The sequence below is a fragment of the Ovis canadensis genome, chromosome 3, assembly GCF_042477335.2.
Source record: "Ovis canadensis isolate MfBH-ARS-UI-01 breed Bighorn chromosome 3, ARS-UI_OviCan_v2, whole genome shotgun sequence".
Lineage (NCBI taxonomy): Eukaryota > Metazoa > Chordata > Mammalia > Artiodactyla > Bovidae > Ovis > Ovis canadensis.
The window spans coordinates 167,342,008-167,469,880 of NC_091247.1; the positions used below are offsets into that span (position 1 = coordinate 167,342,008).

Here is a 127,873-nt window from a genome sequence, read left to right on the forward strand (position 1 = left end):
TAAAAAAACAGCCACAGTAAAATGCCTCTAGGTCTATGCATAACACCTTAGAAATAAAAATTTAATATCTAAAGGATGGCTACAGCCTTAGCCCATCCAAAGAGCTCCTCCTACTGTTTTTTTCAAAACATGAAAGAAGTCTGAAGAGAGGAACATTCACTAAAGAACCAGAGCATGACAAAATCGAGTAGCAAGCAAGAGAGTTCAAGCTTCTAAGTCAGAGCTAGGTCTCTGATTCCTCAAGCAGAACAAGCCAGAGGCCAAAATCTGACACAGATGGAGCTCACTGGGCTCCTCAGGGCCCTCCCTCCCCATAAGCTGCTTTGTTGAGAAACTGCGCTCACCTGCAACTTTACAGGGGCTTTCTGGCAATACTCCCTTAACGCCAAGAATGTGTATACATGCTCAGTCATATCCGATTCTTTGCGACCCTATGGACTGTAGCCCGCCAGGCTCCTCTGTCCCTGAGATTTTTCCCGGCAAGAATACTGGAGTGCATGGCCATTTCCTCTTCCAAGGGATCTTCCCAACTCAGGGATCGAACCTGCCTTTCCTGCATCTCCTGCATTGCAGGCAGATTCTCTACCGATGAGCCACCGGGGCAGTCCCTAACTCAACTCTAATAAGAAAACAGCACTGGACAGAGTTGTGGGAGAGAATTTTTTAACAAAATCCCTCTTCTCATTGTCTCCAAACACTCCTTCAAGGGCAGTCTCTTTACTCTGCACACATTATCATCTTGAAGAGGAGACAAAGATTGGATTCAGGCATAAAGCAATTATTTTTAAAATGAGTGGTTCCTAATAACTTTCTAATTTAGAATTAATTTCTAATTCTAATTGCTTAATTCATCTCTGACATTTTTGGTAAATGGGCAGTAGATTTTGTTTTTCAATCTATGAGCCTGAGGACACACATCTGAACCTTAAAGAGTAAACTGTAAATTTAGAAAATCTTGAGAAGGTGAGGAACAGGGGAGGAGAAAGACTATAAATGGAGACCTTTTCTCCTTCCTTGATATAATTCTACATTTTTCAAAAATGTAAAGAATTTGAAAAATAAAAATATCTTTATGTGTAACTTCTGAAATTTTATATTTTAAAGGATCGTCTAAAATTGTTTTCTGTGATCTGCTTACCTGTCTAGGTAGTGGCCTACTTTCTCTAACTGGTCCCTTTTGTTCAGTCATTCCACACACCAGAGCCTTAGGTCAACTGTCCCCAGACCAGGCATTGCAAGGGCTTCGCAAACTGTCCTCATGATAGGCAAACATTCACGGAGTACTGACAACATGCCAGGCACTGTCTCAAGAACTTCATCAGAACCATTTCATTTAGTCCTCACCCAAGTATATCAGTCCTAGGATGTACATCCACTCAAAGGAGGAAGCAAGGCCCAGAGAGATTAAAGAAATTACCTGAGACTATTTAGCCGACAAGGATGGAGCTGAAATTCAGACCCGAGCAATATGGCTTCAAGCCACATCCCTAATCACTACAGTCTGTTACCGCTCTAAAAATGAAAACACTGAATGTGGGGGACTTACAACCTAGTTGGGTAGAAATGAAGGAACCCATCACAATACTATGTGATAAATGATAGGATAAAGATACACACAAATTTAAAAAGGAAGAAAACTTGACTGAGTATGGTGGGGATGGGTGGGGAGAGTCAAGGAAGGTTTTGCAGAGGAAGCCCCCAGCCCAGCCAAAGGCTGCCTCACCATGGAGCTAAAGGAGGGGAGAGTGATACACACCTGCTGACGTCTGCCTTTAACCAGGCACCTAGTGAGTGTTCTACATGGGTCATCTCACTCAACCCCACAGTAGCCCCGTGAAATATGTGGTGTTATCCCCAAGAGACTGATAGCAAAAAGGAAACAACTCTCCTAGAACTGGACAGTTAGCAGGTGCCAGAGCCAAGCTAGCAACTCAGGAGATGCTCATCCCACTCCCCACTCCCCCTCAACACACACACACACACACACACACACACACACACACACAGCAGGAGGAGAAAAGGGAGGAATAGTAAATACAGACAATGTGCAGACATACATTAAAACATCCTTACACAGAGGGAACAGGTGAAGGGGGTCACCTGCACAGTGATGGATGGTACCAGACTTGTAACTACAAAGTGATCACTTAGTAATGTATGCAGATAGCAAATTATAATGTTGCACACCTGAAACATAGATCACATTTAAAATCCTGGCACAATAAATCACCATGTTCAAAGCCATGCAACTACAGACAGGACTCTCTTATAAATGGACTTGTGTCTCTGGGAAAGTTTGTGCAAATGTTGACATGTGGCTCCCCATCAAGAAGGCATAAGGTGACAATTCAGACTACTGGACCTCGAGGGGCCCTTAAATCTAGACAGAATATTATTTCTAGAGCAACTCTGGGTTTCCGCGATAACACAGGTTCTTTGAGAAGGTAAGTGTAGCCACAGAATGAAGTGCTGCTTTCTCTCCGTGGCTACGTCGTCCTTTCTTCAAAGACAAAGATTGAGTCTCGTCCTCTTTGTCATCCTGGGCAAGGGCCTCACTCTTGTCAAGGTCACTCATAGCCTTTAAGAGACGAATCTAATGCTCATCTCTGTTCTCATCTCTCTCTCTCAGCCAAGAGTAGACACAGTGCCTGCTGAGGCCCATGCACTCTCGAGCCTGCACTCCACGACAAGAGAAGCCACGGCAATGAGAAGCTCATGCACTACACCTATACAGTAGCCCCTGCTCAACACAACTAGAGAAAGTCTGTACACAGCAAAGAAGGCCCAGCACAGCCGAACATAAACAAGTAAATAAACAAGATGCCTAGGACTTCATCCATCATTTTCACCAGCATCCAGAATGACGCCTGCCACAAAATACGTGCTCAGTAGATATTCAGTACAGAAATGAATATAAATATTGAAGAGAGGTTTGAGATTAACTGAAAGGTTTTGGTTAAGTGAAGATTTCATGCTACAACTGGAGATACAGGGGTTAAAAACATGAATCTCTGTTATAAACAAGTGATTACAGAGTCCTGAGTTGCCCAACTTGCTCTAACAAGTTTACATGAAATCTGGGGCTGCAAGAGTGATGCTGGGAGAGATTGCAATCATTGACTCTCAATCAGCTCCTTCTCTTTTGCATTCTCAGTTTCTCAATGTAGGAAACAAGTTTAAATGATGAACTAGCCTGTTTCTTTCCAGCCCCCACAGCGCTCTTACATGAAGCTCAGAGTCACCAAGGCAGACAGCCTGCTCATGGCGCCAATTTGGACTAATATATGAATTATTCCATCTATATTGTCAGGTATGTGTCATGTTCCCCTAGGATATGATGCAAAGTTATGTCATGAGACACACCAGATATCATATGAAAAATACCCACATGGACATTCTCTGCAATTCCTAGCTCCACTGCAAGCTCCATTTCCATTTTCAGACACGTCCACTATTTTTAGATATTAAAGCAAATCTCATAAGGAGGATTAAGGATTAGGGGTTATCAATGTAAAGAGAAAACAATCATTCTTAATCGTGACTGCATTATGTGAAAAAATTACTTCCTTCCATCGGATTTTGGTTTAAACTGTTATACTGAAACTGGCTTCTGAAAAGTTGTCTCAGGTAACTTATTTATAGTCATGATGTGGAAAAACACAATTTGCCTCCAGTATCCTATTATTTCTACATTGCTCTGTCATTTGTGACCTGAATAAATAAGGCCTGGTGATTTAATAGGTTGAGAAGGCTGCTAAGATAGAGGCAAAGATAAAACTCTTGCCTATTCTCTCCAAGATGATGAACTTGATTCAGTGGAGATGCAAGTCATGGTACTTCCAAAAGCATGGCTGTCCACCAGAAGCCTTTCCACATAGAGCCCTACTTCAAGGGATGTCAGGGTGAAGTAATGGGGCTGGCTTAACTAAAGGTGATTTGAAAGGAAAAAAATCATTTTTTGTTATAGGCGTCTGCATACCTCAGGACAGTTTCCAGGTCATTTTTCATCATTTCACATTTCCCTTTGCACATCTTAAACACAACTGAACATTTCCTTTCCAGCTCCTCTGTGAACGGTGCAACCATGAATGAATTTCTTCCCTGCTGGTAGTATATACCACATTGCTTGAGAAGGCTTTAAAAGAGTCTTAGAGAAAAGGTGCCAGAATCCTGTGAACTATCACATCTCTAGAGAAGAAAGGCTCCTGACAACTTGCCAGCCATCAAAATTGACATTCCTGTATTTTGTAAACTCCAGATCGTTTGACCAACCCCCTGACATAGACATCTACATCCTTCATTTGCTTTGGTTCATCTCACAAATGACATGAAGATGAGATGCACTGATGAGCTGAAATTGAGTGTGTGCGTGTGTGCGCTTGCATGTGAGAAGGAGAACATCTGTTTTCCCAGGGTGTGTCAAAGAGGTATGATTCTTAACCACTTCTGCTGGGATCTACTCATAATCAAATGTTTAAATGTCTCATCCTCCAAACATCTGAGCCATACTAAATTAATGAAAGAAGATGGTAATTGTTCGCTAGGGGAATGAAACAGAATGCCACATTAAGAAATCATTGGAAACCCTGTTATCCGTTAACACTATGCTAACTCCAAAAGTTGGCAAAATAGTATCATAGGAATTCAAGCTACATTTTCATTCAAACTAGACATTTTACCTCCTTGTCTAAACTGTAAAGTGTGAAAGTGTTAGTCAGTCACGTCCAACTCTTTGCGACCCCATGGACTATATCCCATCAGGCTCCTCTCTCCATGGAATTCTCCAGGCAAGGATACTGGAGTGGATTGCCATTTCCTTCTCCAGGGGATCTCCCCGACCCAGGGATCAAACTGGAGTCGCTGCAGCGGGCAGATTCTTTACTGTCAGAGCCACCAGGGGAAGCCCCTAAACTGTAAAGTCCTCTACAATAGGGTCTGAGTCATGTCTCTGGGTTCTAACCGAATGTCCTCCAAACAGAAGGGGCTGAATCCATGTTTCTTTAGTATATTTTTTAAATTTATTATTGGCTGTGGTGGGTCTTCCCTGCTGCACGCAGGCTTTCTCTAGTCGCAGCAAGCAGGGGCTACCCTCTAGCCGCAGTGCAGGGGCTTCTCCTTGCGCGGAGCACATCCAGGCTTCCCTAGTTGCAGCACGTGGGCTCAGTAGTTGTGGTCCATGGGCTTAGTTGCCCTGAGGCATGTGAGATCTTCCCAGACCAGGGATGGAACCCTGTCCCCTGCATTGGCAGGCAGATTCTTAACCACTGGGCCACTCGGGAAGCCTGAATATGTTTTCTGATGATGATAATAGCAATGATGAACTAACTCCCCTTAATTCCTGCCATAAATAATATTCCACATATTTACTCATTAGACCCATGCTTCTCAAAACATGTTCCACCTGCTTTGTAATATTGATGGTTCTAAAAATGGACGAACAAAAAGGGCTCCTTAGATCAATTAAGATTGTGAAACCTGGGACATCCCTGGCGATCCAGTGGTTGAGACTTTGTCTTCCAATGCATGGGGTGCGAGTTTGATGCCTCCCTGGAGAACTAAGATCCCGCATGCCTCGGGGCCAAAAAAAAAACAAAATATAAAATGGAAACAATATGGTAACAAATTCAATAAGGACTTTAAAAAATGGTCCTCATCAAAAAAAATATTATGAAACCTGAGCTTGCACAAAATTAAAGATGTTTTCCTGCCACAGAATTTCTTAAGAAACTTTATAACACATTTGTGCATTGTGAAACTCTAAGAGAGGGTCAAAGTTAGCAAGATTTTCCAAAACTGTTTAATAAGGAAACCTTATGAAACTTTGAAGGGCACCAGTGTCTTTCAGAACAAAGTTTGGGAAATGCCGCCCTAATGTTCAATGAGTACTCACTATATGCAAGAATAGTGTCCATGGAAATCCATTCTTTCTCTCAGCCTCAGTTGCTGTTTTATCTGTAAAGAGATGATAATAACATCCACCACACAGGGTTGTCATGAAAATAAAATAAAATCTATAAAAGGTCAAGTGAAGTGAAGTGAAATGGCTGTCATGTCCAACTCTTCGCAACCCCATGGACTGTAGCCTACCAGGCTCTTCCGTCCATGGAATTTTCCAGGCAAGAGTACTGGAGTAGGTTGCCATTTCCTTCTCCAGGGGATCTTCCCAACCCAGGCATCTAACCTGGGTCTCCCACGTTGCAGGCAGACACTCTACCGTCTGAACCACCAGGGAAGCCACCTTCAAGAGGTCAAGCCTAGCCCAAAGCAGGCACATAATGAATGCTCCTTCTCCGTCGCATAGGCAGTAGGGAGGGGAAGTGAAATTGTCTTGAATTTAACTAGACCTCCGTACACCTTTTCGGTGTGTACACATGAGGACAGAACTGTGACATGGGACAGTCTCTGGTTCAGGAGCCAAGTCAGGCCAGCCATGGCTATCTCCCACCCCAACTGGGGTTTTCACATCCTACACCTAATAAACCTCCACCTGCCACTGCCTTTGTTAATCAGACGCATTATTACTCACACAATCACACACACTTGCAGAGACCCGGGCATTCAAGCCTGAACAGAAAGCTCAGTACTCTCAGTTGCCAACGTGGGCTGAAGTGTATTGCTGTCAAGGATCTTGGGCAAAAGAAACGTATCATTGAGGGCTGAACAGTACACTCGTACTGCCTTTAGTTTCTAATTTGTGTTAGCAACGCTGCATGGCAAAGTGGGCTGAAATAAATATTTAAATAAAATCAAAGTAGCACAAAGCATTGCAAAAAACGAGCCTTTTATGAGTCGAAATTCATCCGTGATACTCTAGCGCCCTCTACTGACTATATTTTCCAACATCTCAGACTGCTCCGGGGCTTGTTTTGTTTTGTTTTTTCTTGAGAACATGCGATGTTTCGTTTTGATTAAAATTTTTTTACACATAAATTAGTAAAAAGTGTTAGTAAAATGGTACTTATTGTAGAATCGAAATACATGGAATTATTTAAAATTATTATCTCTTAACATTACAATCCTCAGCTAAAGAGATCAGTTCAGTTCAGTTCAGTCGCTCAGTCGTGTCCGGCTCTTTGCGACCCCATGAATCGCAGCACGCCAGGCCTCCCTGTCCATCACCAACTCCCCGACTTCACTCAAACTCATGTCCATCGAGTCGGTGATGCTATCCAGCCATCTCATACCTAAGGAGGTATCTTAATCAAAAACAGAGATTTCCTGTTGAGCTGTAATCATGGAGTATATATTACTGCTGTTTAAATTGTAACATATTCCATAAAGAATTTGTGTAGGCATGCTCTTGGCACATCTATATATTCTAATTTTTATTAATTATAGATGCAATTTTTGCCTCATTTTACATGGCCTATTGCTTTGGCTGCCAAACTTGGTAAATAAAAATATATCTCATGTACCTGCATGACATATACTGAATACTTACAGTAAAAGATATTAAATTACTAAGTAGAAAAGAATCCATTGTTTATCTGAAATTCAAATTTAATTGGGTTGCCTGTGTTTATCCAAAGACCTTAAATATTTTCACATGTGCTCTGAATTTCATAATTGAAATTCTTCTCTCTTTTGATACGCGGTGCTTATCCTACCATAATAATGGATAAAAGCAAAACATCTCTTTGTCTTCTATTTCTTCCCTTGCATTTTCTGAGACACTGAATAGGTTTTAACATATCAAAGCCTGAAGCAAAAGATTGCATTAGCAGGGTCTGCTAGGCATGACTGAAAACATTTGTGTGTGTGTTTTTTAAGTTATTTAATTAATAAATGGATTGAATGAGAAAAATTCTGAATTCCTGGATTTCTTTTATGCAGCAACAAAAAATACTATATGAAATATATAGAATATTTTGTTTTGCTTTGTTTTCAGAATAATGAATTTGAAAATAAGGGCACCTAGATGCAACATGATTCTAAAGCAGGAAATCTCAAGCCTACACCTGTGAAAGTTTTAAAACTGAAGCATACCCAGGTCCCACCTGCAAATCAATTAAATAAGAACCCTTGAGGTTGGAATCCCCAGGAACCTCATGGCTAAAAGCAGCTCTGGCAATTTTAATATGCAGCCAGGGTGGCCAACCACTGTCTTGAACCCATCAAGTCCCTTCAGAGAGGGCTTCTTGCCTTTGTCTTGCATGTGAATCAATGCAGATTGATTTAGTAGAAATCTGGGCATTTCTAATTAGCTTCCAGTTGATGAAGTTGCTGCTGGGCCAAGGACCACACTTTGAGGAGCAAAATTTTAAAAGAGGCCACAGAAGAAAAGGGAATTTGTTTCAATATGGAACGTCAGAATGTCTGTGTGAGCTGAAAATGCAGATTATTTACAACCACAACACCATAATGATAACTGCTGTAGAAACAAAAGAAGGAGGGCGGCTCAGAGAAAAACGTACTAGTTCTGCAGTAGGTTATTGTATCATCTTGAGTGATCTTCCTGTTTGCTGTCAGTCTCCCTCACTGCCCAAAAGGACTTAATATTTGCTCCCTACTTTTGCAGAATGGTATGAGAATTTGCTATGCAATAATTGAAAGCACCCAAGTTTAGGTCATATTAGAATTTAGTTCATAGCTGAGTTCCATCAGACCTTTTTTTTAACCAGTTTCATCTATTGGAGCAATATACAGACTGTGCAACCAAGTGAAGCTGATCAAATGAACCCTTGAAAGTATACTTGGCAAACCTCCTCATGCACTTTTGAAAAATTAATCAAGACAGGTTTGGTGAAACTTGATGAGAGAGTCTCTTTAGGACAAATGATTTAGTTCCCAGTGTATTGTCATAAAGGAAAATTCCAGCAGCGAAGCCCAAGGTGGCCCATTCCTCTTGCTTGGGTAGGGCATAATGACTTCTTGAACACTACGAAGAATTCTGCTGGTTTAAAAATCAATTTGGTCAATATAATTAAATGAAACTGATCCTTCTGGTTTGAAAACCGTCAGTTTGACTCACACGTTAACATTTTAATAAGGAAACAGCCACCATAATCTTCCAATGCCTTATAACAGAGTGCTATGGAGTGTATGGTGAGGCCACTCAAGATGGCTGTTCTCTCACTCTCTGTATATCCCCTGCTCGAACTATGCCTGCTTTCCCAACTCATATGACTAACCTTCCTACCTACTTGCCCAAGGCCCCACCTAGTGACTGTTCTTATCAAAGGGGCTGTGAGGGGCAGGCCCCTCTGCTGGTTTCCCTGGGAACCAATGAGCCAACCAGACATCAATTCCCCTAATAACTGGCAATTTCCCCTCCACACCCAGCAGGAGGGAGCCTGCCGCCAGGTCCTGCCCACCATCTGTCTGCCATACAGTCAGGTCCAACTCCAGGACCCTACTTGAGACATGTAGGCTCTCTCATCCATTAAACCACTGATGCTCTGTTGCTGATTCCAGGCTCCTTCTTAGACCTTAAAGCTGGGCAGGTGCAGACCCTGTAAGCCTGTGGGGTGCAGCCCAACAGGGTTATGTTGTAGAAAGCAGTGCATACAGTGTTGTCTTTTAAATGTCTCCAGAACTAGTCATGGAAATTAATATTGAAATATTTCTTGTGCAAGCACTCAAAACCAATGCCTTCATAAGGTCTTTTGCTCATATTTACCAGAGAAGGCAGAGGCATTACAAATGGTGCCTCAAATTCCACTGCACAGCCAATCTCCCCCACCACCACCTGCAAAGTTACAAAACCTACCTCGAGCACACAGATATGGTCAACGATGATCATATGATATGGTCATATGATATGGTCAACAGATATGGTCAGTTTTATTGTATTAACTCACGGTATGTAACCTAGTGACCACTCCCCCTCTTGGAATTGTCTTCTGTTTTTCTTACAAGGTACCTCATCTACTTTTGGTCTTTCCCCATGTCTCCATGTCTTCTTTCTCTGAAAAAAACTGAAATACTGGTATTCCCTAGCTTCTAATCCTCAGCCCTCTGCCCTTCCCATTTACCTCCCTTCATTCTTGCAACTTCAACTATCAGCCATAAGGTGACAGCTCCATCTGTAACTCCAGGCCTGGCCTCTCCACTAAGCTCTAGATTGCCGGGGTCCAGCCCCAGTGGATCCAGGGAATTCGAAGGGTGGACGGCGTTGGCGTGGAAAGACTTATTTATTAATATAAGATTAGATTAAGAAACTATAGTGTAGTAAGAAGATTAAGTGGAGGAAGAGGGCTGAATAGCTTGGTTTACGCGGAAGACCAATAAAATTCCAGACAAGGAATTTGCACCATCTATGTTGGGCCACCGGCGCCCGCTTGAATATCTAAGGGTGCCTCGCCTTAAGCTCCCTTTCTCGCGGGTCTTAACAGCCAGGGCAAGTAAGTAGACCTGGCAAGCCTCCGCGCCCCAGGTGGAGATTCAGCCTGAAGTTAAAGTAAAGAGCAGAGAGAAGGAAAGGGAGAGAAGAAGAAAGAGAGAGAGAGACACGGGGGGAGCCAGAGTCCCAAGAAACCAGGCCGAGAGACTAGTCCGAGAAACTGGTCCGAGAAGCTGGCCCGAGAAACTGGCCCCCTCCTTTATTGTTCAGAAGGCCTTTTATACTTTTGATAAAACATGGAGATCAATGGGTAACACAAAATTATGTAGCGTTCGCAGCCCAGACTCTTTCTGTACATCATTTTGTATACAAAAGGTCTCAGGTGATTTACATTATCTTCTGGCCAAGAGGCTTGTTAACACTTTTTGGCTCTCTTCCTTAATGAATGTTAATTTTGTTTCCCCTGAAGTGTTTTTCTTTAATCTACATCTCCTTAAAGCATTAAAGTTACATCTCTATAGAACAAAGGTGCAGTGGGATATAACAAAGAAGGTACTTAACTCAAAGATCTAATGTTGCTAATACAAGGTCTACTACTTGTTTTTCTGTATACCAACTATATCTACAAATAAAGGATGTGAAAATTTGGCAGCAAATATTGATTCAACAAATGAAACTTTTAATCAGTCCTATTTTAAAGATTTTGACTCCTCGGAACCTCCTACATTCCTAGGATGTTTTAAGCTTCCTGTGCCTCCTGCGGTCAGGAGGCCTCAAACAATCGCATGCGCAGCTGTACGAGTCCTGCAGGCAGGCTAGAAAGCCATCAGAGGGTTTTTTGGATTGAAACACTCTTTCAAATGCAGAAGACTAAAGCCCTGAATTGACTTTTTCCAGAAAATGTCAGAAGAGTAGAAAAGCAGAGCACAAAAGCCGGCAGATTTTTGTTGGGGTACATGCTTAGGAATTTCCAGAGGGGCCCCTGAAGTCTGAGCACGCCTTGCGTATGTCAGCTTCCTTCCTCATGACTTTGTCACGGGCGGGATTCCTCACACTGGCTCCCGGCACTAGATTCTTGCTGTTCAATAGGGCAGTTACTAATCACATGCGACTAAAAAATTTTAGTTAATTAAAATTAAATAAAATGTAAAATGCCATTCCTTAAAAAAAAAAAACTCAATGATTTTATTTATTTATTTTGACTGCATCACTTAGCATGTGGGATCTTAGTTCCCCTGTTCAGTGATCAAACCCACACCCCCTGTATTGGAAGTATGCAGTCCCAACCACTGGACCGCCATTCCTCAGTCTTACTAGCCACAGTTCAATACTGAATAACCACATCCATTTCATGTATGCCACGTGGATGGTGCAGGTGAAAACCATTTCATCATCACAGAAAGTTCTACTGGACTTAGATAACAACAGCTGGTAATATATATGCCAGCCATCCTTCTAAGTCTTTTATATGTAAAAATATTTAATCCTCACAAATTTCTCAGGTACTTAACAGTAGTCAAAATCACAGAGACAAAAAGTAGAACACTGGTTACTAAGGGGTCAGGGCATGAAGACGGGGGAACTGTTTAAAGGACATCAAGTTTCCATTTTGCAAGATGAAACAGTGCTGGAGATGGAGGATGGTATTGGCTGTACAAATGAATGTACTTATTACCACTGAACTGTACACTTTAAAATGGCTACGTTTTATGTGTATGGTAGTGCAATGAAAACAAACAAGGTCTGTGCTAAGTACTGTTAAGATTATGGTGAAATTAGTATGCACTGTAGCTATGGAAACGGGATTTGGGACTCCTCATGATCAAAGATAACTAATGCCAGCAATAAGAATCCTGAAAGAGAATTCAATTAAAATGGGAATTTTATGGTGGACATTTTCAATAAAAGGTGTGCTTGGGATTAGAGCTTGAAAAATGAAACTAATATGATGAAAATAAATTTATAATATATTTAACAACATTAAGGTTAACATTGCAATGATTTGCTCACACTTAGAACAAAGGTATTGGTTATACTGACATAATAGTTTTGAAAAAATATGAATAAGTAAACACGTATTTAATTTTTTAGTTACTAAATGCTCATGTACAAAATTCAAAAGGTTCAAAATCGTACACAGCAAATAGTAACATTTCCTCCGTCTCCAACATCTAGTTCACTTTCCCTGGTGGAGACTTTTATTCACTGCATGTGTGCTCAGCTGTGTCCAAATCTTTGCAGCCCCGTGGACTGTAGCCCACCAGGCTCCACTGTCCATGGGATTCTCCAGGCAAAAACACTGGGGTGGGTTGCCATTTCCTTCTCCAGGGGATCTTTCCAACCCAGGGTTCAAGCCCATGTCTTCTGTGTCTCCTATATTTGCAGGCAGATTCTTTACCACTGAGCCACCTGAGATAGCTCATTGCATTTACTTATAGGAATATTCTAGACACCTGTATATATATGTGTTCAATCACGAGGTTGGGAAGATCCCCTGGAGAAGGAAATGGCAACCCACTCCAGTATTCTTGCCTGGAGAACCCCATGGACAGAGGATCTCGGTAGGATATAGGGATATAGTCCATGGGGTTGCAAACAGCCAGACACTACCAAGTGACTAACACACACACACACAAGTGGCTGCACCAATTTACATTTCCACCAATAGTGCAAAAGGGTTCCTTTTTCTCCACATCCTCACCAACACATTATTTCTTGTCTTTTTTATAACAGTCATTCTAACAGGTGGGGGGTGATAATTTCATTGTAGATTTGATTTGCATTTCCATGATGATAAATGATGTAGAGCATCTTTTCAAGTACCTGTTAGCCATCTATATGTCTTCTTTGGAAAACTGTCTATTCAGATCCTCTGCGTATTTTTTTAATCAGGTTGTTTGGGGGAAGGTACTATTGAGTTATAGAAGTTCTTGCTATATTTTGGATACTAACCACTTATCAGATATATGATTTGCAAATATTTTCTACCATCCAGTAAGTTGCCTTTCATTTTGTTAGTGGTTCCCTTTGTTATGAAGAAGTACTTTAGTTTGATGTATATTTTATTTTTGACCCTTGTAAACCTCTTAGGTGAAAATAGTATGTCATAGCTTGCACATCTCTTATTACAAATAAGGTCACATAAATCTTTTGCTTAAAGAGGTACCTATTTGTATTCTCTGTTCATGTTATTTGCTCATTTTTCTGTTGTTTTTTATATAGATGTAAACAGTCATCACTTTAACATCTTTCATGCTATTGGGTTGAAAATATTTTTTTATCTTCTTTTATTGAAGATTAAAAATGCTGTTAGGGGTATCGATAGCACCTTTTATGGTTTCGTAGTTTTTGTGTCACTTTAGGCTTTTCCAATCTAAGATTATGTTTAAAATTCTCCCATGTTCTGGTATTTTTATGGCTTTCTTTTCTATTAACATCTTTGATATCTCTGGAACTTATTTTGGTGTAGAAATAACTTAAGCATTTAACTTTTTTCCAGGTGTCCAGTTTTCTCTAAACCATTTACAGAATATTTCATTCTTTCCCACTGTTTACCTTTTCTGACACTCAGGTTACAGAGCTTCTCATCTCCCTGGGAATTGGGTACCAGTTTCCTTGAGAACCAGATACTTTATTCCACACTATCCCTTTCCACAACCTTTCCCTCACTGTCCCTGCCCACTTCTAAGACCTTCACACAGAGTTTCCTCTTGTTTGGAAGTCCCCTTCCACACCCCCTGGACTTGCTTACTCCTCCTCAAACTCAGGTCTCAGTTTAAACATTACTTCCTCTAGGCTGGGTACCAAATTTTATAGCCCCAAAACACCGCACACTTCCTCCTCCTTGATGCAGCTATTCCCCATGACAACAAAGATCCGATCCAAGTTGGACATTTCAGTATCCCTAGTGCAAACTACCGCACAATTGCACTCATCTCACACGCTAGTAAAGTAATGCTCAAAATTCTCCAAGCCAGGCTTCAGCAATACGTGAACCATGAACTCCCTGATGTTCAAGCTGGTTTTAGAAAAGGCAGAAGAACCAGAGATCAAATGGCCAACATCCGCTGGATCATGGAAAAAGCAAGAGAGTTCCAGAAAAACATCTATTTCTGCTTTATTGACTATGCCAAAGCCTTTCACTGTGTGGATCACAGTAAACTGTGGAAAATTCTGAAAGAGATGGGAATACCAGACCACCTAATCTGCCTCTTGAGAAATCTGTATGCAGGTCAGGAAGCAACAGTTAGAACTGGACATGGAACAACAGACTGGTTCCAAATAGGAACAGGAGTACATTGAGGCTGTATATTGTCACCCTGCTTATTTAACTTATATGCAGAGTACATCATGAGAAACGCTGGGCTGGAAGACACACAAGCTGGAATCAAGATTGCCGGAAGAAATATCAATAAGCTCAGATATGCAGATGACACCACCCTTATGGCAGAAAGTGAAGAGGAGCTAAAAAGCCTCTTGATGAAAGTGAAAGAGGAGAGTGAAAAAGTTTGCTTAAAGCTCAACATTCAGAAAACAAAGATCATGGCATCCGGTCCCATCACTCCATGGGAAATAGATGGGGAAACAGTAGAAACAGTGTCAGACTTTATTTTGGGGGGCTCCAAAATCACTGCAGATGGTGACTGCAGCCATGAAATTAAAAGACGCTTACTCCTTGGAAGAAAAGTAATGACCAACCTAGATAGTATATTCAAAAGCAGAGACATTACTTTGCCGACTAAGGTCTGTGTAATCAAGGCTATGGTTTTTCCAGTAGTCATGTATGGATGTGAGAGTTGGACTGTGAAGAAGACTGAGCGCCGAAGAATTGATGCTTTTGAACTGTGGTGTTGGAGAAGACTCTTGAGAATCCCTTGGACTGCAAAGAGATCCAACCAGTCCATTCTGAAGGAGATCAACCCTGGGATTTCTTTGGAAGGAAAGATGCTAAAGCTGAAGCTCCAGTACTTTGGCCACCTCATGCGAAGAGTTGACTCATTGGAAGAGACTCTGATGCTGGGAGAGATTGGGGGCAGGAGGAGAAGGGGATGACAGAGGATGAGATGGCTGGATGGCATCACAGACTCGATGGACGTGAGTCTGAGTGAATTCCGGGAGATGGTGATGGACAGGGAGGTCTGGCGTGCTGCGATTCATGGGGTCGCAAACAGTCGGACCCAACTGAGCGACTGAACTGAACTGAACTGAACTGAACTGAACTGAGTGCCTGCATCAGTATATAGTAGACAGTCAGTACTTAGTAAATATTTACTGGGCCTTCCCTGGCGGTCCAGTGGTTAAGACTCCATGCTTCCAATGCAAGAGGCATGAGTTTGATCGCTGGTCGGGGAACTAAGATCCCACATGCCATGCAGCATGGCCAAAAAGTAAACATTAAAATAAGAACTTACTGAAGTAATGCAATATCTATTTTTTCCCTCAGATTGACTCTTCTCCTCATGCCGTGACTGGGAAAATAGAGAGGAGGGGCACTGTGCTTCCCTTAGTGAGTCTTGAGTCCAGCCTCTTGACACAAACTCCTCAGGGACTCCTACCAATAACTGGCCACTCCAGTGACCAGCCTGGTCCCTCCAGACACATCTGACTTTGACCCTGTCGATCCAGATTTGGAAGGGACATACATAAAGCTTTGGCCTTTGCTCTGGAACTCTGGGATTTACTAATTTTCAGAAAAGGCAGCATTATGTTAGAGTTTTCTAGACCCAGTTTGATTTTTCCCCCATTGCAGGGAGCCAGCGTGAGGAATTCCACCCATGACAATGTCATGAGGCAGAGCTCTGATGGCAAGGCTAATCAGACCTCAGGTTTTCCCCCTGGAATTTTCCTGAGCCTCCACCCCCCCCAAAAATAAGAATCTGCCTGCTTTTCCACTCTTCTGATATTCTCTGGAAAAAGTCAAATCAGGGCTTTAGCCTTTTGCATTTGAAAGGGATATTTCAGCTCAAACCCCCTCTGATAGCTCTCTAGCTTGCCTAACAGGTTCCTCGGACCTCTTACAGCTTGTGAATTGCTTACAGCCCCCCAACCACGAAAGGCACAAAGCTTAAAGCATCTTAAAGATACAGAGCCTTTTCTAAAGAGTTAAAAATCATATTGGTAGAGAGTTTTCACTGTTGACTCAATGACTGCTGCCAGGCCTTCATATTCTTTATCTTTTAGGCACCTGGGAGAATGTTAATCAATGTAAATGGGATATGGAAAAAGATATATAGTAGTTTTGATGTTAGCAACACCAGACTTTTGAGTTAATTACTTTTCTTTTGTTATAAATCACTGTACTCCTTTTACTTGTTATAAGTTGCTGTATCTTTGCTATGTAAGAATGTAACTTTATTTAGTGCTTTCTGAGAGTGGCACCAGACTTTGGGAAGATCAACACAAATAAGTCTTCTAGTTAACAAACCCTTATCAGAAAAAAGGCTGTAAAATGTTAATTGCCCCTTTTTGGCCAGATGATGTAAATCACCTAAGACTTGTGTATACAATTAGGTATGCAGAGAGAAAAGCCTGGTTTTGATAAGAGTCTGGGCTGCTAACGCTACATAACTTTGTGTTACCCATTGATCTCCATGTTTTATCAAAAGTATAAAAGGCCTTCTGAACAATAGAGGACGGGGCTAGTCGCTGGACTGGTTTCCCCCGTGTCTCCTCTCTAATTTCTGGCTGAATTCCCATCTGGGGCGTGGAGGCTCACCATGTCTACTTACTTGTCCCAGCTTTTAAGATCCACGCGAGGGGGAGCCCAAGGTGGGGCACCCCCCCGATATTCAAGAGGATGCCAGTGGCCTAACATAGATGGTGCAAGCTCCTTGTCTGGAACTTTATTGGCTTCCCACGTAAACCAAGTTATTCAGCCTTCTTTCTCCACTTAATTTTCCTACTGCACTATTTCTTTCTAATCTAATCCTATATTTCTAATTAAATAAATAAATAAGTTTCTCCTCGCCTACGCTGCCCATGCTTCAAATTACCCTGGATCCACCAGGACTGGACCCCAGCACCCCATTATTTTACCACCTTCAGTGTGTGGCAATATAAATACAGATAGCACTCAAAAGCTGCCAGTTACCACTCAGGATGTCACTAAGGATTAATTTTTTTCATTTATCTACTTATTTGGCTGCCTGGGGTCTTAGACGCAGCATTCAGGATCTCTGTTGTGGCATGCCAGCTTAGTAGCTGTGGTGCACGGTGCCCCACAACATGTGGAACCTTAGTTCTCTGACAAGGGATCAAACCCACGACCCCTGCACTACAAGGCAGATTCTTACCCACTGGACCACCCAATTTTTTTTCTCAACTTAGTCTTAATACCTGTTGAAAAAAAAAAAAGTATTGTCCTTATAAAATCCCAGATATGCTACTTGCTAATTTCTATAGAACCAACTTCATTCTGCCTGGGAACTCTACCACTTGCATTATCAAAGTTAGCAGTAGAAACGAGCAGGGAAAAGAAAAAAGAAAATGTGAAGGAAAAAAATGCAGGTTATTAAGCAGAATACTTAGCTCTTGCTTCTCAAATATTTAAAATTCAGGGAAAAAGTTCCAAAATTCAAGTGCAATATTATCATCAACATAAATTAACATTTAATTAATTATTCACTCAGGGTATTGCTCTGAAGTGAGTTTAATTAACAAATATCCAGGTTTGGTCATATCTTGCCTGGATATCTCTGTCCCCTTGGGAAGAGGAGGTTGAATCACTCGCTGAATAGCGTGGTCTGATTGCTGCAGACTGAGATTACCCTGTGTCTCTCTTCAGTCTGCCCTTCCTTCTCTTTCCCAAGGGCAGGAATGAACAAAACAATGATTTTCTAATTGTTTAGCACTCAATTTTCTGCCTAGCAAAGACTGTGTAGTTATACCAGTTCTCACTTTCTTTAAAAATATATATATAGTATTTAGAATTCAGTGCATATTAATTTTAATTCATTTCCTCCAGTTTAAAAAAATAGTGGGAAATTTTATTTACAAAGTGTCTAGAATTATATAATGAATTCTCTATCTCAATCAGTTTTGACACTTAGCACTCTGCCACATTGTTGATCTATACCTCCACCCACTGTCCATGGGCTTTTTTTTTTTTAAGAATTTCTTTTTTACTTATTTTTATTTTTGGCTGTGCTGGGCCTTTGTTGCTGTGCGGGGACTTTCTCCAGTTGTAATGCACAGGTTACTCATTGCAGTGGCTTGTTGCAGAGCACAGGCTCTAGGGCACCCAGGCTTCACTAATTGTGGCACTTGGGCTCGGCAGTTGAGGCTCGCAGGCCCTAGAACTCAGGCTTGGCTGTGGCCTTGGGGTTAGATGCTCCACGGCATGTGGGATCTTCCCAGTCTAGGGATCAAACTGGTGTCCCCTGCATCGCAAAGTGGATTCTTAACCACTGGACCATCAGGGAGGCCCTCAATTATTTTTTAAGGCAAATGTTACACATGCTGAGATGTCTAAATATTAACTGAACAATTTTGACAATGGATACATCCGTGTAACCCATATCACAATGAAGATATAGAACACTTCCATCAGCCCAGAAAGTTCCTTCTCTAGTCCCAGTCAATTCTTTGTCCTCTCCCTCACTCCAGGCAACCACTGTTCTGATTTCTTTTTTCAACAGATTACTTTTACCCATACTATAATTTCATATACATAGAATCATTAAGTATGTACTCTCTTCTCTCATGCTTTTAATTAGCATAATGTCTGAGCTTCATCTAGCTTATTGTATATATCAGTAATTGATTCCTTTTTATTGCTGAGCAGTATTCCAGGGTAAAAATATACCATAATTTGTTTACTCATTCACCTGTTGACAGACATTTCATTGTTTCCAGGTTTTAGGTATTATAAATAAGTTAACTTATCATGTTATAGACATTCTTATACAAGTCTTTTTGTGGGTTTGTTTTCATCTCTCTTAAATAAAATACCAAGTTCAGGACAGCACAGTCAAGGGACAGGTGAATGTTTAACTTTATATGAAACTGCCAAACCTTTTTTTGAAGTGATATTATTTTACATTCCTACCAGTAATTCATGAGAGTTCTGTTTGCTGCTGCTGCTGCTGCTGAGTCGTTTCAGTCGTGTCCCACTCTGTGCGACCCCATAGTCGGTAGCCCACCAGGCTCCCCCGTCCCTGGGATTCTCCAGGCAAGAACACTGGAGTGGGTTGCCATTTCCTTCTCCAATGCATGAAAGTGAAAAGTGAAAGTGAAGTCGCTCAGTCGTGTCCTACTCTTAGCAACCCCCGCAAGAGTACTAGAGTGGGGTGCCATTGCCTTCTCTGGTTCTGTTTGCACATCTTAACAAATATTGTCAGCAGTCTATTAAATATTTGCTTTCCTAGTGGGTGTGTAGTGTGTAGTTTCTCATTGAAGTGTTTATTGGTCAATTATGTACCTTCCTTTGTAAAGTGTCTGTTAAGTGTTTTTGTTAATTTTTAAAATGGGTTACTTTTCTATTCTTAAGTCATGTATATGTGTGTATATTAGTCACTCAGTCGTGTCCAACTATTTTCAATCCCCATGGCCTGTAGCTCACCAGGCTCTTCTGTCCATGTAATTTTCCAGGCAAGAATACCGAAGTGTTGCCATTCCCTTCTCCAGGGATCTTCCCAACCCAGGGATCAAACCCAGGTCTCCCACATAACAGGCAGATTCTTTACTATTTGAGCCACCCCTATCTTGAGTCATAGAAACTCTGTATTTTCACATTAGAGTTGTCAGATAAATATTTTCTTCCAATCCATGGTTTGCCTGATTGTCAGAGTTATTCTCTTTAAATTTTTATTTTGTATTATAGTTGATTTACAATGTTGTATTAGCTTCAGATATAGCAACATAGCATCACCCACTCAATGGACATGAGCAAACTCCTGGAGACAGTAGAGGACAGGGAAGCCTGGCATGCTGCAGTCCAGGGGGGTTGCAAAGAGTCAGCCATGACTTAGCAACTGAACACTACCACAGAGCAACGTGATTCAGTTATAAATATATATTTATCCATTCTTTTCCAGATTCTTCTGTAGATGTAAGTTATTACAGAATAAAGAGTTCCCTGTGCTATACAGTAAGACCTTGTTATCTATTTTATATATAATAGTGTATATGTTAATCCCAAACTCCTAATTTATCCCTTCCCTCTAACTTTCCCCTTTGGTAACCATGTTGGTTTTCAAAGTCTATGAGTCTGTTTGTTTGTAAATAAGTTCATTTGTATCATTTTTAGATTCCAAATATAAGTGATTATGATATTTGTCTTTCTCAGATTTAATTTCTCAGTCCCTCCACGTCACTGAAAATGGCATTGTTTCATCATTTTTTATGGCCGAGTAATTTTCCGTTGCATGTATGCACCACATCTTTATCCATTCCTCTGTCGATGGACATTTAGGTTGCTTCCATGTTGGCTATTGTGCATAATGCTGCTATGAACATGGAGCGCCTGTATCTTCTCAAATTACAGCTTTCCCTGGATAGGAACAGGATTGCTGGGTCACACTGCAACTTTTTTTAGTTTAAGGAAATTCCATACTGTGTACCATACTGGCTGCACCAATACACATTCCCACCAACAGTATGGGAGGGGTCCCTTTTCTCCACACCCTCTCTTAGCATGTATTGTTTGTAAACTTTTTTGATGATGGCCATTGTGGCCGTGTGAGGTGATACCTCATGGTAGTTTTGATTTGCATTTCTACAATAATTAGCAATGTTAAGCATCTTTTCATGTGCTTTTTGGCCATCTCTGTCTTCTTTGAAGAAATGTCTATTTCGATCTTCTGCCCAGGGTTACATGTTTTCTTGATATTGCGCTGCATGAGCTGTTTGTATATTTTGGAGATTAATCCCTTGTCAGTCAGTTCATTTGCAAATATTTTCTCCCATTCTGTGGTTGTCTTTTCATTCTGTTTATGGTTTCCTTGGATGTACAAAAGTTTTTTTAAGTTTAATTAGGCCCCATCTGTTTGCTTTTGTTTGCATTACTCTAGGATGTGGCTCCAAAAAGATACTGCTACAATTTACATCAAAGAATGTTCTGCCTATTTTCCTCTAAGAGTTTTATAGTATCCAGTCTTATATTTAGGTCATTAATCTATTTTGAGTTAATTTTTGTGTATGGTGTTAGAAAATGTTCTAATTTCATTCTTTTACATGTGACTGTCTAGTTTTCCCAGCACTACTTAATTTGAGACTGTCTTTATTACATACTCTTGCTTCCTTTGTTGTAGATTAATTTATCATCAGTGCATGGGTTTATTTCTCGGTTTTCTATCCTGTTCCATTAGCCTATACTTCTGTTTTTGTGTCAGTACCATTTTGATGACTACAGCTTTGTAATATAGTCTCTAGTCAGGGAGCCTGATTCTTCCAGCTGTTTTTCTTTCTCAGGAATGCCTTGGCTATTTGGAATCTTTTGTGTTTCTATACAAATTTTAAATTTTTTTGTTCTGGTTTTGTGAAAAATGCAAATGGTAATTTGATAGGGATTGTACTGAGTCTGTAGACTGCTTTGGGTAGTATAATCACTTTGACAATATCGATTCTTTCAATCCAAAATTATGATTTATCTTTCATTTGTATTATGTTTGATTTCTTTCATCAATGTCTTATAGTTTTCAGAGTACAGGTCTTTTGTCTCCTTGGCAAGTTTGTGTGTGTGTGTGAGTTGCTCAGTCGTGTCCAACTCTTTGCAACCCTAGGGGTAGTCTGTAGTCCCCCAGGCTCCTCTACCCATGGAATTCTCCATGCAAGAAACCTGGAGTGGGTTGCCATTCCTTTCACCAGGAGATCTTCCCAACCCAGGGATAGAACCTGGGTCTCCCACATTACAGGCAGATTTTTTACTGTCTGAGCCCTGGGTAAGTTTATTCCTGGGCATTTTATCCTTTTTGATGTGATGGTAAATGGGATTGTGTCCATAATTTCTCTTTCTGACTTTTCATTGTTATTGTATAGAAATGAAAATGATTTCTGTGTATTAATTTTATATCCTGCAACTTCACTTAACTCATTGATGAGCTCTAGTAGTCTTCTGGTAGCATCTTTAGGATTTTCTATATATAGTTCATGCCTTCTGCAAACACTGACAGTTTTGCTTCTTTTCCAATTTGGATTCCTTTTTATTTATTTTTCATCTGATTGCTATGGCTAGTACTTTCGAAACTATGTTGAATAAAAGTAGCAAGAGTGTAAATCCTTGTCTTGTTCACTGCTGAGTACAATATCAGCTGTGGGTTTGTCATATACAGCCTTTATTATTTTGAAGTAGGTTCCCTCTGTGCTCACTTTCTGGAGAGTTTTTATCATAAATGGGTGGTGAATTTTGTCAAATGCTTTTTCTGCATCGATTGAGACAACCATGTGATTTTTTTCCTTCACTCTGTTAATGTGTTATAATCCACTGACCAGTTTTAATATGTTGAACCATCCTTGTACCCCAGCAATAATCCCACTTGGTTACGGTGTGTGATCCTATTAATATGCTGTTGAATTTGTTGTGTTTCTATACACTAACAATGAACTATCAGAAAAAGAAAATAGGAAAATAATACCATTTATAATTACACCAAAAGGAACTAAATACCTAGGAATATATCTAAGGAAGTAAAAGACTTGTACTTGGAAAACTATAAGATGCTAATTAAAGAAACTGAAGATGACACAAACAGAGGAAAAGATATACCATGCTCATGGATTAGAAGAATATTGTTAAAATGACCATATTATCCAAGGCAATCTACAGATTCAATACAATCCCTATCAAAATACCAATAGTATTTTTCACACAACTAGAACAGTATTCTTGCCTGGAGAATTCCAGGGACAGAGGAGCCTGGTGGGCTCCCGTCTATGGGGTCACACAGAGTCAGACACAACTGACGTGACTTAGCAGCAGCAGAACAGCAAATAATTCTAAAATTTGTACAGAAACACAAGAAACAATAGCGAAAACAATCTTGAGAAGGAGAACAGAGCTAGAGTTATCATGCTGCCTGATTTCAAACTATGCTACAAAAGCTATACTAATCTGAACAGAAATGGCACTGGCACAAAACTGGACACAGATTAATGGAACAGAATAGAGCCCAGCAATGAACCCACACTTATATAGGCAACTAACCTATGACAAAGGAATCAAGAATATACATTGAGGAAAAGACAGTCTCTGCAATAAATGGTACTGGGAAAACTGAACAACTACATACAAAAAAAAAAAAAATCAACCTGGACTATTTTCTCACACAATGCACAAAAGTAAATTCAAAATGAATTAAAGACTTAAAAGTAAGACCTGAAACCAGAAAACTTCTAGAAGAAAACATAGGCAGTAAACTCTTTGTCATCACCCTTAGTAATTTTTGTTTTGATATGTTTCCTCAGGCAAGCAAAAGAACAGCAAAAATAAACAAAAGGGACATCAAACTAAAAAGGCTTTGCATAGCAAAGGAAACCATCAACAACATGAAAAGGTCACCTGCTAAATGGCAGAAGATATTTGCAAACAATATCTGATAAGGGGTTACTTTAAAAATATACAAAAACTCATACAACTCAACATCAAAAAACAAACAACCTGATTTAAAAATGGGTGGAGGATCTGAAGACATTTTTCCAAAGAAGAAATACACATCATACAAGGGCATATTTCACAGGTTCCATAATCAAGTATTAAAATAATCACATATAATAAAAACAAATAACTATCATAAAAACAAAACACAAGTAATAACAAGTATATTGTAGAAAATTTTAAATTAACAATTTATTTGCTTTATTTACCAACTGGTAAATGAAGATCCAAAGCTACAAAGATACAGTGTTTGCCTTTGCATTTAAGGCAATTTCATTTCTCACCACAGTTACTTTTTCTGATGTTAGAATCAGCATCTTCTGTGCCTTCCCTGTATTTAATTGATCGTTTATGTTTGTCCACTTAGGAACCATACTTTCTTCATGATCACTGAAGCTCTATAGTATAAAATATCATTGTCTTCATATATTTGAGTAGTATCGATCCCGGTTTTGAAAGTCTCTATGAGCATATTTTGCATAGGTCTTATTATGAGGGATCCTTCCAAAAGGTTCATGGTCATTGAAACAAGACTCAAAAACTTCATCAACAGCTTTCTGAGCTACTTCTTTGCTAATGTTCCTAACAGCCAGGATAGAACGAATGGCTCTGTCTCGCACACAAGTCTAAGGAGCAAGAAAGTATATAGTGTTAATCTTATATGAAAATTTACTCATGAAATAGTAACACTTCACAAAAGGTCCGAACCACAGTCAAAATTAATTTTCTCTCATGTTATTTTATTCATTTTGATCAGTCCAAAAAATAAAGATGCAATTATGGAGCATGTTTAGCTCAATCTAAAATTATTTAGGTATAAGAAAGATCTCTTCCTCTCTTCCCTTCTTCTTATCTTTCCCAATGATGATAAGTTCTAGGCAATATCTGCTAAACAGTAACTCCCAATTTGAAAAATCATTTTAAAAGTCTATAAATAAAGTTCTGGTTGAATTTTTTTAACTTGAATAAATCTGAAATATACTGCTGTGCCTCTCTCTCTCTCAATTTTTCATAGCTGACCATTGCTGGATAACTTCCTTTGAGAGGGGCATCTCCCCTGGAGGCAACAGGAAACCACACACAAAATTTGAAGGTTTTCTAATTTTTCAGGGGGGAAAAAAAAAAAATCAAACAAGTTTTTTTCTTGGGCACCTGCTATACAAAAGCTAGGACTCTTCTCCCACTGCCTCCACTTATCTCCATCCTATCGCCCGCTGTATTCATCCACCGCTACTTCCAACCCGAGGTAAAAAGAGGAGAGCTTTCTTTCAAAGACTCTTGGCCCCGGAGGACATGCCTTATGTGCATCAGCCTCTTCTTGGGGATGTGCTGAGTGCACCCTGCCTCCACTCTTTCCACTGAGAGCCAGAACACACGGCCCATTCAAATGCTGCCTGGGCTGACTTCACCAGAAGAGCAGGGATTGGAGGGCACAGACGCCATGTGGCTCAGGACAAGTCAGCGGCACATCACCAAGTGGAGCTGGCACAGGCTGAAAGCGTAACAGCCTTATCTGCGCAGTCACCCTTCCCAGGTCCCAGGTTTGCCTTCTGACTTCCATTCCCTGAGTTCACAGTTTCTCTTAGTTCACTGTGACATTCCACCTTCCTCCCCAGAGCTGAGTTGAGTTACTCCACCAAGGACCTTCCTGTTGTTGTTCCAAGCCTGTCCTTTCTACATCTGGTTGAAACTGCTACCCTGATGCCCATGTACGTCACAAACTGGCCCAGCAACCTCTTCCCACAGAAAAGCTCTGACCAGCCCTTCTCCTCAGTGTGGACACAGAGCCTCTTGGTTGCTGTGGGAAGAACTGCTCACATTCTTCACCAGTCCATCAGTTCTAAATTTCCTCTCCCCAGGTCCATTTATCGGTGATGTTAAAAGCTTTCCAGCAGGACTGATCTTGCCTATAGTTTTCATTTTGTTTTGTTCACAAAACCTCTCAGCTCAGCTCTTCATAGTTAAGTCTGTGCCGATGCAGAGCTTTGCTGTCACATCACACAGCCTTGATAAAGGAGCGCTAATACACCCCGCGCTGCGCTGCAGTCTCTGTTCTGACAGGCATTACTTTTTTAAGAACAATGATAGTTTGAAACAGAAGTTCAGGACTGTTAGAATAGAAGACAGGATGTGATTTCATCTCCATTCATTATCTACCCCCATCCAAAATGATCCCATGCGAGATATCATAGCTCTTTTCACTGTGAAAATCTCCCAGTCACAGAGCTTGCCCTTAATTATAAAACATAACTGAATTCCCTCTATTGGTTTAAGTGATATACATGTTGTATTCTTTTCAAATAATAGTTCTTTCACATTTCAAATACTAAATGTACTTCTCATTTCTCTATTCATTATTTCCACTCATAGCACTCTTGACAGTTAAGCGATTTCATGTGTTAGTTTTTACCTGATGGTGTTGTTTTAATCCAAAATGCAACCTGAATATTTCATTTAAAAGTGAGCAGTCCCCACTCAGGTTAGCAGCTCGAACCTATCACAAAGACAGAAGGCAGACAAAAAGAAAGTAAGCACTTGTGCTCTATACCTTTATATCAGCTGATTTTTTTTATTATAAAAGAATATAAAATTGGCATAATTTTCTGAGGACAGAGTATCTGTGAGATTTTTTCAACTGGTGGCTCAGACAGTAAAGCGTCTGCCTGCCGTGTGGAAGACCCGGGTTCGATCCCTGGGTTGGGAAGATCCGCTGGAGAAGGAAATGGCAACCCACTCCAGTAATCTTGCCTGGAAAATTCCATGGACTGAGGAGACTGGTGGGCTACAGTCCATGGGGTCACAAAGAGTCGGACACGACTGAGCAACTTCACTTCACTGTTGACTTAAGAAGTTCTTAAGTTAAGAAAAAGAGCAAAGGGCTTCTCTGGTGGGTGAGTGCTAAAGAATCTGCTGCCAATACAGGAGACATGGGTTTGATCTCTTGTCCAAGAAGATCCCACATGCCGTGGAGCAACTAATCCCACGCGCCACAATTACTGAGCCTGTGCTCTAGAGTCCAGGAACCGTAACTACCAAGCCCTTGTGCCATAACTACCGAGGCCCATGCTCTGCAACAAGAGAAGCCACCACAATGAGAAGCTGGTACACCGCAAGCAGAGTTAGCCCCTGCTGGCTGCAGCTAGAGAAAAGACAAAAGACGGCATGGCAACGAAGATCCAGCACAACCAATAAATAAACAAACAACTACTGAATTCAGAAAAGCATGTTTTTAAAGAAGGCCAGACATCTATGAGCTAAGCTACAAAATATCACCTATTCAAAAGGAATTTTGAAAATGTTTCTCTGGGGCCTTAATGACAGAACTAATTTCTTTTGCAACCAAAAGTCAGAGCTGGACTTCTGAGTTAACGATTCTGCCCTCTACAATCTTTACAGATACTCTGTTCTCACTTCTAGAAATGACCAAAAGGACTTCAAGAAAGAATTCTTCCAAAGACCTACAAACTGATTCTTAATATGCGCATAAAACAGAATAGTACCTAAGACACTCAGGCGCACAAACCTCCCAGTCCTCCTAGCCCAAACCACTGAAACTCTCCTGGACCTTCCCTAAACCCATGTAAGTTCATGACCTTCCTCCAAGGCCTCAATTGGCCTGTGAAAAGTTAATGGGTACAGGAACCAAGAACACTCCAAACTGGTCATGCTATGAATATGACAGCCTGAGGTCAGCACGTATTTTCCAATTTGCTGTATCTTTAAGGTAAGACGCAGCTTTGTGGATGTGCTCAGTCGTGTTTTCCGACTCTTTGCAACCCCATGGACTGGAGTCCGCCAGGCTCCTCTGTCCATGGAATTTTCCAGGTAAGAATATTAGAGTGGGTTCCCATTTCCTACTCTGAAAAGCAGCTTTAATATGTGAAAGAGTTGTGGAACTACCCACATTCTATAGCCAGCCTGGCCACAATTTTGCTCATTCACTGCAATCAGATGGCCCACTTCTTGATGCTCCTATAATAACATAGCTTCATTCCTCTGAGGAGCTCAAAGCACTTAACACACTTTAACTAGCTAACAGGCATTAATTCTTGTAACACCCAAGAGAGAGAAATATTCAAAAGCTCAGGTTTCAGTCTTTTTTCCAAATTATATGAGTTATAATCAGATGCAGTGAGGCTGCTTATTAATTTCAAGGGAAAGAAAAAATAATCTAAATTATGAAATATAAGCTTGAAATTTATGTTTAATTTTTTAAGCTTCTCAGCACATTGCACTCTTCAATTAATGAAATGCAAGTATGAAATACAAATGTCTTTCTAGGAGCATATATATATATATGTATTTCTGAAAGCAATCCAATCAACATAGGAAGATAATAATAAATATCTTCCTATATTGTATTTTTCATACTGTTCATGGGGTTCTCAAGGCAAGAATACTGAAAGTGGTTTGCCATTCCCTTCTCCAGTGAACCATGTTTTGTCAGAACTCTCCACCTTGACCCATCTACCTTGGGCGGCCTAACACAGTATGGCTCATGGTTTCATTGAACTAGAGAAGGTTGTGGTCCATGTGATCAGTTTGATCAGTTTTCTGTGATTGTGGTTTTCATTCTGTCTGTCCCCAGATGGATAAGGATAAGAGGCTTATGGAAGCTTCCTGATGGGAGAGACTGATTGAGGGGGAAACTGGGTCTTCTTCTGATGGGCGGGGTCATGCTCAGAAAACCTTTAATCTAATTTTCTGTTGATTGGCGGGGCTGTGTCCCCTCCCTGTTGTTTGACCTGAGGCCAAAACTATGGTGGAGGTAATGAAGATAATGGCAACCTCCTTCAAAAGGTCCTGTGCACGCATAAGGCACTGCTGCACTCAGTGCCGTGGACCTTGTTCCAGGCCACCGCCAACCCACACCTCCACCAGAGACTCCTGGACACTCACGGGCAAGTCTGGGTCAGTCTCTTGTGGGGTCACTGCTCCTTTCTCCTGGGTCCTGGTGCACACAAAGTTTTGTTTGTACCCACCAAGAGTCTGTTTCCCCAGTCCTGTGTAAGTCCTGGCGGCTCTATGGTGGGGTTAATGGCAACCTCCTCCAAGAGGGCTTATGCCATACCCCCGGCTGCTGTACCCAGAGCCCCTGCCCCTGCGGCAGGCCACTGCTGACCTGTACCTCCACAGGTCACACTCAGACATAGTTCTGGCTCAGTCTCTGTGGGGTCTCTGTGTCCTGGTACACACAAGGTTCTGTTTGTGCCCTCCAAGAGTCTGTTTTCCCAGTTCTGTGTAAGTTCTGGCAGCTCTATGGTACAGTTAATAGCGACCTCCTCCAAGAGGGCTTATGCCAAACCCAGGTCTGCTGCACCCAGAGCCCCTGCCCCAGCGGCAGGCCACTGCTGACCTGCACCTCCACAGGACATACTCAAACATGTAATATCATCTTGAAAGTGAAGTTGCTCAGTCGTGTCTGACTCTGTGACCCCACGGACTGTAGCCTGCCAGGTTCCTCTGTCCATGGGATTTTCCAGGCAAGAATACTGGAGTGGATTGCCATTTCCTTCTCCAGGGGATCTTCCCAACCCAGGGATCAAACCCAGGTCTCCCGAATTGCAGGCAGACTCTTCACCATCTGAGCCACCAGGGAATCCTATATAGCTACTAGCAGGCTGTAGATGAGAGAAAGGAAATGTCTCAAAACTCAGAGATTGGCACCAGGCCCTTCACCCACAACATGCATTTTGAGATAACACTGGCACAAGGTGAGTTCACCCGGGCCATTAAATGATTGACATGAATCTTGAAGAAAGGCAGGTTTCCAAGCAAAGACATGCAAACACTCAGGCGCAGGTCTGGCTCAGTCTCTGTGGAGTCTCCTGGTGTGCACAAGGTTTTGTTTGAGACCACCGAGTGTCTCTGGCAGGTATGGGGTTTGATTCTAAACGCAATTTGGCCCCTCCTACCGTCTTGCTGGGGCTTCTCCTTTGCCCTTGGACATGGGGTATATTTTTTGGTGGGCATTCTCATGTCGACAGTTGTTCAGCAGCGAGTTGTAATTTTGGAGTTCTCACAGAAGATGAGTCCATATCCTTCTACTCTGCCATCAAAGATAGGCAAAGATAGGCAAAAAGATAGGACACTGAAACACGAACTCCCCGGGTAGGCAGGTGCCCCTATGCTAGGAGAGAACAGTGGAGAAATAACTCCAGAAAGAATGAAGAGACGGAGCCAAAGAAAAACAACACCCAGTTGTGGATGTGATTGGTGATGGAAGTAAAGTCTAATGCTGTAAAGAACGATATTGCATAGGAACCTGGAATGTTAGGTCCATGAATCAAGGTAAATTGGAAGTAGTCAAATAGGAGATAGCATGAGTGAACATTGACATTTTAGGAATCAGTGAACTAAAATGGACTGGAATGGGTAAATTTAACTCAGATGACCATTATATATACTACTGTGGGCAAGAATCCCTTAGAAGAAATGGAGTAGCCTTTATAGTCAACAAAAGAAACGCAGTATTTTGGTGCAATCTCGAATAATCTCTGTTCATTTCCAAGGCAAACCACTCAATATCACTGTAATCCAAGTCTATGCCCCAACCAGTAAGTAATGCCAAAGAAGCTGAAGTTGAACAGTTCTATGAAGACCTACAAGACCTTCTAGAACTAACACCCCCAAAAAATGTCCTTTTCATTATAGGGGACTGAAACGCAAAAGTAGGAAGTCAAGAGACACCTGGAGTAACAGGCAAATTTGGCCTTGGAGTACTGAATGAGGTAGGGCAAAGGCTAATCGAGTTTTGCCAAGAGAACACACCCTCTTCCAGCAACACAAGAGAAGACTCTACACATGGACATCACCAGATGGTCAACACTGAAATCAGACTGATTATATTCTTTGCAGCCAAAGATGGAGAAGCTCTATACAATCAGCAAAAACAAGACCAGGAGCTGACTGTGGCTCAGATCATGAACTCCTTATTGCCAAATTCATACTTAAATTGAAGAAAGTAGGAAAAACCACTAGACCATTCACATATGACCTAAACCAAATCCCTATACAGTGGAAGTGAGAAATAGATTCAAGGGATTGGATCTGATAGACAGAGTACCTGAAGAACTGCGGACAGAGGTTCGTGACATTGTACAGGAGGCAGTGATCAAGACCATCCCCAAGGAAAAGAAATGCCAAAAGGCAAAATGGTTGTCTGAGGAGGCCTTACAAATAGCTGAGAAAGGAAGAGAAGCTAAAGGCAAAGGAGAAAAGGAAAGATATACCCATTTCAATGCAGAGTTCCAAAGAATGGAAAGGAGACATAAGAAAGCCTTCCTCAGTGATCAATGCAAAGAAACAGAGGAAAACAATAGAATGGGAAAGACTAGAGATCTCTTCAAGAAAATTAGACATACCAAAGGAACATTTCATGCAAAGATGGGCACAATAAAAGACTGAAATGGTATGGACCTAACAGAAGCAGAAGATTTAAGAAGTGGCAAGAATACAGAGAAGAACTATAGAAAAAAGATCTTCATGACCCAGATAACCATGATGGTGTGATCACTCACCTAGAGCCAGACATCCTGAAATGCAAAGTCAAGTGGGCCTAAGGAAGCATCACTACGAACAAAGCTAGTGGAGGTGATGGAATTCCAGTTGAGCTATTTCAAATCCTAAAAGATGATGCTGTGAAACTGCTACACTCAATAAGCCAGCAAATTTGGAAAACTCAGCAGTGGCCACAGGACTGGAAAAGGTCAGTTTTCATTCCAATCCCAAAGAAAGCCAATGCCAAAGAATGCTCAAACTACTGCACAATTGCACTCATCTCACACACTAGCAAAGTAATGCTCAAAATCCTCCAACCCACGCTTCAAAAGTACATGAACCCTGAACTTCCAGATGTTCAAGCTGGTTTTAGAAAAGGCAGAGGAACCAGAGATCAAATTGCCAACATTCATTGGATCACAGAAAAAGCAAGAGAGTTCCAGAAAAACATCTACTTCTGCTTTACTGACTACATCAAAACCTTTGACTGTATAGATCACAACAAACTGTGGAAAATTCTGAAAGAGATGGGAATACCAGACCATCTGACCTGCCTCCTGAGACATCTGTATGCAGGTCAAGAAGCAACACTGAGAACTGGACATGGAACAAAAGACTGGTTCCAAATTGAGAAAGGAGTACATCAAGCCTGTATATTGTCACCCTGCTTATTTAACTTATATGCAGAGTACATCATGCGAAATGCTGGGCTGGATGAAGCACAACCTGGAATCAAGATTGCCGTGAGAAATATCAGTAACCTCAGATATGCAGATGACACCACTCTTATGGCAGAAAGCGAAGAAGAATTAAAGAGCCTCTTGATGAAAGTGAAAGAGGAGAGTGAAAAAGTTGGCTTAGAATTCATCATTCAGAAAACTAAGATCATGGCCTCTGGTCCCATCACTTCATGGCAAATTCATGGGACAACAATAGAAACAGTGACAGACTTTATTTTGGGGGCTCCAAAATCACTACAGATGGTGACTGAAGCCATAAAATTAAAAGACACTTGCTCCTTGGAAGAAAAGCTATGACTAACCTAGACAGCATATTAAAAAGCAGAGACATTACTTTTGCTAACGAAAGGTCCATCTAGTCAAAGCCATGGTTTTTCCAACAGTCATGTATGGATGTGAGAGTTGCACTATACAGAAAGCAGAGTACCAAAGAATTGACGCTTTTGAACTGTGGTGTTGGAAAAGACTCTTGAGGGTCCCTTGGACTGCAGAGATCCAACCAGTCTATCATAAAGGGAATCAGTCCTGAATATTCATTCAAAGTACTGATGCTGAAGCTGAAGCTCCAATACTTTGGCGACCTGATGTGAAAAACTGACTCATTGGTAAAGACCCTGATACTGGGAAAGATTGAAGGCGGGAGGAGAAGGGGATGACAGAGGATGAGATGGTTGGATGGCATCACCAACTCGATGGACATGAGTTTGAGTAAGCTCCCGGAGTTGGTAATGGACAGGGAAGCCTGGTGTGCTGCAGTCCATGGGGTCACAAAGAATCGGACATGATTGACTGAACTGAACTGATGCTGCATTTTTGAAATGAACTGTTTTATTCTAGAGAAAGCTAGCAACTTTACCTGTGGAAGGCAGCACAGCAAACCCATCAAGAACTTTGACTGTAATCTTGCCTCTGCCACTTACTAACCATGGTATCTAAACAACTGCCTCACTTTTCACCAAATAAAATGGGAATAACAGTATCTACACCTCAAGGGGTTGTTGTGAAGATTAAATAAGAATCCACAAACAGAACAGTGTTAGGTACACAGCCCCCAGTAAATGTTTATATAAATTTTATGATATAGGAAATGTTTATTCCACAGGAAAAATTGTTTTTTTATATTATAATTAGTCATATAATAGTCAAATCACTATTATTAGGATTTAAACGTTATATTTAAGACAAAAATTATATTCAGTAGTTAAAAATGGAAATCAAAGACTAACATGGCATTATGACAAGAAAACAAATATGTTTAAATAAATCATACTTGAATAAAATGTTCAAACACACAATGTTCAGGGTGGGGGGAAAGTATCTTCTACAATAAAACTTACCTCAGAGCAGGCCAAATGTCTGACATTGGTGAACCAATTGACGTGAGCACGACAATGATCAAACGCGTGAATGAGCTCGTGGGTGACCACTCTGTTCATATGGGCCTGATTACGGATATTATTCTGGCACAGAACAATCTAAGAGGCACCAAAATGAGAGAAGGTCAGTTATTTCCAAGAGCTACTCTCATTTCATAAGATTCCACCTTCACTCTCACCTGAGGGGGCTCACTGCATGGAAAGCCTCACCTACTCTTCTCTATCGAGACCACACCCACCCCACCATCAAGGCCCAGTCTTCTCCATACATGCCAGGAAGGCTTCCCCAAGGGCTCTCCTCTCCTTGGACTGCACAGCACTTAGTGTAAGGACATTTATTCACATATCATCCTCGCTGGGTGGAATGCACCAGCCTGTCTTGGACTCTTAATAATATTTAACTGTGGACCTTGGAATGAACCAGAGATTCAAATTCCAGCCCCACTCCTTACTAAGTCAGTGACCTTGGGCAAGTTTCTTAAGCTTTCTGTGCCTCAGTTTCCTCAACTATCAAAAGGAGATGACTTACATTACCTACCTCATAGAACTGTGAGAATTAAATGAGAATATATGTAAAATGCTTCTTATCAAGTTTCTGAATGAGCAATGAATCAACAATGCATGACCACACTGTCCCATTCTACTAGAATTGCCAGGAAAAGTCCTCAGAAAGACCTTCAGAAAGAAGTGCAAAAAGCCAACAGCACACTTTACAGGAAGACCCTATAAGAATAACAAAGACATGAGGGGTCCTAATAATAATAGTTTCTACTTACTCCATACTTACTATGTGCCAGACACTGGGACATGTCCCAGGTATTTTATATACATTCATTCAACATTCATTTATTCAACTAATGTTTATCAAGAGCTATTAGATTTACAGTCTACAAATGGAGATAGAAATTAATCAAATATTTACCAAAATGTTTGAGCACATGCAATAACAGTTGTTATGAGTACATACAATGGAGTACCAGACCTGATCTGCAGAGTTGGGAAATGGTTCTGTGCAGAAGGAATGTTAAAACTGGGATCTAATGGATGGATGAACAGGAGCCAGATTGGAGGAGAGGGGAAGGGAGCATTCCAGAGAGAGAATAATACATGCAAAGGGTAGGGGGAGGGTTGAAGGACAAGAATGTTTGAAAAGGTGAAGGTAGGCCCATAGGACTGAAGCACAAAGCTGGAGGTGGTAGGCATGAGGTAGGGCTGGTGAGGTCATCAGGGCCAAGTCACTCTTTATCCTGACAGCAATGGGAAGTCACTGAAAGGGAACAGTGAAACAGGGGGTGTTTTATTTTGCTTTCATCCTTTTGACCACAATTGGAAAAACAGGCATAAGATGATTCAAACTGGATGCAGAGAGACTAACTGAATGAGAATAAAGTATTCTAGGCATTGGAGAAGGAAATGGCAACCCACTCCAGTGTTCTTGCCTGGGGAATCCTGGGGACGGGGGGGAGCCTGGTGGGCTGCCGTCTATGGGATCGCAGAGTCGGACACGACTGAAGCGACTTAGCAGCAGCAGCAGCAGCAGGCAAGAGATAATAGTGCCCAAGCTAGGGTGGTAGAAGCCTAAAAGGTATTTAGGAGGTAGATTGCACAAAATTTGGTGCTGGATAGAAAATGAGAAGGGAATAGAGGTATCAAGGATGATCCCTAAAGTTCTAGCTTGGGTAATAGGATAGATGGTGGTACCATTCACTGAGATATACAAAACTAGAAGACCAAGTTGGGTGGAGATGGAGGATGGTAAAAAATCATCAATTTGGATTTGGACATGTCAGGTCTGAGATGCCTTTAAAACTTCCAAGTGTAGCTGTGCAGTGAACACTTGGCTCTACGGATGTGGAGCTCAAGACAGAGTTCTGACCTAGCAAAACAAATTAGATCACCTTGGCAGAGTGCCAGATAGAAAAGAAGGGGCTGTAACACTCTGGATTAAGGGACTTCAACATTGAAGGGCTGATACAGGAAGCTGAGCTACCAAAGGAGCAACTGCAGGAGTGCTGCATACCGGAAACCATGGCAAGCAAGTGGCGTTAGCTGTTCAAGTCAAGTGAATGCATGAGATATGAGCCAGCAATCCACTCTAGGCAGAGACCCTATGGCAACTCCTGCCTGTGTGCTTCAGGAGAGAAGGTGAAGAATTCACAGCAGCATTGCTTATAATAATACAGTTGGAAATGACATTAGAGAGAGTAAACTCTACTACAGACATACAGTGGAATAATATATACAACAGTGACACTAAATAAACCAGGGATGCATACAAGACAAAAGAATCTCACAACGTTGTACAAAAGAATTAAGTTACAGAGGACTATATCCTGTATAATTTCATAAAATGACAGAGTATTATATACGACCCCAAGTATATATAAAGGTTAAAAGCAGGCAACAAAGGACTTTCCTGGTGGTCCAGTGGCTAAGACTCCACGCTCCCAGTGCAGGGGTCTGGGGTTCGATTCCTGGTCAGGGAACTAGATCCCACACCCCACAGCCAAAGGTTTTACATGCTGTAACTAAAGATCCCACATTTTGCAATGAAGATAAAAGATCTCACTTACCACAACTAAGACCTGGTTCAGCCAAATAGGTAAATCTTTTTAAAACTTTTTTAAAAGCAGGCAACTACATAACACAATGTTTGACTGTATACATAGATGTTAAAACCATTCAGATAAGCAAGGCATGATTATTACGAAAGTCAAAAATAAGGAAGGGGGGCTATGATCCAAGAAGGGGCATACAGGCTTCTAAAGTCCCAGAAGGGTTTTATTTCTCAAATCTGTGTGGTAGTTATACAGATGTTAATTTTATTATTATGACTTAAAGCATACATATAGGTTTGTTATTCTTCTGTATGAATGAGACACTTCACAACAAAAATTTTAATTAAAAAGAAAAGAGTTCCCAACTGTATATAACACTGCTGAGAAATATGATGAAGATTCGAAATGTGCACTCTATTTAACCCCAAAAGGGAATGGACCCACCTGGAGAGCTATAGGTGTTACAGTTATCAATTTACAAATGAGGAAGGGATAAGAAAGCTGTGGTACATATACACAATGGAATATTACTCAGCCATTAAAAAGAATGCATTTGAATGAGTTCTAAAGAGGTGGATGAAACTGGAGTCTATTATACAGAGTGAAGTAAGTCAGAAAGAAAAGCACCAATACAGTATACTGATGCATATAAATGGAATTTAGAAAGATGGTAATGATGACCCTATATGCGAGACAGCAAAAGACACACAGATATAAAGAACAGTCTTTTGGACTCTGTGGGAGAAGGTGAGGGTGGGATGATTTGAGAGAATAGCAATGAATCATGTATATCATCATGTGTGAAACAGATCGCCAGCCCAGGTTCGATGCATGATACAGGGTGCTCAGGGCTGGTGCACTGGGTTGACCCTGAGGGATTGGGATGGAGAGGGAGGTGGGAGGGGGGGTTCAGGATGGGGAACACATGTACACCCATGGCTGATTCATGTCAGTGTATGGCAAAAACCACTACAATATTGTAAAGTAATTAGCCTCCAATTAAAATAAATTAATAATTTTTTAATTTACAAATGAGGAAACAGAGAATAAAATTAATAACTTGCCCAAGTCCCACAGCTAATAAGCAGGGGAATAAGGATTTGAACTCAAAGTCTATCTGACTCCAAAACTCAGACACCTCACCCCTCTGCTATGTTGCTCTTTCCCATGATTTCCCTGAAACAGCTATAAATAACCAAAAGACATATAACGTCCCTAGCAGGAAACAATTAAACGTAGTTAAATGTGTGTTACATACTCACGATGGAATCAGTGACGTACAACACTTTTATCTACCCTCATCACATGACGTATCTATCTACCACCTCAAAACTCTGTCAGAACCCCCCACTGACTTGAAACTAACATGTGTTGACTTGAGTGTAATTTACAAGAGAAATCTCATTTAATTCTCATAATCATATCTGTGAGATAAATACAATCACTACCCATATACTACAGATGAGAAAACTCACTCTCGTCAAAAATTCTCAAAGATGCATCACTTCCCACTGTGTAAAGATGAAATTCTTTATGCTGACATTCAAAGCCTCCCACCATATAGCAGCTGAACAGCACAATATCCCCTATGGTAACCACACCCACCTCCAAGAATTTAACCTGCCTCAAATTCTATCTTTGTCTGCATTCACGTCTTGTCTCCCCTGTGAGGTGTGAGCACCTTAAGGGTCAGAATTGCGACTACCTCATTTTTTTTCAATCCTGCACAAAGTCTACTAAGTAGAATGCCTGGCATGTGGAAGGCACTCAGCAAACATGAGGAGAACTGGAGGAAGGAAAACAACTCGGTAAAACGCCTACCTGAGACACTGAAGCGTCAAAACCTCCACTGACATTTCCATTACAATCTTCACAAGAAAAGTGTCTGTCTTTGTTAACAGCACTAGAAGGCAAGAATGGATTAAAGAGACAACGTCCAGCAGCAGCGTCCATGGGGCACAGCCCTGGGCCAGGAGACCCGGATCACCCACATCTCCACCACTGCCACACGGGACACCTTGGGAAAGCAACTGAACACCCTCAGCACTTCTTAGTTCTCTCATCTGTAAAATAAGGAGACTGTCTGCAAAATCAATCCCAGTTCAAACGCTATGCCATGAGTCCATAAAGCATTGGCTCGACTAATGAAGACCACACTGGAAATATGCTGGAGTTTCTGCCCTCGGGCCAGAATGTTAAGAAGGGGAGCTCAGAAGCCACTGTTTCCGATCTCCTCAAAGTTGCACGATACCTGGACGGCTACTGTATGCATAACAAACTGAGACTTCTTCTCTATTAAGGATAATGCTGAGACTGGCATAGTGGAAAAACTAGGTTTGGTAATTAGTTACGATAAAGATTGTAAGTATTGTCTTTACTAAATACCTGAGGTGAATGGTGGAGCCAGAGATGTGGAGTTAGGGCAGAAGAGGTCTGGAGAAAACAAGGCCTGCCTGGAGAGAATGCGGCCAACCACCACCACCACCACCACCTACCATGTGGAAACAGCTTTGCGGCCTGAAGTGAAAAATCTGAAGTAGTTCCAGTTTTGGGGGGATGGGGGAGAAAGGGGTGGTTTGTTTTCAGCAGTCAGAATATAGAGTAGCACTCTAAAAAGATTTACTTACCAACCTGAATGCTTCATGGCATCAAGTAGAAGTTTGACATATGGATCTAGAAAGAAATTGATTCAATTACATATGGTAATTGGAAAAGAACAGCAGCAATTAAATTATCCAAATATTATAAAAGAAAAAAATACCTCTCAAATCTCAGTGAAGTAATACTAATATCTAATTTTAAGCAATACTAATTAGTAATTAAGTATACTAATATCTTAAAATTGATTAAAAAATGAATACAAAAAGATAAGCTTAGATTAACATAAAAGCAAGTCTTTAATGAAATGAAACACTGACAGAAATACGAAAAAGTGTACCACCAAACATCTTAGATAATATCAAATATGTTTCTCAGTTAAATGATCAAACACAATGTGTTAAAGTATATACCAAAAGACTGAGGGAACGTATATGTACAAAATATACCAACATGACCGTGGTCACAGCCACAGAAATGAACAGCAGCACAGTATCCAGATTAGAGGAAGGCAGTAAGTGGCCCCACTGCGGTCTGCCCTCATCTGTACACAGCATCCCATTCTGAGTACCACACTCTAAACAGGACCTGCCAACCAAAGCCGTTCCACAGGAGAAGCTGACTGGAACAGCTCAGGGCTATGTTCCACAGGAAGCAAGAAAGGGACTTGTAGATTTGGAAAGGAGAAAGAAGATACACAGATGGCCAAAAGGCACACGCAAAGCGGTTCAACATCTCTAGCTATTAAGGAAATGCAAATCAAAACTACAATGAGATTTCACCTCACACTGGTCAGAATGGCTATCATCAAAAAATCCACAAACAACAAATGGTGGAGAGGGTGTGGAGAAAAGGGAACCCGCCTGCACTGTTGATGGGAATGTAAACGGCTACAGCCGCTATGGAGAACAGTACAGACGTTCCCTAAAAAACGAAAAATCGAGCTACCACATGACCCTGCAATCCCACTCCAGGGTACACATCTGGAGAAAACCATGTTCCGAAAGGACACACGCACGCCAATGTTCACTGTGGCACTGTTTACAAGAGCCAAGACACGGAAGCAACCTAAATGTCCACTGACAGAGGAGTAGATAAAGACGTGGTACACGTGCACAGTGGAGTGTTACTCGGCTACCAAACAATGAAGTAATGCCATCTGCAGCAACATGGATGGACCTAGAGAGTGTCATACTGAGTGAAGTAAGTCAGAGAAGGAGAAATACCACATGACATCCCTTACATATGGAATCTAAAAAGAAACGATAACAAGTGAACTTACAAAACAGAAAGAGACTCACAGACAGAAAACAAATTATGGTTGTGGGGCAGAGTGGGGGTGTGGGAAGGGATAGTTAGGGACTTTGGGAAGGTCACGTACACACTGCTATATTTAAAATAGATAACCAACAAAAACCTACTGTATAGCACATGGAACTCTGCTCACTGTTACTTGCCAGCTTAGATGGGAGGGGAGTTTGGAGGAGAATGGATACATGTATATGTATGGCTGAGTCCCTATGCTGTCCACCTGAAATTATCACAACATTGTTAATAGGCTATACCTCGGACACGACTGAAACAACTCAGCAGCAGCAGCAGCAATACAAAACAAAAAGATTAAAGTTTAAAAAAAAAAGATTTAACTAAGGCTACAATAATTTCAAGTATCTGAAGGGGTGTCATGTGGGAATAGATTCTGCCAACATTTGTTCAGAGAGCAGAACAAGGACCAAAGGGCAGACATTACATGGAGCACATTTCAACTCAGCATGAGAAAGGGTTTTTCCAACAATTACAGCAGTCGATACAAGAGCCTGGTAGCCTCAAAGGGCTTCAAAGATAACCTGTTCCAACAGAGGTCTAAAACACTCTGGTCAATTGATGGCACAGAGGTTTCTGATCAGTGATGGGGGTGAAAAAACCTAGACAACTCCGGAGCCCCCCACCACCACTTCTAAGAATCTATGAGCCTGTTAAAATTACATGAAAATATAAGGAACCCAAGTGCCTCTAACATCAACTTTTCACATAGATGTCCTGAGAATATAAATGCACAGCAAATTACGTGACATAAGCCAAAAAAAAAAAAAAAAAAGGATATTAAGGTTTTCAAATGCTGAAAGCAAAAACAGGTGAGTAAAAGTATTGTTGGATGAGAAAGTTAAGTACTGGTTACTGCTTTTCTAACCTGATCCCTCTTGAAGAGTGTTAACAGTAAAATAATTATTATTAATAAATACTACTTAGTGTGTATCAAGTATCAGGCACCATACTAAGTGCATTATTACTGAAGCAACTGAGAGTTTTACAGAGCTGAAATGGGTTCAAAAGTCTAGTGTCCTCTTTAAAAAAAAAAAAAATGCTGGGACCACATTGGTTTGGTTCTTCAAAGAAGGACCTGCAGTATTTAGAATGGATGTGCTCTGGAGAAAAATAAAACAAATGTCTCCCTTGAGGCCTGATCTCTTTCATCACACTCATCCCAGGGATAGGATTTTAAAGCTGCAGGTTGATGCTTTAATACACTAACAGGTTCTCCAGCAGCTTTCCCCTTGGAAGGTTGAAGCGGGTTAATTACTACTGGGACTCAAGTTCAGCACCTGGTCTTTCTCACTTCCTATCTCAACTCTTCCTCCACTTTTTGGCTCTTCCACTGTAAGAACAGCTAGTTTCTTTATTCAGCTCCTGATACACTGGCACTTTACACTTATAAAACCTATTCCTCACAACAACCCTAAAAGAGGTACTTTCACCCCTTCCCAACTCCCTTTTCCTTTCCCTGATAAAGACAGACAGGATCAGAGAGTCAAATCACTCTTCCATGTGTAACAAGGAAAGGGATCAAAATTTAAACCCACATCTAAATCTGCAGCCCATCCTTCCCACTGCATTCCACTTTGGAACATTTTAAAGGCAGGGTCCCAACTACTCTCTGTATTTGCCCAAAGCAGAATCTAGGAGGCATTTGATACCTATTTGCAAAGTAAATAAAATGTCATCATTCCCCTCTACTCCCCTTTCTCCTCCCCTGATTCCTGGAGATGCAGGTAATCTCAAGAAGGATGGAAAACTCACTGAGTGGTTGACTTCTGAACTGTCACTGGCCAGCTATGAAACAGTAGTCTTATTTTGGGACAAACAAGTTTGTCTTTGATGCTCTTAATGTATCTAAAGTAAACTTGGGAAGTCTATGGCCTTGTAAAAAAGTTAAGAAATCTCTAGTGCAATGTCCCTGGATTTAGAAACTGGTCAGCAGATGGTGTCCCTATGTAACCCATAGCAATGGTTCTTAACCTTTTCAGGTTCATGGGCATCTCAGAACATCACGGGGCTAGGAACTCTCTCCCCAGAAAAAAATGCCCTTAGGAGCACACAAACAGGAGTTTCGCAGTCGATATCAGATGTTTCCACATTCTGAAGCCCATCTGTGTATGAAGGTTAAGAACCCTTTTCAACAAAGAGTAGGACTGCAAAACTGCCTTTGCACTGCCAGCAGCAATGAATCAGGACAAAACGCCGCAGGGCACAACCCTTAAAGAATGTCAGAGCTGTTGTGGACATGTCTAAAATGGTTAGACCAATTAGGCCCAAGACGGCAGAAGATCCAACTTTCAGTAGATCTTGAGCCTTATAATATGCTCATTTTAATTTATCAGTATGCTACATGACACAGCGCACAGCAGTTCCGAGGCTAACCATAAAAGGCCAAACAGTGGGCTCTGGCCCCAGTCCTGGAAATCCCCACCCTGTCTCCAAAAGAGTTGGAATAATACCCCCACTCATTAGCCTATGAAATTATCCAGCCCATAAAAACTTACCAGCCCATATATCCAGGCCACCCTCACCACCTGAGACAGACCACCTTCTGTCCATGGTACATGGATCTCCCAGGGCCTCCCACCTTCTGAGACAGCCCACACTGTCTATGCAGTTTGTATCTCTCTCAATAAATCTACTTCTTACCTATCATTTTGCCTCCTGCTCAATTCCTACTGCAGTGAGACATAAAGAACCTGAACTTCCTGAGACCAGGTGTGCGATTTCAATTAAAAGACAGCAGGTTCCGGTCCCAGGCTGCAGGGCTCAAGTCCCAATCTGAGTTTTAGCTGAGTTCAAATCCCATCTGAGTTGCGCGGTTTCAGCAAGTATGCTTTAATTAACGTAGCTCTTTAAAACTCTGCTTCACCTGGACTCTCCAGTCCCCATATTAATGTACAATTTACCTATGAAATGAGAGGATCTGTCAGAGTGTGAAGGAAAGGGCTAACTCCTAACCCGACTCCTCATTCACGCCACAGGCAAACGTAGTCCTGAAGTGGGCCTCAGCGCCTTCTCTGATCGAAACTGAGGCTCAGACCCCCACACCCACCCCACGATGCCAAATCTGCCTTAACTCGCCCTTGGGGCCAGAACCCGGCCCCCGCCACACCTGAGCCGAACCCGGAGCCCCCTAGCGGAGGGGTACGGAGGCCCCTCCCCGCCCGCCCGGTCCCAGACCCCACCCCGCAGACGTCCAGCCCCCGGGTCAAGGCTCCTACTTGTGGCCAACGTCTTTAAGAGCATAAGCTGGCACTTCTGGTTGTTGGTGAAGAAACTGGAGAGGAACGCTTGCTGTGGCTTCCCCTGAGCCAGCCGCTCGGAGAAGACTTGGCACCCGACGTGTTGCTGCTGCAGCTGCTCCCCTGCCACGGAGCCCGGCTCGCGCTCATCCGGAGCTTCTGCCATGCCTCCCACGGACTTTGCCGCGGCTTCTTCCTCCCGCTTCGGGCGGCGGAGAGTGAGAGAGGGAAAGGTAACCTCCCTCCCACCGCCCAGGCCCTCCCTCTGCCAGGCCGAACCGGCGCCAGGCCGGCCGCCGTCTCTGGGCGGGGCCAAGGACGTTCAGTGCCTGGGGTCTGCAACCCGGGACACAGAGGGAGTGCCGGGCAAGAAGCGCGGGGCGGGGCGACGGTAACGGGGCGGGGCGGCGAGTGTTGGGCGGGGCGATAGTTGCTGGGCGGGCCTAGAGGGGCGGGGCCAGGCGCCAGCTGGCTGAGCAGGCCTGTACCCTCGCAGAAAGCAGCCGGCCTCTTATGGGCTTCGCCCCTGTCCCTTGGAGTGCTTGTGCGATCCCCACAAGCCTTGTTCCGCAGCCTCGCTTCCTCGTGCACACTCCTTCCTTACCTCCTGACCAGTGCTGGCCATTAAATACCCTTCTTCCCCTGAAGGTTTTTGTCAACTTCCGACTTCCTGCTTTGTCCACCAGCAGGCTAACTGCAGTCTCTGGTCCACCTCTTTCTTGACGCCCCGAATATTGAAAGGACTGTTTCCCGGAAACGTTTGAAAACTGCAATTATAACGATTGGTCACGCTACAGTACTCAAAATATAAGACCAAACTCCTTTTTTATTTTGCCTCATCTAGGCCATTCGCCCATCCTATTTTTTTGCCACCAAAAATAACTCTAATTGATGAAATAAATTAATATTTTATAGCAAGACAAGAATAATTTAAACATTTTTTTCTCTGCCAGACCGAGCCTTTTCCCTCCCCCTTAGAGTGTATTGTGCATCTGCATTAACCAGAGCTTATAGTCCTTCTCAATCTTGTATAGTGTCAGGATGACCCACTACTTCATAACTCCCTTGAGAGATAACCTTCCTTCTGTCAGTAATTCATTTGATGTAGAACCCTTTATCTCAAAAACTTCTGTAACTGTGCTGTGACCTCTAAGGGGCGGGGCAGTCCTCAGCTTTCTGAAAGATTGTCTCCCAGGTTATAAACCTCGGGTTGTCTCAAATTAAATTTTCCATTTCTTTCTTAGACCAACTATTAACTTTTTCACCAACATAACAAAACACAACATTTCAACTTATACCTCCAAGCCTTAGAATCCCATGGACAGAGGAGCTTGGTAGGCTACAGTCCACGGGGTCACAGAGTCGGACACAACTGAGAGACTTCACTTTCACTTTCCAAGCCTTAACTCATACTTCCATCCTTAAGCCCTCATCTTTGGTCCTTATGGAGAAGGAAATGGCAATCTACTCCAGTATTCTTGCCTGGGAAATCCTGTGGATACCGTCTGGTGGGCTACAGTCCATGGATCGCAAAGAGTCAGACACAACTGAGCATGCACACATACACACACACACAAACACACACCCTCAGTCCTTAAATTCCAGGTCCTGATCAAATCTACCTAATCCACAAGGCATTCCCAGATACCTTAATCAAAATTAATCTCTCCTGATCTCCCAATGTACAAAGTACTTTGTACCTATTATGGCTTCATCAATACCTGACAGGTTTTAACTAACTTGTGTTTCCCTTTTTCCACTAAATTTACTCAGTTCAGCTCAACATTTATTTAGCACCTTCTGTGATGTGCCAGGCATGGCAGCAGAAACATAAGAGAACTTTTGAGGTTGAGAGGAGCATATGATTTATGTAAGAAAGGTATCTAAATCATAAAGATTCAAGAGATATTGAGGAATAAAAACAGTACCTATGTGTCAAAGGTGCTCAATAAATAATTGATTGAGATGCTCAGATTACTCATTCATTTGAAACATAAAATTATGAACACCTCCTATGTACATAGACTGCTAAAGCTATAAGAAAAATGCTACTTTTTATTAAGCTGAGATAGGTTATTTGTTATCCCTACCACAACCCTGCAAAATAAATATTATCAGTTTTTTTTGCAGATAAAGAAAGTGGGCTCAACAAAACTGAATAATTTATCCAGGACCACACAACTAGCTCTAATGTAGTAAGGGAACTAAAATATACAAATATGGAAAACTAGACCATTATGAAACAACCAGTCCAGTTGTCAGACTCTGCGAACCCATGAATTGCAACAGTCCAGGCCTCCCAATCCCTCACCATCTGCCAGAGTTTGCCCAAGTTCCTGGACTTTGCATCAGTGATGCCATCCAGCCATCTCATCCTCTGATGCCCTCTTTTCCTTCTTCCCTCAATCTTTCCCAGCAACAGGGTCTTTTCCAGTGAGTCAGCTGTTCATATCAGGTGACCAAAATACTGGAGCTTCAGCTTCAGCATCAATCCTTCCAATAAGTATTCAGGATTGATTGCCTTTAAGATCAACTGGTTTGAACTCCTTGCTGTCTAAGAGACTCTCAGGAGTCTTCTTCAGCACCACAGTTCAAAGGTATCAATTCCTTGGCATTCTGCCTTCTTCACCGTACAGCTCTCACAACCGTATGTGACCACTGGGAAGACCATAGCTTTGACTATATGGATCTTTGTCAACAGAGGGATGTCTCTACTTTTCAACACACTGTCTAGGTTTATCATAGCTTTCCTGCCAAGAAGCAATTGTCTTCTGATTTCATGTGGATGGCAGTCACCATCCACAGTGATTTTAGAGCCCAAGAAGAGAAAATCTGTCACCGCTTCCACCTTTTCCCCTTCCATTTGCCTTGAAGTAATGGGGCCGGATGCCATGATTTTAGTTGTTTTAGTATTTAGTTTTAAGCTGGCTTTTTCACTCTGGAGGAGGGAATGGCAAACCACCCCAGTATGCTTGCCATGAGAACCTAGACCATTATAAGTTAGTGTAATTAGTCTGGAATTCTCAGGGAAGGCTAGATAGAGAAGATGGGGCCTGAAATAGACTATAAAATGTGAACTTCTGAAATGCTATTCAGCTACTATATTACCAAACATTTTTTTTTTATGCTCATTGCTGAAGGCAACAGAGAGAAAACTAGAAAACTGTATACCAAAATATGATCAGTAGTTGTCTACATATCAGATTATTTTTATATACATTCATCCACATTTTCCTAATGTTCTACAGTATGTATTACTTTTATAATCAGAAAAATAAACTTTTAAAAATTGAGTAGGCTTTGGATGCCATATGTGTAATTTCATCCATTTATACTATAAAGACATGAGTGGAATGGGAAGGCATTTGAAAGAGAGGAAGTGCAAACACAAATTACTAAGTTAAAAAGAGAAAAATAATTACCGCAGAGAAATGAGAATTTAGGCTAAGATTTAACTATAAGTATTTTCATTTCTCCATTGCAGTACCAATTAAGAACAGAAAGGTATTTCTCTGGTGGCCCAGAGGGAAAGAAGTCACGTTGAAGTGCAGGGGATGTGGGCTCAAGGGACCTGGGTTTGATCCCTGGTCAGGGAACTAAGATCCTACATGCCTTGGAGCAACCACTGAGCCTGAGCACTGCAACTACTGAAGCTGGCATGCTCTGGAGCCCATGCCACAACTAGAGATCCTGCATGCCTCAACTAAGACCCAACACAGCCTCAACTAAGACCTAATACAGCCAAAAAAAAAATAAATAAAAACTCTTTTAAGGATAGAAACTGTTCTAACAAAAAATACAATGGAAAACATACAACCATGTTGGTTTTTAAATGAAATATGCTATGAAAGTGCTGCACTCAATATGCCAGCAAATTTGGAAAACTCAGCAATGGCCACAGGACTGGAAAAGGTCAGTTTTCATTCCAATCCCAAAGAAAGGCAATGCAAAAGAATGCTCAAAGTACCGCACAATTGCACTCATCTCACACGCTAGTAAAGTAATGCTCAAAATTCTCCAAGCCAGGCTTCAGCAATACATGAACCATGAACTTCCAGATGTTCAAGCTGGTTTTAGAAAAGGCAGAGGAACCAGAGATCAAATTGCCAACATCCGCTGGATCATGGAAAAAGCAAGAGAGTTCCAGAAGAACATCTATTTCTGCTTTATTGACTATGCCAAAGCCTTTCACTGTGTGGATCACAATAAACTGTGAAAAATTCTGAAAGAGATGGGAATACCAGACCACCTAATCTGCCTCTTGAGAAATCTGTATGCAGGTCAGGAAGCAACAGTTAGAACTGGGCATGGAACAACAGACTGGTTCCAAATAGGAAAAGGAGTACATCAAGGCTGTATATTGTCACCCTGCTTATTTAACTTATATGCAGAGTACATCATGAGAAACTCTGGGCTGGAAGAAACACAAGCTGGAATCAAGACTGCCGGGAGAAATATCAATAACCTCAGATATGCAGATGACACCACCCTTATGGCAGAAAGTGAAGAGGAACTAAAAAGCCTCTTGATGAAAGTGAAAGAGGAGAGTGAAAAAGTTGGCCTAAAGCTCAACATTCAGAAAACGATCATGGCATCTGGTCCCATCATTCCATGGGAAATAGATGGGGAAACAATGGAAACAGTGTCAGACTTTATTTTGGGGGGCTCCAAAATCACTGCAGATGGTGACTGCAGCCATAAAATTAAAAGACGCTTACTCCTTGGAAGAAAAGTTATGACCAACCTAAATAGCATATTCAAAAGCAGAGACATTACTTTGCCGACTAAGGTCTGTGTAATCAAGGCTATGGTTTTTCCAGTAGTCAAGTATGGATGTGAGAGTTGGACTGTGAAGAAGGCTGAGCGCTGAAGAATTGATGCTTTTGAACTGTGGTGTTGGACAAGACTCTTGAGAGTCCCTTGGACTGCAAGGAGATCCAACCAGTCCATTCTGAAGGAGATCAACCCTGGGATTTCTTTGGAAGGAATGATACTAAAGCTGAAACTCCAGTACTTTGGCCACCTCATGCGAAGAGTTGACTCATTGGAAAAGACTCTGATGCTGGGAGGGATTGGGGGCAGGAGGAACAGGGGACAACAGAGGATGAGATGGCTGGATGGCATCACTGACTTGATGGACGCGAGTCTGGGTGAACTCCGGGAGTTGGTGATGGACAGGGAGGCCTGGCATGCTGCGATTCATGGGGTTGCAAAGAGTCGGACACGACTGAGTGACTGAACTGAACTGATGTTTACAAATGCTTTTTAAATTACAAAATAGCATGTACAATGTAAATTACTGCTTGAAACATTATATGCATAGAGAGGATCTGGAAGACTGCTCCAAAGTGTTTTCTGTGGTTGTTTACCAGTGAATGTTTAACCAAGCAGGACTCTATAGGGCCTTTCCAGGACAGACCCCTTTCTCCCATAACCTCTGCTGTAGCTCCTCTCTGAAATACCAAGATAATAGTATCTGATACATACTTCCTGAATTACAGATACTAAAACCACCACCAAATGGGAGAAACTATCTGACAATCATGAGCCCCCAGATCCTATAGACACCTTAGGACTAACACTGTTAAAATGCCCTATTATCTCAATATCAACCAGAGAATTGTACAGGAGCTAATCAGTACCCTGCAACCAGCCTCCCTCACCCAGCTTTTAAAAAATCCTTTACTGCAGGCTTCCCTGGTGGTTCAGTGCTAAAGAATCTGTCTTACACTGCAAGGGCCACAGGTTCAGTCCCAGGAAGATCCCAGACGCAGGGGAGCAACTAGGCCGTCCAGCTGCAACTACTGAAGCTCTCACGCCTAGAGCCTATGCTCCACAACGAGAGTAGCACCGGTCCACTGACACTAGGGAAAGCCCCTGAGCAGCAACAAAGACCCGCCACAGCCAAAAAATAAAATAATAAATCTAAAGAAAGAATCCTGTGCTGAAATCCTTCAGGGGATTTGGGGTATTTGAGCCCCAGCTCCCTTCTCCTTGCTGGGCCCGGCGAGACACTTTTCTATGCTTCAAACTTCCACATTTTAGTTTGGGCTCACTGTGAAGAGGAAATTTGGCGGTTTGGTTTTGTTTCCGCCTGCGTGTGCTTGCCTTCATTTTCTAAAGCAAAAATAGTTGTTTTATAGGAAGTTGTGTAAAGCTGCTTAAAATATCACAGCAACAAATGAAGTTGCACATAACTTTAAAACGCTTTCTAGCTTTTTTTGCAAATAATAATTCACTTATCGAGGGCCACCAAAAATTCGGTGAAATTCGCCTTTCCTTAGCGATCCGTTTCGAAGGCAGAGAAACAACAAGACAGTCTCCACCACCCACTGCAGGAATATGACACACCCGTACCCAGAAACCCCACACCGCTAAGATACGCAAACCCACCGACTGGAGGAGTCAGTCCTCCGCACCCGGAAGTGAATTGGAGAAGGCGCGCGGCATTCTGGGAAGACTTCTGCGAGCCTTGTTGGTGTGGCTGGCTGTTACCAGGGAAACCGGAGGCGCTGGACGGTCACCAATGGCTGGGCGCCTTTAGTGGGAGAGTCTGAGACGCTCGATGATCATTTGGAAAGAGCGAAGAGGGAAGGAGGGCCCTTTGAAGAGGCAGTTGTCCTGCCGGGTTATCTAGTCGTGCCGGCAGAATGAGCGCCTGCCCTACGAATCTGGGTCACGCCCGCTTGTTCTTTGAGCCTTTCGGCCAAATGAAATGGCCCTGCGTCTCTTGACTATCATTACTTTTCTGCCCCTTCCTAGAAAATGTAAGTTGAGAATTTGTAATTAACACTGTAATGTGTTCTAATATCAACGTTAATTCTTGTTTATAAAATTGAGGACATTTTGGGGGACCACAAATTGAGAACTTAAAATTCACACACAAACTGTAGACTGCCCATTGAGATATGGTAAGGGCATAAGGATTTTAGATCAAGAGAAATGTTACTTTTCCCAAAGGGAATTGTTTAATTCCATTAGGAAAATAATATGAATATTTTTTCCCATGCGTTGTGCAGAAAATAGAAAAGTGTGGGATTAATCACTTGTATTAGCGATCAGAGTGTAATCCTGGCCACAAAGGGATATTAATTACCACCCTCCTCCTCCTCCATGCTCAACTCCCCCCTTTATGTTCCAGCTAACTTTAAACTTATGCAATACTGTGCTTTTTCAAGTCTCCTCTCTTTGCAAATGGTAAAAATTATCTTCCTTGCCTTGATTTTATTTGTTCGAATCCTCATTTAGTTATGTCCTTCCCTGGGACATTTGTCCAGCTCTCATTCAAGACAGAAAATACTCTTCTTTATGAACTTTTGAATAGTTATCATAGCAATTGTGATTCATTTAGAGACATCTGATATTCCAGCTTTAGAGACCTTCCTGTGGGCAGGGCATATTTGATATTCATCTCAATTGCTTTGATGCTCTGGCTCATTTGGTTCTCAACAGATATTTGCTGGATAAATGTGAACTGTGTCAACTGGAGTCTAAAGGAATGTGAAATGAAATGAGTGGCCACTGAAATAATAAATAAATAAATGACTTTTTTTAAAAAAGGAATAAAACTCACCAGTTATAAGAAGTAACTTAAAATTTTCATGTATTACATGTAAGTTTTTTCTCTACATAAATATTTTTAGAATAGTTGAGTATATTTGAAGAAACCATTTTATGTCCTGCTTTTTTCACGTGTGTATAATATACTTCTGTTATTAAACTCTTAACAATAAAGACAGCACTGAAACTGTAAATCTGTTAGTAGTGAGTTGAAACAGATGGAGTGGACATAGCATGTGAAGACAATTCTTCCAAGAAGTTTGGCTGCAAGGTAGAGGAGAAAGGTCAGTAGTCAAAGCAGAATGGCAAGTGAAAGAGAGACATTAGAGTTTCTCTGTAAGGAAAAGAGACTTGGTGATGTTAATAGTATAAGATTAAAGAGTAGTAAGAGGATAACTGATTGAATGATTCCCTAAAGAAGTAGAAGGGAATGAGATCCATAGATCAGGTACATAGGTAGGAGACAGAACTAGGAAGGAGGATGTCAAAGTGGGAAAGGATGATAATAATTTTAAAACTGTTGAAAATTGGCAAAAGAATAACAAAAATCTGTTCAAAAGATATATTATGTGCATGTGTGTGCTGAGTCACATCAGTCATGTCTGACTCTTTGCAACTGTATGTACCATAGCCTGACAAGTAACTTGGTCCATGGGATTCCCCAGACAAGAATACTGGAGTGGGTTGCCATGCTGTCTTCCAGGGGATCTTCCCAAACCAGGGATCGAACTCCTGCATTGGCAGGCAGGTTCTTTGCCACTGGCACCACCTGGGAAACCCAAAGATATATTCAGTTCAGTATAGTCGCTCAGTCATGTCCGACTCTTTGCAACCCCACAGACTGCAGCACGCCAGGCCTCCCTGTCCATCACCAACTCCTGGAGTTTACTCAAACTCATGTCCATCGAGTCAGTGATGCCATCCAACCATCTCATCCTCTTTCGTCCCCTTCTCCTCCCTCCTTCAATCTTCCCCAGAAGTAGGGTCTTTTCAGATGAGTCAGTTCTTCGCATCAAGTGGCCAAAACACTGGTGTTTCAGGTTCAGCATCAGTCCTTCCAATGAATATTCAGGACTGACTTCTTTTAGGATGGACTGGTTGGATCTCCTTGCAGTCCAAGGGACTCTCAAGAGTCTTCTCCTATACTACAGTTCAAAAGCATCAATTCTTCGGTGCTCAGCTTTCTTGATAGTCCAACTCTCACATCCATACATGACTACTGGAAAAACCATAGCTTTGACTAGACGGACCTTTGTTGGCAAAGTAATGTCTCTGCTTTTTAATATGCTTTCTTGGTTGGTCATAAGGGGCAAGCATCTTTTAATTTTATGGCTGCAGTCACCATCTGCAGTGATTTTGGAGCCCCCAAAAATAAAATCTTTCACTGTTTCCACTGCTTCCCCATCTATTTGCTATGAAGTGATGGAACCAGATGCAGTGATCTTAGTTTTCTGAATGTTGAGTTTTAAGCCAACATTTTTACTCTCCTCTTTCACTTTCATCAAGAGGCTCTTTAGTTCTTTGCTTTCTGCCATAAGGGTGGTGTCCTCTGCATATCTGAGGTTATTGGTATTTCTCCTGGCAATCTTGATTCCAGCTTGTGCTTCATCCGGCCTAGCATTTCTCATGATGTACTCTGCATATAAGTTAAATAAGCAGGGTGACAATATACAGCCTTGATGTACTCCTTTCCCTATTTGGAACCAGGCTGTTGTAAAGATATACTAGGTTGATGCAAAGGTAATTGTGGTTTGGACCATGAATTTTAAATCATTATAACTAAGCTCAAACACATCTTTATTAGTCAAAATAGGAACCGTTATAATCAACACATTTTGCCTATGAGAAATGTTTGTTAATTCCCATAGCATAAAAATCCATGCCCGAACTCTTTGCATTTTCTGCCTCCTGCAGCTTATGGAAGCATTTTCCCTATTAAAAAAAATTGTCAAAATGCTTGAAGAAGTGGTAGTCAGTTGGCAAGAGGTCAAATGAATATGGCAGATGAGGCAAAACTTCATAGCCCAGCTCATTCAACTTTTGAAGCATTGGTTGTGCAACATGTAGTCAGCCGTTATTTGGAGAAAAATTGGGCCCATTCTGTTGACCAATGCCAGCTGCAGGCGTTGCAGTTTTCGGTGCATCTCATCAATTTATTGAGCACACTTCTCAGATATCAGGGGTTCGCTGGGATTCAGAAAGCTATAGTGGGCCAGACCAGCAGCAGACCACCAAACAGTGACCATGACCTTTCTTTTGTGCAAGTTTGACTTTAGTAAGTGCTTTGGAGCTTCATCTTGGCCCAACCACTGAGCTGGTTGTCACCAGTTATATACAATCCACTTTTCATCACACATCACAGTACCATCGAGAAATGGTTCATTGTTGTGTAGAATAAGAGAAGACACTTTAAAATGATGGGTTTGTTTTTTTTTATTTGCAGTCAGTTTATGAGGCACCCACTTATTGAGCTTTTTCACTTTTCCAATTTGCTTCAAATGCCAAATCTACAATGAGTTCTTCAGCAATTTCTCATGTAATTATAAGAGGATCAGCTCCGATGATTGTTCTCAATTGGTCATTGTCAATTTCTGATGACCGGCCACTGCGCTCCTCATCTTCAAGGCTCTTGTCTCCTTTGCCAAACTTCTTGAACTACCCCTGCATTGTAAGTTCATTAGCAGTTGCTGGACCAAATGTGTTGATGTTGAGAGCTGTCTCCGCTGCTTTGCAACCCATTTTGAATTCAAATAAGAAAATAGCTCAAATTTGCTTTTTGTCTAACATCATTTCCCTAGTCTAAAATAAATATAAAATAAACAGCAAGTAATGTCATTAGCAAAAAAAAAAAAAACCAAAGTGAGAAATGCTCATTAAAATGATGTAGAATATAACCACATTTAAGAATTATTCCAATATTAAATGGCAAAGTTCAACAATGCAAAAATCACAATTACTTTTGTACCAACCTAAATATGTAAAAGTGGCCAATAAATAGGTATGTTCATCCATATTACTTAAAAATATAAATGGCATATTAAATGCCTATTAAATTGGCAAAGATTGAAAAGAAAATAGTATAGGTATTGGGCAGCTGTTCAATAAAACAAGATTGCAGATGAGGATAGAAACTGGTACATCTCCCCCTTTCCAGGCATTTTAGAAATATGTATCAAAATTCTCTAAATGCTTTGACTAAATAAGTATGGGCTTCCCTGGTGGCTCAGACAGTAAAGAATCTGCCTGCAATGCGGAATACCTGGATTCGATCCCTCGGTTGGGAAGATCTGGAGGAGTGCATGGCAACCCACTCTAGTATTCTTACCTGGAGAATCCCCATGGACAGAGGAGCCTGGCTGGCTACAGTCAGTCCATGGGGTGGCAAAAAGTCAGATAATGACTGAGCGACTAAGACAACAAACAAGTATACTTCTAGGATGTTTTCAAAAGGAAATAATCAAAACTGCATATGTATGTTAAGCTGGGTGGGGTTCACTTCAGTTTCTCCACCAAAAAACACAGGTTAAATATTATTACATACTTGTTAGACATGGATAACATGAATGCAGATAAGAGACGTTCACTCATATCAATTTAAGTAAGAGCATTTGCAGGTTTTGTAGGAAGGGCGTGTAGAGCTGCAGTTTGACTAGCCTGATACACAATTATGGGATGCTTTGAACCACTTAAAATGACTATGTAGAAGACTATTTAATGATAAGGAAAGATATATAAGAAAGAAAAGTGGGTTATGTAAGCAGCAGTATGTAGTTCTAACCATGTGGTGGTTTAACAGACAAGGAAACAGGCTTATAGAAATAAACTGTCCTAGGTCACCTGGCTGGTAAAGGACAAAGCCTAGATTTCAAACCAAGTCTGTCTCATGCAAACCAACTTCTTAACTACTGCACTTCAAGCATGCAGGTAGACTTTAGAGGATGGAAAAAATTATATCAGGCAGGCAGAGACTAGGGAAGGATAATCTAAGTAGGAAAGAATAACACTAAACTGAACAAAAAAGATTGGAAAGAATAGGTATGTTTCAGAACACACACACACACACACACACAGAGGAATATGAGATATATGCAGGTAAGCACTAGAGAATAAAGCAAGAAAGACTGGGGATAGATTTTTAAGATTCATAACCTTCAAAAACCTCACAGAAAAGTGGCCTCACTTAGGACATACCTTACAAAGGTCTTGGGCCTCAGAGCCTGATAAAGCAAGAGTTGTAAGCACAGAGCTTTTGAACCTGAAAATTATATGGGAGAGCCCTGAGTAGGGGGCTTGGGGGACAACGGGTCCAGATTATGGACTTTCCCCAAAATGAGGAAGGGGTCTAACGGCATGTAATAGAACCCTGTGAGACCGAGTTCTATACAGTTGTATAAAATTGGTTAGGTGATGTTAAGTTCTTTGGATAGAAGGTGGAAGAGGCTATTATATAAGATGATCTTTTAATATCTCTTCCTGTACTAACATTCTGTGATCTTATAGGCCAAAGATTACCAATTCAAATGCCTCAATTAAGGATGAAGTGCCACATGCGTGCTCAGCCACTCAGCTGAATCTTATTCTTTCCAACCCAATGGACTGTGTAGCCTGCCAGGATTTTCCTGGCAAGATACTAGAGAGAGTTCCCATTTCCTACTCCAAGGGATCTTCCTGACCCAGGGATTGAACCCATGTCTCTTGTATTGCAGGTGGATTCTTTACCATTGAGCCATGAGAAGAATGTTTCATAAATGAGGAAATGAACTGAATGTAATAAAAATAAGAAGTGGTAGAGATTAGAGTCAATCCTAAAGGAAATCCATCCTGAACACTCATTGGAAGGGCTGTTGCTGAAGCTCCAATACTTTGGCCACCTGATGCGAAGAGCCAACTTATTGAAAAAGACCCTGATGCCGGGAAAGACTGAAGGCAAAAGGAGAAGGGGGCAGCAGAGCATAAAATGGATAGATAGCATCACCAACTCAATGGACACAAACTTGAGCAGACTCCAGGAGATAGTGGAGAACAGAGGAGCCTGGAGTGCTATAGTCTATGGGGTCACAAAGAATCAGACACAACTTAGTGACTGAACAACAACAACAGAGATCAGAATAGTATTTCACATGTCTCGTCTAAAACTCCAGTCATTCTGCCATGAATGAGGAGCCAGTGTTGCCTGATTTTCCAACTTTTCAAGAGAAACAGGAATATCATACTTGCCTGGTGGCTCAGACGATAAAGAATCTGCCTGCAATGCAAGAGACCTGTGTTCAATCCCTGGGTTGGGAAGATCCCCTAGAAAAGGGAACAGCTACCCACCCCAGTATTCTGGCCTGGAGAATCCCATGGACTGTATAGTCCTTGGAGTCGCAAAGAGTCAGACATGATTGAGAGGCTTTTGCTTTCACTTTTCTTTCAAAAATATTATGCAGACCAAACAAAACACCTCTACTGGCTAAATACTAATTTTCAATTTCTTATAGATTAAAAAAAGGCCTAACAAGAATGATAAGTGTTTGAATGAAAATAATTAAGTGTGAAGAAAGAGGAATAAATCAAAGAGAATACCAAGATTTCCCCCTGGGTAATGAAGAGGAGGTGGTATACATTAATGTAAATACTAAAGTCAGCAGAAGGTTTAGAGACAGAAGATGTTTATGAGTTTTGTTGTTTTGTTTTTTTTTAACACTGAACAAATTTCTCATTTATAGGTTTCCACAGCACATGAATCAAATTCAGCTTTTGAGTTTGAGAAATCTATGAGATTATTGGGGAAAGGGTGCAGGAAGTGGACAGCAGTTTGGGGAGTGAAGATGAAAGGGGAATTCAAGATGCAAGAGTCATTCTCTCAAAGTTTCATTAAATCTATGTCACAGTATGTATTTGTTAATTCATGAGACTAAAATCCTATGAGAGTAGAAACCACAAATGTATTCTTCACTGCCCAGCACAGTGCCTAAATAGTAGGTGTCTTAATGTATGTTGAATAAACAAATAAATACAAGACAATGTGTCTCACAGTTAAAGAAATGCAGGGTTGAATTCAAAAACGTTCTTAAGCTTATAGCCCAGAAAATAAGACAAGTCTTATACAGAAGTAACTAATCCATGTTTGAAAAGTTCAGTTCAGTTCAGTCGCTCAGTCATGTCCAAGTCTTTGCCACCCCATGGACTGCAACATGCCAGGCCTCCGTGTCCAACTCCCAGAGTTTACTCAAACTCATGTCCATTGAGTCGGTGAGGCCATCCAACCATACTATCCTCTGTTGTCCCCTTCTCCTCCCGCCTTCAGTCTTTCCCAGCATCAGGGTCTTTTCTAATAAGTCAGTTCTTCACATTAGATGGCCAAAGTATTGGAGTTTCAGCATCAGTCCTTCCAATTAAAGTAGTTTGAAAGAGTAGTTTGAAAAAAATAGTTTAAAAAAAAGTTTGAAAAGTAGTGCGATTTAAAAAAAAAAAAAAAGTGGCACCAAGAGATTCAGGAGAGAAAATTAAAAGTAAACCCAGGCTTTTATAATGGATGGTTAGGATTGGATCATGAAGATTTGGGAAGGAAGTGATCCAAAGCAGCAAAATAGAAAGGCTCATCCTTTCTTTAGAAAATGGGCAAGTGTTTGAGACTGCCAAGACAGTGAACAGAGAAACCAAAAACCTAGAAAATCATCCACACGTGAAGAAAACAACGAAGTAACTAGGGAAGAAGTCTCAGAAAGATAAAAGGAGCATCAGGAGAAAAAGTTTATAGAAACTACGAATTCATGCTTCAAGAAAGAAAGGTAGTCCAAATACTGCAGACACACGAGGCCATCAAGGAAAAGGATCTAACCCCATTGGATCTGGTGATTAAGGAAAAATTGATGACTTTCAACTAAACAATTTCTTTATAGTTGACAAGGAATATATGCTTCCCTGGTGGCTCAGAGGTTAAAGCATCTGCCTGCAATGCAGGAGACCTGGGTTCGATCCCTGGGTTGGGAAGATCCCCTGGAGAAGGAAATGGCAACCCACTCCAGTATTCTTGCCTGGAAAATCCCATGGACAGAGGAACCTGGTGAGCTATACTCCACGGGGTAGCAAAGAGTTGGACACGACTGAGCGACTTCACAAGGAATATAAGGAGAGGAGCTTAAAAGACCAGTAGAATTAATCGGCTTTTGTTTATGAGGTAGGAAATGTAGTTACTTTGGAGGAGAGAAAAAAAGAAAAAAACTAGACGAGAAGGAGAGGATTATGTTGGAACAAAGGATAATTACATGAAGCAAAATGTTGGAGGATCTAAACAGTAATGAGATCAAGAAAGGGGAGCTGAGTCATTCGTCAACAATCAGCTTTATAAATTCTAACAAATATTATTCAATAACAAAGGTAATTTTGTTAATCCCTCACCATATTTTCCTACTCCATTCCCTGGTTTCTTTCTACTTTTATAGCCTCAGAGTAACTTTTGATACACTGAAAAATAATATTAGAACTGCAACTTAGTAGTATTTCTTTAATATCCTCATATAAATCAATGGGTATTATAATACCCATAATACCTCCTACATTTGTGGTTAGGCCTCATCTCTTCCTTTCAAGGAACCACCCCTCCCCAGTTGGCCTGGCTGGTTTAAGTGAAGCTGAGTACTGATTCCCCGCCCTGCCCCGGGAGTGTTTAATACAGTTCTGGCCAATAACACCCATCACCAGTACTTTTACTGACACAGTAAGGAAAAAGGCTCTTCCTCTGCTTTGCAGGTGCTGAAGCCCATATGAGCCTGGAAGAGACAGACCACCTTTGTTACCACTTGGAGGCTTGCCTAAAACTGAAACTAAAAAAGCCAACCAACCCGGGAGACAGGAAACAAATCCTGGTGATGTTATTTGAGCCCAGGGATTCAGACATGCCTAAAGACTACCTTTACCACTGAACTCACTAGTTAAATGAGCCAATAAATGCTCTTTTATGCTTCAACTTGAGTTTTACCTGGATGTTCATCATTTACTACTCAAAGCATCCTAATACAGGTATACATCATTAAAGTAACATTATTTTTGTTTCTGTACCCTATTTTAAATGTGTTACTCTATAACATACTCTATAAGATATTCCATAGTTTTCACGAAATCATCCACAAATTTAATACAATTCCAATTTTAAATCCCAATAGCAGCTTAAGAGCTTTTTCTTTTTTTAATTTTAGAAATAAGCAAAATTACTTCAAAATTCACTCAGAGGGGGAAAAACTATAAATACCAAGAAAATAAGGGGGAGATTCATAAAGAAATTGTGTAATCAGATATTAAAGTATAAAGAAAAATAATAAATATAGGATGGTAATAGAGTAAGAATAAACAGTCATGGAACAGAATTCAAAGTCTGAGTAAATATAGGAGTATTTCCCACACTTAAAATATGGTAAATCAAGAAAAGATTAGTTCAATAAAGTAAGGATAATGAGTTAGAAAAATCATTAGAATTTTACCTTACTCATCATCCCAGAACAAATTCCAAGTAGATTTATGATTAATTGTAAAAATTGAAGCCAGGTTTTCAGTATATATTTGTTAGCATATAATTGGGATAATCTCTAGTAATCGTTGCTAAAATTTTAAATGTTAACACCTTTTGATACAGCTTTTTAATTCTAGAAATTTATCCTATAGAAATAAAATATATGTATAAAGATAAATATGGATAATATTGCATTGGAATGTCAAAAATTATATACACATGTGGAATAACAAATAAGGACTGGAATACCAGGCATTCTCAAAGGAGTGATATCACAACCAAGAAGGTGAAAATTGGTTCCTGAGGAGACAAACCATTTTTATGTATAAAGCACAAATATGCATAAGGCATATAAACAGGTATACAGTATATATGTGGTATTGAAATTTCATGAGGCAGGTGATGATTAAGGGGTAAAAAGTCTTAGGTGGATCATGATGAAAAACAGACTGAGAAAAACTGATCTATGCAATTTGTTACTGTGCAGCTGTTGAAAAAAGAATGAGGTGGATGTATGTATATTGACAACAAAGGATGCCCAAGATGCATGATGCTTTGCATATATATATAATATAGTGTAACACACAAAGTATAATATATTTGATATATATTTATAATTATGCATATACTTTCTGTGTTACATATAAGGTATTGACGGTGTTTATCTTTGGGGTAAAAATTACAAGAAATAGTCAGTTCTGGACTTCCATGGTGGCACAGTGGATGGCAATCCACCTGCCAATGCAGGGACGCAGGTCCAATCCCTGGTCCAGGAAGACTCCACACGCTTCAGAGCAACTAAGCCCGTGGACTACAGCTACTGAAGACTGAGCGCTAGAGCCTGCGCTCCGCACCAGAAGATGAGAAGCCCGTGCACTGCAAGGACAAGCAGCCCCTGCCCACCACAGCCAGGGAAAGCCCATGCACAGCAGTGAAGGCCCAGTGCAGTCACGAAAATTAAAATAACTAAACTGTTAAAAAGAAACATTCAATTCTATGTTAAGTATTGCAATATTTACCTTTTTACAACAGTGTTTTAATAAAGAAAAGATGAGCTGTAAGAATAAATGAATATTTAGAGTGAATGGTTTTATAGTCTTGTGGTGAGAAAGGACTTTATAAACATAACCCCAAAGCCCCAAACTATTAAAGCTTAAACTATATAAAATTAAAAATTACTGCATGAAAAAAACTATAACAGAAACAACCCCCCACATATACCATAGTTGAAGCAGTAACAGAATAGAAAATATTTGCAACATCTATGATAACAGATGTCTGTCCGACTCCCAGCAACTGAGCGACTTCACTTTCACTTTTCACTTTCATGCATTGGAGAGGGAGATGGCAACCCCCTCCAGTGTTCTTGCCTGGAGAGTCCCAGGGACAGGGGAGCCTGGTGGGCTACAGTCTATGGGGTCACACAGAGTCGGACACGACTGAAGCGACTTAGCAACAGCAGCAGCAGCAAGAGCTCTTACATGTCAGTAAAAAGGTTCAACACTATAACCAGCAAACCTGGTAAAGAATATGAACAATCAAATAACACACACACTCTACAAATGATTAATAAGCATGTGAGAATGTTTTTATTATTGCTAGTTAGGAAATACAAAAAATCCCAACAAAGAGATAATGTTTTCATTGGATTAGCAATGTAGCAACAAAGGTTGGTGTTGGCAGAGAAGTGAGAGAGTCCTGCAGGGATATGAACAGATTTAGCCTTTCTGAGTACAATCTGACAACATGTACCAAAATGTTAAGTACGTATACTTTGAACCAGATGTGATACTTCTAGGAATGAATTCAAAGGTGATAATCAGATAAATGGGAAAATGATTTGTTATATTAGCTATTTTAAAAAATTGGAAACAATTTAAAGTTGTTTAAACAAAGTTATTAAGAGACTAAATACAATTTTGAGTGAAAAGAGCTTGTTACAAAGCACCAGGCTCATTGTGATCTTATTTATATAAATAGATAAACACATATAGAAATAATTTTTAACAAAATGTTAGTAATGGAAATCTCTGGTGGGAGTGCAAGTAAGTTTCAAGATTATGCAAAAGCAACACTAGCGTGAATTCCTGTGTACCCCTACTCAGCTTTTTTTATTTACAGGAGTTCCCTGGTGGCCTAGTGGCTAGGATTTCAGGCTTTCACTCATCAAGGAACTGAGATCCCACAGGCTGCAACAGAACGTTGTTTTGGAATAATAACAATCCCATCAGATAAACATTTATTGCTAGTTAATAGATGTAGCAAATATTAATATATAAAAGATGCTGATAATTGCCTATCAGTTCACATCTTCTAAAGTAACTTGTTTTGAACACAGATCTTTTCCCTAAAGGACCATTTACTATACCATACACCTACTATCACCATCACTGATGGAGCCAGGCAATGTAGCACTATACCCAATAGCAGTCCCCTTCTCCCTTCTTCCACTCTCATAGAAAATTTTGTCTGATACCTAAATAAAGTAAATTGTTGTTTAGTCGCTAGGTCGTGTCCGATTCTTGCAACCCCATGGACTGTAGACCACCAAGCTTCTCTGTCAATCGGATTTCCCAGGCAAGAATACTGGAGTGTGTTGCCGTTTCCTTTTCCAGGGGATCTTCCCGACCCAAGGATCAAACCCATGTCTCCTGCATTAGCAGGTGGATTCTTTACCACTGAGCCACCAGGGAAGCCCAACAACAACAACATCCAAGTGCACTACCCTTCCTCCTCAGCCTAAGAGGATTAATCTTGATTGTTGTAAATCATTCATGATAATTGCCCTTTCCCTTGCCAACTCTGCCAATGAGATGCCAAGGAAAGTCTGCTGGAGGCCTTGTGGGAAAGTTGCTCTTTAAAAGGAACAGGTGAGCGCTTCCCCGGCACAACTCCTGAAGCCCTCTTGCTGTAACTGCTGAAAGCCCAGTGCTCTAGAGCCTGTGCTCTGCAACAGGAGAAGCCATCCCAATGAGAAGCCCGAGCGCCAGAGCCGGAGAGGGGCCCCCACACCCCCAGCTAGAGAAAAGCCTGTGAGGCAACAAGGACCCAGCATGGCCAAAAACAAATAAAAGGAACACATGATAGGCACAGTTCGTGTCCTGTTTCCTGGTGGTGTCAGCCCCTGAAGCTGTGGCAGACATCTTAGAACAGCGAAAGAGTCATCAGCTTCGGAGGAAAGCCCAACATGATAAGGATGACAGGACAGAAAGATGGAAGGAACCTAGGTCCTTGAGGCACTGAGCTCAGGTCCTATCTCCATATTGTTACACAAAGTAGCAAATGTTTGAACAAGTTTGAATTGGATTTTCTTTTACTTTCAGCCAAGAGCATCACAACTGATAAAAGCACATTTCAGACTCAAGAGTAGCCAATCTCTCAGCTGACCATTTGGACACAGAAAAACACAAAGTGTCCATCACATTAATGCCAATTAATGCCCCACACTTCTGCTAAAATTTGGAAAAGTTAGTACCTTGGAAAATATCCCACTTCCTTAAAGAAAGATGTAGACCTTGTCACCTTGAGCCTAAACAGCATAATAGGTGCTTTACACCTCATATTACCTGTCTGGCTACCCCTATAATAAACTAAAGAAGAATCCCCCAAAAATCATAGCTCTAAAGTCAGAAATATATACAAATGCTTACCCAGAGAAGCGTCATCATCTCTTGTATCCCTCCCACTCTGTTCCCACCCTCCCTCTATAGGTAAGTTTCATTAGTTTCTGGTTTATTCTTCCAATGTACCTTTTTGTAGAAAATGAGCAGATACAGGTATATCTCTTATTTCCTACCCCAAATGTATCATACCATTTATTCTTGTTTGCTCTTTGCTCTGTTCACTAAACAGTAAATCCTGAAAATCAGTCCACAAAAGCTGCCTCATACTCTATTATGGGCATAGGACTCTATTATGTGCATTTGATCTGTCTCCTATGTATACATATTTGCATTAGCTCCAGCGTTTTTCAATTACAAGTACACTGAGATATCTAATCTTACACGTGTGTAGTTTTGTATTGTTAGAAATGTTTCTTCAGGATAAATTACTAGTGAATTGGGTCAAAGGGTAAATTCACATGTAGTTTTCTCAGACATTGTCAAATCCCCTTCAAGACCAGTACTATATGATTTCATTTATATGCAGAATCTAAAAAAAGACAAATGAACACATATAATAAAACCAGAAACAGAATCATAGATACAGAGAACAAACAGGTGGTTACTAGAGGAGAAGTGGGTGGAGGGAAGAAAGAAATAGATGAGGGAGATTAAGAGGTATAAACTTACAGTTGCAAAATAAATGAGTCATGAGTAGGAAATGTACAGTGTGGGGAATACAGTCAACAACTAAAGACTATCTTTGTATGGTGACATATCATAACCAGACTTATTGTGATGATCATTTTGAAATGTACAGAAAAAAATCACTATGTTTTGAAATGGAAAAATATAATGTTGTGGGTCAATTATACTCCAAAAACATACAAACAAACTTATAGAAAAAGAGATCAGATTTGTAGTTACAAATTGGATGAAAGCAATCAAAAGGTACCAATTTCCAGTCATAAGATAAATTGGAACAAGGGATATAATGTACACCAAGATAAATACAATTAGCAGTGCTCTATGTTATTTGAAAACTGTTGAGAGTAAATCCTAGGAGTTCGCCTAACAAAAATTTTTTTCTTTATTCTATTTAATTTTGTACCGATATGAGATGATAGATGTTCATTAAACATACTGTGATCATCATTTCATGATATATGTGAGTCAAATCATTATACCTTAAACATATATAGTGCTGTGTGTCAATTATTGGGTCTCCCTTGTAGCTCAGATGGTAAAAAAAAAAAAAATCTGCCTGCAATGCAGGAGACCCTGGTTTAATCCCTGGCTCAAGAAGATCCCCTGGAGAAGGGAAAACTGGAAGAAAAATTAAAAATAAAAATATAATCAGTTATGATGTTAAATTAACTAACTAATTAAAAATTTAAAAATACAATAACCATAACCATCATTCATGTCTATTTTTACATCCTAAAATTGATACTTTTCCCAAAAGAATTTTAGGTGGAAGCCCACAGAACTATAAGCAACCTTTTCTTTCATGGTTTTCATGATGTGGATTTGGAACCAAGTGGATTTTCTATTGGATTTTCCTCTTTTTTTTTTTTTTTTGGCAGCTATGCTTTGGAACAATGCGGTTGAAAACCTACAAAAAGGCAAGGTGCGTGTCCAAAACATGTAGTCAGTCTGGCTGTCACCCTGAAGCAGGCTATAGCAGAGATATGCCCTGAGGATAACCACTCAAAGTTAGACCCACACATCCCTGTCATTATATTGTCTCAAAGACTGGCTGTTGTGTTTATCTTCCCAGAAAAGCGTGTCTTAACTTCATTCACATATTTTCATCCTGTAAGAAAATAATTTCCACTTTTGGAAACTTTGGCACAGAAAACCAAGGAAATACTAAATCTATGGGTGTGAAACTAAATGTCACCAAGAGATACAGCAAGAAGACAGCACATTGCAGATGTTTCCTGAGTCTGATAAATGCACGCGGCAAATCCTGAGAAGCTCAAGGATGTTGAGTGAGCAGAGTGAATAGAAGGCATAAGCCTTTTTTTTCCCTCATAGCTTCATTTTATTTTTTTATTTTTAATTGGAGAATAATTGCTTTACAATGTTGTGTTGGCTTCTGCCATATAACAATACGAATCTGCCTGAGAAAACCGTAACTCGAAAAGACACATGTACCCCAGTGTCCATTGCAGCACTATTTATAACAGCCAGGGCATGAGAGCGACCTAAATATCCATCAACAGAGGAACAGATAAAGAAGGTGTGGTATATGTATACGATGAAATATTACTCAGCCATTAAAAGGAACAAAGTTGAATCATTTGTAGTGGTGTGGATGGCCCTAGATTCTGTCATACAGAGTGAAGTAAGTCAGAAGGAAGGCACAGGCCTTTAACCTTCACTGTGTTCTTACCATCCTCCGAATCCTAGGCAGCAAAAAGCACATCTGTCAATGAACAAAGGGCGGGCTAGGCACTAGTGGTAAAGAACCCACCTGGCGATGCAGAAGACGCAGGAGATGTGAGTTTGATTCCTGAATCAGGAAGATCCTCTGGAGAAGGAAATGGCAACCCACTCCAGTATTCTTGCCTGGGAAATCCCACGGACAGAGGAGCCTGGCCGGCAACAGTCCATAGAGTCGCAAAGAGTTGGACACAACTGAAGTGACTTAGCACACACACAATGAACAAAAATTGTGGAACCAGCCACAAGGCTTAGCTCCTTTTCGAAGGAATCGAGCAACTCATCAGTGTCTTCCTCTTCCACCTCCTCAAAGCCACTTGCCTGGCTGGCTGTCAAGGAAGGGCCTCCAAGCCAGCAACCAGGACAGGTGGAAGAAATTGCCCTGCTGTTATCCGACCACCTTGCCCTGTGTATGCCACACCTCTTCAGTCTCTGCGCGCTCTCTCTCACTGTTGACCCCCACTTCCGTTGCCTGGTATTTCCCCAAGCCTGCTGTGGTCCTCTCCTACCCAGGCTGACACAGGCTGGGTGGCACACTGGAAACAGCACAGACTCTGGACTGAAAAACGTGGGTTTGGGCTCTTAGCTCTGCATTCATGAGCCTTACAACCTTGGACATATCATAATAGTCCTTCCTGTTCTCAGTTTGTCGTCTATAAATGGGGATAATAAGATCTCCTTTGTAGAGCTGTTGTAGAATTAACAACAATGGTTTTGGTATCTGACATAAGTAGCCCAATAACTAATAGCTGGTAGTAATGGTGGTAATTGAATAAGGAGAGAAAGAACTTCAGCTTCCTACCTCAAAGGGCTACCCTGGTGGCTCAGCAGAAAAGAATCTGCCTACAGTGCAGGAGACGCAGAAGATGCGGGTTTGATCCCTGAGACAGGAAGATCCCTTGGAGGAGGGCATGGCAACCCACACCATTATTCTTGCCTGGAGAATGCTATGGACTGAGGAGCCTGGTGGGCCACCATCCATAGGGTCGTGAAGAGTCAGACAGGGCTTAGTGAGTGAGCACACAGGTGCATAAAAGCTCCACGGACTGAAGACTGGAAAGATATCGTTATACTTTCTTTTTTTTTTTATCTTTTAATCTGTGCTTCCTCAATTTAAACAGGAAATTATCTTAAAGGTCTTTTCCAATATTAAAATTGTAGTTTTAATGGCAAAAATTAAACAGATGTCTACTAAAGTCCTTTTATGTGCAGAGACGGTCACGTAAAATTTCTCTAGGTGAACCAGATTAAATTAAAATCTGCTGAAAAAAAAATCTTTAGATTTTCATTTTTTTCCTTCCTTCACAATTTCTAGGCAGTGGCATCACTATGCACACGATCCAAAGGAGCAGAAGTGGCTGCCACGCGTCTATGGAATAGGTCCTTGGGCCGCTGAGGCTCTCTTCATATATGTACATTAAATAACGTTGATGCCTCAGAATTTTTATTTCAATGCTTCATTATTCTCTAAAGCTTTGGCTGACCCTCAAATCACTAGGTATCAGTAGCTATCTGATGAAGACTGTCACCTTCAACAGTGCACCCTCCTTCCAAGGAGCTCATTGGCAAAAGAGCAGGCTGAGATGGTTGCCTTCTAGCTTCAGTATCTAGGAAATTCATTTCACTGAAATGGATTGAGTTCAATGCAACCCAGCTAAGTGCTCTCCTGAGTACTGTGATAGCTTTTGGTGAGAGATAACAAGCCTGTCACTTCTACTCTGCTTGTCTCCACTGAACATTACCATCTGCAAAAGTTTTTAACCTGGGCCATGAGATGTGTTATGGTGGGTTCATGAACCTCTTGAAATTGTGTTCAGTTCTGTGTGTATATGAATTCTTCTAGAGAGAAGACCTGCAGTTTTCATCTCATTCTCAAAAAGACCCCCAGAAAGTGAAACCACTGACATAAAAAATTAAGTACTGGGAATTCCCTGATGGTCCCATGGTTTAGACTCTGAACTTGCACTGCTGGAGGCGTGGGTTCAATTCTTGGTCAGGGAATTAATGTGCTGCATCCCATGCAGTGTGGCCAAAAAAATGCATGAAATTGGGTGAACTTCGCTGAACTTCGCTGGTGGCTGAGTGCTAAAGAATCCGCCTGCCAATGCAGGAGATGCAAGTTTACTGCCTGGGCTGGGAAGATCCCCTGGAGAAGGAAATGGCAACCCACTCCAGCATTCTTGACTGGAGAATCCCATAGACAGAAGAGCCTGGCAAGCTACAATCCACGGGGTTGCAAAGAGTCCGACATGACTTAGTGACTGAACGAGAACAACAACAAAATATGAAATTAAACAGTGGGAATTAAGTAGTGCCCAACCTGCTGTATTAGTTTTCTATTGTGCTGTGTTGCGCTTAGTCATGTCCAACTCTATGTTTTTCTATTGCTTCAGTAACAAATCACCAAAAATTTAGAAACTTAAAACTAATTTATTATCCTACATTCCATCTGACATGGTCTCTCCAGGTTAAATGAAGGTGTTGGCAAGGCTGCAATCTTTTCTGGAAGCCCTAGGGGAGAATGTGTTTGCTTGATCATTCCTGTTGTTGCCAGGATCCACTTCCTCATGGTTGTAGAACTGAGGCCCCCACTTCCTTGCTGGCTGTCATCTGGGTGCTGTTCCCAGCCTCCAGAGGCTGCCTCTTGGACGTGGCCCCCTTCCTCCATATTCAAAGCCAGGGTCTGAGTCCTTCTCAAGCTTCAACTCGCTCCTGCCTCTTCAGTCTCATCTCTCTAACTCATTTTCCTGCCTTTCTCTTCTCCTTTTAAAGGCTCATGTGATTACAATGTGATTACATTAGGTCCATCTGGATAATACAGGATAATCTTCCTATTTTAAGGTTCATAACCTTAATTCCCTCTGCAAAGTCTCTTTCGCCACATAATTTAACATGTTCACAGACACCAGGGATTAGGGGGTCATTATTTGGCCTACCACACCTTTCCACCCACATTTGTGCTTCTTTTTTTTTATTTATTTTAATTGGAGGCTAATTACTTTACAATAGTGTAGTTGTTTTTGCCATACATCGACATGAATCAGCCTCGGGCACACATTGGTGCTTCTTGCCCCATTCCAGTCACAGAGAAAGGAGGACTGGTGACCGGCCCCTATGCAAGGTGTCCTTCAGCAAAAAGTGTCTGATGCTCTCCTCAATAGCATCCACAGTCTTCTTTTAGTTACTAATTAATGAAGCACCACCTAAGCCCCCCTGCCGAAAGATTCAGTGAACTTAGGTCCCGACAGCACCCCACTCCTCTTTCTCCGAATACCAGGTTGCTGCTGCTGCTGCTAAGTTGCTTCAGTCGTGTCCGACTCTGTGCAACCCCATAGACGGCAGCCCACCAGGCTCCCCCGTCCCTGGGATTCTCCAGGCAAGAACACTGGAGTAGGTTGCCATTTCCTTCTCCAATGCATGAAAGTGAAAAGTGAAAAGTGAAAGTGAAGTCGCTCAGTCGTGTCCGACTCTTAGCGACCCCATGAACTGCAGCCTACCAGGCTCCTCCACCCATGGGATTTTCCAGGCAAGAGTACTGGAGTGAGGTGCCAGTGCCTTCTCCAGAATACCAGGTTAAGATGTCCAAATCTCTACCTTTTCTCCTCCTAAAAAAAAATAAAGTTTCACTATACTGTCCAGAAAAAATATTTAATAACATATATTCCTTTTATGGTCCAGTGGTTAAGAATCCGCCTTCTACAAGGGTGGGATGATTTGAGAGAATAGCATTGAAACATGTATGTTACCATATGTGAAACAGATGACCAGTCCAAGTTCAATGCTTGAAGCAGGGCACTCAAAGCTGGTGCTCTGGGACAACCCAGAGGGATGGGATGGGGAGGGAGGAGGGGGAATGGTTTGGGACAGGGGAACACATGTACACCCGTGGCTGATTTATGTCAATGTATGGCAAAAACCACCATAATATTGTAAAGTAATTAGCCTCCAATTAAAATAAATTAATTTTAAAAAAATTTTTAAGCTATTGCCAGGGGAAAAAAAAGAATCCACCTTCTAATACAGGGGACATGGTTTCCATCCCTGATTAGGGAAAGACGGTCCCACATGCCCTGGGGCAACTAATCCTGTGCATGGGACTATTGAAGCCCCAGAGCTCTAAAGACCATGCTCCGCAACAAGTGAAGCCTGCATGCTTTAACAAAGAACCCACGTGCCGCAACAAACCTCCAACTGCAGCCCCCCTCAAAAAAGTCCCTCTAAATTGTTAAAGACTAATAAGCAGTCACTCTTCTCTAATACCATAGAGCAAAAAAAAATAAAATTGCAGAATTATTTAAATCACATAGAAAATTTATTACTAAATATGAATTGCATTTAAGCTGTGTCGAAGGCCCATTAAATGCTGCTCAACCTTGTCCTCTTCGTTTTGTTCTTATCATCAGCAATCAATCCCAATCACTTGGTTGTACCTTGGGGACTACCATTAATGCCCTCTCCCTTCTAGGCATTCTCACCTTTTGATCCAGACCATCAGCCCCAGCTCAGCTCACCATCTCCAAGAGATCACTATGCGTATGCCAACTGTTAAGCTTACAGACCTCCACGGAAGGAGTTTGCATTACAGAGAGATACCGGGGCCTAGACCACTTTCAACTATCTCCTTTATATCTGGCCCAGGTATTGTCTACCAGCATCCTTGGTTTTTAGAAATACTCAGTGTAAAAAAAAAAGGTATTGGGAATAATCATCTTCACAGAATAGATGTGAAGATGTGTTTTCTCTTTATTTAAAACAAGATTTAGCAGCCAATCTAAAAATTTATGAAGAAATAAAATCATTCAGATATTGAAGACTGACTTGCTCAAAAACTCTGTCCTCTCCCTCTCTCACAAGTGTGTGTGTGCACACACACCCCTTAAATAATTAAAAATGTTTTGTTGCTGATAGATTGTTTCAAAACTGAAATGTTTCCAGGTGTTCCTTTCATTAAACCGTCTCCTGACACAATGGACAAGACCCAACCCCAGCTCCTCTACTGGGTGTGCAGGGTCCAGGTGGAGAGGCCAAGGAATCAGAAGGTATTTCTTTCATTTTTTTTTTTTTAACTTTGTGTGTGGAGGGGGGGGTTCCTTCAGGTTTCCACATGTAACATCATGCTGTCTTTGAAGGGAGATAGCTTCACTTCTTTATTTTTTCATTCAATTTTCTTTCTTTATTCATGTATCTATTTGGGGTTGCACTGGGTGTTCATCACTGCACTCAGGCTTTCTCTAGTTGTGGAGAGCAGGGGCTACTCTCTAGTCGCCATGCATGGGCTTCCTACTGTGGTGCCTTCTCTCGTAGCTGAGCACGGGCTCTAGAGCTTGGGCTCCAGAGTTGTGAAGCACGGACTTAGTTGCTCCACAGCATGTGGAATCCTCCTGACTCAGGGCTTGAACCTGTGTCCCCTGCACTGGCAGGTGCACTCTTAACCACTGGACTACCAGTTAAGTCCCAGGAGGAATTTCTATATGAGCAATTCTACTAAACTGCCTAAAAAGAACCATAAGAAAGTATTCTGAGTCCCCAAAGCACCAATCGTTTATTGTGATTTATTTCTTTATCCTAAATAAGTATCTAAATAGGCAATTTTCTACATACATCTGCCTGCTTTTTAAAAATATATATTTTTATTTGCTGCACCAAGTCTTAATTGTAGCACGTAGGATCTAGCTCCCCATCCAGGGACTGAACCCAGGCCCCCTGCATTGGCAGCACAGAGTCTTCGCCACTGGATCACCTGCATCCTTTTTGTTAAGGAGCCCCCCAAATTGTAATCTGCCTGCAATGCAGGAGACCCTGGTTCATTTCCTAGGTTTGGAAGATCCCCTGGAGAAAGGAACAGCTACCCACTCCAGTATGCTGGGCTGAGGAATTCCATGGACTGTATTCCATGGGGTGGCAAAGAGTCAGACACGACTGAACGACTTTCACTTCACTTTCCAAATCGTAGAAACTTCAGCCCCACAGAAATTGGTTCTGCTTCTGCTCACCTTATCACAGGCCCTCCCTGCATCCACCAACCTTCCTTCATTCCTCACCCCCTCCCCAGCCCTCCTTTAGCTGTGGGAACTGCAAGGGTGAGAGATTAATTTAAATATGATTTCTAGCATTTATTAGCTATGTGGCTCTGAGTGAGATGTTTAAATTAAGTGGACTTCATATCCTTCACCTGTTTTTGAGGATCAAAAATTTTTGAGGATCAGAAATAATGGGTGAAAAGAGCCCACCGAGTTGCTGGGCAGTGGGCCCTGAATTTACATCACCTAAAACTTTCAACTGTGTGGTGAATGGAGACAAGGAATACAGACTGCACTCAAGCCAGGTAAGTTTCACAAATAGCTCCAGTCATTACACTTACCTGTCAGGACTTATACATCATCAAGCTCTTAGCAGAGTATTGGTTCACGTTGGACCCTCATATTAACCATCTGAAATCTGTTAGTCACCCAGTCATGTCCAGCCCTTTGCAACTCCATTGACTGTAGCCCGCCAGGCTCTTCTGCCCATGTAATTCTCCAGGAAAGAATACTGGAATGGGTTACCACTTCATTCTCCAGGGGATCTTCCCAACCCAGGGACTGAACTTGAGTCTCCTGCATTTCAGGCAGATTCTTTACTGTCTGAGCTACCAGGGAAGCCCACGTTAACCATCTCTGGGCCCAGTTCTGGGAGTCTCATCCTTTAGTAATCCCTAGATCGATTTCTTTGCCTTTTCTGCAGGTACCCAAACTCTTCCTCAGAGGACTTCCCCTCCCAGGGCCTCTTTATAGAGTGCTTCTGCCCCAAACCTGTATTTTTATAGCTTGGGAAAAAAATACTACTTTTGCTGTTCTGCCATGTCTTCACTTGTTAGGACTATCATAACAAAATATCACAGACTGAGTAGTTTATTAACAACAGAAACTTATTGCTCACAGTTCTGGAAGCTGGAAAATCCAAAATTAAGGCACAAGCATGGGTGAGTGAGGGCCCTTTTCCTGGTCCACTCTGTCTTAACATGGTGGAAGGGGCTAGGAATCTTTCTGGAGTCACTTTTTTATATATATAATTTTATTTATTTCTGACTGCACGGGGTCTTCGTTGTTGCACAGGCTTTCTCTAGTTGCAGTGCCCCGGGGGTACTCTGGTCGAGGTGGTCGGACTTCTCATTGCAGTGGCTTCTCTTGTTGCAGAGCACAGCTCAGCAGCTGTGGCGCATGGGCTTAGTTGCTCCTCAGCATGTGGGATCCTGCTGGGCCAGAGACTGAACCCGTCTCTCCCAAATTGGCAAGCAGATTCTTCACCACTGAGCCACCAGGGCAGTCCTGGAGCCACTTTCAATAAGGCATCAATCCCATTTAAGAGGGCTTCACCTTCATGGCTTAAGCATCTCCCAAAGTCTCTACCTACTATACTAGTGGGCTTCCCAGGTGGCTCAGTGGGTAAACAATCCTCCTGCAATGCTGCAGACACCAAAGATACAGGTTCATTCCCTGGGTTGGGAAGAACCCCTAGAGGAGGGCATGGCAACCCACTCCAGTATTCTTGCCTGGAGAACCCCATGGACAAAGGAGCCTGGCGGGCTACAGTCCGAAGGGTCCCAAAGAGTCGGACATGACTGAAGCCACTGAGCACATATGCACTATACTAATACCATTACATCAGTCATTAGGGTTTTGACAATTGAATTTCAAGGGTACATTCAGAGTATAGCACTCCTTTAAGCTACTTCCTAAGGATTTCTGTATAGTCAATTATTCTTTTAATATTCACTGAGCATAAGCACAGGATATTTTGCTATGCTTTTAGGAGAAAACAAAGGAAATAAGACAAGACCTTTCTACTTAAACAGGCTTAGAGGGAATAAAATGGATTCAAAATTACTACAAAGAATAGAGTATGTGTTTACACATACTATGTGTAAATGTGCTATGGACGTTCCGAAAAGTTAAAAAAAAAAAAGAAGAAGAAGAAGTTTGGGTTGGAAGAATTAGGAATGTTGAGTTGTTGAATGAAGGACTGTGTAATCTTGACCTTAAAGGATGGAAAGAATTTTGGTGGCAATATAGAGGAAGGAGAAATGTGCTCCAGTGTGTCTAAGGGTCTGACTTGGAGGAAGCAAGCAGAGGAGTTCTGAGAGATAAAGCTGAAAACTAAAGACATATAGTTCAGTGCAGTCACTCAGTCGTGTCCAACTCTTTGCAACCCCATGAATCACAGCACGCCAGGCCTCCTTGTCCATCACCAACTCCTGGAGTTCACTCAGACTCACGTCCATCGAGTCAGTGATGCCATCCAGCCATCTCATCCTCTGTCATCCCCTTCTCCTCCTGCCCACAACCCACAATCCCTCCCAGCATCAGAGTCTTTTCCAATGAGTCAACTCTTCGCATGAGGTGGCCAAAGTATTGGAGTTTCAGCTTCAGCATCATTCCCTCCAAAGAAATCCCAGGGCTGATCTCCTTCAAAATGGACTGGTTGGATCTCCTTGCAGTCCAAGGGACTCTCAAGAATCTTCTCCAACACCACAATTCAAAAGCATCAATTCTTTGGTGCTCAGCTTTCTTCACAGTCCAACTTTCACATCCATACATGACCACTGGAAAAACCATAGCCTTGACTAGACAGACCTTAGTTGGCAAAGTTATGTCTCTGCTTTTGAATATGCTATCTAGGTTGGTCATAACTTTCCTTCCAAGGAGTAAACGGATCATAGATTAGAAGAATTAATATTGTTTAAAAGTCCACGTTACTCATAGCAATCTACAGGTTCGATGTAATCCCTATAAAAATTCCAATGTCATTTTTCACAGAAACAGAAAAAACAGTTCTAAAATGTGCAGGGAACCATGGAAGACCCTGAATAACCAAAGAAATTGAGAAAGAACAACAAAGCTAGAAGCATCACACTTCCTGATTTCAAACTACATTACAAAGCTATAATGATCAGAACAGTGTGGTAATGGCATAAAAACAGACACTTGATCAATGGAACAGAATAAAAAGCCCAGAAATAAACCCATGCACATATGGCTAATTAATTGCAACAAAGGAACCAAGAATATCCAACAGAGAAATGATGTGTGTGTGTGTGTGTGTGTGTGTGTGTGCTCAGTCATGTTGGACTCTTTTTGATCCCATGGATTGTAGCCCACCAGGTTCTCTTGTCAATGGAATTTTCCAGGCAAGAATACTGGAACAGCTTGCCATTTCCTACTCCAGGGGATCTTTCTGACCCAGGGATCAAACCTGGGTCTCTTGCATTTCCTGCATTGGGAGGCAGATTCTTTACCACCACACCACCTGGGAAGCCCAGAAAAATGATAGTCTGTTCAGTAAATGAAGAGAAAACAAAACAGCTAACATAAAGGGATGAAACTGGACCCCCGTCTTACCCCATATGTAAAAGTCATTCAAAATAGATTAAAGACCTGAACATAAGACTTGAAGTCATAAAACTCCTAAAAGAAAACATAGTTGATAAGTTCTTTGACATCAGCCTTGGCAATGATATTTTTGGATCTAACACCAAAGCAAAGACAACAATAGCAAAAATAAACAAGTGGGACTACATCAAACTAAAAAGCTTCTGCAAAGGAAACCATCAGAAAAATCAAAAGGATACTTATGGAATGGGAGAAAACACTTGCAAACCATAAATCTGATAAGGGGTTAATACTCAAAATATATAAAGAACTTACATAATCTGATAGCAAAACTAATGTAATCTGTCCATTTTTAATAGACAGAGCAACTGTATACTAGACATTTTCCAAAATAAATGTACACATAAAAACGTGCACAACATCACTAATCAGGGAAATGCAAATCAAAGCCACAACAAGGTATATCATCTCACATTTGTTAAAATGGCTATTATCAAAAAGACAAAGGATAAGCGTTGGTGAGGATGCGGAGACAACAACCTATGGGTTCAGGATGAATGGATAAAGTATATAAATACAAGAGACTGTTATGCAACCATAACAAAGAAGGAAATCCTTTTATTTGTGACAACATGGATGGACCTTGAGGCATTATTCTAAGTGAAGTAAGTCAGACAGAGAAAGTCAAATACTGTGTGATCTCCCATCTGTGGGATCTGAAATCACCAACTCATAGAAACATGGGAGACTGGTAGTCAGCAGAGGTGGGGGAATTAGGTGAAGGTGATCCGAATGTACAAACCTCCAGCTATACACCAAATAAGTTCTGGGGGGTGTACAGCATGGTGACTGTAGTAGCTAATACTTTATTATGTATTTTAAAGTTGTTAAGAGAGTAAATCAAAAGTTCTCATCACAAGGAAAAAATCTATAACTATGCGTGGTGGAGAATGCTAGCTAAATTTACTGTGGTAACCATTCTGAATACACACATATTATCAAATCATTATGTTGTATGCTTTAAACTAATACAAAGTTACATGTCAATTTTATTTCAATAAAATTGGAAAAAATGTAAAACAATGAATAGTACTTAAATCCATTCCTTCCTCAAAATGCCATCTCCACCATCTCAGGTCCTTATCATTCACTGAATTATTAAAATAGCCTGTTAATTTTTTCTCTGCTTCCTTCTCACTGCTAATATATATTAGCAATATTTTTTTTTTTTGGTATAGAATGCAGGATCTTAGTTCCATGTGTGTGTCTGTGTGTGTGTATGTGTGTTAGCTGCTCAGTCATGTCCAACTCTTTGCAACTCCACAGACTGTAGCCCGCCAGGCTTCTCTGTCCATGGAATTCTCCAGGCAAGAATACTTGGGTGGATTGCCATTCCCTTCTCCAGAGGAACATCCCAACCCAGGGATTGAACCCTTGTCTTCTGCCTCACAAGGAGATTCTTTACCATTTGAGCTGCAGGGAAGTTTCCAACCAGAGATCAAATCCCTGCCACCTGCAGGGGACCCACAGAGTCTTAACTACTGGACCACCAGGAAATTCCCTAATCAAATTATTTTTAAAACATTAATCTGATACTGTCACTCTGTTACCCAAAGGTATGCGTCGGGGCAGGGTGGGGGGCAGGGAGGCGGGGAGGGTCCAGCTGCTAGCTGCTTAAAAGCCAGTAAACAGGCCAGGTTGGTGGAAAGGAAAGTTTGCTTTACTTCAGATGCCAGCAACTGGGGGGAAAGGGAGAAGACATCTGTCCAAAGGCCAACTCCCCCGCTGACAAGCAGGGAGTGAGAGCTTTTATAGACAGAGTGGCATGGTGGGGGATTACATGCAGAAATAGTACAGCCATCTCTAACAGTCATCTTCAAATTGGTCATCAGTGGTCTAACTAGCATCATCTTGGTATTTGAGGTACAGTTAATCTTCAGTTCGGGGGTGCACTCGGCCCCATTTCTTTGCAGTCAGTTCTTAGAATTGTGGCAGCTTAAGTCCAGGTACAGTCCGGTCATCATGTAGCTAACTTCTCCACCTGGTGTCTTGGTATCTATAAGACACCTCACAGGATATGGCTCAGAATATTATCTATAACCCTTGAGAAAGAAGTAAAGGTCCTTGACTATGCTTACTGACCACATTATTATTATTTAGTCTCCTTAGACTGTTTTCCTTTGTTCCTATAATTCTCACTTCTCTGATTCAAACTTATTCTTTGACTAAAGTTTTCCTCGGGCAAAAGTCAGACAGAGAACATGCTAGGGGGCCAAGGACCGTATGGTCCTGCTCCGTTTCAAGTCCACTGTTGAAACACTTCATTGGTCCTCCACCCCTCCCTCTCTCACCTCTTCCAGCATAATGTTCATTTTCCTTAGTGTCATCATCTGTCCCCCACATAACCCCTTCCCCCTCCTCTCTCACACTCCTTTCATCATCATTCATTCTCTCATTCATCCGTCCACCAAGGATTTACGAGGCTCCTACAATGTACTGCCCACCCCATGCTACAGCTCTATTTGCACTACCTGTACAGCTAAAGGAATATCCCGCCTCCTGGCATGTGCTTTCCAACTGCCCAGGGCCTCCGTCTTCTATCTCCACCCTCACCCAGCCCACCTAGAAAACTCCCTATTCTGCAAGACATCAGGTGCTGCCTCCTCTCTTTCAAGCCTTTCCCAGCCTCCAGGCAGAAGGGGCCGTTCTTCAGCTCTGTCCTACAGCAAGCCCTTCCACTATCACTGCATACTACACGGCATTTACCTGCTCATTTATCTGTCTTTACACTTTAACTCCTGAGGACAGGGCGTATACATTGTATCTAATTCACCTTAGGTCCTTAACAGCACTTAGTACAGAGACTAATAGTAAAAATCTAGGGACCTCCCTCGGAGAAGGCAATGGCACCTCACTCCAGTACTCTTGCCTGGAAAACCCCAAGGACTGAGGAGCCTGGTAGGCTGCAGTCCATGGGGTCTCTGAGTGTCGCTGAGAGTTGGACATGACTCAGTGACTTCACTTTCACTTTTCACTTTCATGCACTGGAGAAGGAAATGGCAACCCACTCCAGTGTTCTTGCCTGGAGAATTCCAGGGACGGCGGAGCCTGGTGGGCTGCCGTCTATGGGGTCGCACAGAGTCGGACACGACTGAAGCGACTTAGCAGTAGCAGCAGCAGGGACCTCCCTGGTGATCTAGTGGTTGAGATTTCACCTTCCAATACAGAGGGTGCACGTGGCTCCATCTCTGGTTGGGGAACTAATATTCCACATGCCTTGCAGCTGAAAAAACCAAAACATAAAACAATATTGTAACAAATTTAATAAAGACTTTAAAAGTGGTCCACATCAAAAAAAAATTAATAAATAAATTTTTAAATTCAATACAATTCTGTTGTCTAAATTCTAAGATCGTTTCCAGGGCTAAAATTTCTGTGATTCAGGCATAGCATAAAGATCAAAAAATAATAGTTGAGAATATGTCATATATTTATGTCATAGCCACACAAAATTGTAAATTTGGATTTTCATATTTGAGGGTTTCTTCAATATCCTTCGGGAAGCAAGCAGCAACTGCAAATGCCATGCCGGTGCTGGCGCTCTCCTGGGTCATCTCTGCTTTACGAGTGTTAAGTAAAGGTTAACTGTTAACTCCCTTCCTGATCTGTATCTTTATTTCTGTAATCCTACACAAGGCAGGGAAAGGTTCCTAGGGTGTCGCGCTGTTGCCTCTTGCCACGAGGGGGCAACAGGGAGTCCAGGTTGGTGTCAAAACCCTTCTGGCCACAAGATGGACCCCAAACACCAGTTTAACGGAGGCAAGGATTTACTTTCCATCAGTTGCGTGTTAGAATCCGGTTTCTCTTATTCCTTTTCCCTGAAAACTAAAATCTCTCCCACAGGTGATCGGGAAATACCTGGGAATTGTCTACAGCTATATTTGTTTAGGAAGAGAGAACGTAGGAAGAAAGAGGAGCAATGCTAAGAACTTCATTAAAATTAGCTAGAAAGAGAAGGCCCTCTTCCAGGCCAAATAAAAGACCAGAAATTTGACTGTGGGTGATGTTTTAGGTGAACTCAAAATATTACCTAAACAAATCAATTACTGATGTTTTGCTTAAGAATAGTGGTTTAATAAGTGGTGTTCAGCCCATGCGGGCAGGACCCAGGTCCTCCTGGCCACCACACTCTCAGCTCTTCGCAAAATGGCACAAAGTGTGTGTTCAGTAAACAGTTTTTGAGTGAAGAGAAAGTTCAATGTTATCCAAATTCTACACATACATAACTAAAGGCAAACTTAAAGTCTCTTTTTAAAAAGTCCTGGGAGATGGGTTGATGAATCGCAACCACAATCATCAAATTATATTCCTGAAAGCCTGGTGCTCTCATCATGGCTCAAACAACCAAAATCAAAGTGTTTGTGAACTGAGGAAACTCCAGCTTGGCGGAGACTTCTTCTGGGCCAAGAAAACCACATGCTGCTACTTGGCCCTTGGTGGGCTGGCAGGTGGAAAGGGGAGGCGGGCATGGGTGCAGAACGCAAATCTTCCAGACTGGGCTTGGAGGAAGCTGCTTTACTGAAGGAATTTTTCATGTTAGTTCTGGACAGACCTCTGGAATTTACGTTCTTGGATGCTTTCAGGTCCTCCCATTACAGTTGAGCTAGTTATTTACCTCAAGCAAGAGATTTCCATTAAAAATGTGTTTGTGTGCTCAGCCGTGTCTGACTCTTTGTAGTCCCGTGGACTGTAGCCTGCCAGGCAAGAATACTGGAGTGGGGTGCCATGCTCTCCTCCAGGGTATCTGCCCAACCCAGGGACCGAACCCCTGTCTCTTGTGTCTCCTGCATTGGCAGGCAGATTCTTTTACACTAGCACTACCTGGGAAGCCCTTCCATTAAAAATCATGATTCAAATATCATATATTAACATATATACGTGAAATTTAGAAAAATGGTACAGATGAACCTATCTGCAAAGCAGAAATAGGTACACAGACATAGAGAACATACGGTCACCAAGCAGGGCAAGGGGGGTGCAATGAATTGGGTGGCTGAGATTAACATATATACACTGCAATATATAAAATAGATAGCAAATGAAAACCTGCTGTATAGCGCAGGGAACTACTCAGTGCTCTACGGTGAGAAGAGAGGATATATGTATACATACAGCTGATTCACTTTTCTGTACAGAGGAAACCTACACAACATTGCAAAAGCAACTAAACTCCAATTTTAAAAAATCATGATTGACACCCAGATAGTAAGAAAAGACTGCCCTAAGGGTACATGGTACTTCCCTTCAGAAGACCTGAGCAGAAGCGGCTGTCCAGGGAGCCTCATCATTATTTCAGTTTTGTAGCCCCCAGAAGAAACCGTTCTGTGCCCTGCTGTTCGTCTTCACAGCGTATTGCTGTTCCTCCTGTGTTAAGAGAAAACTCCCGATAGGCAGGTTGGTTATAGGAGGGATTTTCAACCAAAAATTAAATATTAGTACCCAAGCACCCTGGGCTTCCCTGATAGCTCAGTTGGTAAAGAATCCACCTGCAATGCAGGAGACCCTGGTTCGATTCCTGGGTCGGGGCGATCTGCTAGAGAAGGGATAGGCTCCCCACTCCATTCTTCTGAGCCCTAGTGGCTCAGACAGTAAAGAATCTGTCTGCAATCTGGTAGACTTTGGTCTAATCTCTGGGTTGGGAAGATCTTCTGGAGAAGGGAAAGGTCACCCACTCCAGTATTCTGGCCAGGAGAATTCCGTGGACTTCCATGGGGTGGCAAAGAGTTGGACACGACTGAGTGACTTTCACTTTCACCCAAGCACCCAGAGAATCTATGTGACATTCCCTGGCTTCCCCCTTATCCCCCATTTAAATGTGATCCCCATAGTATTCTCTGTCTCGGCACTGTCCGTTGCAGCACAGATAACAGTCCTTAAGTCCTTGATTTGTTTGTTTACTTGTTTATCACCTTTTCCACTAGACTAGGCTCCCTGAGGGCAAGGGCTGAGTCAGTTCTATTCACTCCTCTTTCAGCTCTCAGCAAAATGACACAAAGTATACATTTAATAAACAGCTGTTGAGTGAAAAAATGCATGAACAGAAAGTCTAGTATGATCCAGTTCTACCAAATCCAAGATGGGGAAATGGATTTCTGGCTGGTTTCTGTGCTGAACATCCTTTCAGGAGTGAACAGGGCTATTAAGACTACTGCTCTTTTTCAATAGAGTCCAATTATAATTACTGTTCATTTACCTGTGTTCTCCTGGAAGGACTACTTAAGCCAATTACTAACATTAAAACATAGAAATGTGAAATTTCACTGTTGAGATGGCAATCTATTTAAAATATGTCCTAATTTTACTCTCTTGTTAGAAGGTTCTCCTGATAAACCTCTTTATAACAGCTGAGTCCTCCCCTAATTGAGCCTAATCATGGTAGAATCATTAGCATTATGGCAAAGAACTGGCCTGGAGAGTGAGCTAGTCCTGAGATGAGAGCCAGCTTGGCCATTTACTGCCTGGTGACCTGGAGCAAATCAGCTTTCTCAAGCTTCCATGTCCCCACCCAGTGTGCCTGGCACACCTGGACCTTCAGAGCTATTCAATCCCCCGTACTCACTGCCAGCTGAGAGAGCCAAGCTACCCAAGACACCTCAGACTTACTCATCCAGCCATTAGTAACATTCGATGTAAGAAATAAGAAAGCATGTTACATCACTGTTGCCCCAACTCAAACTCTCTCCCCAGCCTCCATGTTTACATCCACCTCAATATCAGATGGCCACCCACAGTGCAAACGCACGCTCCCTACCTCAGTCACCCCCACTCTCATAGAACCACACTGCCCCCCTGTGCCTCCAACTACAACTTTTTACTTTATTGTTCAATGTGCCCAAGTGTTCAAGGGCCAAAGAGGGCTATGTGTACAATATGCAGACACACACATGGCAGAATGGGACAGATTTCTTTAACAGTAAGAAACCTTTAAAAACCAATTAGGAAAATCAATTAAGAAAAAGCAAACTACTCAACAGAAAAAAAAAAAAAGAAGACTAAGAACAGGAAAAGAATGCAAAAGGTTAGTAACCCTGTGAAAATATTCTCAGACTTATTCATAATTAAGACAAATCAAAACCATGAGGCACCATTTTTCACTTATCAGATTAATAAAAATTAAAACTGATAATGCCCAATGTTGGCAGCAGTATGGAGAAACGGGCTGGAGAAATGGGCATTCTTATACACTATTGACTAAAGCCTAAGCTGGGCAATTAACACTAACAAAAAATTTAAATCAAAACAAAAACATTAGTTCAGCTTTTGTTCATCCAAAGTCACCCACTTAAGAAGTGAAAAGAAATAGATATTTCTCAAAAGAAGACACACAGATGGCCAAGAGGCAGGTGAAAAGATGCTCAGCATCACTAATTATCAGAAAAATACAAATCAGAACTACAATGAGGTATCACTTCCCACCAGTCAGAATGGCCATCATCAAAAAATCTACAAACAATAAATGCTGGAGAGGGTGTAGAGAAAAGGGAACCCTCCTACACTGTTGGTGGGAATGTATATTGTACAGCTACTACAGAAATAAGTATGGAAGTTCCTTAAAAAACTAAAAATAGAGATACCATATGACCCAGCAATCCCACTGCTGGGCATATATCCAGAGAAAACCATAATTTGAAAAGATAGTTGCACCCTAATGTTTACTGCTATTTACAATAGCCTGGACATGGAAGCAACCTAAATGTCCATCAGTGGAGGAGTAGATAAAGAAGATGTTTATATATGTATATATATATTTGTATATATATATATACACACACACATATACAAAACTGGAATATTACTCTGCCATAAAGAATGGAATGACATCACTTGCAGCAACGTGGAAGGATGCAGAGATTGTCGATACTGAGTCAAGTAAGTCAGAGAAAGACAAATATTATATGATACTGTTTATATCTGAAATCTTAAAAAATGGTACAAATTAATCTATTTTAAAAACAGAAATAGAGTCACAGATGGAGAAAACAAATTTACAGTTACCAAGAGAGAATGAGGGGGACAAGAGGAATATACATTGGGAGATTGGAACTAACATATTCACACTGCTGTGTATAAAACAGATAACTAATAAGAACCTGCTGTATGGCACAGGGAACTCTACTCAATTCTATAAAGACCTATATGGGAACAGAATCTAAAAAAGAGTGGGGTAACAAAAAAATTAAAAAGAGTGGATATGTGCCTATGTGTAACCAATTCACTTTGCTGTACAGCAGAACTAACCCAACTTGTAAATCAACTAAACTCGAATAAAAATTAATTATTAAAAAATAAAAATAAATAAAAGTGAAAAGAGAATCAACAGATTGAGAAAAGATACTATTTAACCCATAACAGACCAGTAAGCACAAAATATAATGAAATTCTACAAATCAATAAAACAAGTGAGACAGGAGATAGATGGGCTCCAGATTAGACATTTACAGCCAGCATCCTGTTTACACTTCCAAATAGAAATAACAACATGGGGGGCTTCCCTGATGGTCCAGTGGTTAAGAGTCTGCCTTGCAATGCAGGGGACATGGGTTCAATCCCTGGCCTTGGGTAACTATTAATAAGATCCCACATGCCTTGGAGCAACTAAGCTCCGGTGCCACAACTCCTGAGCTCATATGCCCCTGAGCCCCCAGGCCACAACTAGTGTCCATTCACCACAACGAAAGATCCACATGACGCAACTAAGACCTGACACAGCCAGATAAATAAAGGACAGAAAAATCTTACTAACACTAATCAAAATAAACGCTGAATAACTGGGAAAAAAAAGAAATAACAGCAACAACAGGAAAAGGGTGAATAGCTGGACTTTGTCCCCAGTGGACACTTGAAGATAACAGTAATGACGGTGGCAAAAAGGAGCTTAATTCTGCCCAAATAAAAGAGAAAGAGACCACAGATTTCTCATTCTCAAGGTCAAGGAGACCCTCCTGACTACACATGAGCAGAAAGGCTCCTCAGGGGTCAGAAAGGGAGGGGGTGCCACCCCATAGTAGGTGATGTCAACTTACCCAGAGGCCTCTTCGCTAGAATCCATCTTGGCTAAGCAACGGGCCCTCGCACAGCAGAAATAAATCAAATACAGACTCAGAACCAGGCAAAGCAAGATGACTGGCCGGAGGAAACCTCAAAGAAACGCCCCATACAGGTGATTCAACTATCAGGAGGGCTTGACTCCCTGAGCCTGCCCATGTGTCCACCTACAGTACACTTTCCCTCCTAATAAACACTTTACTTGTCTCACTACTTTCCATCTCTTTGTGGAAATTCATGTCTACAGAGCCAATGGGACAGGGCGTTGTCACTGGCCACTGGTCTAGTGGCTGGAATTCAGCAGTCTCACTACCTCAGCCTGACTTCAGGCTCTGGCCGGGGAACCGAAATCCTGCTTGAAGTCACTGCAGGCTGAGGCCACCCAAGATCAGAAAGGACAAATACTCCAACAGGAAAAAATAATGGTCAAAGGCAATTCATACAAGAGGAAACATGCATGGCCACGAAAGACGAGAAAAGATGCCCAGCCTCATGAGTAATCCAAGAAATGTGAACGAAAACCACAAGAAGCATTTCACATCAATCAAACTGGAAAAAATCAAAAGATTGAACAATACCAAGTGTTGGTGAAGATGTGGAGTAACTGACTGGAGTGAGAGTGCAAAACCACTTTGGAGAACAATTTCTAATATCATTGAAGGTCCTCATATTTCGTGAACTAGAAATTCCCTCCTAGGCAAGTACCCTACAGAAATCCCCTCAGGAGATACAGTCAAGAACACAAACTTTTGCTGCAGCATTTTTCATGACAAAATAAAACTAGTACAACTTTAATATCCATTAACCAGGAAATATAATTCATATAATTTGAAGTTATTCAGTACTGAAAAGAAATTAGCTCAAAAAATGGTATCAGCTTGGAAGAATCTCAGAAATATAATGCTGAGGAAAAGATCCAAGTGTCAGAAGATCTTTAGGTCTTATCATATGTCTTAAGGAGTGCAGAATAAAATTTTTTTAATTTATGTACATATCGGAGAAGGCAATGGCACGACACTCCAGTACTTTTGCCTGGAAAATCCCATGGACGGAGGAGCCTGGTGGGCTGAAGTCCATGGGGTCACTAGAGTCGGGCACGACTGACCGACTTCACTTTCACTTTTCACTTTCAAGCACTGGAGGAGGAAATGGCAACCCACTCCAGTGTTCTTGCCTGGAGAATCCCAGGGACGGGGGAGCCTGGTGGGCTGCCGTCTATGGGGCTGCACAGAGTCGGACACGACTGAAGCGACTTAGCAGCAGCAGCAGCAGCATGTACATATACTTTCACCTAATTCCACTGCTAGGAATTTATCTTACATACACATTTGCATATATACAAGAATGCAACAATATATACAAAGATGCTTATTGTAACAGTTTATAAGAAGAAAAAACTGAAACTAACCTAAATATGGGAATATTATATCAAATATTCAATAAAATGCCAGAGCTAGGCAATCATTTAAAAGCCTGAGCTAAACCTGTATGCCAAGATAAATATTTAAGTGGGAAAAAATAATCACAGGACTAGACCATTTGTGGAAAAATATTAGATTAGATATATAGACATACACACACACACACACATAAAAACTTCTGGATCATAAGAAACCATTAACTTTGATCATCTCGGGGGAGTAAGACTGGATAATGAAAGGTTTTACACCCTTCAGAAAGATTTGAATTTCTGTTTTCACCATTAGTATATATTACCTTTCTAAGACAAATAAATAAATAGATAAATCAGCAGAAAAAACAAATAACAGCTATAAGATTAGGATGTTAGTTTACCAAGATTTTATTTTAAAGGCAAAAATCACATGAAACTCTTTTAATCATTTTTTATGCTTATCTCTTTCGGGAATTGAGAGCACTCAAAAAAATGAATCCTAAAGGTGACTGCTTTGAACAGGATGATAAATAGTACTGCTGTTAGAGTACATTATTTGTGGCTCTTTCACAGCTTTATATATCTGTCTGTAGAATATGCTGCACTATTTGTTTTACTTCTAATCACCATTCTGAAAACCATAAACTGTTTTCTGACCTCAATGGGTTTGTTTACCAAGAAATACGTTCAAAGAAGAAATAAGGACCCAAAGCACATTCGCAGAGCGGGTCAGTCCTGGGCCCGGGGACACCAGGCATTGCTGTGTACCACGTCAGACCAGACGTATCGCCCTGGGCCTTCTGCCTCCAAGCCCCGTTGGTTCCTCTTAGCTGGTTCACACCCAGAGCAGCAGCATCACCAGAGACAACACTTAGCCTGCACCACGGGCACACTCAGGGGTCTACAAAGCCTTCGTGGGCTCCAGCCAGACCTCCAAAGTCAGGAAGTTTGTGGCTGAAAAGGTAGGGGAAAGAAGCTGTGTGTAGAGACGGAGGCTATAGGTGCAAATCCCCCATTTTCCAGCCTGGCCTAGGGACTGGCGCTAGGAGTAGGGCCCAACAATGGAGACTCACAGCCTCCTGATTCCACCGAAACCAAAACTCTGTAACCTGTATCTGTTTTGACTCCCGGTAAAATTTACTGCCAAAAATAAAAGGCTGAAAATAAAAGTTTGGAAATCTTTAAACTAGCGGGTACCGCCAGACATGTGGTTCTCAAACATAATAATCAAACTTTTTACAAGCTTTCTTCTGTTTTTTCAACTGTAGGGGGGAAAAAGGGAGCCTGACAATACCTCCCTCCTGAACCTTGTAGGGCGGCTGGAAGGATCAAACGAGGTAATAGCCAACTTCAGCTAAGAGGCCCTTAGGAAACAAATTTATTATTTCCTTCCTTTATATGGAGAATATATCAAGTTCAAACAATTCGTCACACAAACAAGACTGTTTCTTCTAGAAGGAGAAGACAAAGCGGGGTTGGTAAGAAGAATAAAAAGAAGAAAAAAAAAAAAGGCAGCAACAGCTCAGTTACAATTTAAGAAGGGAGAGACTCTGATTGAGTGCCTGTCACACAAATGAACTTGGGGTTGGGGATAAGTGAGGTAGGAAGGGTAGTGTGGAGGAGGAGGAAATCTGGGTTAAGCGTGTGTGTGTGTGTGAGTCGTGTCCTACTCTTTTCGACCCCATGGACTGTAGCCCACCAGGTTTCTCTGTCCATGGGATTCTCCAGGCAAGCATACTGGAGTGGGTTACCATTCCCTTCTCCAGGGGATCTTCCCGACCCAGGGATAGAACCCAGGTCTCCCATATTGCAGGCAGATTCTTTACCACAGAGCCACTGGGGAGTCGGTGCCATGTATCAAACACCATGCAGTGTGCAAGAGGCCACATGTGTTTCCTTTAATCTGCACAGAATATGACTGTTGTTGCTTAGTCACTCAGTCATGTCTGACTCTTTGCGATCCCACAGGCTTTAGCCGACCAGGCTTCTTTGTCCATGTGATTCTCCAGGCAAGAATACTGAAGTGGATTGCCCCTTTTCCTTCTCCAGGGGATCTTCCCAACTCGGGGATTGAACCTGCATCTATTGCATTGGCAGGCGGATTCTTTACCACTAAGTTACCAAGGAAGCTCCGCAGAATATGCTGCAAGTGTGCTTATTCCATTTTACAGATCAGAGGGAATGAACAGCCTAGCCAAGGTCAGACAGAGACACTACCTACCAGGCTGCAGTTCCTTCCACAGCCTCACCACTGGCTCCTCCCCCTAAATGCGGGTGTTCCCGCCCCTCCCCTTTCTCCCTTTCTGTTATCTCCCTTTAAAATCTTGGGTCATTTCACCCCTTGGGTCAAATGCACATTCTTTATTCTGATTTCCAGCCCCCTGGACAGTTCCCAGTTAAGATCCCACTGCCCTCACAAACACAACAGGCTCTAAAAGGAATTCTTCACCTCCCCACTCAAACACCCCATCTTCCCAGCCTCCCAAGCTCAAAATCACCATCACTTCTGTCCTTCCTCCCTCTTCCCTATATACACAATCACTCAATGATCTCAATTCATTCTTCAAAATCTCTTACCCTTCATTTTTCATTTCTCCTTTTTCTCTTTGCAGCCTAGCACTATGAACCTTCTATCTGCCTGGCCTCTACAGAAGTCTCCAGCAGGTTTCCTCAAGGTTTTCAGTTCACCTGTACACCATGTCATAAACATCACACCGCATACCTGCTCTGCAGTACTTGCTCAGCCCTGCTCCCTAAGGCTGTCTGCATCTGGCCCTGTGGCTTTCCAGCCTCCAACCCCATCCACTCCTCATTTTCTCAGTTTAGCAAAGGATTACTCGCTGCACACATCCCTCACTTTCCTCCCCTCTCTTCCCCACTTGTGGCCCCAGTGCCCCCAGGAGGCTGTCCATTTTTCCCTCCTGCCACCTCTTAGGTAAGGCTTGCCGGCCCTCCCCTCCAAGCCTGCAAGACTCATTATCTGTACTGCTCATCAGGCAGTAATTATGTACTGCCTTGTAACTCTTCTATTTAGCCTGGAACAGGCTTTGAAATATACTAGTGCATGTAATCTCTCCCAGGTCTCTATCTTATCATCCCAAACAGTATAAACTTGAAGACTGTCTAATGGGTCTAAGCTTCTCCCTGCAGTGCCTAGTACTTAGATAGTGGGTGCTTAACACATGTGTTGATTTCCTTTTTCTATGAACTTGTGTTGGCCTCAAACAACCAGGACTGGCCAGAATAATAAGCATCAACCTTGGAAGCCTGCTTTTGGCCACTACAGATATCCAACAAGACAATTTCATCTCGACCTCTCAGATCAGGGTTCCCCAGGGTTCCCCGACCCCTGGAGCATCAAGGGCATCAACTACTCTCAGAGGAGACTGGTCTGCCAGAGAGGTCTCTGACCCACACCACCAACCAGGGTTGGTTCTGTCTGCTACTTTAGTGATCACATTTTCATGTCCTTCCCTGGTCTCCAGCTAGAAGGAAACAGCCCAGAGGATGGAGTTGGGGCGGAAGGTTCCCTAAACCCCAAACCCTGACCCTCCCATTGGGGATGCAACCTCCAGCCTGCTCGCTGGCCCGCCAGAAGTACCCCGGGACACCCCTGCCCTTGGGAGAGAAAGAAGACACTGCACCTTTAAGTCTGCAGCCAGTTGAGAAAAACAAGCTGTGATTTATATAAGCGGGAAAATCATGTGATTTGCAGGAACGCTCCCTCCTCCACCGGCCCCCTTCCCGTGTCGTGTCGCTTCCAGCTCTTCCCAGAGGAGCCCTGGCCTCGGCCGCCGGGCAGGGCTGGAGGGGAGGGAGCCAGGCAGGCGGGCCTGGGGGCGCCCCGAGCCTCCCTTCTCTAAGCGCTGGAACCCCGCGCGTCGGGGCGCGCCCGTGACCGAGAAGGGCCTGGGTCCACCGCGCCTCACGCCGGCGCCGCTGCCCGGTGGCCCCAGACGCCGACGAAGCCGGCGTCCGGCCTCGGGGCGCAGCGGTTTTGGCCGCAGCTGCCCGCTCCCCGAGCATCCCCTCCCGGGGGCCCCTTGCCCGATTCCGACCAAAGTGTGCGACGGAGAAACTGAGGCTCCTCCCCCGCCCAAGTCCTCCAGGAGAAAGAAACGCCAGGGGACCCAACGGCCCGACTTCTGTGTCCCCCGCACCCCGAACACCCGGCGCGGGGCGGGGGGAGAGCAATTTAAGAAATCATTTGATCGGGAAAGGGCATGATGAAAATCAGCCATTTCTAGAGCTGAAAGGCAGTGTGTGTTTTTAGCCCAAAGGACCTAGCTTTTGGGGGGGTGGGGAGAAAAAAAAAAAAACGATGTGGCCTTTTCAGCCAGAGCCAAGGAAAATAAATACATGATAACGAGGCTCTAAGAACCCGCACAGATCTTTTAAATATTAGAGGAAGGGTAGTGCAGCTACAAGGAGCCCACGCCCACGCGGAGTTAACTCTGACAACTTCTGAAGGAAAAGAAATGCTTAGATCCTCCTGAGCTGCAGAAACTGTAGAGTGGGCAAGACTTGAAGAGTTCATCTCAGCAATCCCCCTGTCTCTGGAGGGGGATGCTAAGGCCTTCCAGGAAGTGCTTCCAACTGGAAGAGAGTTAACCATGACTTCCGAAACCAAGCCCAAGAGAAGTTGGGGGAGCTCCCTCAGGGCAAAGGGCTAGGAGGGGAGGAAATCTCTCTCAATGCCATAAACTGTAATATCCCTCTTTTCTATAAACCTCAGTGATTGGCCCTGATACTGTCCAAGGAAGGAGACCCTTCTCTGAGTTACCAATTCCAGAAGTTAAACCTTGCCAGAGAGAAGGTTGGAGTTCCATTTTATTTTCCTCCCTTGGTGGTTATCTGCTAGGGATGAGGCATAAGCCCAGTGCTGTCACATGGAGAAAACCATGATGCAATTAATGAAGTTGCTAATGCATCGTCTTGTGGTGACCTCTGCCATCGCCAGCACAGCCTGGCCAATTTCAGTCCACCCTCTACATCCCACAGAGCCAACTGGACCCCGAGAGGTCATTCTGGCCCACCTCCTATCTCCCCTCCCCCCACAGATGGAGGGCCTTTATGCTGAGATAGTTTCCGGGACAGCACCTAATGCTCTCTGTCACACCAACAGTAAGTTCCTTCCTGAAGGAGAGAGCTCAAGTTAAGTAAATATTCCCGATTATTCTTTAAATCTGGAAGAAGAAAAATAGAAGTTAACATAGGGGTTCAAGGGAATAGCACTCCATGCATTCGGACAGATGCCAACTTCATTCATGCTGCTATCAGGGAGCACCTCCTGTGTGCCTGGCCCTGAGTTGAGCACCAGGGAGACCGTGGAAACAGGACACACAGACCCCTGCCTGAACTTTACTTTCTGCTCCCCAGCTCTGTCACCCCAGACAGGAAAGACTTTCCTCTCCCCAACTAGCACACAAATGTCCCCTCCCCAGCCCACACCCAGCTTGTGTTGCCCCCAGTTCCAGCTGCCTGCGTCTCACTAGTCTGCCAAGAGCTGCTTCTATCAGAAGGCGACACCTCTCTCTCTGGTGATTGGGTGGTGGGTATAAGAAGAAACCCAAAGGCCTATCCAGAAAGTGAGATCAAAGTTGGCAGCCTCCTGGGCCCCTCCCAAAACTTATAATTCAGGCCCCACTTCACTCCGTGCCCCTTTCTTTCTTTCTTTGCTCTTTTTTCTGAGGGACCCGGCTGCCCCCCATCCAGGGCTCCTCTTTCCTAAGCTTCATATGCCAGGGGTCTGCCCATCTTCAGAGCCTCCCTGATGCTCCGAGTACCATATTCTCAAGGTAGCCTCTCCGCTTCTGCAGGAGCCCAAACACCCAGCCCTACACAGATGCCAAGCCAAGGTCTCTTCTGTTGCCTTAAGGCTTCTTGTTGAGGGTACTCAGACCTTCACCCTTAACCGCAGGCCCTGTCAACCTCCACCTTCTAACCCCACCCCACTCCCAGACCATACCAGCCCCCACCTTATTCCACTCTTTTCCCGAGTTCGGTTTCTGGCTTCCCTCAGCCGTTCATCAGCGTGGCCTGATAACGTGCAAAAGGAGGCCTGGCGAGAAGCCTGTGGTGAACAAACAATTTAATGAACAAACAGAAATGATGGCTCCAAACTGAAAACACCCTGGAAGCCACAAACTCAGTGACTTTAAAGAAGCCAGATCAGGACCTCTGAGGGCTTTCTTTCTTTTCTTTTTTTAAAAAATGCACCCAGGAGGGCAATGAGTGAAATCAGCTCATCTCGGACACTGTCTCTTTCAGGAAACAGGGGCCTCCAAAGAAAAAAGGCATCCTAACCCCTGCCAAATTCCACTCTGTTTCAGATTAGCCTCCCAGAAAAATGAGGGGGCTGTACTAGCTGCTCTTCCAAGTCCTTCTAGCATCGAGGCTCTACAGCTCCCCTAAACAACCTATTTCAGAACCCTCCATGTCCTCATCACAGAATAGCGGATGCATCTGTGCTCCGGGCCTGGGTCCGCAGCTGGAGCTCAGAATCAGGCCTTTCACTGCAGTGTTTTCAGGCCTGTTTTCCCTCTTTCTCCTTTCCCTGAAAGGGCCTCTGGTCTTTCCCAAGCTGCCAGAGTAGAAGGGAACACACAGCTCCCCCCAGAGCAGAGGGGCCCATCGAAGGGAAAGCTGGCCCGGCCCCAGGACAGGCTTGCCTGCGATTCTGCAGAGACATTCCTCCCTCCCAACCTGCAGGCAACTTCTGGAACTTCCAAACAGCACATCCTTGGGCCAGCCCAGGCCCCTCAGTATCCTGCACCCCAGTTTACAAGCTTTTAGTGGCAGCTAACACATTTGGCAAACCTCAAGTGTGGGCCAGGCTGGGCCCTTTTCCCCAGGATCCAGCTGATGAAGGGATCCTGGGCTGGGACCAAAATGGGGTCCAGCCAGACAAGCCCTGAGCCTTGGTTCTCTGGGCCAAGGCTGGAGAGGACCAGAGGGAAATGTCCTCGGTCGGCCCCACCACCACCACGCAGGCTGGTTCCGAGATCTTAGGATACATCAGTAATTCCAGGCAGGGCTCCATCCTTAACCCACACTCAGCCCAGGACCTGGTCAGGGAATCTCCAACATTCCTAGTAACACAAAGCTCACCTTCCATGCCAGATCCCTGTGGGGTCTCTGGGTGGGAGTAGCCAGACCCTCTCCCTGGGCTCCTGCTAGATCTGGGAATTCCAAAAAGCATCTGTCTCCTTCAGAGACAGTCACAGCTCCAGGTCTCTGCTTTCAGACGGTTTTAAAGAGAAGGGTGTTTTGAAAGCTCAAGACATGTTCCGGGCTTGGCTTTGGTTCTAGCTCCATCACCAGTTCTGTCCCCTGTGAATCTGGACGTCCTGGAGGCAGTGAGCTGAGCTGACAGGACTGCAGGGAGCCTCTGCTTCCTGATACCCAGGCTGTGCCCAGTCTAGATTTTTCCAGAAGGACTCCAAGAAGGGAAACCCACATCCACCCATTCCTTCAGGCTCTCTAACTGACACTCTGGCCCCATATATTCAAGAGAAGGCTGGAGACTCCCTCCCAACCATGGGGACCTCAATCACTGGTTCCCACTCCCAACCTCTCAGTCCCTCTTGTCTCTTGTCCCACAACCAACCGTGCTCCCAGGACGCTCAGGGTGTGTATGCTTCCTCTGAAGACCTCTGGCTTGGTTTCCTGCTTGACTACCCCTTATCATCCAAGCACTGCCCACTTCCTGCATCCTCCCAGCCACCCCACCAGCTCACACCAGGCTAATGGGCACAGTAGTAGCCTTTCCCTTTTCCAGGGGAATATTCCCAACCTAGGGGTCAAACCCAGGTCTCTTGCATTGCAGATGGATTCTTTACCAGCTGAGCCACAAGGGAAGTCCAGACTTTTACTTAAACCTCAGAGAAATAGCGGAGAAGGCAATGGCACCCCACTCCAGTACTCTTGCCTGGAAAATCCCATGGGTGGAGGAGCCTGGTAGGCTGGGGTCTGCGGGGTCTCGAAAAGTGGGACACGACTGAGCGACTTCACTTTCACTTTTCACTTTCACTTTCACTTTTCACTTTCACTTTTCACTTTCCTGCACTGGAGAAGGAAATGGCAACCCTCTCCAGTGTTCTTGCCTGGAGAATCCCAGGGACGGGGGAGCCTGGTGGGCTGCCGTCTATGGGGTCGCACAGAGTCAGACACAACTGAAGCGACTTAGCAGCACCACCACCACCACCACCATCCGGGAGATAGAGAATCACAGTAAACACATTCAAATCTAACGGACATCACTCTCTTAAAAATTTGTCAGCCATCCTCCCAGCTCAAAAAATTTCTCATGTTTCCTAAGTCCCAACTTACACTATCTCCTCCAGCCTCTCGCTTCTTCTCCTCCAGACCCTTCTATCCAAACTCCAAGTTCCTGCTGATTTCTCTCACACAACAATTTGTCTTGCCTCCAGCCTGCCCAGAGGGTCACTCTGTTCTCACCAGACAGAGGGGCTTCTCCATCAGGGTTCATAATCCTCAAAAAAAGAGACATCTACCTCTGGGGGCTGGGGTGGGGGGAATGGTGCACCCGTCCCCTAGAATGATAAAGTACAGCATTTTTTCTCTATGTAACACTTTCTTCCTATCCACCCTCCACCACCACCCCCTTACATCTGGTACCCCTCTCAGCTGAGAAATCCACCCCAAATCACTCACTCTTGTTCTCTTTTTTTCACCCCTTTATGGGCATGGAGCACTGCTAATTACTATCCCTGTTATAGTTAAAAATGATGATCCAATAAAAAAGAAGTCAATACAAAACAGACACAAAAGGACAAATACTATATGATTCCACTTACATGAAGTCCCTAGAGTAGTTAAATTCCTAGAGACACAAAGTAGAATAGTGGCTGCCAGGGGCTGCAGAGAGGGGAGAATGGGGAGTTACTTTTCAGTGGGTATGAGGTTTCAGCCTGGGAAGACGAAAAAGGTTTTGAAGCTGGATGGTGGGAATGGTTGCACAATGATGTAAATATACTTAAAGCCACTGAACTGTACCCTTAAAAGTGGTAAAAATGGTGACTTTTATATAATGCATACTTTACCACAATAAATAAGTACTGTCAGCAACATTCACTCTGACTTCAGGGCTTCCCTGGTGGTCCAGTGCCTAAGATTCTGTGCTCCCCATGCAGGGGACCCAGGTTCGATCCCTGGTCAGGGAACTAGATCCCACATGCCACAACTAAGAGTTTGCATACCGCAATTAAAGATCCTGCATGCCACAATTAAGACCCAGCACAGCCAAATACATTAAACAGATTTAGCAACAACAAAACCCATCCATTCTGACCTCAAGAGAGACTTGCAGTTAATTGAAAAAAGGGAGGCTTTTCCTTCTGCCACCCTACATTTCAGCAGCTCTGCGAACACCTTCAGGGAGCCCCGAGCTAAGGAGGGCACCTTCACCTGCTCTCAGTCATCTCTCTGCTGACCCCACCTACACGACTGTAGGCTTCAGTTCCGTTTCCAAACTGACCAAAAGCAGAAGAACCGCAGAGGAGGCACCATCCACGTAGGTGTGCGTGCGTGCTAAGTCACTCAGTCGTGTCCGACTCTGCAACGCCATGGACTGTAGCCTGCCAGGCTCCTCTGTCCATGGGATTCTCCAGGCAAGAATACTGGAGTGGGTTACCAAGCCCTTCTCCAGGGGATCTTCCCGATCCAGGGATCAAACCAGCTTCTCTCAGGTGTCTTGCATTCGCAATCAGGGTCTTTACCACCTGGGAAGCCCAAGGAAGAGGGCCTTGATTCTAAACCTAGTCAGTAACTAGTTGTGCATCCTTGGGCAAGTTATCTAATCTCTGTCTCTCAATATCCTTATAAAGAAAACAGAGAAGGGAACAGGCTGCCCCTCGAGAGATAATGGATATGAACACAGTTTGAGAAGTGTGTGCAAGCTGATTTCATCATCTCTAATTTCACTTTGTCGAATTAAAAACATCTCAAACATTAGAAGTAAGTTTCTACCTGAAAATAAGGAGGTAGACAGTAAATTGCTCCATAAATACAACCTAAAGATAATACTTTGATCCTCCATCATCATCCCTAAATCATCATCCTCACTGAAGGTGGAACGATGCCAAGTTCTTTCCAGCCTGATCTCTCTCTGCCGTGAAAACCCATTTTGTCAAGACACATTTTTCTCCATGATTTGCTCTTAATTCAGAGGCAGGGTCCAGTTTTGCCTGCAGGCTGCCCATAGCATTGCCTGCATGCGGCATTCAGTGGGGCTCTAAGCAGGAGCAGAGTTGGGAGAGGGGTATGGGAGAGGCCAGGGAGAGCAGAATCCCTTGAACACATATTCAAAAATGACACCTTCTAACCATGTTCAAGCCTTCCTGGTGACTCAGTGGTAAATAATCCATCTGCCAAAGCAGAAGATATGGGTTCGATCCCTGAGTTGGGAAGATCCCCTGGAGAAGGAAATGGCAACCCACTCCAGTATTCTTGCCTGGGAAATCCCACAGACAGAGGAGCCTGGCGGGCTATAGCCCAGGAGATGGCAAAGAGCTGGACACAGACACAACTTAGCGATTAAACAACAACCACGTCCATGGCACTCACACGATGACGTGACAGTCAACAGCCTGCTGAAAAGGTGCCAGCACAAGGAGGGTGGCTCCAGGACCACAAACCCCACGAAGAAGGTGGTCCGAAGGTGGCTTCAGTTGGCGGAGTTGGCTGCCCCTCAGTCTGACCACCAGCCGGGTTGGCTGCTTTCGGAAGGCCGCCAGCCCCGGCTCTACCCCAGATGCAGGAGGCAGCATTTCTCTCCAACAAAGAGTCTCTCTGTCGCTCAGGCCCAAGGAGTACGTTCGGGTCACCCACAGCCCAGGTAAACGCACACCTGGCCCTGCCCCTTCCTCCCTTTTGCCACCCCGACCTCACCAGGACCCCTTCTGGTTCTTTTCACAGCCTCCCCTTCTCTCTGAGAAGGGACTTGTCAAGGCCTCTCTGCTTCCTTCCATGGAATCTCCCAGAGAGAGGGGGGTCTCAGGCCTCTCATCTAGGGTCCCCAGTTGAGTCCCTAGCCACTCCTCAGGACGGCCTCCTACACCTCACAGGGACCCAGCTCAGCCCAGATGGAAGTCATCTGTATTCGGGCTTCACCCTGATTTCACCAATAATTACGTTATGCTTGTCCACACCCATTTCCACAAGCACCTCCGCCCCTACCGGAGCCCCCTTCACACTCACTCAGGCAGTGCCAAGAAGGAAAAATGGAAGCAGACCCAGAAGAGCCCCGGGCGGGCAGGCAGGCTGGGGACACAGCCAGAGCCCAGGGTTTGGCCAGCACGCAGCTCCAGGCTCTGACCCTCGCAGGGCCCAGCCCCCCTTTCAGCGCAGAATTGCAACGTCAAGGAGCCAGTTCTTCCCCTGAGGCCCAGGGAGAGGTCTGCAGACAGGTCCCGCCTGAGGAGCCAGCTCCCTCTGGGCCTTCTGGGCACCCCAGGTGGCCTGGCCTTGCTGTGGCCCCAGGACCCTCACCCCGCAGCCAGCCACAGGCATCTTGGGGTCACCATGCCTGAGGTCCAAGGACCCCGAGGGACAGGGGCGTTGTTGTGAGACTGTGACTTCCAGAGTGTCCTTCTGTCCCATTCTGTGGACTTTAAGCTTTTCTTAGGACATATGAGGGCAGACCAAGGGGACTTTGATCCCATGGGCATTTGGTGGAATAAACTATCATTGCAAATGGGGCCTCCTGGCCACCTTTCCCCTCAAAGACGGCCTGTTAAGAGCAAGCCACTCTGAGGCTAATCTGACCACACCTACCTGGGAGCTGCGGGGTGCTGGAGTGGGAGGGTAGGGGTGGGGAAGCTGAGCCTGGAAAAGGGAGGGAACTCAAGAACCACCCACTCCCATTCCTGATACAGCCAGAGTGGTTCCTCACAAGAAACCATGAAGTGTCAATAACCAGACCTAGCACAGCCTGAAATGTCTGAGCCGCCACCGCCTCCACCAGCCACCCTCTCAACTTCTCAATGAAGGCTGGAGGAGGGGGCGGAGTGTTGCCCGCCCTCCATACCGGGGTGGGGTGGAGGGTCCTCACTGGTCTGGGCCCAGATCCACCCCCTTCCCCAGCCTTCTCACAGGGTGCTTTGAGGACCCGCAGCTCTGGCTTCTCCAGCCTGTGCCCTCACAAAGGCCCCCTCTGTCACAGCCTCCCGAGGAACAGGGCCCCCCTCCTCCCGCTGCCCACTCCTCCCCACTCCCTCCCACCACGCACACAGGCACTTCCTACAGCAGTGGATTCCAAGCCGAGTTCCCGAAGACGTGCTGGAACAAAGGCTGCACATGACTCTCTGTGCCGGAGTGCCTGTCAGGGCTCAGGGAACGTAATTATAGGGGGCACAGCCACTCTCAGCGGCCACACCTGGCCGTACAGTAAACAGCACTTCTTCCTGTCAAGCTAGGGGGGAAGTTGAGAGACAGGGAGGCGACAAACCACAATTTGAATCATTTGGAGAGAAGCTATAAATATAATAATGAGTCATTTGTAAAATATAATTTCATCCAAAAGCCTGGAAAAAATGGGAAAGAAGTTCTTATGCTATTTCAGGCTAAATCATTCAAGGGTGTTCTGCCAGAACCTGGGGAGGGGACCCAGCTGCCCCCTGAGATCTGGGCTGTCCTCCAGTCCCCAGCCCTCTCCTGATGCTGCATGGCCTTGGACACCCCCTTCCCCAGTTCCCTTTTCATATCCCGGGATCAGAATGTCGTGATGCAGAGTTCTCTCTTGGAGAGCTGATAAGAATCATACGCCGAGCAGCCTTGCATCCAGGCTGTTCAGCTGAGAACAGCCACGCTGTTGTTTTTGGCAAAATGTTCCCCAGCCTTGGGGGCCCTCAGCCTTGTGAGCACAGCGTGGTTTTTCTGGTGTGGCCCCCAGGTCTCCTCCAGAGCGCTGCTGCTGCTGCTAAGTCGCTTCAGTCATGCCCAACTCTGTGCGACCCCATAGACAGCAGCCCACCAGGCTCCCCCATCCCTGGGATTCTCCAGGCAAGAACCCTGGAGTGGGTTGCCATTTCCTTCTCCAATGCACGAAAGTGAAAAGTGAAAGTGAAGTTGCTCAGTCATATCCGACTCTTAGCGACCCCATGGACTGCAGCCCACCAGGCTCCTCCGTCCATGGGATTTTCCAGGCAAGAGTACTGGAGTGGGTTGCCATTGGGAAACCTTAATTCCAGTCCTGGGCCCCTGCTGCTCACGGGGGCGGAGGAAGGGGGAGTCTGAACAAGCCTCTGTCTGAGGGAGCGTAGTGAGGTCACCATTGCCATTGGAGTGGTTGGAACCAGACTCCTCCTAGGTTTGGTTACAGGGGAATCACTTATTCTCTGTGTGACTTGAAGTAAGTGACTTAACCTCTCTGAGCTCAGTTACTTCATCTATTGATTTAGTCAATAAGTTGTGTCCGACTCTTGTGACCCCACGGACTGTAGCCCACCAGGTTCCCCTGTCCATGGGATTTCCCAAGCAAGAATACTGGGGTGGGTTGCCATTTCCTTCTCCAAGGAAGATCTTCTCAACCCAGGAACAGAACCTGGATCTCCTGCATTGCAGGCAGATTCTTTACTGACTGAGCTTTGAGGGTGCCCCTACTTCATCTATTACATGGGTTTAATATCAGTACCTTTCTCAAAGGGTTGTTGATGAAATGAATTACTGTGTAAAGCACTTAGAAGAGAACCAGGCAGATTGAGCCCTCAATGATGCCAGCTAAGATTCTGGTTATTGCTTCTCACTGGGCACTTTGTGCCACAAGGGCCCACAGGACAGAGGCACCACAGCATGCAGGATCGACCCGGAGTGATGGTGGACAAACCAGGGTCAGAGCCCAGGGCACGTCCTTCAGCCATTTCATCATCACAACTTGCCCGTTGACCTGAGCAAACTCATTAATCTCTGTGGCCGGAGCACCCCCTCAATCCCTCCTCATGAGCAGCTTTGTCTCTGGACTGAACTGCAGGGAGTGCGAGGAGAGGAGGGGAGAACTCTATCCTAACGTCTAGAGGCTGAAGTCAGCTGGTACTTGGGAGGGGAGCATCTGAGTGTGTGCTGCGGTCTCTTTCCTGTTCCCTTCCCTCTTCTCTTTTCTCCTCTGTCTCTCCTTCCCTCTTTTCTTACCTCTTCTTCACGCCAGTTCTCTCTGCCTTCTTACTCTTCTACCCCCAGGTAGAGCTGAGAGAGTGGAAGGGGGCTGAAGTGCTCAAAGCTTCTGTCTCCCCAATGCTTCTGGCGCTCAGACCCTGTTGCTGAGGGTAACCTTGAAAGCCCTCAACAGGACTTCTTCCCCTGAGGGTGGCCCCTCACACCCAGGGTGGCCAGAAGGGGTCAAGAGAAATAGTCTCCATGTCAGTATTCTGCATTTTTCTTTCTCAGAGACCAGAGCACCCCCCACCAGTGCTAGCCTGGGGTAAAGGTCAGAGGACATGTATGTAGCAAGAGTTGTTTCTCCTGTACCTGCCAACTCTCGCTCTCTTCCTAAGAGGACATGTCTTTGCCAGTGCTGTGCCCACCTTCTCGTTCTTGCCTGGATAACTGTTTTTTCCCCCAGTTATTCCTTAATATATCTGCCAGATTTCACATTTCCCTAAGTGTATTCTTTTTTTTTTTTTTTTTTTTGCCCTTTCTAGTTAGTTTGAATTAGGGATCTAAAGATCCATACCGGGGACTTCCCTGGTGGTCCAGTGGCTAAGACACCACACTCCCAATGCACACGGCCTGGGTTCAATCCCTTGTCAGGGAACTAGATCCCACATGCCACAACTAAGAATTTACATGCTGCAACTCAGGATTCGGATTGCTGCAATGAAGCCTAAAGATCCCACGTTATGCAACTAACACCTGGTGAGCCAAATAAATATTTTATTAAAAAAAAAAAAACAGACAAACACAGTGGTGTCATTTAACTTGTTTCTCTTTCTCTTATGTATCCTATAAATTGATAGTTAGATTTTTTTATTGTTTTATTATTTATTTATCTGGCTGCACCAGGCCTTAGTTGTGGCTCGTGGGCTCTAGTTCCCTGACCAGGGGTTGAACCTAGGTCCTCTGCACTGGGAGCACGGGTGTCTCAGCCACTGGACCACCAGGCTAGATTCAGGTTTGGTTATTATTGCCTCTTCTTGTTTCTGTGTTTGGACAGGATTATTTCACATAGGTGGTGAAGTGTGCCTCTGTCAACATGCATAATATCTGGTTGTCTCTCTTTGTGGGACTTCCCGGGTGGCACTGGTGGTGAAGAATCCACCTGCAGTGCTGGAGATGCAAGAGATGAGGGTTCAATCCCCGGGTCAGGAAGATCCCCTGGCGAAGGAAATGGCAACTCCCTCCAGTATTCTTGCCTGGAGAACCCATGGGCAGATTGAGCCTGGCAGGTTATAGCCCATTAGGGTCACAGAGAGTCAGACACCAGTGAACCGCCTTAGCATGCAGCATGTCTTTCTTTTTGTCATGCTGTCAGCCATTGTTCCTCATTGCCTAGATCCATGATTTCAGAAAGGCTTTCAGAACTGTGACACTCTAGTGATAACGTTCCTTCTTCATTCAGTAGTTGGAACATCTCATTTCTACCACTCATCATTGCCTTGTATAGATCCACACTCCTACATAGTATAATTTTCCTTCTGCTTGAGGGACTTATGTCAATATTTCAGGTCTGCTGGTGATGAATTGTTTCATATTTTGCCTGAAAATGTTCTCATTTCAACATAATTTTTGAAAAATAGTTTTGTTGGGTATAGAATTCAAGGGTGTCGGTTTCTTCTTTCAGTAGTTTAATGATGTTGCTCCACTGACTTCTGGCTTTCATTGTTTTGAAAAGAAGTCTGTGAGCTCATTTGGGGTTGTGTCTGCATACCTTTGCATCATTCCTGGTGTCTGGCATACAGTAGGTGCTGAATTAAAATTTTAGGAAAATGAATGAAGAGAAATCTGTGGTCACTGGGCCATGGCCAAGCAGGACCATATGGCCATACTCACGACTGGTATGTGCTTCAGACTTGCCATAAACAGTGGGCACCAACTGTAACAGCTGTCCTCTGGGCATGTCCCTCTTCCTGAGCTGAGTTGGCAGTGTCCAGAGCACTCCCAAGAATGTGGCTTTAAATATCCTGACCTTGACAATTCCAAGGCCTTTGATGGAGGGTGTGTAGAGTTGAGACGCATGAGTCACTCAAGGTGCCACAAAAGTGTGACTGCTCTCAGAATGCTCCTTGTCCTGGGGTGTGGTGGAAGGAAGAAAATAAACATGGAGAAGCCTAGTAAACACTCCCCAACATTTGACACATTCATCCTTCCCACAGATGTGTCCAGAACTCTCTGCCTGAACAAGGGGCACTGGCAGAGGACCCCAGGTACATTCACTGCCAGCTCAGTGTCTGGATAAGGCCACCCCAATAGGTGCAAAGCAGGAGCAAGCAGAATCAAGGGATAGGGGAACAGGACACCTCAGTCTCTGGGATCAGAGTCTACATACTTCCCATATCCGTGTTGACTCTGGATACCCGTGCTTTTCCAGTCTAGTGGGCAAGTCTCTGCCAAGCTCCCCTACTGTGCCCTACACAGTGCTAGATGCTATAAGGACAAAAGGAGCCCTGCTGTCACTAAGGAATTTAATCATTTCCCTAAATGCAATTTCTCCCAAAGTGAGGTTTCCCAGTCACCTGCATGTAAACCATCAGGGACATTTGTTAATAGTGAAGATGCCTGAGCTCAATCTCAGACAGAAGGAATCATATTCTTTAGGAACAAAGCCCAAGAATTAATATTTTGGGGGAGGGGAGGGGAGGGGGCCACACCATGAGGCTTGTGGGATCTCAGTTTCAAATCAGAGATCCCAGGGATGGAACTGGAGTCCCCCACAGAAGCAGCACAGAGTCCTAACTACTGGACCATCAGGGAATTCCCAAGAACTGACACTTTTAATACATTTCTTATATACATAAAAGCGTAAGAAATACTGCTGTAATGTTCTATCCCTATGAAGTTTCATTCACTGTATTTGGACACCTAAGAAATTCCATTAGAACTGAAGTCTCTGGCCATTGGCATCTGGGCTCAGAGTTTCTTTAGCACTGCAAATCTCTCTATAGGCTTCCAATCTATTTGCTTCTGATGGATTCTGTGAACTAGTGCATAAAACCAAAAGTCTTGCTGAGACTAGTCTCTGGGTCTGGCGTCTAGTGCAGGTATTTCTTTCTTTAAGCAACAAACCTCAGTGCTCTTCCAGACTCTCGGCCTTACTTTAGGATAGGAATACCTTAGGACAACAGGAGAGGCACCCCAAGTCTGGTCCTTGCCTGTAGGCTATATCCCTTGTACATATCAAGGGATTGAAAACCAGGAAGTACTTAGGAAAGGACATGTCCCAGTCTTATCTCCTGTGATGTGTACCCCATCCCTGCTTCTGCTTAGACTCTGGGGCAAAGCTTTGGGGATTTTACAATTCTGCCAGTTTCCAGAATCTTAGCCATTTTCTACCATAGGCAGAAAGAGCTTCTCTTAGCAAAGCTCTATTTTCTTCCTTTTCTCTTTTTGGGTAGGCTAGTTTGAACATAAGTTTACCTTTTTATAGTACTTTACTAATAGCAATGAGAAGGAACCAACCCAATCCAACACTCTGAATTTCTCTACTGAGTAATGTGCTGCTATAACCATAGCATGTGAGCTGCATTCCAAGGTACAACAGGAAACTGTATAACTAGCTGGATCGGATTGCTAATTTCTCAACCCAAGATAGAGCGGTTATTACTGCCCTTCATTTTTCCTCTTTGGTTGAATCAGTTTGGGACTGAACCATTTGTGTGGCCTCTTACTCATGGCTTCCCTTGTAGTTCAGATGATAGAGGATCTGCCTGTAATCAGGAGACCCTTGGATCCCTGGGTCAGGAAGATCCCTGGAGAAGAAAATAGCAACCCACTTCAGTATTCTTGCCTGGAGAATTCCATGGACAGAGGAGCCTGGCAGGCTACAGTCCATGGGGTCACAGAGTCAGACAGGACTAAGCAACTAACAACATTACTCATGGCACTAATTGCTGTACTAGTTAGGACACTTTAAGTTGGAATAAGCAAAAATCCAACTCAACTGGCTTAAACAATAAAGACAATTTACTGGCTTACGTTACTCTAAAGTCCAGAGGAAAAGCTGGCTCTGAGCAAGGCTTGATGCAAGAGTTCATACAGTGTCACCAAGGACTTCGCTTCCCCACTCTGTCACTCAGCCTTTCATGGTGGCTTCATCATCATGTTTCATATAGTGGCCTTCCATCAGCTTCATGTTCAGAGTTATAAAATGGTCACAGCAATTCCAGACTCACATCCTCATACTAGTGACTGCTTTGTAAGTCCTGAGACTCATACTCTCTCATTCACTTGAAATGGATCAAATACCCACCCCTGAGTGCCTCCTATATGCTCAGTTGCTCAGTCGTGTCAGACTGTTTGTGACTGTACAGACTGTACTGGTTTTTCCAGTAGTCATGTACAGAACTGGGATTTGGATCATAAACAAGGCTGAGCACTGAAGAATTGATGCTTTCAAATTGTGGTGCTAGAGGATCTTCTTGAGAGTCCCTTGGACTGCAAGGAGATCAAACCAGTCAATCCTAAAGGAAATCAACCCTGAATATTCATTGGAAGGACTGATGCTGAAGCTAAAGCTCCAAAACGTTGGCCACCTGGTGCAAAGAGCTGACTCATTGGGAAAAACCTTGATGCTGGGAAAGATTGAAGGCAAAAGGAGAGGAGGCCAGCAGAGGATGAGATGGTTAGATAACATCATCGACTCCGTGGACATGAATTTAAACAAACTCTGGGAGATAGTAGAGGACAGAGGAGCCTGGCATGCTACAGTCCATGGGGTCACAAAGAGTCGGACATGACTTAGCGACTGAACAACAGCAACAACCCATGCCTGAACCAGCCACTGTGGCCAGTGTGCTGAGTAGCTAAGGGATAACTGGGGATAAGAGCCCACCTCACCCAAATCCCAGGGCTGAGAATGGATGAAATCCTCTAAAAGGGAGCCAGGTACTGTGAAGGAGTTTATAGCCAAATGCAGAGGGGACCAGACCTCTGAATGGTATTACCAAAATGAGGTTAGGACTGTAACATTAACCGGGGGGGATAAAAGAAGGTGCACCTACGTCTGCCTGAAGAAATTTAGAAAGATTTCTCAAATGTTGGCAAGGATGTGGAAAAAAGGGTGCAGCCGTTATGGAAAACAGTAAAGAGTTTCTCTAAAAAACTAAAAATAGAACTATCCTATGATCCAGCAACTCCACTCCTGGGCATATATCTAGACAAAAATAAAAACACTGATTCAAAAGGATACACGCATCCCAATGTTCACAGAAGCACTATCTACAATAGCTAAGACATGGAAGTAACCCAAGTGCCCATCAACAGGCAACTGGCTTAAGAAGATGTGGTATAAATTATACAATGGAATATTACTCAGCCATACAAAAGAACAAAATATTACCATTTGTAGCAACATGGATGGACCTAGAGAATATTATGCTTAGTGAAATGTCAGACCAAAAAAAGACAAAATTGTAGGATATCACTTGTAAGTGAAATCTAAAAAACAATACAAATGAATGTTTATGCAAGCCAGAAATAGACTCATAGGCATAGAAAACAAACTTACAGTTAAAAGGGGAGAAGGCAGAGGAGGGATATAAATTAGGAGTATGGGATTAACTATTAGATAGATATGAACTATTATATATAAAATAGATAAACAATGGGGCTATCCTGTACAGCACAGGTAATTACCCTCATTATCTTGTAATAACCCATAATGGAGTATAATCTTCAAAAATACTGAATCACTATGGCGAACATCTGAAACTAACACAGTCTTGAAAATCAACTATTCTTCAGTAAAAAGATTAAAATTAAAATAAACCTACAAGACCTCGTTGCCTTTATTTGTCACTGTTGGCCTCTCTCTCTGACAGGTTTCATGGACACAATACTTTCTTGGTTTTCCTCCTACTTCCTGGCTACCAATTTGTTTCCTTTGTTAAATTGAGTTAATGGTGTTGAAACTGGCAATGAGCTCATAGGCGGGTGTGGTAGTATTTTATACTTCTCTGTGTTCTACACGTCCCAGAAAAACTTTCGAAGGACTTTTTTTTTGGCCTAATCTTGGGACTGAGTGAAATCTCAGCTCCCTGACCAGGGATGGAACACAGGCCCAGCAGTGAAAGCACCGAGTCCTAACCAATAGACAGCCAAGGCATTTCCTGGAAGAATAACTTTTACTTTTATCCTATGAAGTGAATAGAAAATTTTTATTGATTATAATAGACATGCATTTATGTATATATACATAAATGTATATAATTAGCAAAAATTAATTTTTCTTGGAGTAGGGTCATTTTACAATGCTGTGTTGGGCTTCTGCTGTGCAGCAAAGTAAATCAGTTTTATATATCCATGAATCTCCTCTTTTTTGGACTTCCTTCCCATTTAGGTCACCACAGAGCTTTGAGTTCCCTGTTCTACACAGTAGGTACTCACTAGTTATCCTAGTTATCCAAGTTATCCATTTTATACATTGTATCAATAGTGTATACATGTCAGTGACTTCCCTGGTGTTCCAGTGGTTAAGACTTTGCCTTCCATTGCAAGGGGTGTGGGTTGGATCCCCAGTTGCAGAGCTAAGATCCCACATGCCTCAGCTAAAAACATCAAAACATAAGCCAGAAGCAATACTGTAACAAATTCAATAAATACTTAAAAAAAAAAAACCTGTGTGCATATGTCAATCCCAAGGAGATCCAACCAGTCCATCCTAAAGGAGATCAGTCCTGGGTGTTCATTGGAAGGACTGCTGTTGAAGCTGAAACTCCAATACTCTGGCCACCTGATGTGAAGAGCTGACTCATTTGAAAAGACCCTGATGCTGGGAAAGATTGAAGGCCAGAGGAGAGGGGGACGACAGAGGATGAGATGGTTGGATGGCATCACCAACTCAATGGACATGGGTTTAGGTGGACTCCAGGAGTTGGTGATGGACAGGGAGGCCTGGTGTACTGCAGTTCATGGGGTCACAAAGAGTCAGACATGACTGAGCGACAGAACTGACTGACTGACTGTCAATCTCAATCTCCCAATTCATCCCACCCCCCCAAAATAATTTTTAAATGAAGTTTCTCTTCTCATCTCTTCCCTTCTCCATTTGCCCCAGTTGTTCTTGAATGAGTGCGAAAGCACATATAAGCATTGCCTGGGAATCTTGCTAGACCCTTGCTCTCCTGGCCCTGCTTGCCCAGCCCTGCTATCTTCTTGACCTTATCTCTGACGTATCTCTACCCACACCGTGGCCTTATGCTGACATCATTCCAGCCACTGCGGCCTTCCGATCTGTCTTCAAATACACTGGGAAGTTCTCTATGACCTTTGCCCTTGCACAGGCACAAACAACAGGATCCTTGCTCAAATACTACATCGTCAAGGCAGTCACTCTGAAATAGTGTGCACACACGTACACGTTCAATCACACAGACCTGTTTTATTGTCTGCATAGTATTTAGTATTTACTAGCCAAAATCATCTGGTTTTCTTGGATTTTGTCCATTTGTTCCCTCCTAGAAGTTGAGTTCCTATTTACTGCTTTATCCCAGCTCCTGGCAGATTCAAACCGCTTGATAAAGGGAATTCCCTGTGGTCCACTGGTTAGGACTCGGTGCTTTCACTGTCAAGGCCCAGGTTCAATCCCTAGTCAAGGGACAAAGATCCCACAAACCACTCCGTGTGGCCAAAGGGGAAAAGAAAAACCTTTTTGATAAATATCTGTTGGTTGAATGAATAGATTTATGCCTGCAGAACTCAGAAGAGAGGGCTGGGGGTGTGGATTTTGGAGCTGGCATCACAACAGTAACAGCTGAAACCATTCCGTGAATTGGTGTGCCCGGTGAGGGTAGGTAGAAGTGAGGATGACCAGAATAGAACCTAGGAGATGTCTACCAAGTGGAAAAAGGGAAAGATGCCAGGGAGGGAAAACAAGAAGTGGCCACAGAGGCTGCAAAGAAGCACGGGAGGAAGACTCGGCCTAGAAACTCAGGCAGGAAAGAGTTCTGGAGCAGGAAGTGGGGGACACACACAGCAAAGAAGCAGCTGAGTAGCAAGGTGCCCACTGGATTCTGGTCACCAGGAAGTTACTGGTGAACATCCAGTTCCCAGCAAAGGAGGGGTGACTAGCAACCTATGAACGTCACTGGATAAATGCCCCACCTCCTGCCATCAGTTCAGTTCAGTTCAGTCGCTCAATTGTGTCCGACTCTTTGCGACCCCATGAATCACAGCACGCCAGGCCTCCCTGTCCATCACCAACTCCCGGAGTTCACTCAGACTCACGTCCATCGAGTCAGTGATGCCATCCAGCCATCTCATCCTCTGTCGTCCCCTTCTCCTCCTGCCCCCCAATCCCTCCCAGCATCAGAGTCTTTTCCAATGAGTCAACTCTTCGCATGAGGTGGCCAAAATACTGGAGTTTCAGCTTCAGCATCATTCCTTCCAAAGAAATCCCAGGGTTGATCTTCAGAATGGACTGGTTGGATCTCCTTGCAGTCCAAGGGACCCTCAAGAGTCTTTTCCAACACCACAGTTCAAAAGCATCAATTCTTCAGCGCTCAGCTTTCTTCACAGTCCAACTCTCACATCCATACACGACTACTGGGAAAACCATGGCCTTGACTAGATGGACCTTTGTTGGCAAAGTAATGTCTCTGCTTTTTAATACGCTATCTAGGTTGGTCATAACTTTCCTTCCAAGGAGTAAGCGTCTTTTAATTCCATGGCTGCAGTCACCATCTGCAGTGATTTTGGAGCCCCCCAAAATAAAGTCTGACACTGTTTCTACTGTTTCCCCATCTATTTCCCATGGAGTGATGGGACCAGATGCCATGATCTTACTTTTCTGAATGTTGAGCTTTAAGCCAACTTTTTCACTCTCCTCTTTCACTTTCATCAAGAGGCTTTTTAGTTCCTCTTCACTTTCTGGCATAAGGGTGGTATCATCTGCATATCTGAGGTTATTGATATTTCTCCCAGCAATCTTGATTCCAGCTTGTGCTTCTTTCAGCCCAGCGTTTCTCATGATGTACTCTGCATATAAGTTAAATAAGCAGGGTGAGAATATACAGCCTTGACAAACTCCTTTTCCTATTTGGAACCAGTCTGTTGTTCCATGTCCAGTTCTAACTGTTGCTTCCTGACCTGCATATAGGTTTCTCAGCAGGAGGGACAATTCCAATGTCCCTCAGAGGGTCCCAAGCAGCACTGAGCCCCAGGGTAACAAACTCAAAAATAAGTATGCCCTTTATTGGTTTATCTTCAAATCTTTCCACTACCCTCTCCTCTGCTCCCTGAGAACCCCTCCCGTGTAAACCATTAGCATTTGAATCCTTTCTCAGGCTCTGCTCTCAGTGAAATTCAGATCCATTTCTCATTTCTCTTTCAGTTTTTCAGGAAGAGAACAAGACTTCCCTTACATCTCACGGTTCAGAACTGGACTGTGTATGTGTCCATGCATAAACTCATCATGAGCCAAGGAAAGGGGATGACTGTGATTGGTTTAGACCAGTCATGACCCATTCCCTGGGGCTGGGCACAACATCCATGGAAAGCATCAAGCTACAACCCAGCTCCATCTCCAAACCATCATGATTCCCATGACTAATGAGTGGAAGGCCCCTCACAAGGATGGCACATCTTAACCCCCACACATTCCACCCCTCCCCAACCTGCACCAACCATAGCTATGCACTGCTGGGCATTCAGTTCACACCTGTGCCCTGCAGGTCACCATGCTAACTGCTAGGGGCCTGAATACAAGCACCACGAAATAGAATTCCTGACCTGAAGGGCAGGACAATGAAGCAGACATAGAGACATCAGCACAGTTGAGCCTAAATCACAGAGGGAAGAGTTATCAGTCAGAATAGATTAGGTCATGCTGAAGAAGCAGACACCCCCTCTGATTTACTTATCCTGCCAGCCCTCACAGTGGACAGAAGGTTTTGCTCCATGGCGTCATGCTCACGCCAAAACCCAGCCTGATGAAGCAGCCAGTATATGGATGTTGCTGAACCAGAGGGAAAGAGAGCTTGAGAGGGTTTCGAATTAGCAATTGAATTCTTGGCCCAGAAGTGAAATGTTTGACTTCCACTCGCAACCTATTGGCTAAAACTGGTCACATGGCCCCATCCAGCCTCAGAGAGCCAAGGAAGTGAGAGCCTACCATATGCCAGAAGGCAGAGAGGCAGAGATATTTGGTGAACAGTGCAAAGACTTCCAGAAAGCATGAAGGCAGAATGGCGCTTGAACTGAGCTTTGAAAAATAATTTAGTCTTAAATAGATGAATTTAGGGGGGAGTGGGGAGGACTGCCAAACAGAGAACTGTATAGGAGAAGGTATGGAGGTCTCAAAGTACCTAGCAAATGTGAGCAAAGTCAGGCTTCATGAGGAGTGAGAATGAAGCTGGGGCTGGGACTAACAGGAAGGCTGGGTTTAGACTCTGAAGGTCTTTGAATATCAGAATATGGGTTTTACACCCCTGTAGATTATTGGCAATGAGGAGCTACCCAAAGATTTTTAATCAGGTAACTAACATGATCTTCTTTGTGTTCTAGGAGGATAACTTTGGTAGAAAAATGGGAAGGAGCTTGGAAGGGAGAGAAACCAAAGCCTGGGAGACTATAGGAGGCTGCGGTAATAGCCTAGAGGGTTGAGGTGGAGTTGAAGCAAGGGAAGTGCTGAGAAGATGTGCGGGAAGAGACTACCCGTCTAGAAAGGATCACTGCCTTTTTTATACAAGGGAAGAGAAAATAGCTTAACAATCCCCCATATACCATCACCCAGCTTCAACTGTTCTCCACACAAGGCCAGTTTTGCTTCATCTATGCCCCAACCTCCCTGCTTCAGTCCACTCAATTATTTTAAAGCAAATCCCAATTACCATATTATTTCATCTGTAATTTCTTCACTATATGCCCTAAAAGATAAACACTCTTTTAAAGAGTAGGTACAATACCGTTATCACACCTAAAACATTAGCAATAATTACTTAACATTATATAATATCCAGCCAGTAGCAGAATTTCCTTGATAATGTCTTTTTTTCTTCCAGTTGGTTTATCTGAACCCGGATCCAAATAAGGTCCACACACTCCATTTTGTTTTCTCTATTTCTCTCTCTTGTCATTTACCAGTCAAGGATTCTGGGTCATTTGCGTCCTACAGAGTTTGTGAAGCTCTGGATTTTGCCCTGTTGTCATTCAACATCCTTGTTTTCCTGCTGCACTGCCTGTGAACTGGTGGCTGGATCTAAAACTTCTCCCCTTCGAACAGAAGCAGAGGGAGGAGAAGGGAAGGAGAAGTAGGTCATTATTTACACAACACCTACTATATGCCAGGCACTGAGTGGGTTCTATAAAGATGATCTATTCTATTATGAAGATGATCTCATTTCATCCCCACCTCAACCCTTTGAGATGACTACGCATGATCACTGCTTTGACAGGTGAAGAAACTGGAACTCAGAGATGTTAAGCAACCTACTCATTTCACAGAGCCAGAAAATGAAGCAGATGGGTTGGAACCTGGTTCTGTTTGACTCCAAAGCCCCTTCTCTTTCCACTGCCCCAGGGTGGGGAAGGGGCTTGGCCCACAAGTGGCAGTCAGGAAGGAAACCTAGCTATCCTGACTCCCAAGAGAATTTCCATATTTGTAATAGACATTGTGACTTGAGACATTTAGGTGCCTTACGTACATCACAAGTACCTAAATGATAGATGCATCATTATCCCCATTTTACAGGTGGGGAAACTGAGGTCCAGAAAGGGTAGGTGACTTGCCCTGGGCACTGAAGTTGGTGAGCAGAATGCATCATTATTCTCATTTAACCAGGAGGTCCAGAAAGCATAGGTGGCTTGCCCCGGACACTGAAGTTGGTGAGCAAAGTCAGGATCCACTCCTAGGCTGGTCTGACAGCAGAACCCATGCTTCCCACCGCTGCGCCCCACGGGAACGCCTCCAGCCTTCCTGGTGGCCATGGCAGGATGGAGCTGCATGCCAAGGCAGGGATCAGCAGGCCGCCTTTCCTGTCCAGAGCCTGGAGAGTGAGCTCTCATTGTTGGCCTAGAGTGGAGCTACTCCTTTCTATCACATGCCCCCACCAGGGATGCTGTAGGCTCAGCTCACAGCAGTGAGGCAGTGAGCGAGGGCTGGCCACGCCAGCCCCATCAATCTTGGTGGCATGGACTCCCTCCTAGAGCTTTCTCACAAGGCCCCACTCCCTGCTGTGGTGGAGCAAGGATCCAGGAGGAGCCCATTCAAAGGAGAGCTGGAGGCCACGCCGAGAAGCCCTGAGAGCCCTCTTCCTCCCCAGAGCTGTTGCGGACAATTGAGAGAAAAACCGGGACATTCTCCCCACCAGGGTATTTTGTATGCTTTGCACTTGCTGCTGCGTTTCCTTCATCTAAAAGCTCTAAAATTTCAAATAAAAAGGTACAATGAAAGCAGCAGCAGGATAAATAGCCACAGTGATCTGAGCTGAAACCCTGCAAGCTTTATTCACATCTTTAGAAAAACTCTGAAGGCTCCTAGTAGCAGCTGCAGTACAAAGCCTCACACTTTAATTCTAAGGCTGCCAGAAATAGGTCTGTCAGGCCTGAAATATCACTGCATTTCATTACTCTTAAATGTGCATTACCATCTCTGCTTCATTACCAGCTGGGGGGTATTCTCCAGACCAACTCCAGAGAGAACTGGGAATCTGGGACTTGTGGGGAAGGGGAAGATTGAGTTGGAGCTAGGACATGGGGATGGGAGGGGAAATCCAGAGGCTTAAAGCCTCACAAGAACATAGATCAGATGAAGAGCCACAGAAGTGGAGGTTGCTGTTATTAACATGGCCCCATCAGGCAGGCACTTGGGAAAGTGTGATGTCACCGACCTGGGCGGTGAAGCTGGGAGGAGACAGGGAAGAGGCAGGTCACTGGGGCTGCAGTGAGGATGGCTGTTGAGCCAATAGTGGGGCCCAGAGTGGAGGGTAAAGGGCACCGCCCGAGGCCTTCGTGCCTGGTGGCAGGTAGGGACTAGTCACAGGCAGATTAGGCCATCAAGGCCTGGGGAATCTGAAATCTCAGACACAAAGCAGCCAATGGCAAATCCCGGAGGGAGATGGCTGCTGGAGATGTGGAAGTTTGGAGCTGGGAGAAATCTGCATGTTTATAATAATACTGACACTCAGGGTGGCTCTGAATAATTCAGCAGGCGCCGTGATCTCGTTACAGTGCGTGTCCCTGGGGTACAAAGGGAGAGGGGATGGATAGGCCCAGGCTGGCTGCCGACGCCTGGCTTTCTAAAAGGGCATGACAGATGGGCCAGCGCTGGCCACCACCCAGTCACGCTTTGCACGGTGATTGGTTTTCAAAGGAGAACAGGGTTTGTGAATGGAGCCAGCTTGTTGCTTGCTGCCTTCAAATGGACGCTGCTGGGTCGCGTGGCCAACCCGGGCCCCCTTATGAATGGGGCATCACCGGTGGGTGGTGAACAAGCCAGAGGTGACTCCCCGTCCCCTCCCCCTGGCCCTGATGAAGCTGAGGCAGGAGGAAGGGGGAGAAGTACCCCAACCCTTCTGTCTGCTGACAAGTTTAACCCTCTGTCAGTCCTCCTCTGTGCTAGTCCTGTAACAGCTGCTGAAACAAGTTCAGTTGCATACACACACAAAAAAAGTTAGGACGAAAGTTTCTTTTTCTTTCATGTAAAGAAGTCCAAAGATAATCAGAGATCTAGGCCCCTTGCATCTGCTGCTCTGCCATCCTTAGTCCTAATATACCACTCCTGGCCCAACATGACTGCTCATACTCCAACATTATGTCCACATTCCAGCCATCAGGAGATAAGATGAGAAGGGGCCCAGGGCATAGGCCAGTCTTTTCTTTTGTGCAGTTTCCCAGAAGTTGCCGCACAAAAGCTTACACTTAATACACCAAAACTTAGTTAGATGTTTATACCTTGCAAGAGAGGCTGAGAAATGTGTTCTTTGTTTTATTTGGCTATGTGTTTCCTGGCAGACAATTCATGGTTCCATTCCATTTTTACATATCTTGCAAGTGAGACATTGACTGTCCATTTCAGATTATCATTCCAGGATATAGTGAACATCCAAGGAAGGTATAAGATGCCTTCCTCCAGAGCGAAAGGTGGGCACAGTGCCTGTTATAAAAGTTTTGGGTTCCCCAAGTTCGGATTCCTCTCCTGAAATGCAAGCCACTGCGTGTCCAGGCATCATCACCTGGCTATGTTTGTGAAGCCCCTATGGGAACTGAGGCCGATACTCCTCTGTGACTACTGCTATAATAAACTGTCCTTCATCTTTGACCCAGGAGTCTCAGCTGCCCAGCAGCTATCACAGAGACTAATTCCCTAGCTTGTAAATAGAATAAAGTCTCAGATCTTCACAGTGCTTGAGAGTGTTCAGCTAAGAATCAGGGATTCTGTGGAGGTGATTACTAGATACCACCCCCAGCTGCAAAAACTGTCCACACGGGTGTTTCCAGGTACTTCTGCCCCTCCCACAATCAAATAGAGGGAGTACCCTTCAGGTGAAATTCCAGCCACTTCCAGAATTCAAGCAGGTTCTGAAATGTTCAAAGTCAGGGGCGCTAAAACGCTTGCTCCTCCCTGAGAGTTCTCTGAGGACCCCATGGACCTCCTTGTCCCTGAGCGGTCTGTTCTCAGATGCCAGGAGGATGCTGAGTGCTGCTCTGGCCTTTACATCTGGAATGACTTGATGACCTTCCCTCAGTTCCCTGAACCAAACTTCCCTCCTTCTCCATCCTTCACCCCATTTCATCCAGTGCCCCTCCTCCCCGCTACCCCACCCTCCCACCAGTGTCTCCCAGGTCAGGGCCCCCGACTTACCTGAGGGAGTTACAACACTCAGTCGGCCTGCTCTGCTGCTGTCTCCCTGCCCTAAGACAGTTCTCCTCTGGGCAGTGAAGCTGGGGGTCCAGCCAGCCCATCTGTGCAACACCCCATCCCCAGCTCCTACATCTGTCTGATGAACAGCCCCCTCAGCTTCCCTGGCCTTCCTCCTGCAAGCAGGGGTCTGAAGTCACCCTTAACCCCTCTCATCTCTTGCTGCTGCCCCACCATCCAATCACTAAGCCCTGCCTCTTAAGTATCTCTGGCATCTGTTCCCTCTGCCCTAAACCCCACTGCTTCCTGTCTGGTTTCTCATCGCAGTCGCCCACCAGGTGCCCTCAACCTCCCGTCCAGGATCCACAGAGCGCCCAAGTGACCATTCTAAGAAGTAAATTGGTTCACAGCCGCACTCCCGCTGGACAAGTTTCACATGCCTTACCATGGCACCTGAGACCTGACTGTTCCACCCATCCCAGCGGCCTTTCTAACCACCCTCTCCTAAACCACCTGAGGGCAAGCCACACCGGGCTACCCTGCAGCTCCCCAAAAACGCCCTATTCTCAAACACCCCAGCAGAGTCACACCTTCTCTCAATCCTCCTGGGAATGCCCTTCTTCTCTCCTCTCGCTGCCCGCTTCCGGGGCACCTACCACTTCCTATCCATCTTTCAAGACCCAGCTCCAGCATGACCTCATTTGAGAAGCTGGCCCTATGCTCCTCCACACACCCAGCAGCTGGGCTCTTCCCCTCGTGCCGCCGCACAACAGTGTACACACACTATCTCCATGCACACATGTCCCCATATATGCAGGTATCTCTGCACATTGTTCCTTCCTCCAGATAGTAAGATCCTGGAGAGAATGGACGAGAATTGTTGTCTTTGTGACCCAGTCATGCTCAGTAAATCCTGGCTGACCAAAGAAATGGATTGTCCCTCACTCCAGAGCTTCTCTGGTGGTAAAGAACCCACCTGCCAATGCAGGAGATGTAGGTTCAATCCCTGGGTCAAGAAGATCCCCTAGAGAAGGAAATGGTAACCCACTACAGTATACTTTCCTGGGAAACCCCATGAACAGAGGAGCCTGATGGGCTACAGTCCATGGGACCGCAAAAGAGTCGGACACAACTTAGCAACTAAACAACAACAACCCTCATTTCACTCATCTCAAATCCAAGGCTTGCTCAATGATGGGCTGTAACCAAGGAACACAGTTCAAGAGAGAGAGGTCTCCCTGAGAGTTTCAGGCTGGAAGACAACTCCAGGATGGAGAAAGAGGAACAGTGAGGCTGGGGAGAGGTGGATGGGGGATGGCCCCTCATGAAGACTCAGGAGTGGCAGCCAAGTCGTGAGGGGCATAGAGAAGAGTCAGGTCTCAAAGGAAACGCAGACCTGGAGCAGTGTGGCCATTCTTTGGCAGCTGTGTGCATGGTGGAGGGAAGGAGACAGGAAGGAGAGACCCAGTGAGGTCTAGATTTGAAGCAGACACTGCTGGAGGCAGCAGACAGACCCAGAAGGGATCCCTTAAACGGTGCTCTCAGGAAATCCAGGGGTCAAAGTATTTCTTTGGCCCCCAGGACAGGGAGCTCAGTCCATTGTCAGGAACAACGGTCTCCTGCCTCACTGCCCGGGAAAGAGACCCTACACAAGGAGATCTGGCTTATGTATTAAAAAGCTTCACACCCTAAATGCAGTGTGATATCCCTGACTGGATTTCGGAACAAGAAAAAAGGACACGAGTGGAAAACATGAAATCCAAAAGAAGTTGATACTTTGGTTAACAGTATCGGGCCAGAGTTCATTTCTTCATTTTGACAAATGAACCACAGTTAGGGAAGTTGCTAACTTTAGGGGTAGCTAGGTAAAATAAAACAGTATTGGGGAACTCTCTATAGTACTTTGCAACTTTTCTGTAAGTCTAAACTTACTCCAAATATATTAAAATAAAACAAAAAAAATCCTTAAACAATAAGTTCAAATTTTAAGAGGCAGAAAGAGAAAGCAAAAGTTTAAAGGAAAGGTAATGATGTAAAGGTCCATACACACAAAGCTATGGTTTTTCCAGTAGTCATGTATGGATGTGAGAGTTGGACCATAAAGAAGGCTGAACGCCAAAGAACTGATGTTTTTGAACTGCGGTGTTGGAGAAGACTCTTAAGAGTCCCTTGGACTGCAAGGAGATCAAACCAGTCAATTTTAAAGAAAATTAGTCCTGAATATTCATTGGAAGGACTGATGCTGAAGCTGAAGCTCCAATACTTTGGCCACCTGATGTGAAGAACTGACTCATTGGAAAAGACCCTCATGCTGGGAAAGATGGAAGGCAGAAGAAGGGGACGACAGAGGACGAGATGGTTGGACGGTATCACCGACTCAGTGGACATGAGTTGAGCAAGCCCCAGGAGATAGGGAAGAACAGGGAAGCCTGGTGTGCTGCAGTGCATGGGTTCACAAAGAGTCGGACACAACTGAGCAACTGAACAATAACAAAAGGTGCCAAAGGGCTTCCCAGGTGGCTCAGCAGTAAAGAATCCATCTGCCAACCAGGAGGCCTGGGGTTCTATCCCTGGGTCAGGAAGATGCCTTGGAGAAGAACATGGCAACCCACTCCAGTATTCTTGCCTGGGAAATCCCACTAACAGAGGAGACTGACCAGCCACAGTCCATGGGGTCGCAGAGTCGGCCACAACTTATCAGCTAAACAACAACAAAAGGTGTAAAGAGTGGGACTTACGTTTAACTCTTAGTTAGAAATCTGAAGACCTTGACTGTATACAGTTATCCACTCAACAAACTCTTATTGAGCATCTACTATGTGCCAAGCATTGTTTTCAGAGTGGGGGATACAGCAATGAACAAAACTGAGCCAATCCCTGCCATCCTGGAGCTTACATTTCTAGAGCATCTGGAGCTTACTCTGCCTAACCCTACTCTACCCTACAGGCTCCAACACTCGGCTCCTAGGACTGAAAGGTGGGCCCAGTTCCTCCTGGAGTCACATCAGGGTCGTAGGAAGGACTTTGTTTGACCAGCAAGAGTCAGGAGGCCTGAGGTGGCTCCAAACTGGACGCTAAGTTGGCCAAAGTTTTGGCTTCTAACTAGAGATGGAACTACCTGCCTGCCTTTTCTCATCTGTTATATGAACACAGTAGTAAGAAACCAACTTTCTGCCAGAGAGATGCTGAAGTTCAGTGGGCGCGAAGAAGGCACTTGCACGAATATGATAGTTGTAACTATTTAAATTAAGACTAAGACGTGGGTTAGGACCTCTCTTCTGTAATTATTACAAACCCTCCTCCTTCCGTCGTCGAAGAACTTTCGGAAGTGGAGTAAAAAGTCGAGGCGAACATTGCATGCTTAGCGCGCGCAGGGCTCCAGACTGGGCGGTCAGCCTGGACCAGCTAGAGGATCAAGGCCAAGGTCAGGCCCACGCAGCCGCTCGGTCCTCAGGCAGTCCGGGTGCTGCGGGCAGGAAGCGCGGAGCTGTCCCTGGCCTGCGCCCCCGCCAGCGCCGGCCTCGGCTCCTAGGGGCGGGGGCGGTGGCGCCGCGCTCCGGGCGAGCCCCCGCGGCAGGTACCAGAAATCGGACCGCACCCCTTAGGAGGCCCACGCCGGCGAGCTGGGCCGCGCCCCGCGAGGGGCCCAGCGCAAGCCTCCCCGCCTGGCCCCGGCCCAGCCGCCTTCGGAGGGAAAGTTGTTGCTCAACCCTGAGGAATGCGGAGCCGCGGCGGCGGCGGCGGCGGCGGCGGCGGCGGCGGCGGCGGGAGGAAGCGGCGGGAGATCACAGCGACTGCCGGCCGGGGACCGCGCTGGGGCGGCGCGCGGCACACTTGGCCCCGACGTAAACCGCGGGTGCACCCCGGGGCTCCAGCGGGCCCACGGCCGGTGGAGGGGGTGACAACCACGCGGACCGGTGGTGCAGCGTGGGGCTAGGATGGCCGGGCCGTTTGGGAAGAGGCAGTGGACAGAGACGAGAACTTCCCACCGAGAACTCCGGGAAGGCAGAGGTTTTTGTCATGATCTTGATTAGTCTCCCACGCCTGCAAAGTGCCTTGACCACAGTAGGCGCTTAATAAACAGTTTTGAAAGCGTGAGCTAATCCCGCCCCCATCCCCCGCCTCAGTTTCCTCCTCAGGTGCAACAAACGGTTTGATCTCCGAGGCCCCTAGCAACTCTGAAATCCTAGGATGCTGAGGCTAAATCCCATGTGTACTGCTGTGGTTTTGCTTTTAGTTTTTCAGGGACATTTTTAGTGCTACCCTTTATGATGTGCCAGGAGTGAATTTGACACCAGATGGCTTTTTTTTTTCTTTTAAATAAGAAAGAAGACAAAGGGAGGGAGAAAAATATTTTCCAACTGGCAGTGCTGACAGCATTTTGGAAGAGAATCCAGGGAGGCAAAGAGGAGCTGTCTCAGCCTGATTCTTCCTCCTCCCGCACACCCTGCCACCCTGGCCTCCACCATAAATGGGGGAGATCAGATTGGAGCTTTTTATAGATGAGGCGCAGGGAACATCATCACAGGAAACTCCACCCAGAGTTAGGACTGGCTCTGTCCTCTCTGGCTCTCACCGGGACAGGCCCTGAGCTACAGGGACACGGATTCCAGCTGCAGGCAGAGCTCTGGCTAAAGGTGGATTCTGGTGTTAATTAGAACAGATAGACACCTGACAAATCAAAATCCAGCTCTCCTTGCCTGGGGAACATTAAGGAAAAATAGCCAAAATAGCATTGTCTTTTCCGGAATTCCTCTCTTGGATCCCAGGTCCCTCTCCTCACACAGGGAGGAGTGGACCTGGTCCTCACTCACTCAGAATGGCCTCTAGCTCAGTTCTTAATGTTGTGGCAAGGAGAAGGGAAATTCCTAGAATGAGCCAATTTGGCACCGTGTACTGTGGTGTCAAACGGGGAGGCTTGCAGTCAGACTGCTTGGGTTCAAATCTTGGCTGTGCAACCTACTAGTTGTTTGACTAGGACAGTGGCTTTGCCTCTCTGTGCCTTAGTTTCTTCCACTGTAAAATGGAATAAAGTCCCCTCCCCACCCCCATCACCCCCATCAGATTGTTGTGTGGATTTAATGAGAGAGTACAAGAAAAATGTGAGTAGTCTGCCTCTTCAACAGACCAACAAGGAACACGTTCAGTATTTTTCTTATTTGTCCATGGGACTTCCCTGGAGGTCCAGTGGTTAAGAAGCTGCCGTGCGATGGGGGAGACACAGGTCTGATGCCTGGTGGGGAAACTAAGATCCCACGTGCCGCAACAGCTGAGCCCACACACCACAACTAGAGAGCCAGCGCACCACAATGAAAGATACCGGGTAATGCAGTGCAAATCCCTCGTGCCACATCTAAGACCTGACACAGTCAAATAAATATATTTTTTAACATTTTTCTTATTTGTTCAGCTTCAGGATCCCCCAAACAAGGGCCTCTTGCTGGGTAAGAAGAGCCCCACTGTGGCACTGTCACCTCCAGACAAAGGGATCACAGTCCAGGGAAGTGGTCCCTCCCCCTGCTCCTCCTTCTCATTCCTCACACTGGAGGAAGCAGCTTGGGATAAGGAGAAATCATGCATCAGGCTCCAAGTTGATGAATCACCCTAAAGGGATGGGGTGAAGTGGGGGGCTCAGTAAGGAATAGGCCACCCTTAACTCTGAGGGTAGAAGGGGACAGTGGGTGAGGAGAGGGGACCCTTGGTACTACGTTGGGAGGTTGTGACCAGTAGACAGTGAGGGGCTTGCGATGGTTGCTGTGGCATAGAACTCTATGAGATGGCCTTGATTTTCAGCTGGTAAATTGTTTCCTAATTGTTTCAGATGCAGAGTTCTTGAATCCTTTACCAGCAAGCTCCTTGAGGTCAGGTTTTTTATCTTTCTGTTGTGGTAGCCACTTCACACAAACTCCCAGAAGAAGCTACACAAAAAGTTAACACTCTCGAAGTGCCTAGTAATTTGGTTGAGCTGTTTGTCATAGACTATAAAGGTTTGTGTCCCCTTCCCCAAATGTATATATTGAGATCCGAACTCCCAGTGTGATGGTATTAGGAGGTCGGCCCTTTGCAAGGTGGTTAGATCATGCACCCTCATGACTGGAATTTATGTCCTCTTAAAAGAGATCTCACAGAGCACTCTTGTCCCTTTTGCTAGCCACCTATGAATCAGGAAGAAGGCTCTCACCAGACACTGACTCTTCCCACACCTTGATCTGGAAATGGGAATGTGAGAAATAAATTTCTCTCATTCATAAGCCTTCTAGTCTATGGTATCACGTTATAGTAGTCTGATACAATGAGACTCCAGAATGGAGGGACAGGAGGAGACAGGTGGTAGCACAAGGGGCATCTGTTGGCTCCAAGTGTCTTTCCTTCAACTCACAGGTGCTTTCTCTCAAAATTCTCCGTTCAAACCTTTTCAGCCTCTAGCAAGTCAATGACACCTGGGTTCCCAGCCTATCCTGTCACAGGGGCGTGAATGTCCTTGGCAGACCTGGGAAACTACATGTCTTCAGTTATTCTGTTACTCCTGGCCTGTGTGAGTCTCCAGGGCAAGCTTTGCTGCCATGTCTTTCCCTTTCTGGAATGGACACTGGACTCCCAGCCAGGACAGAGCCAACTGCTGCTCCCTGAGACATTTTCTGGAGTCTCCATAGGGTTCTTCATGTGTCTAGCTCATTCTCACTCTTTCCTCTTCAGAGTGGACTTCCTTGACCACCGTCTAACAAAATTAACCACTGCCCGAAAATTACTTTCCATTACCCTATCCTGTTTATTTTGTTATTTGCATGCTCTTTGTTTCTCTGCTCCGCTCAGACCAAAAGTTCCATAAAAGCAAGATCTGTCTTCTGGTAACCAGCACATCCTAGCCCCTTTCACAATGCCTGGTATACAGTAAGTGTCTACTTAACAACTAGCAGTCTCCTCCCAGAGTTATTCCTCTTCTCTCTAGCATTTTTAGTCAGTGCTTATTTATGGGGTGGGCTTCACAGGTGGCTCTAGTGGTAAAAAATCCGTCTCCCAATGCAGAAGACGTAAGAGATGTGGGTTTGATCCCTGGGTTGGGAAGATCCCCTGGAGAAGGAAATGGCAACTCCCTCCAGTATCTTTGCCTGGAAAATCCCATAGACAGAGAAGTCATGGGGCCACAAAGAGTCAGAGATGACTGAAGTGACTTAGCATTTATGAGGTAATTCTTGTATCTTCAAAAGATAGATCAGCCTCCTTCATTTTGAAAATTTATCAATCTTACTCTGTTGCCATCAGCTTATTTTTTCCCTCCTTCACCCTAGGCTACCAGGGAAAGATACTTGGCAGTGTCTTATCTGTCAGTTGGGGCTTCTCTGGTGGCTCAGACAGTAAAGAATCTGCCTGCATGCAGATGCAGGAGACCCAGGTTCTATCCTGAGTAGGGAATATCCCCTGGAGAAGAGAATGGCAACCTACTCCAATATTCTTGCCTGGAGAATTTCTTGAACAGAGGAGCTGGGCAGGATATAGTCCATGAGGTCGCTAAAAGTCAGACATGACTGAGCGACTAAGCATGTGCTATACGTCAGACAGGACCTTCTGGTGGAAAGCAACAGAAGACCAACTACAGGTGACTCAAGCAATAAACAAGTATATCATTTGTCAGAGGAAGAGAGGGTTAACTCCACCTTCAATAAAGTCAAGACTCCAGTCAGCTTCTCCGGGATTCTATGGAGACCTCTGGCATAGTGCGCTTCCCCTTCTGTCTCATTGGCCAGGACTGCATCACATGCCTGAGGCCTAAACCAATCACTGGCAAGGAGACAGAAGCACCCTGGTTGGCTGCTTAGACTTATCAACGTGCATCTCCTGTGACTGAGAGAGGAGGGTTTCCTTCCCTGAGTACAGGGCAGGTAAATTCTAGAACAAAATCAAGACTCACCCGCCCAGAAAAAAGGTAGGGAGTGGCTGTTGAATCTATGAGCTGCCCAGTAACCATCCAATAAATTGTTTTTCTGCTTCAGTTAGCCAGAGTTGGTTTCTGTGGCCTGTAACCACAGAATTTTGGCTGATGCAGCCCAAGGGCTGCACAGTGAGGAGGGACAGAGCGGCATTCATGGCCAGGAGGAGTGATGTCAGCACATGGCCCTGAGCTGGAATGGAACGACCACACAAGGAGCGGGCATGAAATAGTCCTGAGACCCCGGAAACAGTCTGCGGGGTTTGGGGAGCTGGGTGATTAGTTGTTAGAGCCAGAGGCCATATATTTTCGAGTGACTTTACTGTGACTGTAGCCCCAGGCTATGTAACCTGGAAAAGGTGGGTCACATGGAGGTTCAGTAAATATTGAAGTTGACTGAAGCGACCGCCCTCCCTTTTAAAAACTCTGTTCTTCTCTGGCGTCCAAGAGGGCATCCATGTAGATGACTGGCCTTTTCCACCACTGCTTTTCCCGAAGAAGACTTGAGCAGTCACATCGCCACTTCCTCCACCTCACGTCCCTCCACAAGGAGATGCCTCTTCATGGTTCAGCACTCAAGCCGCTGTCTCACCTCTGGACCTAAGACTCCACCATCTCTTAGACCTGCCCCACCCTCACACCTGAGCCTCAGACCTGCTGTCTCTGACCTTAAACTCCTGCCCTTCCGCTCCTCCTCTCGGCTGCCCACTCACTGCCCTGAAGAACTTGGTTCAGTCCCTGGCACATAATGACATATGATTAATGGTTATCAAGATTGTCTCATCCTCTTCTGCCTCCTGGTGAATGGCCTGCCCCAAGGCCAGTCACGTAACTATGCCCTCCCCTATTTTAGAATGCCCTGCAGCCTTCTCACTCTCTGCATCTTGCGGGGGAGCGGGGTACGGGTAGGGAGGGGGTTACTCCCTGCCTCTCACTACCTCCATTACTGTTCCCTGCTGCCCTCTCCACTGATTCTCCATCTCACCTCAAGGAGACCTCACTGGGGCCCAGTAATCCTTGTTATCTCTGGAGAGCTCCCAATCAAGGGCCCCCAGCAGCTCTTCTAAGCTCTGAAGCTCCTCTCCTGCCCTGCCCACTCCTCCTACAGATAACCACCTCCCCCTTTGTCAGCAGGGGTGTCAGCCTCTACTGTTCACCTCAGGGAGATATCTCAGGCTTCTGGTCACAAGAGAGTGGCATACAGTCCTTTCTGTTTCCACTTTTCTCTCAAGAAACCACTCCGCAAACAAGGAGAATCAGAAACAGAAACCTAAACTCCATCTTCAACTAAACCAGGAGACATTAAGAGTTCTGAACTAGGGACTTCCCTGGTGGTCCAGTGGCTAAGATTCTGAGCTCCCAATGCAGGGGCCCTGGGTTGGATCACTGGTCGAAGAACTAGATCCCACATGCTGCCAACTAAGAGTTCCAGTGCCACAGCTAAAGATCCCATGTGCAAAACTAAGACCTGGGACAGCCAAATACGTAACAGTTTTAAAAAAGGGCCCTGAAGTACGTCATATGAAACATACATAGAAAGTGGATGGAAGAGTGGCAAATGACTAAGGCAAAACAACCAGAGGCAAGTGCCCACAAGAAGCAAGCTGACCCTTCCCTCAGGGAAGCTAGGAATTGGAAGGAGCGAGGAAATTAGAAGGCAGGGGCCTAAAATCTAGGAGGCTTGTTTGAAGAGCTACTTAAAGAACAATCTGATAGGAAACTCAGAAGTACTCAGCACTATCAAGGACTTACTGTGACCCCCTTCTCCACTCATGCAGGAGACAGGGATGTCAATTCTGGAGATACAATATTGTAATAGAGATATCATGGACTTTGCAGGGATTGGGTGGAGGAGTGGGATCAAAAGCTTAGGGAAAATCAGCATTTGGATTGTGTTACTAGGCCTGCTTGCCACACACCTCTCTCTACCCCTCACACTCTACCAGCATGGGGAACCCCGGCAGCTGGGCTTATAACCTCCAAGCAGGAGGCTAGACTACAGGATCGTCTTCTGGGAAAACCAAACTGTGCCACTGATGCTGACAACTGGAGCTCGCTAAAGAAAGAGTTCAGCCAGCCCCTCAAGTGCTCTACCAGGAGCCTTCAGGGAGTGCTCCCAACTGGCTCACAGTGCCTCCCTCTCAAACATGAATGGACAGCCCAGGTAGACAGGGTGTATGAGGAAAGTCTCTAATATGATACAAACAACAGAAAACATGAAATCAGAGGAAACGGAGATGATATAGGGAGACCACGTCAAACGAATATCCTCCGAGAGGTGATGCTGACTGCATCCAAAGAGGAAGAACATGAAACCATTCTGAAAAGAAAGGAAAAGAAAAAACAGGGAACACAAAAGTATTCTTGAAAATTAAAAAAAAAGAAAGAGAAAAAGAAAGTCATAACAACATACTTTGTAAATGGATTGGGAGAGAACACTGGGGATAGAACATCTCCCAGAATACAGAAGAAAGAAACAGTCAGCAAGAGAGAAAATAATAAGAAAACTAGAGGATCAGTCCTCTTTGATCACAGCCTCTTGCTGAGTAACCAAATAATAAGAATTTTAAAAATCTGAAGCAAATAAAAAAGAAGTTCCAAGATCCAAAGGACATAAATTGTTAGAACAGAGATTCTTCAACATTAGCTTGCATCAGAATACATGGAGAGCCTGTCAAAACACAAATTGTTAAAACACACACACACACAAGGGATATTATTCAGCCTTAAGAAAAGAAGGATCTTGGGACTTCCTTGGTGGTTCAGTGGTTAAGATGTCACCTTTTAATGCAGGGGGTCACAGGTTCAATCCCTGGTTGGGGAGCCAAGATCCTACATCCCTTGCAGCCAAAAAAACAAAACATGGAATAAAAGCAAGATTGTAATAAATTCAATAGACTTTAAAAGTGGTCCACATCAGGGACTTCCCTGGTGGTACAGTGGATAAGAATCCACCTGCCAGTGCAAGGGGTATGGGTTCCATCCCTGGACTGGGAATATCCCACATGCAACAGAGCAATTAAGCATGAGTGCTACAGCTACTGAGCCTGAGCTCTAAAGCCTGTGAGCCACAACTACTGAGCGCTTATGCTGCACCTACTGCAGCCCATGTGCCTAGATGCTCCATAGCACGGGGAGCCAGCACAGTGAGGAGCCCATGTACAATGAACAGTAGCCCCTCTGCTTGTTGCAACTAGAGAAAGCCTGCACACACAAAGACCCAGTGCAACTAAAAATAAATAAATGAGTTTTAATGGCCCACTTTAAATAAATAAAGGATTTTGCCACTTACTACATGAATGGGTCTCATAGGCATTATGTTAAATAAGATAAGGCAGACAGGGAAAGACAAGTACTGTATGGTCACATTTACATGTGTATCTAAAAAACAAAAACAAACAAACAAAAATTTCATACAGAGAATCCATTGGTGGTTGCCAGAAGCTAGGGGGGTAGGATGAGGGGTGGGGGTGGGGTAGGAGAAATGGGTAAATGGGTTCAAAAGGTGCAAACTTCCAGTTATAAAATAGTGATGGAGATGGAACATACACCATGGTGACTAGAGTTAATAATACTATTGTATATTTGAAAGTTGCTTGAAGTTCTCATCACAGTAAACCATAATGGAAAAGTATTAAATATATATATATATGCGTGTGTGTGTAAAACTGAGTCACTTTGCTGTTCAGCAGAGATTGACAAACATTGTAAATCAACTGTACTTCTATCAGTAGCAGCAGCAGCAACCAGGTATGGTGACTGACTCCTTCATGGATCACATCCTCATCATGGCATAGGGGCTTGCAGAACTCGATGAAGCTATGAGCCATGCTGTGCAGGACCACGCAACAGATGGGTCATAGTGAAGAGTTCTGACAAAGCATGGTCCACTGGAGGAGGGAATGGCAAACCACTCCAGTATTCTGGCCTGGAGAATCCCACGGACAGTAAGAAAAGGCAAAAAGATATGACACCAGAAGATGAGCCTCCCAGGACTGAAGGTGTCCAATATGCTACCAGGGAAGAGCAGAGGGCAATTACCAATAGCTGCAGAAAGAAGGAAGCAACTGGGACAAAGTGAAAACGATGCTCAGTTGTGTATGTGTCTGGTGGTGAAAGTCTGACACTTTAAAGAACAATATTGTGTAGGAACCTGGAATGTTAGGTCCATGAATAAAGGTAAATTGGATGTGGTCAAGCAGGAGATGGCAAGAGTGAACATCTACTACTGTGAGCAAGAATCCCTTAGAAGAAATGGAGTAGCCCTCATAGTCAACAAAAGAGTCTGAAATACAGTACTTGGGTGCAAACTCAAAAAAGACAGAATGATCTCAGTCCATTTCCAAGGCAAGCCATTAAACATCACAGTAATCCAAGTCTATGCCCCAACCACTGATGCCAAATAAGCTGGTTGATTGATTCTGTGAAGACCTATAACACCTTCTAGAACTATCATTATATATAAAAAAAAGATGTCCTTTTCATCATAGGGTACTGGAATGCAAAAGTAGGAAGTCAAGAGACACCCAGAGTAACAGGAAAGTTTGGCCTTGAAGTACAAAATGAAGCAGAGCAAAGGCTAATAGTTTTGCCAAGAGAATGCACTGGTCATAACACACTTTTTCAACAATATAAGAGACATCTTTACACATGGACATCCCTAAACAGTCAAAACCAAAATCCAATTGATTATATTATTTGCAGCCAAAGATAGAGAAGTTCTATACAGTCAGCAAAAACAAGACCTGGAACTGACTGTGGCTCAGATCATGAACTCCTTATTGCAAAATTCAGGTTTAAGTTGAAGAAAGTAGGGAAAACCATTAGGCCATTCAGGTATGACCTAAATCAAACCCCTTATGATTATACAGTGGAGGTAATGAATAGATTCAAGGGATTAGATCTGGTAGACAGAATGCCTGAAGAGCTATGGATGGAGGTTTGTAACAGTGTACAGGAGGCAGTGACCAAAACCATCCCCAAGAAAAAGAAATGCAAGAAAGCAAGTGGCTATCTGAGGAGGGTTTACAAATTAGCTAAGTAAAGAAGAGAAGTGAAAGGCAAAGGAGAAAAGGAAAGATATACCCAACTGAATGCAGAGTTTCAGAGAATAGCAAGGAGAGCTAAGAAGGCCTTCTATAATGAACAATGTAAAGAAGCAGAGAAAAACAATAGAATGGGAAATACTAGAAATTTCTTCAAGAAAATTGGAGAGATCAAGGGAATATTCCATGCAAGGATGGGCACAATAAAAGACAGAAAAGGTAAGGACCTAACAGAAGTAGAAGATATTAAGAAGAGATGACAAGAATACACAGAAGAACTATATAAAAAACATCTTAATGACCAAGATAACCATGATGGTGTGGTCACTCACCTAGAGCCAGATATCCCGGAGTGTGAAGTCAAGTGGGCCTTAGGAAGCATTAACACAAAAAATGGTAGTGGAGGTGATGGAATTTCAGCTGAGCTATTTAAAATTCTAAAAGATGATGGTGTGACAGTGCTGTACTCAATATGCCAGCAAATTTGGAAAACTCAGCAGTGGCCACAGGACTGGAAAAGGTCAGTTTTTATTTCAATCCCAAAGAAAGGCAATGCCAAAGAATGTTCAAACTACTGAACAATTGTGTTCATTTTACATGTTAGTAAGGTAATGCTCAAAATCCTTCAAGCTAGGCCTCAGCAGTACATGAACTGAGAACTTTCAGATGTACAGCCTGGGTTTAGAAAAGACAGAAGAATAAGAGATCAAATTGCCAACATCCATCAGATCAAAGAGAAACCAAGGGAATTCCAGAAAAAC

The 127,873-nt window shown here is 43.7% G+C and overlaps 1 protein-coding gene and 1 long non-coding RNA gene across 11 annotated transcripts; one reads left to right on the forward strand and one right to left on the reverse strand.

Annotated features, from left to right (window-relative positions):
- Positions 1-24,040: 24,040 nt before the first annotated feature.
- Positions 24,041-99,575, reverse strand: ATP23 (ATP23 metallopeptidase and ATP synthase assembly factor homolog). 10 transcript variants are annotated; one of them, XM_069584794.1, is made up of 7 exons: positions 99,323-99,575; positions 43,812-43,974; positions 38,675-38,720; positions 37,869-37,950; positions 33,451-33,588; positions 26,284-26,367; positions 24,041-24,499 (listed from the first exon to the last, which is right to left on the reverse strand). In XM_069584794.1, the coding sequence occupies exons 3-7, from the start codon at positions 38,689-38,691 to the stop codon at positions 24,296-24,298; spliced, it is 525 nt and encodes a 174-aa protein (XP_069440895.1). In that variant the 5' UTR covers positions 38,692-38,720; positions 43,812-43,974; positions 99,323-99,575; the 3' UTR covers positions 24,041-24,295. The 10 variants fall into 10 exon arrangements, with proteins under 10 accessions (XP_069440895.1, XP_069440893.1, XP_069440891.1 ...); XM_069584792.1 differs by lacking the exon at positions 99,323-99,575 and adding an exon at positions 49,601-49,842; XM_069584790.1 differs by lacking the exons at positions 43,812-43,974; positions 99,323-99,575 and adding exons at positions 42,612-42,871; positions 43,187-43,594.
- Positions 49,645-56,768, forward strand: LOC138437463 (uncharacterized). The gene is made up of 2 exons (XR_011255973.1): positions 49,645-49,974; positions 55,474-56,768. It is a non-coding gene; the product is annotated as an uncharacterized lncRNA (long non-coding RNA).
- Positions 99,576-127,873: the final 28,298 nt, after the last annotated feature.

Excerpts from the sequence above, each read along its gene's own strand:
- ATP23 (XM_069584789.1), bottom strand. The coding sequence starts at position 43,373 with ATGGCAGAAGCTCCGGATGAGCGCGAGCCGGGCTCCGTGGCAGGGGAG. Across the intron at positions 33,589-37,868 it reads TTGACGCTTCAGTGTCTCAG|ATTGTTCTGTGCCAGAATAA; the intron begins GTAGGCGTTTTA and ends GGTGCCTCTTAG. Across the intron at positions 24,500-26,283 it reads GATTAAAACAACACCATCAG|ACTTGTGTGCGAGACAGAGC; the intron begins GTAAAAACTAAC and ends CTTGCTCCTTAG.